Genomic DNA, 139,257 nt, shown 5'->3' on the forward strand with positions numbered 1-139,257 from the left:
TGGCAGACAGTAAATCAGCCCGAGCCCCTGCGAGAGCCCCAGAGACGAGCTGCACGTCACAGACGGCACTTTAAACCTTCCTGCAGGCTCCTGTCGGAGATGTGCTTGCCTTGTGAACACAAGTACGTGGATGAAGACTTGGGTGTATTCTCAAACACACAAATTTATTTTTTTTTCTTCCAAAACGTCATTTTGATCATTCATGATGCAGGAGCAGATAACAAGCACACCTTCCATCCAGAGGGAACGCTTTTGAAAAGGCTGCGTGATTACTTTGAATGCCGCTGCTCTGGTAGTCTTTTGTCAGAGCATCAGGGAGAAACTGACATACATTCCATGTGTTTCTGCTAGTGCTGGATTCTGATGCGTGTTTCTTATCAGCGTGCGCCAATGCTTATGTGTGTGTGTGTGTGTGTGTGTGTGTTGAGTGCTTTCTGAGCCGGATGCAGGGGCCTGGTATGACAAAAGCTTACAGCTTCAGACAGACAGATGTTCCTCTTCAGATATTGATCTCAGCATAGAACACGGCTGTGAGAACAAAGCCGTCTCCTGTGATTATGCTCACTTTACAGCCCGAACCTGGGGAATACGTTGTGCAGCGTACAGTTGGGACCCAGCTGATTGGAGTCACACAGAGATAAATGATTAATGCATTTATGACAATTTCTATTTTTATATCTACCACAGTGGCTGTTTGAAGTTGGTGAGAAAGAAAAAGAACTCCGAGCCGCCTAACCTAACTTATATGCCTTGTTTTTACTGTGACTTTCAAAGCCCACTGAGATAAGACAGTGGGGGATATGGCAGCTGGCAGAGTAAAGGCTGTTTTTGAAAAGCAGAAACTTCAGAGCCACCTTCTCACCGAAAATCATCCCCAGCAGCTGGGAGAGGAGGACCTGAGCAGGTGATTACCAAAGGCAAGGGCAAGGATGTGACTACATCCCACAAAAGAGACAACGCCCAGTTGTCCTAAAATCTAACTGAAGTGACACTATTTTTCAAAAGAGTCGACACATGCTCACACACACAATGTTCATTGACTGACAGCTTCAAGGCTTCTGCGAGTGAGAGCTCCTTTTCTGATAACGTGAGGGGGAAAAGGTGAGGGCTTCAACATGTGTGCAGGCTCCGGCCGGCGAGTCGGCTGCCATGCACACGGTGATGGATGGAGGCGGTGGTCTTAATGTGACTAAAGGCCCAAGGATTTGGCGAAACTGTGATGGAGATGCAGTGAGAAAATAAAACCTCATTGTGGGGAGAAAACCTCACTAATGCTGGTCAAGATTTTTAAAAGTGCCACCGGCTCTGCAGTCCAGCATGTTGTCCACACTTTTCTATGACCACATATGACTACACATTATTTGTTGTATTAAGTCACGTTTATAATTCTGTTGTGTATGTTTCACAGTAGCATATCCAGACATACACTTGCAGTATGTACTACGACACTGTACTTCCCCAAAAAAGCGACCCCATTAGTCATTTGTACAAGCAGCTTTTAGCGACCCACATTAAGGTTTATTGTGAGGCAACCTCTGGTGGCAATAGTAATTATGAAGGGAGCAAAGGTGGAAGTCAGGTGACGTAGTAATAAAGAGCGGCAAAGTCTGTATAGGGAGGACTTCGGAGTGGATGGATGGGTCAAACAAACAGGACTCATTGGTACATATGTACTAATACCTCACATGTGATGATGTGATATCACATAATTATCTTCCCCATACATGAATGAAATGTACTGCAGGAGATTCCATGGTGTCTATATTTTAGCCAGCGGTCCCATATAACATCAGGAAGTCACACAGCATTGACAGCCAGAGATTTGCAGTCCCGACTGTACAGAGGAAAAGGGCAACTTAGACGTATTGATGCAGAGCAGGGGCCTGACCTGCTCGGCTGTCACTAATCAATGTTCACCTCAACCTTCAACATATTCTGCAGAGAGGAATCCCTTGTGTGCCGATGCAATTTGACTGTTTTTCCACTCATGCTGTGTATGTCAAGATTTAAAATTTCTGACGGTACTCTGTTCTGTTCAAATGAGAGGTGAGCTTTAGTGGTCCAATGCAGGGGCTCTTTAACGATCTTGGTTTTATGGTGCTACTTAAAGCATGACGTTAGCAATGCGTGACAAGAATGCTGAGGAGAAAAAAGGATATTGTGCACAGTCACCTCCTCCCCTAGCCACAACCCTCATGAGCTCCTCCAAGCTCCTCACTGGAAATTGATGGTTTCTGCTGAATGCAGGCTGCGCTGTTTTGCATATTACCCATCAACCCCCGGGGACAGCACTATCGAACATAAATTTGTTCAATGGTTTGTAACTGGATGAACTATACAGGTAAAAACAAGAGAGAAGAAGAGAAGATAGGCTTTTTATCCGGAAACTACAATAGAGAAGGGTACATGGATTTAGAATTTAAATGTCACATATTATTACGGATTACATTTTGGGTTCTTTATTACAAAACCTAAGCTAAATATACTTCTGTCCATGTTGTGACACCTGGTGCTTTACAGTACGAATATTAAATCCAGCTTTCCAACTTGATTTCCAACACATTCTTACCCCAACTCGTCAAATACTGACGCTCGGTCAGTGACCCAAAGCTTCAAACTATGATGCCCAAGGTACATCTCTAGAGTTAGTTGTGGGCATGGCAGGGACAGCATGTCAATATAAACTTGTTACATGCATAGTGTCTTTTCAAAATAAACCTCCGTCTTCACAGGAATTAAGGTTCAGGCAAAAAGAAACACTTAGTTAGGATTATGAAAAGAGCTTGGTTGACGTTAACTTGACTGAATTACGACTCACGTGCCTAAAATCCCACGTGCCAAAATGTCAACATTGACATTTAGTTTCACTCGGGACACAATCAGTTGTCTCTGTTAAGTGCTGTTTGTTTGACTAATCCACCACCTCTGCCACCGATACCCTACGTAACCTATCTCTTATGCTACGTCAGTTGCTAAGCGTGTAATAATGACATGGGTGGGTTTACATTGGACTTAGTTAAAAGCAAGGTGCGTTGCATACAGACACTAATGGGTGCGCCATTAAACACAAACGGACAGAGCTAATCTTCATATTAAACCACTGTTACATTGCCTGACTCTAACCTACGCCACCGCTGCAGACAAAGACAGCGACAGCAAAGCGAGGATTAAAGATCATCCTGTAGCTTTAGCAACGTGACTCTTCCTTTACTTACACTAATAGTTATAGGCTCTCTCAGTACAAAACATCGGATTGAGAGCAGCACTCTTTGAGTCATTTAGTCCTCTTAGTGCGTCAGCGCATGAAGATCTCTTCAGAGTTATCAGTGAGAATACATCATCTCATTGCACTGAGAACAATTTCCTGAAATGGAAAGCGAAGGCCTCTCATTCTCATTACAGTGTTGTGACGGTCCTCGTTTCATACCTCATTTACATAACTCTCTCTCTGCATCTATTTTCTGCACTTTTTTTTTATTTTATTTGCCTCAAAATAAAGTTAACCAGGGATTTGTCAATGTTCTAGAGCAGGGGTCACCAACCTTTTTGAAACAGAGAGCTACTTCAAGGGTACCGAGTAGTACGAAGGGCTACTTGTTTGATACAAACTTCCTGAATAACAAAGTTGCACAGATCACCTTTTAATAACAATAATAATATGTGTGAAGACACTGTCTGATCACATGTCAATGTTAATTATTCCTCACAATAATTATTAACGATGATTTCCACAACATGATGGTAGGAAACAGATATATTTAAACATTTATTTCTGTTATTCTGTTTCAACATTTGAAAGTCAGAGGTGTCACATCTCTGATATTTTAGTAAATATCTTTCTTGACAGTTTTGTATGAATAAGCACATTTGTAGCATTTGGTTCAAAATCACACCTGTTATATTTTTGTAAAAATGATCCTTCTTTTTATGAAATCATTAACTGTCTTATCTTCAAATCATGTCTCGTTGGTACTAACCACCACTTTTGTAACATTTTTGAACAAATCATGATCAACAAATCAACTCTGTCCCATGTTTATACAAATCATCAGTTATGACTATCCTGTGTTGTTTGGCTTTGGAGCGGATGCCATTTATGATCTTCACGACAGGAGTCATCACATGATCAAAGCCGGTTACTTTTGCACATAGCGCCTGCTGGTGAATGATGCAGTGGCAATGTAGACATTTTGGGAAGTCTGGGTCACCTTTACATTGCGCAATGAAGCCTGCATGCCGGCCCGTCATGGCGGGAGCCCCGTTTGTTGTCACCGACACCATTTCTAATGGTACCCTTTTTCTCCACGAAGAAACTAGTAAACAGTCTCGTCTATAGCCGAGGGGGGGATCCAACCCTCCGAGGCACGCGAATATCTTCGGGCGCCCGCGTTCAAACCTCTAGTCTGGGCCTTTTCAGTCGGATTGCGTTGCCTCGCCTCTACCTCTGCCACCCCTGAGTTGTTTCCCCCGCGGCCTGTTCCGAGGACTGACGGACCTGACGACGGGGTGCGCTCGCAGCGCGCGTCCGGCGCCAACAGAAGCGCCCGCCATTCGGAACCTGAAAACCTAGTGCGGTACGGCAGCCTCTTCCTGGCTGTCCGCCGTGCGCCTCTGGGTACCCAACTCTCTTACGACAAATATTGTCATTTTAAAATCTACAATAATGCAAGCATTTTTGATCAAAAATTAACAGCAACTAAAATTTTTAGACGGAGCTCCATGGTGACTAGTGCTATTTTTAGAATTTTTTTTACTGACTCATTGGCTTATTAAAACTTGATTCTGTTATGTGACATATCTGCATTAGGAAAGAAGAATATGTAAGCAAAACTGTCTTTATTATCAGCAGATTTAGGCTACCTTGAAGCGGTCATTGTTGATGACTAAATATATTGTGTGATTAGTTTTGATTGAAAAGTAAACAAAAGAAGAAGAAAAAACAAGTTTGGCTGACTCTAGGGAAATTAACGACTGTACCAAAGGTATTAGTGTTACGAGCCTGGCTGCAGTTCATATTTCCTATGTCCAGAGCATATGGCAAAGCACAACTTTATGACTCACTGTAAAAAATAAAGCCATTAAAGCCAACACAACAATTAATCTCTTTGGTGAGGAAAAAAATAATAGACACCGCCTGCTAACCTCCATTTAGCGCAAAGATAATATACAAATACTTCCCAGTTGTATCACCCTCCTCTCCCCCCAAAATCATCCCTTATGGCAATGAATGAGACAATCTTACACAGTGCCTCAGTAAACCCCGTTAGACAAGCCTATGTTTGTGCAGAGATTTAGTTTTGCTGCATGAGCACTTGTTGAACTTAAAGATGTAGATTGATCCCCTGTAAACACTACAGGACCACACATAGTGTTTGAGCTTTCAATAGGCTCAATAATAATGACACCCTTTTCTTGCAAATTCAGAACTGGTTGCAGTGCAGGACCTGCTTCTTGATTTATAAACTCTATTCTACCAGAATTCCTTTCTTTCTGTAGATTTTCAGTGCGCTCAACATTTAAATAGGTCATCAGACTGTGTTCCTGTGACCCTCTCTGTGTAATGCCTTTCTCTGGATGACTAGTAGGCTAGATGGCCTCAAGCTCTTCAGTGGGCCAAACCTGTTATGATGCAATGCTTTTACCACTTTCCCTTGAGATTTGACTTTTAGAGAGTTCACGACGGTGCCCTTTGAAGTATAAAGTATCCATTTCTAGTTCACGTTACAGAACATCTCAGGTTTACACTGTAGTGTCGTACAGTATGTCAGTGGACTCGTGTTCCCAGTGTGCTGAGGGCCACCTTAAGGTTTCTAGATTCCAAATACATAATTCATAAATACATGGGAGTGTATTCAGTTACAGTAGATGGATGGACATCAAAGGAGGGTTCAGAAGGACAATGAACAGGCTCTAGCTGATTCGTGACAGAGAGGAATAAATGCATAAAATAAGACAGACTACAGGGTATATAAGCTCTCGCTCTAGTTTTTATGTTGCTGGCCTGTTGCTATGTAGTTTCTGGCACCCCTGTGGCATCAGGACATCAAATCTTTGGCATACTTACTTGTATATTTGTGGGCGAAAAGTGAACCAAAATAATGACGAGCTCTTGCTTATTCAGCCAACCTGTTATGGATGACTCATCATGTTTCCACTATGTTTTACATGTATTAAATGTTGTACTGCAGAGACATTATTTCAAGGGCTGCTGGATTATTTACAAGAAAATATTTATCTTTTCCTGAAATGTACTTATGAGGTAAATTTAATAAGGAAAAGACATTATAAAACATAAAACATAACTCTTGTTAAATCTATTTACCGGTAAGAGAGGAGGACATGACGATAAAGAGGAGCAGAAGAATTACTAAGGATGTTTTTGTTTCGTATGATAACTGATGTGTGTAAAATAGTCTGCAGCTCAAAATCAGTCTAAACTAAACTTTACTGTTGTCAACACTTAATGTCAGCAAATGAGTGAGTACCTCTTTTTTTGAAAAGCAGGCAAAGGTTAAGCCGATTATTTGTAATCACAAGAGTTTTTTGATGGCTCCAAATTATAATTGCAAATCACCAGCAGCCGGATGTTGCCGTCTTCTATACTGCGGTGCTTTGCTGTAAGCCAAAGCAAAGTACAGCATGAATAATAGTCATTTTCTCAACACAGAGTATCTCTGTGTTGGTGGTGCGGGGGTGTGTTTTGGGCACTGTTTGACATTATAAGAGAAAAAGGGGAGAGTGCAGTGAAAGACATGATTAGTCACAGGTGTTCTGGCTGCTGACGTAAACTCCTTCTGCTGGTCACATGTAATAAAGGACAGATTCCAGAGCTGAGATGAGTGGGCTGTAAAAGATATACTGTCTATGATGTATGCACTCACATTACCAGTTATGTTTCAATTGAGTATTTCATAGAAAGTGTTCATAAACATGCAGAATGACATTGTCCCTCCTTTTTACCATTGAAGCGTGTCTTCCGTATAATACATTGTTACAGATTAATGTAACAGAACTCTGCCAGCTGGACAAAAATACTTTTAAGACCAAAGCAAAGCCAGAGTCTCCTGCTTCTAAAAATCAATAAAAGCAATACCCTTACAATTGTTTTTATTGCACCATGATTGATATTGCACTACTCTAAAAATAAACCCGTTTGATAACGATGGCTTTCCTAAGTGCACTGAACAATAAGCTAACATTCTCTCACTGTGAAGAAGTAATGAGAAACACTACAGCACGCAGTGTGTGTTAATGCTATTTAAGCTATAATGTTTTAGAAAGATTCATTGGTTCACAGTTGTTTTTGGGGGGAGTGGAGCATTGTAGTGGTTTAATTATGTGTCTAGTTTGTTGGATCATCTTGTAAAATGGCAATATCCTGTTAGATGTGCAATCTTACTGTATTTTACGCCGTTATGAGCTTTGAGGTTCCCATTTTAGCAAGCATTTTCCCTGATGAAGGTTAAAGGACCAAACGCTTGGCTTTCTCATTAAATAAATGCATGGACCTCAGTGTGTCTATCTCTCTCAAGATGTAAAGGGGTAGTCAAGCATTTTGGTTTATCACTTCAAAAAAGTTGAATGACACTCAAGAGACATATTTTAAAAAAATGGTCAAAATCGAAAAGGCTGACAAATCCTGACTTTTAGTGCCTAGTATTGGTCAAGCTCCAAATACACTGGATCCCACAATTCCCAAAACAAGAGTGTCTTTCATTAGACCCTGCCTGCCCGTTAAATACCCACTTCTTTAAAACCCCATCCCTCCAGTTTGTAACTCAGGCTTTCAGTTAAAAATCTGAAGTCCCAAGCCCGAGCTGAGACAACCATAAAGAAATCGCCAGGCTTGTTTTCCTCCAGAGCCACAAAAGGCATTACACAACTACAGACTGAGTAGTACTCCTCATGATGCATAAACTGAACAAAGTAAAAACAGTGCCTCTGTAATGTGCTGGCCTTCTTACACCTTCCCATTGGGTCATGAGTGTGATCAGGCTTTCGATGAGATGTGTGCAATGATGATGATGATGATGAGGATGATACAATGGTGATGGAAATACTTTGTGATCGTTTACGGTGGTGGAAATAAATTATTTGCGTTTCTTATATTAAAAATAAAGTCATTACATGGCACAAAATGGTAAAACATACATACGGTATGAATGGTTAACCATTTATTCATAATGGATTGTGTGCCTGTGTACTGTATGCAGTGGTGGAGGAAGTATTCAGATACTTTACTTAAGTAACTGTTACACAACTACATATGTCAGTGGATTGTTATTACTGATGCATCCGCGTGTAAGCCGCATTTAACTATTATCTACAACAATGTACCTTATAAAGTAAAGTACCAAGTAACTGTAGCTGTCAAATCAATGGAAATAGTCAAAGTACTGCAGTATAAAATGTGTACTTAAGTACAGTACTTGAGTAAATGTACTTAAGTAATTAACTGTAATGTTTGTTCCTTGGATCAAAAGTTATTTGAAGCAGAGTTACAAAGTGTCATCCCAGAAATGTTTTGAATTTAAATGCAAGGAGGTTAATGGATGAAGACGGCAGTCTCACAAGATTGTTTTGATTAAAATTTGAACTATCTCTCTGGATACTTAAAGATGTGGGATCTGATATGTTCTTCCTGATCTACAATGTGAATAGCCAGAGCTCAAACATTGAGCTTTTTTTTGCTGTGTTGTGTTATGTTGTGAAGATACAAACAAGCCCCAGACAAGTTCTAAATCCGAAAGCCTGCTGGGGGAATCGCCAAATAAATTATTAATTCATCCTCGCCTCCTGACTCAAGCCTTACTTGTATTCCTTAAAATCAAATAAACAAGCTGCTGTTGGCTGGTCGATTTTATGTGGAGAGAGAACAACCTGCTGATTAGCCAGTAGAGCAACAAGCAGATTTATAACGTGGCTGTTGCCGGTGTAAAATGATTTATTTGGATCCACTCTCTTCATAATGTTATTACTGCTCAGCCCGAGCTAAAGTCATCTAAGTAATTTGGATGATTCCAAAGACAGGCAAATATCAGGTGTCCCAAGACTGCAGCCAATTTTACCTTATCTCTGAGGTGTGCAAGGAATTAGAAATTGAAAATCATCCAAAAAACCCCACCAGCACCACCACAGACTCTCTGACACACACAAGACTGGATCCTTATTCTGAGAAAAGACTACATTAATTAGTTGCCCACCTTCCTACTCATTGTTCTCCTTTAGGCGCTCTCTCCCCTTTGTATTCATTAGGAAATCATGTATGATGGGCCTGAGGAGTAAACATCAAGCTGCAAAGTAAATCATCATAATGAGCCTAGTAAGTCTGTGCAACAACTGGCCCTCAGGGGAAAATAATCAGCAAAGCTTCTGTAGGTTACCGATGAGCATTTTTAAAAGTTAATCCTAAGTACAAGGTATTTAAAAGACTAATGGAGCGCATGGTATGAGGAGATAAAAGTTGTTGTCAGCGTATTATATATAAGAGGCTGCTGTGAGAATCTTCTCATTCGTGCTGGTGGAGGAAAAAAAAGAGAAAAACGTATAGAAACTACTGTCATACCAACTTTGGCTGCTGAGGGGATTTTTAGACGTTTCCGTATCAACAATAAATGTGATTTACATACAGAGAAGGTGGGTGTCACTAAAACAATTTTTGACATTGTGAGGCTTGTGTAGAGCACTGGTGGTCCCCAAGGAATAACATAAGCACCACATGGAGGGAGGAAACAGCAAGGACATCATGTTTTCGACCTTATCTTGGTCGTCTGTTAGTTTGAATATCTAAATCTACTTTACCAGAGTTTAATGATGGAACAGGTGGATAAGCATAGCAAAGGCGCCATCATTTGTCCATTTATATACTTCTTTATTTTTTGGCTCATAACTCCTAACTTTGAGGAATATTTGATTCCTTGCTTTAAGACAAACCTCTCAATATTTCCGAAGATACTAATATATATTTTTTTGTGCAGTTTTATGGCCACTCTTCCTATAACTGCCATGAACACTTGGGTCATGACTCTTGTTAAGTCTCAGTTATACTTTCCGCAAGGACGGTCGCACTGACATGAGCTGTGGAATTGTAACGAGGAAACGTTTGGATCTTTTAACATTCTCAAAGCTCCTCAAAGTTTTCTATATTTTCTCAGTCAATCCACGTAGTTAGAAAATGTTGGATATGCACGGACAGGCAACAACCTGCCATTTGCGACCGTCGCAGATGTGGCAAGCATTAATTCTGCTTTAAAGCAGCATCATTTTTATTTGTTGTTCTTTTGCCACATGGGGGCTGTAAACACAAAATTGAATTATCACCTCATAATGTTGATGTTGCGATTGTTAGCAAACATTTGCTTGCACATTCATCAGATACAGAGCAACATTAATTTGTAGTCAGTCAGAGCTCCATTGTTTTCATCAGCTCGTCTGTGACTTTGCGGTAGTGTAGAGAGTGGGCTAAGAGATGCTAATATGCTCTGTAAAACTGAGAGGGATTGCAGAGTTGCGTAATAATTATCTCTGTGTTCATCACTGTGAACACCTTTCACACTACACATAATCATTTTACCTATTGCTAATATAAAAATATTGGTTAAGTGCAGCAGTTTTACATACGATTTGTAAATACATATACTTTGATATTCTTACAAAACCCATGCCCAACATTTGCCAATCAACATATTTGTCTATCACAGTGCCTAATATGATGAAAATCTGAATCAAGATGCAGATTAAACCTTTCAAAATAGTATGTATTCTTAAAATAACAAATGTAGAGGGTTGTAGGATATAAATATGCACTCCTGGAATGATTTCTAATTTGTTTGTAATTTGTTTTTTATGCATGACAATGTATTTGTTAAAATGTGCTTGATGATAATTAGCAAATGTAATCTGCATTGCATGTCACTGATATAAAGATGAAAAAAAATATATATACATGTGAAACAAGGATCTACAAATATGTTTCATGCATTGCAGTTAAAATCAGAATGACATGTTTAGGAAATTGTGACTCTGATGATGGAGTGCTGTATTTTGTCAGGAGCAGTTACTAAACTGTCACGTTCAAATAAGAAAACATTCCAGCGTTATGTTCACCTCATGACTCCTCCATTATTTTACAGCAGTATAGTTTCCACTGGCTCCTCCGAGGGCTCTTCTTCTGCATGCATATTCACAGAACAAGTCCACTCTCTCTCTCATCCTTCAATTTCCATAGACACTTGTAGTGCCTGCAGAGCTGTCAACCTCTCATTCCAATAGTGAGCAGAAACTGGCTGCAGAGAACAACCCCTGCGGACTCACTATCTTAATTAGCAGGTATTCCTTTTTCCAAAGTGAAGCATGTGGGCACAGTGAGAAAAGGCCAACCCGCAGCTTTCCATTAAAAAGCTTTAGGAGGCGAGGAGCTAGCAAGCACATCTAACAGCAGGGTGATCAAAGACACAACACACAAATCAATGTGTACCGTACATGTATGAGCACACACATACTGTACAAATGTGTGTGCGCACAGTAAAAACTCACAGGCTTGTATTAAATTGAAATCATTTACGCTTGAAAAACAGCTGGACCACTGAGATATCACTGTGTCTGCACACTTCAGCAGGTTTATTATGGATATCCAAATTCAAATAGCTTTCATGATTTTTACACTCACAAGCATCCAACAGTTCCATCGGCCAGAGCCATGTGTTATCTAAGTAAAAAGCAAAAGCACCTGCACGTATAACCAGAGAGCCTTTGAAAGCATTAGGATGCATATTGACAGTACAGGACCCTGGGCAATTACAGGCCTTATCTTTCTGCCTGACAAACAGTCTGCTTCATTATGAGCTTTTAGCAGACACCTTACCTTAGCCTTCGCCATTGAATCAGCACTGCTAATGTAGAAAATGAAATGGCTAAGAGGTTTGTTAAATATATCTGAATTGTTTAACCGTAATTTTCCTCCTTGATAGTCCTTTTAGAGCTTCCATTAGTGAGTAGATGTAGTGAATGACAATTGAAGAAAGGACACTGGGCGATGCAGAGGAGGAGGAATATGTAATGCACTAACTTCTGGAGGAAAGCAGGGAGGATGGTGGTATGAAATTGTTTCAAGTGTATGACAATTACTAGAAATAAAGTGGATTCTCTTTCCAGTCTGACTGTGTGAAAATATATCACTAATAAAGATTATAGTTTTGGTTATTCATTGATTGATTTATCCCTTTGTGTCAGGAAAAAAATCCAGAGACACTAGTTTTGGCAGGATATACTGGTTGCCAACTAATGCTAGTTAGCTCTTGATCAAATTAATACTTAAATGGTGAATCTCAATTTAAGCTATGAATATTTAGGTTTATTGGGGAAAATCTTTTAAATAAGGATGCTGAAATATCTCTACCAGACAGTTTGCTGTCCGTGGTGCTGAAACATCTCTATTAGATGGTTTGCTGTCCGTGGTGCTGAAACATCTCTATTAGATGGTTTGCTGTCCATGGTGCTGAAACATCTACACCAGGCAGTTTGCTGTCCATGGTGCTGAAACATCTCTGCCAGACAGTTTGCTGTCCATGGTGCTGAAACATCTACACCAGGCAGTTTGCTGTCCGTGGTGCTGAAACATCTCTATTAGACAGTTTGCTGTCCATGGTGCTGAAACATCTCAACCAGACGGGTAGCTGTCCATGGTGCTGAAACATCTCTACCAGACAGTTTGCTGTCCGTGGTGCTGAAACATCTCTATTAGACAGTTTGCTGTCCATGGTGCTGAAACATCTCAACCAGACGGGTAGCTGTCCATGGTGCTGAAACATCTCTACCAGACAGTTTGCTGTCCGTGGTGCTGAAACATCTCTATTAGACAGCTTGCTGTCCATGGTGCTGAATCATCTCCACCAGACAGTTTACTGTCTGCGGATCCAAGGATCCAACATGCTGAAATTACAAACTAGGGACTGCAGACTGCAATGTCCAGCTTCTCACTGCCTTTGTTGCGGACGTGACCTCTGACAGTGACGTGTTGGGTTTTGTTTTACATGTGCCTCTGTTTTGTCCACTTTGTTTGTCTAATGACATCCCATCACTAAACATTCTGGTCTGGTCCTAACAATCCATCTTAGCACTCATTCATCAGAATGATTATTTATTTTCCTCTTTTTGAGAAAAATTGAATTTCAGGCCCATGAGCTAATGAGCTCTAATTACTGATGATGGTTAACTCTGCCATGAGACAACTCATTATGTTGGCATAGTAACAGAGCGGGTGCCAGCCTTGTGGGTGTAGTGTTGATATATGGATGTTGTATACAATATGCTACCAATTAATTAAATATGACAAATCTGCAAAGGTTCAAAGATAACAGTATAGTAGTATGGCTAGGGGCTTTTCCATTTTCCCAAACCCTAGTTGACCTTGTTTGGGTGTAAAGGTAGGCAGCAGAGTATTTTTATGTATACATTGAGCACCAGGTGTGTATGATATGATCAGACTTCTAAGAGAGCACAGAGTCCAGGCTGCAATTGTCCTGGCCACATAAATAATCTCAGTGGAGAGGTGGGAAGGAGAAGAAGGCAGAGAAAAGAAACCGCCGACAGACATTGTTTGCACCGGACAAATAAGAAATGTTACAGTGTGTGTCCAGGGAGGAGGGGTGCTGAAACGGTAAAGAATGCAGAGAGAGGTCTGCCAGTGAATAGTCTGGATGAACCGGACAAAGGATCAGGCTCTGTTTAGAAGATACAAGTCAGATGATGGATGGATAGCAGAAGAAGATGAGGTTTAAAGCAAGCGGAGGTGAGTGAGTTGAGAAAAGGAGGCAAATAAGCATAATTTACTTGAGTGAACAAAATTGGGGTGATAGATAGATGAGATGCAGTGACAGAAAGGTGAGGAACCTCCTAAACATTAGGATATTGATTAATTAATGGAAGCAGGTAGTGAAAGGGTCTGACTATCTGACACTTCCAGAATTCAACAGAGAATAGCACCAGCTAACCTGGCAAAGCATCCAACGCTCAGATGGGTGAACCTGAAACCAACAGACTAAAGCAAATGCCCTCGCAGAGAAAGACCTCACACCAACAAATAGATCTCTCAGGGCCACTGAAGTAAAGGACTAAACAATGAGGTTAAAACATCTGTGGCTTTGGAGATTGTGTGGAGTATTCAGACATGTTAATAATAGCATCACTGGTGTTGTCTAGAAAAGTGTATAAAATTGTATTTGCCAGAGGTTATACATACAAAACATGTTCATTATTGAAGAAACGGCAACCATTTCATCGCTCAAGGATACATATAATGACTTTTATTGACAAGTAATTACTAAAATTATTTTATATTTAATTAATTTGATTAATACTGAAACCCAAAATATGTCCCTATTTCCATATGATGCAATCCAGCTTCATACATTCCAGCTTAGAGTTGCAGCTTTGAAAGTTATACTTCAGTAATAACAAGTGTTCTGTGTATCACAATTTTAGACCTTTTTAACAAATGGTGCCCCTCCCCCCAATGTGTACAGCATTTCCACATATTATTTCCACTCTTTTGTCTAGCTCTGTGTTGTGTAAGTGCTCTTTTGACACTTGCAACTAAATATAAAAACCTCAGCGTCTCTGGACAAACAGATCCGCTTTGTTGTCCGTAGCGGTTACAGAATCTAATTTAGTACTATGAAAGGAGACGCTGTCCGTGCTACGTGCAAGCTAATGAAATACTTACCCACACCATTACAGGAAGCACCACTGGGCCTTGTTGGTGCTAATTAATATCCTCTTACTTTTATGTCAGATCGGATAATTATCTTGGATTCTACATTCAACGTGTAAAGAAATCCTCCTGGGTCAGTTGTAAGTAGCAGTGGGAGACTGTTATGTGGGAGTTCTCCAGGTTCCAGCGAGTCTCGATCTCGTTCTGCCTCCTGCGATCAAAGCTGCTGGCAGTCTCTCTTTGAAACGTACCATTTGTGCAATTATAAAATGAATGTGAATGTGTTCGGGCCTATTAAAACTGGAACACTGTGCTCGACACTGTCTAATCACTGTCAATCCGGGCATGTTTCAGTGATTAGAGTGTCATTACTTAGCTCAATATCTTATTTTGAGACCTACAATTTATATCAGTTCATATTGAGTTTACTTGTATGCCCAGAACAAGAAAAGTGTATAAGATAATTAAAGGCATCATAGAGAGGGATTCCTGCAAGAGGATCTGGACAGATATGTATCAGTCTCATGTTCATCATTACTGTCATAGCAGGAATTATGGACACCAGCTATCACCTCGGGCATAAAGAAACAACAAGTTTCAACCTCAAAGGACAATGTTGCTGCCAAGCTGCAGCACCTCAAACGAGGTAGGAAGAAGACCCACACAGCGCAGACTAACTTATTAGCTAACTCCTACTCACACCAACAGACATGAATGAGCAAGGTCACACAGACCAAGGAAACAGGATAACAAAACTAAAATTGCATTGGCAAGAACCTGAACCTGTAAATTATGATAACACAGGAGTTAAACATTACTATATGAAGAGAATGAGTCACTTTCAGTACCTGAGCAAAGTTTAAAAGAAGGCTAAGTTGCACTGTGTCCTATAGCGTTTTTGCTACCTTTCACAGCACATTCCACCACCCATTGTTGATGTGCTTTACTTATATGTGGAAACGTGTGCACAACAACACCAGGACAATAAAATAATCAAGTGTTATTGCAACAAATGTGTGCAATAACACACATTGAGGGAATGAATGCACAAAGTTTGACAGCAGGTGCAGAAGCAGGTGTCGAGTTGGTCCAGTGGTGGCTTTTAATAGGCGGCCTTGTGTAGTTATTGAGGTTGTTAATTCAGTTGACTGTTGAGTCACAGTCATCTGTGCTACAGGGAAAATATAATATTAAATATATAAAAAATGAAATAAAGGTGGTATGCTTAGGTAGAAGAGGTTAATGAATGTTGTTTGTGTTGCATTAAAAATGATCGTAGGCAGAGACAACAAATGCAAAATCAATAATGCTATGTATTGATGTCTTGACATCAATCTGTGCCTGGAGTGTAAAAAAATCTTTGTGAACATTTAAGGGGTCAAGCACGATGGTTCTGTTTTTTTACGTCCTGTAATAACATAAAAGAGTGTTTGAAAAAATTACTTTGAACTCATTTTTAATTAGGGCAATCTTGTATGTTAAAAAGCATCAGGTCATTAGCAGAGAGGGTAGGGCCATCACTACAGCAGACTACAGCACCAAATAGAAACTTCAGCAGTAAGACTCTTGAAATCTGCAGATTTGACTGCTCATAATATAAAACTTCATGTCTGGTCATTTACTGTCTAGTTTTAATAAACTATAAACTACAGCACTGGCTGTTATTAGCAATAAAGTTAAAAGAAGCTGAAACAAGGTGCTTTTTAAATGCTGATATAGTATATAGAACAGAAGCAGCACAAACGGCTGGCTTATGTAGATGTGAGCTTAAGATTGTTAGTATTAGAGATTTCCGTTCCACATCTGTAAGCTATAGATAACACCTGCTACTTTCCCTCACCCACACACAATTCTATTCTTTATTGCATTTAAATGTCTTATGGTATTACTCAAGGCACATTCTATTATACATATATAATATTATAATTTACCATCACACAGAGCTATGGCGTGAACCAGCACTGAGGCTGAGCATCAGTAGGTTATTCAGCATCTTCACTGTGACAAGCATTCAAGTCTTTTGTGCTTTTGTGTCTCTCAACAGGGACACACATCACCGACCAGACGCTTGTGTGTGTTAGTGAGTGTTTGTGGGAGACCACTGCTTTACAAAAAAAGAACCTCCTGTCCACCAGTCAGCATTCAGAGATCGTAAGTACACATTTAACTTTCCGTTTTCTCAAGAGGTTTTTATGGGCTAAAGCTGTCCCCTCTTTAAAATGATCATTTTAGATGGAGAAAGATTTCTGTTGGATCTAACAAAAGGATATAAAACCTAATCCTACAAGGATTATATGCTAAATCCTTTATCAATGTGAGCCATGGGCAAAAACTATAGAGTTAAATTGTGCTTCAACGCACAACCTCTTTTCTTTCTCGCTGGCTGATCATTTTACTTTAATAGACCATTTAAAATAAGCCATGCTTAATTATTCCCCGTAACCTTCTGGGTCTCTCTGTCATTCTCAAGAAACATAACTTATATCCTGTTTGAGGTTATGAACTCTGTCGTGGTAAGAAGCCTGTGTTGTTATGATATTGCAGTGAAGGTGTGATCATACCACACAGCAGCGGTTTGTGTGTGTGTGTGTGTGTGTGTGTGTTTGTGTATGTCCTCTGCAGATTTTGCTCACATCTGCAATTCTGCATTGATTCTATGCCAGTGAGCAGAAGCTGATGCAGAGTGGTGGGTTCTCTGTTATAGCCAGGTACATCAGCCAATGGCTATTGCCATTACAGGATGTGTGTGAGGGAGTTTAATGCAGCAGAGTAAATGACTGCAGTCAATTCAGTCATCAAATTTGCTGCAGTAGGCAATTCTGTGAAAATGTAATGTGTATGCAATTAATATGCTGTTAGAATTATTACAGGTTCTTCACTTTTAGAAATAGATATTTCTAAGCATTGTTTCTTCTTTTTAATGCATCACAGTGTACTAAACACTGTATTTTGCGGAAAAAAAAAGATACTCCTCAACAATTGGAAGCTTTCGTTCATTTGCATATGAAAGACAATGTTCACAAACATCAAACACATGTTGTCTGTCACCGCAGAGCTTCAGGATTATAATCAACTCACAGGCACACGTATTGTCTCAAAGAAGAAGCAACTTGTGCTTGTTAGGACCCCATCAATGCTGAATCACTGTCCTGTATTTCATCACCTTGCTTTTCAACTAATTAATATGGGTCAGCATCAGAGAAAACATAAATGAAAAACCCTGCTGTGCGTCTTCCATTTCAGCTGAGAGCGGGTGGCATGCTGAGCTACGACACTTTTTGGAGATGTTAAGATTGTAAACCCACCGTCAGGATCTGTCAAAAGAAATAACATTGACACTCCCAGTGTAACACGGCTGGATACATGTTTAAAAATGTCATTTTGTCTGTACGTCACACATAGACTGTAATTATCAAGCAGGCTCAATATATCATGTGAAGTTAGCCAAGCGAGATAACGTTTGCAATTATCTCACAACAGGACTAAGTGGTGCACAACGCTGCGTAACTGTCATTGGTAGTTTCAGACCGACGCAGTAGTCCTTTCCACGCTCAGTGCCGGGCTGCAAGCCTTTATAAGTAATGCAGCGACAGATAATAAACTGAGTGTCCTTCTAATCAGTAAACGGCATATGAGATTCATCAATATAAGACAATATGGCTGTACCGAATTGTTGGAAATTTCCTTCATAACGTCAACATTACAATTCTAAATCAACATGTAGATGCTGTGGAGCTATATATTCTGTTCAAACCCTTTCTTTCTGCACAGTTGCAGCGAAAGATTAGGATACACAAATATTATTAGTAATATTTGCATTGTGGAATTATATTCCAGTGTTGACTGCGAATGATTGTTCGTGACTCCTGTGATCCAAACATTGCCAATAACTCCAGAGCATTGTAAAGTGCAAAATTATTATTATTATTCTAATAATTATTGAAAATAAAGATGGATGTTATCATTTCCAAAATTATCTACATGTTATTTTTCTACTAAAATGTTCTGCTTTGATTCATATTTGTTGGCGTTAAGCCTTTCAAACCAGAAAACAGCAAAACTTTCACTCCAATTCGCCAAATCCACAGCAAGGCCCCAGATGTAGGGGACAGAATATACCAGAAGGTTTGATGTTTACCATGTTCATCATCTAAGTTTAATTTGTGAATTAGCACAAAACATAAAGTACAGCTGAGGCTGATGGGAATTAGTTTTTAGTTTTTGATCATAAACCAAACTATTGGATCCATCCAACTGTTGTTGAGACATTTCAGTCTGGACCAAATTTGTGGACTGACAGACTGAGCAACTGACCCTGCAGCTAATACAGTTAAATTTAAATGAGAATCAAATACAATATACTTGTTTCCCCTCTAGTTTCACAGATATTGTTGCATCCCACAAAGACAGTGCCACTCCTAAATATCTCAGGGGTAGCGCTCTTCAACTGTGCTGAGTGGAGGAGGCCACAGAGGACCTGGTGTGCCGGGGATATAGACAACATACATGCAGCAAAACAAATAAGATAAGCCTCTGGTCTGCCAGGGGGACTATAAACAGCTACTCAAGCGTATGGAAGATGTTGCTCTCTCAGGCAGGGAGCGCAGTGGAGTTTGTTTTTCACCTGCTGCTTTATGTGTGCGGTATGCATATGATGCTTTTGCTGAAAAATTCCTAATGTGATCTGTTGCGTTGGCCTTTAATGATCTCTGAATGTATGTGAACACATGTTGGTGAAAACAAACGAATGTCTTACATGCTTTTCTGTCCAGCACTTAGTATTTATCCTCTGGTGGTGTGTGCTTTTGTGAATACTTTTCTATTAATGTGGGATTTACCTGCAAAAAAGACTGAGCAACAGGAGCAGCTAAAAGACACGAACCAGGACCCCATTGAACCATTTGCACCACCCAGAGGCAGGTTCGAGACCTGTTAAGATGCTGTACATTTCCCAAAGGTTTTCATCAAAGATAGATGTGACACTTTAACATTGAATCACCATCTAAAATCAGCAATCCCTTCTGGCTAAAAGGTTTCATTCCCACGTTTGCTCCGGTACTGATATGGGAACTGACCCGATTCAATGGTTGTATTGATCAAATTGATTATAACAGTCTGCCGTTCGACTTTATACTGTGTTTGGTATACTGTGTCTGTCTATTCGACGATCTGAGCTCTGCTTCAGGACCATGATGCATTTCCAAGTTGCACCGACTACAGACACCCTGTTCAAAGCCATCAGTCAGGCAAACCCATCAAAGGCCAGGCTGGATATTTTAGTGGGGGAAAATGTGCAGAGTGATCCTCAACCCCTGGTAGATTCCTCTCATCTAGACACTGTGACCCTTGTCTCCCTTCATCCCTGACCTCTCGACATTTACTCACGCCTTCTTCAACTACCCCACCTCTACTTCTCCCTCCCTCAAACAACTTGTTTTCTTTCTCTTGCTTCTTGGAGTTAAATGTTCTGTGATGGTGAGCTTACAGCAGCCATCAAACACGGCGGATTTTCTTATCTCTTGGCCCCTTGAGCCGAGAGGCTCTGAGGTCTTTCTTCGCCTGTTCTGATCGAGAGATGCCAGCTTCTTTGGGGGAGCTAACACCGCTGAGCTAGTGCCAACATGTTGATATCCATAACTGTGGTAAATATTGAGGCAGAGATTGCTGTTGCTAATCACCGCTGGCAAAACTGTACTATTGCAATCAGTCAGTCACAGGTAGATTGTACCTTCTTTGAAAAGCTGACTGAATTTAGAGCAGGTCTAATTCTGAAATCCTTCTCTCGATCACAGTGGGCTCTCATGCTTGGTGATGCTGCTTACTAATGTGTGTGTGTGTGTGTGTGTGTGTGTGTGTGTGTGTCTTACAAGTGTACATCAGCGCGTGTGATCATCTCCAGACTCATCAACATGGTGCTCGTCTCCTGTCACAACACTGTCTGGCAATGCTGTGTCACACTGGGTGACACAGCACTCCAATTAATCATAGAGAAGGACCACTAATGAAGTCATTATGTATTCTGAGAGTTGCATTTTGACAACCACTTTTCCCACTAAAGCAATGGCTGATACAGAAATACATTCAAAAGGCTTAAAGGCATAGCGGTAATGGATTAGCAAAAATGGAGTTTGACAAGTGAAATGTAGCTCTGAACAAAGTAATGCTCCAGTACTGCAAGTGTTTAATTTTACTCTTTTTGCTAATAGTGTTGTTCACTTTGGTCTCACTCATAACATATCAATTGAGATTGTCTTGCCTTGTATTATAATGGGTCCAAGAACAAAGTCCTGGAGTTGAGAAAACTATGTCACAGTCAGAGTTGTATCTAACTTTTTTCTTTCTTTGCTCCTCAGACTGCTGATGCAAGATCCACATCAGATAGTTAGCTTCAACTAGTCTGCTCACATGAAGTTCTACAGTCAGATAATAATGTTGAATTAAGTTTAAATGTTTTAGAATAGTTTGCAGTAGAACAGAAAAAGTCTTCTAACTCCTAAACGGTCATCTCCACTTAACACTGATTTAATTAGAGATTGGACAGGACTTTACTGAGCCCTAAAGGAGGGATTACATATCATTTGATGATATATTATATTAGAAACTGAATACATTTCATACAGTAGTACTGAAATTAAGACGCTGAACTTCAGAAACATCTGTATAAACAAAATATACTGTATTCCCAACTGAACACCAGTATATACAAATGACCTCTATGGTGCGCTAATAGTCAGAGATTTTATGTTTGTTTGTTTATTTTCCATATGGTGTTTCTGTCCTAAAGAAAAACACACCGTATTACCAATGCAGGCACTTCTTAAAATGCTCCAATAGAATAATGAACAGCAGATGCTCTGCTGCAGAGTGCATGAACACTATAGACTGAAATGCAGTCCTGTTTTTACAAACTTCTCTAAGACTCTTGATCCAATAATCTCTTCATTTGGCACGCAGCCTATTTGGAAACTCAAGACTTAAAGTTATTGTAAGATTGTTGGCACTTCCAATCGTTTAGCTGCAAAACAAAATGAGCCTGAACTTAACAAAGTTCAATCTTCAAAAAACTTGACGCGACTCGGGCAACATTTTGTAATCCTCCAATACCAAATTTACAGAATTTTTAAATGTAAATGCCACTTTGCTAATCAAAAACGCATTGCTCTGTAATACTTTTCTTAATTCAATATCTTGTGCAGTTTTGTCGAATCAAAATGCAACAACTCTCAGCCGATATAAAACACTACAGTGCTGAGTTTATCCACAGTTCCCACGACGCTCGGAGCGGCCAAATGCTATTTGTGGCTACATTTTATTGAGCTCTTCTCAAATCAGCCGCTTGACAGCTGGCAGGGACGTCCACACAAACATAAACACATTCATATGCATACGTGCACATTTACACCAAGACGGCAAGGGAGAGAGAGAGAACGAGAGAACGAGAGAACGAGAGAAAGAGAGGTGGAGAAACAAACACAGAATTAATCCCAGACAGACCATTTGTCAAATACAAAGATAAAAACAGGGGTAGAGATCAGAAGGGATGCCAAACCGTCTGAGACACAAACATATATTGATACCTCCTTTCTTCTAAATCAATCAGATTATTGATGATAAATCAAGTAGAGCAGTAACAGCCTTACAAACGCTATCTGCATCGTGCCATATTTATATCACTATTCATACATGTGCACATCAGTAATTTCGTATACTTGTGCTGACTGAGAACAGCTGAATAAATAAACCAAACTTTAGATCCTAAATCATTACAATAAATGGCATTAGCATGTCTTTGTTGAACAATGAATTCAATGGCATACCTTAAACTAACGGATGTACGCCTTCAGGTGTGTGCCGTTAGAGTGACATATCTTGATACTGTTAATTTTTGGAAAAAGATATAAAAGAGGTGAGAGAGAGACAGAGAGAGACAGAGAGAGACAGAGAGACAAAGAGAGACAGAGAGAGACAGAGAGAGACAGAGAGGCAGATTGTTAAAGACCAGCAAGAGTAAACGGATGCTGTTGGTGTGTAGAGCTCCATGTAGATGTAATCTCGGGGGTTTGTAAAGTGTATCGTCTTACTCATAACCTCTCTTCATTCCTCAGCCCTTAGGCTTACAGCTGCTCCATCGCAGAGATGCTATCTTGCTCCTTGCTCCATGTTGCTATGGTGATCACTGACCTGAGGAATATGTAAATCATGACTTACTGAGCCGACAGGTGTTTTACTACGTTTCGTAAAATAATGACGGATTGCAACAGATAAACTACCCGGTAGTCTTGAGAGTGTAACCACTGTGTCTCTGGTAGCTTGTGCCGTTTCTTTACATCGTTGGTACAGTTTAAAGGTTTAGCTAATTAATTGATAACAGGAACTATATTGGCAACGATTTTGATGAGTGATTGTCGTTTTGTAAAGCAAAAAAAAAACAAAGCAAATGTGAACATGTGCTATTTGTATAGTGATTTATGATAGTAATCTGTGATGGATTGGATTGTTGGTTGGATAAAACACGCAATTTTTCAACAGTTTAGAAAACAATCCAATAAATAAATTAAATTACCTGCAGATGTATTGATAAAGAAAATAATCTTTGATTGCTCGTGTGCTACAGAAATATTAAGACATATAAAGGCTGCTTTAGAATTACGTCCCAAATCACACATGTGTGTGTGAGTGTGTGTGGGTGTGTATGTCTACAAGAACAATAACTAATCTTGAGCATGTCCAATAACATAATATCTGCACACGTACAGAAACACATTTTGTGCTTCCATACAGCTACATACATAAAGACTTTCCACCCGGGATTCGTTGTTATGTTTGACTGTGTGCTTCTCACACACAGACACACACTCATGCTTGTGCACGTGTGTGATGTAAAGGCTTTCTGGAGCATGAAATAAGCTTTCCAAGAGAACAGTGAAGACGACAGGGGCTGCTGTCCCTCGCTATTTCTTAATTAAGTACACGCAACCCTCATCGTAAAATCGTAAATGTCACCTCAGAGCTTCTGGCTACCGTTCCAGCTCTTCCTCTTGGTTCTGGCTCTTAAGTAAAATGCTGACGCAGTTCGAGTAATGCAGCACTTGGCCATAATCTTCATAAGATACTCTGGCTGAAGGGCTCTGTAGCTACAGCGGGTCGGTCATTATTTTGTAATCCCAAAGATAAACTCAAGAATGCAACTTTGTTTATGATGTGTGAACGGAAATAAAAGCTCATGCTGTGTATCTGTAAAAACGCAGAACATTTTCTCAAGAGTTTCTTTTCCAAACAGGTAAATAGCTTCTCTTTTCTCTCCCCCTCCCTCTACTCCTTCTGCCTCTATATCACATCCAAGGACGGATGATCATGTTAAAAGTGACGTGTGTGTGTGTGTGTTTGTGTATATGTGTGTCTGGACTGTGATGAGCCGAGAGGAGGCAGCTCCACGATAAGAAACATATCGGTGTTCAGCACCTGCCTTCCTGCCTTCCTGCCTCTTGACTGACTGACTTCACAAGCAGGTTGCGTGTGGAGCCTCCTATCATAGTCACAGCAAAAATCCCCAAAATATAGACAAAATAAAATGTAGTGTGCAGACTTAAGGCTTGGTTTTGCCAATTGATGCATTTTCTCCCTGCCTGCCGTGAAAATTAACCACATCAAATAAGTTTTAGTTGAAATCCAATTTGTTGTTCTGACTTCGACATGCATCGATCCTGAGGAATGATGAGAGTGAAGTTGTGGCTTTGAAGATGAAGCAGCCCCGAGCCTAAAAAACAAACAATTTTGTCTGCACTCTACAAGCCTCAGCACATTTGTCAGTGTGTAACAAAAAGCAACAATTATTTAGCTGACAGGTTAGCTTCTGTGAGTACATTTAGAGGCCCTTCAGCTTGTTTTACCTGTGCTGTAATGGCATGTGTTCCCAGTACATGTAGCTCCTTTTATTGGGCCAGAAAATATCTTGTGTCTTTTCTGTGGCACCTGTCCTATCATCTTGAAGGGTTCTATAGCACATAATCTGTCTTTCTAGCCACTGTTTGTATTCCGTTTGTTTTGTATCAGTGGAGGAGCAGTGACACGGCTATAAATGTCATTTCACACACTGTATTATCATGTTGATAAACTTAATGCAATCAGACATTTGTTTGTCCTTGGTTCAGAGTAAAAGGCCTGAGCATACGCTTGCATGCCTGCCCACATCTCTGGCTCCACACAATGCTACCACTAATGGTGTGTTCACACCAAACACGAAGCAAACATTTCACGAGGCACAAATCCACACAAAGTAATTATAAAAAGACGTGAATTTGCACCGGGCAATGCAAATAATGTGAATGACTCAACGCGAATACGCAGAATTCGCCATTCCTTATTCTCGCAAGTTAAAATTTTAGGACTCAAGTGAGAAATTAGTTTGATGCTGTGTTGCAAAAGCCTATCAGCTTTGAGATTCTCCTCCTGTTTTCCTCCTGACATGTTGGATCAGAAGTGGAGGAAAGAGATAGTTTAGCCGTCTTTGGGCACCCAGAGCTCTACAGTAGTACCTAATATTTGTATAAAGACTGGACGAAACTCTATGTGTATAAATGTATGTGTATAAACCATAGATTGTCTATGGTATAACCAACAACGCCGCTGCCATATTTATGCCTAAAACACTTTATTTTGAGCGTTGACGCTGGGACTTCCACAAGATGTACAAAGCAGCTATAGTGTTTTTTTGGGCCATGGTTGAGGAACCGTTGTCTGTATCTACATTTAGGTAAGTCGCCCTCCTCTCCGGCACATCTAGCACGAGTGACGTGAATAAACAGAAATGCTCCCGCAGTCAATATTGCGCGAGTAACGCAAGGCGAACATTTTCTTGACGTTTGGTGTGAACATAGCTTAACACCAAACACGGTATCTAATTTTATCAATTTCAAACTGTATTCCATGCATAACTTCCTATGTTTCCCTCAGGCAGACCATGTATTATAAAAGGTCATCTCATTTTCCAGCCCAATCCACGACTTCCCTGTCGCTCCTTCCTTCCTTTTCCCCCCACATGCAAACACATGATGCTGTATAACCTCTCAGTGCCCCTGTCAGGACTCTACCACTTCGCAATCAACATTTTACTTTCTGAAACTGCACACACATGGCTGAGCACACACTATCACAAACAGTGCATAGGAGGGTAGGAGACGAGCTGTGACAGGGCCAAGGCCTCAAGGAGAGAGGGAAGGAGCAGCCAAAAAAAAACTCTAAGCCACTCAGCACCTTATTGACATTCATAAGTCCACTGTAGGTCCTTCACCGTGGCAAAGATGTGGAATTTAACATCAAATATTAGATGAGTCATTTGCGACATCTTCCATTATTTGATGACAGCCTTTGCACCTAATTATGAAAAGATGGATACATTTTAGCGTGTCAGAGAAGTAGAAAAGGTAAAATAATATTCCTGAGTAAAAGAACAGAACTGAAAGTATCAAGCTAACACAAAAGAGACCTATGAGTATTATCTGTGACTCAATAGAGTCAAAATATCAGATTCTCGCCTTCATCATCATGAATAAATGTTCCAGTGCACCACTTTTTATACAGAACATTTTCCTCATTGAACCCTTCGAAGGGTCCTGCAAAAGGTTCGATATGACAGACCACCGAGAGCGTTGCCTGCAATCTTGCTGATTATCTCCACATTCACATCGATTATCATGTGGTTCCCTACCCCTTACTCAGTTATCACTCTGTGGTTGCTGATGTGGAGCTGCGTTATTGATCGCAGCCCATTAACAGTGATAAGAGTGCAGAGTTTGCAGCTTGATTTATCACAACTCATGGCGGAGCCATCACTCAGTGGGCGACGTTCAACTGGAATAAAAATCCATCCACAGGTAGAATTTACTCACGTTGCCTTAAACAGAGCTGAAGTATGAGGGCATACTTTTTTTTTGTCGGAAACAAAACAAAAAAGTAAATGAGGAAAATATATGAGATGCTATCTTGTAAACAATATTTACACTCTCTCCATTGATTGTGATGGTTGGACGCCTATAGAAAACAAAGGTGTAAAACTCACTGGATTCGGTACTGTGCCATGTTGAATCGCCAACAACAAACAAACATTTGGTGGTGAAATGGTCAGTTTATCATGGCTCAAAGGGACAGAGTCATTGATTGACAGCAGTGGCTTAGTGCAAAGAGAAGTTAATTGAGCACACTTATTTACTCTTTGTAAGATATCAAGTAACCGTGTCTTTCAAATATTGAACAGTCTGACTAATGCTGGAAAGTGAAATATAAATGACAATGACAGCCGGTACACGAATTGTATGCAGTCAGCGGTTCTGCTTCTATGCAGTAGTCAAGCTCTTTTGGATATGTGCACCACAGCAGGCTACATATTCCTCTCTCCTCTCCTTCGCCCAGGGTGCATTAAATGGATTAAAGCACTAAGAGCAGCCAAGCATATGTTCATTTCCTCCACACAGAGTGAGAGCAGCAGACAGCATATTATGGAGTGTCACAAAGTCCCTCGACCATCTCGCCGGATCAAAGATGGAAGATTAAAATCTTTCGAGTAGATACAATCTTCTTCATTAAGCAGCTTTTATGCAGCACTGTGTGTTTGCTTTTTGCCCAACATAAGCATGAGTTACCACACTACTATGTGAGAAAAGATATGAGTAACAATGTATTCCAATATAGTGGCCAATAAATTGTGTTAAAAACAAAAAGATTATGTTTCTCTGGTCAGCTTTTGGTTTCATGGCATGATTTAAAGTTGAGCATAAGTTAGAAACAAAGAGTAGGCTTAAATTGTGTATGTCAAATGAGTAATTCTGCGCAGTGAATCACATATAGTATGCAAAACTGAGAATCTGTAATGACAATACAGGTCTCTATGGGTAATACTCTCCTACAATCATTAGCACGCTTTCGCCCACTGGAAGTTTGCATAAGCGTACCTGGCCAATCAGGACTATCAAATACATTAGGACCCAGAATATATAAAGCAGCTCACACCGCTGTCTGCTCTCCTACACCCTCTTCAGCGAGTGGCATAGGAGCGAAGGGCCCCCCTTGGTAGGGGGCTCCGCCTGTTCTTATAGAACTACGGTATAACTACACCGTAACCTTCGTTGTAACTCACACAGGCTGTGCCCTCTACTGGATTCTATGGGTCCAGTTGGAGGAGCCCGATGGATGCACGCCCTGCCGTGATATAACATCGACCCAACAACACTGATCCTGACTGACTAGAGGTCAGGGATGGGGGGGTTGATACACAGCTGTAGTGGTCATAACTCGCAGGTGAACTGAAATATGACATTTGAATTTATGACTTTGTTTAAGAAAGATGTGGTTTTGGACAGACTGTAGCAATACATTAGAAAACCTCAAACAGAACACATGCTACACAATTGCTGCACAGTGGTGGACTTTGGTCCAAGCTGAGGCATGGGAAGAGTGTGGCCTGGCTGAACCCAAGCAGGCAGGCAGCAGGGGCATGGCCGCCCAGCAGGCCAGATAATTACACACCCTGATGAAACTGCCACTTGGTATTCTCTGCACACCCACTAAAACATAGCAGCACTGGACAATACAGCGGTATGGGAGAGAGACGGAGAAAAAGAATGGGAGGGAGAGCTGCTACAGAAGCTCCCAGACCAGCCTGAACCAGACAGCAGGGAGGCTGGGTTACAAAATCAACCGGTCGCCTTGGTCTGAACCTGAGCCGCTCTGACAAACAAAACCAACCTGCTATGCTGAAGGACCAAATATTACAGTTTACTTTGATGTATGATCTTCACAATGAGAGGAAACACCTCGTCATGTCAATAAACACAAGCACTCTCCTCGCCGAAAGCTGAAGGGGAAAAGCAGTTTTGACAAAGAGAGAAGACGCACCTCGGTGAGTAATGTGATAGTGGGGCAGAGCAGAGAGGTCGGGGTGGACATTATGGTTGATGAAGTGTTTGAACACCTTCTGTCCTTCATTATTACATGTGAACAAGAGATATGGGCAGAGCTGTGGTACTAACTGTTATTACAGAGAAGCTTATTAATATTCCCTCTTCAGCTCCTTATGTTGCTGTTAAATACACTAAGGAGGAACATTGACATGGGAACATCATTTTCTGTGCGGTTCAGCACAATGCATGAATTAATATTACAGACAGAGAGTTTGTGGAAATGTGTCCCGAATCAGAATATTTGTTTACAATGTGTGAAATGCAGAGCTGAATGTTAGCCAGAAGCACAAATATAGAAAGTGGGGAGGGCGGTTTGTTGGTAGTCACACAAGGGTGGAGGGGCGTTGGGAGGGGCGTGAGGGTGATATCTCATCGGTGGCAGCAATAGGAGGAGGAAGGGGGAGGCAGCCATGCTGTATTTCGAAGAGAATGAGAGTCACTCTATGTCGTTCCGCTGTCGGGCGAGCTGCTGAGAGCTGTGTGCTTCACTGAAGGGTGACAGCAGAGAGACAGAGCCGCACTGCTGCATGTCACAGACACTCTGCCTCTCAGTTTTCAGCTGTGGGCAGCTGGCTGGTGTAACCGGCTGCTTGACCTGAGTGGCTAATCATGTCATTTTCACTATGTAAGTGAAAGCTATAGCCAACTGTTAGCTAATGGTCTCATTTATAAAAACCCTTTGCACAAAAAATATGGAGCGGGCTGGAATTAATTTAGTAAAGGTCAGTTGTATTAGCTTTTGGTGGTAGCTCGGCCACACTGCCAACACTTAAAACATCTGTTTTATTTACAGTATCTATACTAATTGAAAGGTTAGGTCAGGTAAATAGAAAGAAATAGATCAGGAATGAAAGTTGAATATAGGCACACAATCTGAACAGTGCCGAATCCCATCAGAGCACAGGCTGGTTGGTAGACTTTGGGGAGAGAATATTGCTACGCAGTCCTGACTTTCTCCTTTCAGCTCCTGACTGATGAATCAAATGTAGTCAAGTGGAACCCCCCCCAGCCTGAACATAGATTCAAAATAACCAGCCAGGGAAACTGCGTCTCCTTGCTATCTAAGGAGGATTATTCAACTATGACGGCTGATTTTTTTTTTCCTGTTCTGCCATTTCACTTGTGAAATATTCCTCATTGCTTATTCCTCCTCTCCATATTTCATTTTACATATTTCTGTTTTACTGCCCTGTGGCTTAACCCTTAAGAAACCACAGAGACACAGTTGTCACTTTCAGAAATGTGTTCCATGTGGCCCATTTAGATTGTTTTATATCCCCTATAATGTTCCTTTAAGGAAAAATGGGTTTGGGTTGTTATGGGTTTTAAACTACTTCTCTATTGCTGCTCTATTTTTCACCTCCACCGCACTCTATTTCAAAAGTAAGCAAACACATTCAAGTATACGCACACACACACACACACACACACACACACACACACACACACACACACACACACACACAAAGAGAAGTGTTGATGTTAAGATCTATAACATAAAGGGTTAATAATATATACATACTCCTTTTTATTTCAGTTTAATCCATAATCATTGGGCAAAGCAGTAAACATCTGACTCAGCATATCCCACAGGGTGACTGGAAAATGGTTCTCGATGTCTGCCTCTCATTTATACTGAATGTATAATTTACCTTCAGCAGACCAACGGGCGTGCTGTTTCATGGATGGGTAAAGTGGACCCAAATGGACAGTTAAGAAGATTGCCTCTGTGGCATTCGCCCAACCCCAATGCTATGGAGATGTATAGCTCTGCAATTGGCTTGCTTCCCTCTCCCTCAGTTTAAAATCCTATTCTCCCTGCTGGAATTTAGATGCAGCTCATAGTGGACAGCGATTACGGCATTATGCAACGTTTCAAAGAAATGTCAAATAGTGAAAAACTTGCAAAAGTAAATGGCGTATTCTGGAGCAGTGCAGGGGACTGACTATTCTGTAGTTATGAAGGCAATGCAGAGGAATAATAACAAGACACCGTTTTGGCTTTCATCAGACAGCACCGTCATGTTGGCCTTAATATTCATTTTCTCTACAGGGGTGCCGCCGTCTCTGGACAGCATTAAAGTCTGCCCGTTGATCTCTATAAATATTTTCTTTATGGCCTAGGGGAAGTGAGGGAAAGTGGTAACAAGCTATTACATGGATGAGCTGCATTACTTAACCTCATCCGCCTTTTATCAACGAAGAGTCTGCTCAGTGACCTGCGTTGACCGTCAGAGCCGAACATCTGTTTGGCTAACCTCCTTCACCCATCGTTCCTCAGTGTCAACATGCTGATCTATCACAGCTCGCTGTCCCTTCTCTCCATATCTGTCTGTCTGTTCGTCTGTATGCCAGAGAGAAAGCCGGGCTATTGAACTCAACCCAATGAAACAGGCTCAAGGTCTTTACAGCAAGGCTGTGCTTTAACTGACTATGGCTGAAGGAGAAACCCGCTGTCAGAAAAAGTTTCGTCACAATGCGACAAGGTCTGTGCTGAATTTTGAGGCCCCACTGTCGAAGTTAATGGCACAGCTTGGTCGAATTGAATTAGGTTCTGAATGTAAAGCATATCACTTGAGGCAGGACTCAACACTCCCAATAAGCTCAGGGGCTGTGCCTAAGATCAACAACAGCTGGTTTACTGGCATTGTCTATCTATAGGGACTAGTACTGTGGGAGTTTGCAATTATTTGATTATTATTAATCTGTCAATTAGTTTCTTAAATAACATTAATCATTTGGTCGTGAATATAGTGAAAATTGCTCATCACAATTTCCCAGTGCTCTAAGAGACCTATTATTAACCCGCCAACAGTCCAGAAACCGAACGATTTTCAGTTTATAATAATATAAAACAGAATTTATCTGCAAATATGTTGTTGGACACGGTGTTTACAAAATGGCAAACCATGAATGGAGTATCAAAGAGCTCAGGTGACACTTCTTATTACTTGTTTTAGCCAAATATCGGTCTAGAAAGCAAAAATATATTCACTTTACCATCATACAAGAAAAGCATCAAAACCTCATGTTGAATAAGCTGGTCTAGTTGTTTTAGCCCTACAGGAACCACAACAAAACAAAGTATGCCATTTCAAAATCACATGACAATTATTTTAAAACAAGAGTACACAGCAGGTAAAAGGTAATATAAGAGACTCAGACAGCAGACTGACAAACAGAGCAGGGTGGTGGTGCTGTCACCTTTGGTTCCTTCAGAGCACCTGGCACCAGCATATGGCTACACTTTAGCAGAGGGGTTGTGGGGTTAAGTTGGTCTGAAGACCTATTCATTTCCATGTTGTGGTGAAGGACATGTGGTGCGATGATCACATAAATAATGTAGAAGTGAGTCAGAGGAGCAGCTAAGCTCAAGACCAACAGGTCAGCCAAGTTTGGTCAAGTGGAACCAAGGAAGATTTCAAACATGTGGCCAAGCAGATGTTGCAATTTTCAACATATTTTTATATCAGGATGTGCCTGTTGGAGACTTTTTTTCCCCTCAGTGAGAATAACACGGTACAAACTTGTGAGCTCAAGAGTTGGTCCGACAACGTTTTTGGGTTCATTCAGTGCTTGTAGATCTAGGTGAAGCTGAAATCATGCAGATATGTACCCCTTTAAATAAAACATGTCGAAATAAAGACAAAAAGGAAAGATCTCTGGCATTCGTCACAATAAAGGACTAGAGAGATGTAAGCACTCTCTATTGGTACATGTGAATAAATCACTGATGTGGAACATTCGTAGATACACTGTTTATACTGTTCAGATAACGCTGTAGGACATAGCATGATAAAGCCTGTCCGCCATCATTCATCTTCATTTGTCTTGGTCGAGAGAGAGAGAGAGAGAGAGAGAGAGAGAGAGAGAGAGAGAGAGAGAGAGATGTGAAGGGAGTTCAGTTCAGCTGAACAAAGCTTCCACTGAGGGTTTGTTTTCCATGTTTGCATTCGTTGCTTAATGGAATTTGCAGAGGAAAGTGAAATTATGGGCTGTATCCTCCTCAAGGTTGTGAACTCCATTGTGAAGAATACACATCGACTTCAAATTGTATCCACTTTCTCAGATCCTTCTTAACCTTTCCCCATCTCCAAGACAATAACACCTTGTAGAGACACACAATAAACAAAACACATGGGGGGGAAAGCCCATGTAACACTTGTGTGATTGCATTCTCTTTAGTTAAATTTGCTAGTATATAAACCTTTCACAAGATGTTCATCGTCCTTTGATTGCTTTCTTTCAGTGACTCACAGTCTTGACTGGGGTTTCAGCCCAGATGGGTATTATAGTCCGCTTTGGTCATTTGAACAATCAATGGTTGAGTGGGAGTTCTGAAGAACCCAACCAAGAAAATGGTGCTAGTGAAGCAGTGTCTTGTTGCCAGTTTATATAATCAAACCTATTTTTTCAGATCCTATAGAACAGTGGCTCCCAAACCTTTTTGTCTAATGTACATTCACTGCCCTGTCAGATGAGCTCAGATACACCTTTACCAGCATAACCTGGCATGTTCAAATATGTTGATTTAAAAATGTTGACTATAAATGAAAACTATTCATGCATCACAGCAAATATTGTAGACATTTTTCAGATATTCACAATTGCGCAACTACACAGCACATACTGTAAGAAGGCATGGCCTATGATTCTGTAAACACCTATTTTTCTGAGACATAAAGCATAAAGCACACATCTGACAGAACAACCTTTCTCCATGAATTCATAACCTAATTATTAACTTTTACAAATCTTCAGGCTTGCTGGCCCAGCATTGGACATTGCAAATAAAGAAAGGGGCTAATTGTTTGACAAGACAAGACATGTAAAGAGCTCAACAACTCAGTCAATTGGAAAAATTCAGTGGACATTTTCCACATAAATTACACCCTGAAGAGCTGATGCTCTCCCTCTCTTTGCTGTATCAATCGCCGCTCAAGCTGTTGCTTTTACCCACAGCCACAATCCATTTTCAAATAGGCAGTCAGCTTTGGCTGTTAGAGGAGAGAGACCAGGCGGTGACAGACGGATAGGCAGACAGTGACAATGGGGAACAGGGAGATTAACAGAGAGAAAAAAGCAAAACAGTATAGGTGGGCAACAAAGCTCAGAAAGTTAAAGTGAGGAACAAGTCAGAAGCGTTGGCTAAATGGATGCCATCTGGCTCTAGCAGGGAAGTCAATTGTGTAAAGAGAGGAAAAGATGCAGCCACGCTGGCAGGCAGGCCAGCAGCTGAACACAGCCAGAGACAGACAGAGGAATGGGTCCTGCAGCAACACAAATCTTTTTGTCTGGATCTGTATTTCATACGACAGAAATGACAATTGTGTGGAGCAAGCAGGCAGCCAGCATGTCAATTGAGGCTTACGGAGGTGAGAGAGAGTTTTTATTGTTTACCTGGTAGTAGGGATAAGAGGGGTTGGCTGGAGAAGTCTACCTGGAAGAGAGAAAAAAAAGATTGGGGAAAGAAGATTAGATGTGAGATGCATTGAGGAAAGAGTGACTGTCAATGTGAATTACAAAACGTGTCTGTGTGTATGCATGAGTGTGACAGGGTATATGATTGAGAGACTTAATAAAACTGCATAATGGTGAACTACAGAAGAGGAGGGATTTGCAAAAAAGACGGTAATGTGAAATGCTTCCAATTTTAGGACTAAAGGCCTACATTGATTGATCCAATTCTGTAGATTCTGTAAAATACACAATGAGACGTTTATCGGCAAGGAAGTTCAGGACTGCCCTTCATGTATCAGCCTTCACTTCCCCTCCGAGTGAGTTGGTTGTGTTGTCCTGCCTGATTTCTGTGGGATTGGCCGGGACCGCCTGCAGTGACAGAAAGGATTGGGCTCATTGCCGATGGCTTCGTTTGATTGGCTCTCTCGGTGCAAAGGCCTGTCTGTCACCGCAAGTCACAAATCCCTTCAAACAACAGCACAGATATTTAGGTTTCATCACAGCAATTGTAAACAGATTGGAGACAGTAGTGACCATGTTGCCAGAATGACTTTAATGTTTCCAGCTTCCTAGAGCCCAGACATGTGACGGGCAGAGTATCTTAGTCCAGGAAGGCTCATTTCACAGTACACTGGGGAGATGATTGTGTCGCCTCTTTCATAATCCTAAAAGGATTTCTGCAGATTCAAGGATTTGCTACATTTGATATGAAATGGTGGCAGCCTGTGCTCTAGGATGACAGAGGATTTCTCAGTGATTGAATGGGAAGTATAAGTGTGCATTGTGAAACCTTACTTCCTATACATATGTATGTAAAATTAGATATAGCAGTAATTGAAACTGAAAGATCTACCATCTTTATGCTGCATTATCTTTTCTCCTGTTTGTGGTCCAAAATATCTTCAGCTATGGTTAAGATGTGTATTGTCACGGAGATTAAGGCTTTAAAAAGTTGCTTGTATTGCAGTTTTCTCTCATCCTCCTCTGCAAGAAAGTACATTTGTCACTGACTGACACACATCAGCTATTCAACACTGCTATTAGCGTGATCGACTTCTTATGTGTATTTGATTGAATCGTCTGAATCAGGAGCTAAATACATACAGTACATATGTAGCTTGAACATTGGGGAAAATATTGATTGATTTGGACAATTCTGGTGTCAGTGCATTGTGATACTGAGAATTGTAAATGTACTGATATACGTATATATATATACAGAATGCCTAATGTTCTCTTTTACTGTCTGGCTATACTCCAGCCCGGGTAATTCATCACTAACCCCTTGACCCTGCTCAAGCACCAGAGAAAATAGAATTCCTCTCATTGATTGCAGTCCCTAATCACATAGATATCCTTAGACAAGTCAAAGAGTCTACAGCTATGCTAGCAGCTCTGTGAGGCTGAACTAGGGCTCAGCAGTGATTTTAACTCAATGCTATCATTAGCATGCTAACACGCTGATGCTTTGCAAGTATGTTATCATTGTTGAGTGTGTTGCTTCTTTGCAGTACACATGTAGCTGAGGCTGATGGGAACACCATTAGTTTTGCAGATATTTGGTCATAAATCAAAGTATTGGAAAATGGTTGAACAGCTGATGGTACTAGAGGTAAAGTCAGGGGATCACCAACATTATTAGGAGTCATTGTCTGGGGACCATGAATGTCAAACGTTCATCCAATAGCTAACTAGAGATTTCTGCGGTGTAGTGACCGACATAATTACATTGCCATCGATAGAGCCACATGTCTATACAACTTTGTAAGCTATCTGAGTACCGTTGACCATAACCAGCCTATAAAGATTACTGACATTACTGCTGCCATTAATAGCTTCATGATCAAAAGTATTATAAGTCCACTCAGAGCAGTTTGTAATACGGTAACACCACCAGAACTGACCAACAGAGCAGTAAACAACTATGGTAGCACACAATCCTCATAAGGAAAAAACAATATTAGATTGAATTGACAAAATGCCAGCGCTGTTGGTAATGCATTCTTATGTTCATGAATTATTTAGTCAGCTAGAGGACATAAGCTCAGCCTGTTCATCTGTCTGTCCATCATAAATAATCACTGAGATAGCGCTCACCTATTGTCTGGCTTCTCAAGGCAATGATCCAATAATATGTCTCTTCAATTTCCAATTAGTGCTGCACAACTCCCAAGTTTCTGCAGTTGATTCCATCTCTGATTCAAATTACAATTTATAATTCAGTCATTTAACAGATGCAGTTAATCAGAGAGCTTTACAATTAGTGCAACAGTAAAATAAGTGAAAATTCCTCAAGCATCAACAGGGTAAGTAGCCAGATAATTCATGTGGAAGTGCTATGCTAATTGCCACTGGAATGGACTCTTTAATTCCTATTAAACGATAATTAAGAATCTAGATTCGAGACGCAGAATCCAAAAGGCTAAGCCACAACCCTTGCGATTGGGAATATGCTAAAATAATTAAGTCTGAATAATGTTGCACGAACAGAAATAATGTTACATTATTTTATCTTAAATGCATAAATCAATGTTGTTAAATCAAAGCTCAAGGTCCTCCATGAGTATGCCTGTTGACAGGTTCATTAAATAGGCTATATATACACTATTCCTAATATTTTCACGCAATATTCCTAATTATTGCATTTAATCAAATATATTTTTAAAAAGAATACCGTGTATTTATTGAATTGTGACCTCTTACAGTAGTTCCAAGAAAAGAAGGGGGAAAAGTATCAAAACAACTTAATATCTCATCACAATTCTCCCTGTTACTGTTAATAGGATCAATATCCATTTAAAAAAAATCTGTCACCCCTAAATATTTCAGTTTATTTTGGACCCATTTTAAGTTCCTTTTAGATTTTTTTAATACGTGATATTGGCGGCCCAACTACCATTGCTTCTGGTTTACCCATATTGAGTTTGTAGTCAGACACTGAGCTATCTTGTTTTAGCTCATCCATGACTACCTCCAGCAATTGTGATATATTAGCTAGGTAAAGGATCAGGTCATCCACATACACTGCTTAATTGTGCTCTTCTTGTCCCACTACAAATCCCTGTACTTTAGAGCTGTGTCTTATTTTCTCTACAAATGTTTCTATTGCCAAAATAAAAATTGGAAACCAAATTATCATTGAAATTTAATATTTGGCACACCTCAAATAAGACCAGTAGACCCTATCAAATGCCTTTTCTGGATCCAATATAAGAATAAGCATTTGTTATTTAGTCCTTAAAGAGTTTTCTATTATACTCGAGGTTCTTCTGACATTATCCCGCAGAGTTCTATAAGAAACAAAACCTGACTTGGATCCAGAAAAGGCATTTGATAGGGTCTCTGAGTGTTTTTAATATTAGGAATAATGTTTTTAGTCTATTTGAGAGAATTGAAGCAAGTAATTTAGGGACTACATTTATTAAACATATTGGGCAATATTAAGCACAATCTCTTAATACGTTACCTTCTTTATGAATTAATGTGATATTTGCAGAATCCTATGTATCTGCATATTTTGTATTCTCCAGAGCCCAATTAAAAGTGTTGCATAGCAGAGATGTTAGTAAAAGTAAACTAGTTGTATATCTTGTCTTCGCAAATTTCAGGTATTTGTTTGTCTGATCCCTTTTTATGTTTATCTTGAAGTCTTATCAGTTTACTTTCCAAGTTATTTCTTTCATTTTCTCTTTGCTTTGTCTTAAATGAAGATAAAGCTATTATCTGCCCTCTAATGACTGCTTTAACTCCCTAGCAAACCATCAAAGGGGAGACTTCTACATTATTAATCTCAATATATTGTTTTATTATTTTTGCTATTTTCTTTGTTAAAAAGAGGGTTGTTTGGTTTTCAGATTGATTTACATTTTTCAATTGCCAATTTTAGCTCCATAGATATTATGGCATGCTCTGCTATCTATTGCCAATAGCGCATTGTTTTACTTTTCTAACTCTGCAGAGCCCATCCAGTTTACGCTCTTCACAAAAATACAACTCAATCCCACAGAAACATTTAAAATATTTTTGAATGGGCTTAACTTGTGTAATTACTTGTAATAAAGAACATCGGGCCATTGGTTATTCTTTCTTTTGCAGCCTGCCTATTCTGGAAGATATTTTTCTATTGTTTCTGATCCCAAGTACATGTGTCATATGCACCAGGTCATCTGGGAGCTGTTTCCTGCCTGTAGCACAGCCACTTCAGCCACTATGGACAAAGCCTTAGGAAAAGTAATAATGAATGTTAAGTTGAGAGAAATAAAGAGACAGAAAGAGTAATAAGAAAAAGGGGAAGGAAGAAAAGAGAGAAGAACGGGGCAGTTAAGTTTGGTATTTGTATAGCTGGTGTTTTCTAATTATTAACTATTGCATAAATTAAAAAAGCAACAACTTGCTTTATACTGCTTTTTTCAAGTTATATACGGGTAACCATTTTAGCTACATTCAGTGAAAACCAATAAATAAAAAGTATTTATAAAGCTTATCATAGTTATCTCTCTGTGTTTCTTAAATATTAGCAATTCTGTATAAACACAAATCAAAGCCTCCAGCATGACCTAAGAGTTGCATCAACATCTCTCTGAGTACATGATAAACCTTATATTTTCAAACATTTTTATTGGATTGTATGCAGTGCAGATGTACCCAATAAACTGGAAGCTGGTTATATAAGTGTATAAAGACTGACTAAGTGGTTGGTTAATTGAACGAATTTAACGCTGGATCAACCTACGTCTCTTATTTCTGAACACCCGATCACACTGGAACTGAAAATATTCAGCAATGCTGCTGAATGAAATGCAGCGTCCCTACAAGCTCATGATAACCCTGTTAGAATGCAGGCCTGGGAGGATAACAAGTAAAAGGTTATTCTTCCCAGATCCCGAGGCCCTGTGAGCTGCTGCTGCAGCCTGGGACACTGGAGCAGAGCATGGTGTGTGATGCCCTGACCTCTGGTGCCCGAGGAAATGTTGGCATCTGGCCACAGTGGCTGCAGGGTGATCGAACAGCGTCTGGCTAGTCCCCTCTCTCTCCCTAGTAGCGGCCACATCACTATTCTCATCCACCCACCATCCCTCCGTCCAACCGAGCTTCAACAAGCTACCGAGAGGCGTAGCTATAGCAACGGGCAGGCCTTCGGGGATCATTTCTTGACAGAATTCCTCGGTGTCCTCTCTCAGTAAAAGGTCTGTCCCTCTGCTGAATGGCTGTTTATCTTTGCAGACATGTAAGCTCAGTGTCCCCCGCCGGCTGCCTTCGTCGCCCTCCCTTCTGTTCGGCTCTTCCTCACCACTTATTTTGAATGCCAAAACTCGTCTCTAAATTAAGTGAAGAAAAGCTGTAAATTCTGTGCGTCCTCCACAAAGCCACAGGAGAAAAACACACAGAGGACATATTCCTCTGTTACTGATTCAATAACAGTTTTGTATGCTTGTGTAACGATCATGATGGTGGTACTTCATCATTTCCAGCTGTATGCCAGTGTCCCTATTTGAGCTTGATATGTACAAAAATATCCAATGACTTTCAGAATACAACAACGGCTCTATGAATAACCGACACAGTATTAGTGCAGGCTATTCACAACAAGGATATTTATAAAGTCTCCTTGAGGAGGTCAAATCTTGGCGACTCTGCACATGAGAAGAGATGCTGAGGAGTTACTGACATTCATAATTACACACACCTGATGAACAGCTAGTCACTGGCCCCTCCTTGAAGATCCAACAGAATGGGTGTCCTTCCAGTAACAGGAGAGGGAGACAGATGGTGGAAAGACAAAGACATTAGCAGGACAGAAAAAAGGAGAACAAATGGGGAGGGGTGTGCACTGCCAGAACCATTGGGAGAATTTAAGGTGAAAATAATCATTCTCAATCAAAAACATCTAAACCTTTTTAGAGGCAAAACCAGCTGGCGATGCGTCGTTTGTCACCGCTGTGCACCTTCGATACAGACAGATGATCTTTTGTAAGTCAGCTGAAAATTAATACAGAATTTCGTATTCTAATTGAGTCTTTTTGAGTGATTAGCATAATTGAAATTCAAAGCAAACATAATGTAATAGATTTTTTTTGTCAAGGACTGAGCTCAATATGAAGCCTATCTGCGATGCGTCAACCCTCATCTGATACCATGATACAAGGTAGAGATCAGTAATGCATCGCTGGAATTGTAAATGAGCTCCCCCATAAGCCACTGTTATCAGAAACAGCAAGTGACAAGAATATGAATCTGAACTATTGACTAATGTGACTCAGCCTCCTGTTACTGGCAGTTTGTTCTCTGCCTGTGGCACTCAGAAAGATATTTGCTCTCCACAGTGTATCCCTGCATAATAATCAACACTACTGCCGTGGCTTTATCCGTGTCTCTGTTGTAGCTCATCTGCACCATTAACATCACAATCGGCGGCTCATCTTTTGTCAGCGATGGTCAGAGTCCTAGATCACAGATATGAGCACAACTATCTGGCTCTCTTTCCATCACACAATCATTTCCATCCATTTTTCTGCAACAAACAGAAACCCACGTGTCACACACACACTAACACACAGCCTTTTAGTAATCTTGCTCTCACTACCTCCCACACAGGCATCTGTAAAAGAGCATGTGTGGTTCACAGAAGCAGCGTTGTCCACAATGGGAGAGGTTGGCAGTTTCAGAGACTTCAATGTCTTAAATACTCTATGTCTGAATGTTATAGGTCCTTGATAATTGGTTTCTCAGAAAGGCAGTCCTCAAATGTCAGATGCTTTTAGCAACACAATTACCTACATTTTTACTTCCATCTTGTGCATTTTCACTGCAACGCAGAACTTTACGAGGAGCCTAATGCATCTTGTTGACATTTGACAACGTCAAAGATTGTAATCTTTAATGTTACACTTTTTCACCTTCACATCTATCATTTTATTTTTCTGTGCAGCCAAGATGTGGTCAGGAAAACTGTGGTGACAACACAGAAAATGCTTCAAAAGAGTAACATACTGTGGAGAAAGCAGGGTATGTTATTCCTGAGATTGTCTCCTCCTGTCTGTTGTGCAGGTGAATGATTGCGAAAGAGATAGCGGCCTTTGCAGTGCGACCCTGTCCCATGCTGCTCCCTCCTCTCAGGGGATGGCAAAGGTCCAGGATGGACACACGAACGCATGTGACAGGTACGCTGTGCTACACATGACCTTGACACTTTTTCTCTGAACAAAGACAATATTCACAGAACTTTTCACATAAAGTTTTATCTTGTGTTATTCCTCATATTAAAAAAGCATGTCCACATTCATTTCTCTTTATGTATGAATGCGCGTGTGTACTCTGCAGCTTTGCAATGTTAGAGGAGAGCCAAGATGGTATGGACAGTGGTACCCTAAGTGCTGCCTCAGCTCGACAGGTCACCATCCAGCGCCACCCGACTCAAGGCTTCGGCTTCGTTGCAGGCAGCCAGAGGCCTGTCATTGTACGCTCCGTCTCTGCTGGTTAGTGTGTGTGCGTGTGTGTGTGTGTGTGTGTGTGTGTGTGTGTGTGTGTGTGTGTGTGTGTGTGTGTGTGTGTGTGTGTGTTTGTGTGAGAAAAAGATCCTATGACGACTCAAATTAAAACTTTCCTTTTTACTGTATGTTTATGACTTTGTATGAGTTGTGCCCAATCTCATCTGCAGACGGCCCCTCCTTTGGCAAGCTTCTTCCTGGAGACCAGATCTTGGCCATTAACGAGGAGACGGTGAGCGACGCGCCCCGAGAGAGAGTCATAGACCTTGTAAGGTAACATCCTTTACTGTCCCGGGAGGGAGGGAGGGAGGGCGAGGAGGAGGGTACGGGCCAGGGGACCAGCAACACGGGCAAGTTGAAGTAAAGTGCACATGAGTGAAGATGGTGGATCAAAAGGAGCAAACTGTTTCTTATTGCTGGTGATGCGTTACATCAACACAAACCTGTGGATGAGACAGTCCTTTTGCAGCTGAAGAACAGCGAGGATATGGCAGATATAAACCGGAATACCATTCTGTCTGTGACGTTATCTTATCCCACTCCACTCTCTTTTGTCTTTCCATAGACGCTGCAAAGACACTATAGTTCTCACTGTGCTGCAGCCCCATCAGGTAGTATGATGGGAAACTCACTCTCTTTCATGTTCCTCTCACTTCAGATTTCTCTTCCTCTTCATCAGTCATTTCCTGTCTCTCTGAATCATAAAGAAACACTGTACTGTATTCTGTTCCAACAGTGCACACTAATGCAGTGCACACATACATTAGTCTTCAAGGCCATGCCTTCAACTAGAGTACCGTCTTTTTCTGGTAATCCCTTTAAAAACAGCTTCATGCAGGCACATACACAACACCTTATTAAATAAAATATCTGTGTGCATCCATCCATATTGAAGAAATAGAAATATAGCACTTATTTGGCCTACTAACTGAATTGGAACTGAATTTTTATTTAATTATTTGGAACCTAGAGTATCAGTTCATAGCAGTTCCGCAAGATTTTGCATATGTGTTGGCTCTAACATCTTTAATGTGCTAAGCACAACAATTAAAAAAATATTAAAACTTTTAGCAGGTGAGTTTTGTGTTGAAAGCAGGTTTGCAGTTGTCGCATTGCAGCAGCATTAGCCAGCTCTCAACACACATCTCTTCAGCACTGGCAGTCACAGGGTCTCTTTCATTTGCATCTCTTCATTCAAGCTGATTCAAGAGTTTCTCTCTCTCTTCTTCTCCTCAGTCACCTAAGTCTGCCTTCATAAGTGCAGCCAAAAAGGCCCGCCTGCGAACCAACCCGCCTAAAGTGCGCTTTTCAGAGCAAGTGTCCATCAGCGACCCAGACCCAGTAAGTTCAACAAGTCGTGTCTCTCTGTGACATGTGCATGCAAACACATGCTGTTACCCTGTCCCTTTCTCTCCGGCTGTGCATTTAGTTGTTTGATTAGCAATCGCAAAGGCCTCAAGTATTCTCTCTCCGTCCTAATGTCAGACTGAGCTATTCTACTGTGTGTGTGAGCCCTTGGTCCAGCAGTTTGGCCTTGAATAAATTGCTTTCCTGACTGATTTGAATTGTCACAGGTGCAACCTGAACCTCTTTTCAAAGGCAATCCTAAATTTTGAAAACAGCTATAACGTCTCCTAGAAATGTTTGTGGTTGTTTGACTTTAATTGTCCATATGGCAGGGCTTATAATGTTTCAATTTTCTTACCCGACTAATTCAAATCTACAAGCAACAGATATATTTTATGTGGCTGGGGTTACACTATTTCATATTGTTCAATTAAGACCTGCTTTGTGGCATATGTATGAGATAAGAGACGGTACACAAATCAATTACTAGGTAGCTATTGTAATTTGTACTTTTGCCAAAGGGATGCTCTTGTCTTTTTTTACCCCATTTGTTTTATTTCATAATTTTTATGAATTCTATTAGAAAGAGATAAAATAGTTACCTCAAAGTTTTCAAACATCTATGGGGGGAGAGTAGGTTACACTGTAAATAAAGTGGGAGCATGAAGATGACAAGAAATGGACAATCAATAAAGAATCAGAAGTTGGAGGGTAGCGTATTCCATCAGTCCATTTTCTATTTACCTGAACTAAATGGAGGAGATAGAGAACAGGATTGCTCATCACATGGACCACATGGTCTCTGATAACCTTTGGGTAAAGTTTAAGAAAACACAGGGCACTGTTGATGTAGAGATAGGAGGTAACTGTTATGACTGGCAAAGATCAGCCACCCCCCTCCCCCAATGCATGGCAAGACATATCTAATCAGGAGCCACAGGTTACTATTGATCACCTGAAGACCTGGTCAGTGTTGGCCGCCTGCTGTTTGTTGAGAAAAAGAAAGGGGAAAGAGATGAAGAAATAATTTCCTACATGTGACAAACGGCTAAAGCTCCCCGTCACCAACAACAACAACGGTAGTGGCTTGTAATGGGAAGTGATAGACCTTTTGTGGGAAGTGATAAGACTTTCACTGGTTCACCGCTGCTTTAATGCTGCAGTGTGGAGAAAGAGCTGTTCACTCATAACTCAGGCTTTAGTCGCTTCCAACGTGCACAGCTTGTTGAGCCTTCTGAGTATTTAAGTTCTCCAAAAACAGACTGCAGGGCATCTGTTGTGGACACAGCTCTCCATTTCAACTAAATGCTGAGATATATTGTTGCTGTAAATCCAAATCTCTTTAGTGTCATGTGTAATGTCTGCCTACTGTTCTTACAGTACAAATCCCACCATCAGATGAACAAGCGTAACTTCACATTGGCTGCATCCACGTACTCACATGCATCAACGCGCTGATGCATTATCTCACACACACAACCTCACAATCGCTTGACCTCCATGGCTAAATGAAAAAGGAACTCTCTACTGAAACCATTGATGCTTCCCAGAAGAGTCTACAACAAACGGTTCTTGTGTTTGGCCATGGTACATGAATCAGTTTAGAAGTTATGCACCTTTTTTGTCAACTGGCATAAATAGAAAGACACACCTTCACACACTTGACCTCCATGAAAGATGGTTTGATTTATTTCTGGTCCAGAAATTACCCTTCCCTAAGCCCCTCCCCCTGCTGCTGCTTTGTCAAGCTGTCAGAGCTACCTTGGAGCCCACACTATCACTAACTGCACTCCCTGAATGGATATTATCTAGTTTTTAGAAAAATAAAAAAGGGATTTCAGAGAGAAGCAAACAGAAGGATTTTCATTATGCGTTTGAAGGATATATCCAGGATGTTAAACTGATTCAGCAGTGAAAGCAGGTTGAAAAGATAAAGATAGAGACTAAAGCCTACAGATCACAGTGTAAAAGGGAACCACCACATCACCTGGAGATTGAGACCGAGAAAGAATAAATAGAGGAACAACACTGTTGCTGTAAAGCCGGGTAGGTCTTTATTCACTGACATCAAAAAGGAAAGGCAGCATGTGTATACATTAAGTATACCTTTCAATAGCTTGCGTAGCATGTAAGTGCTAACAAATATTAGCTTTAGTTTTTTTTACAAACCTAAAACGTAACATTTCAGAAACATATATCTCCTTCCAACCTCTCAATGTAATGAGTATCACTATTACACAACATTTAACCATAGCTCCAAATCCACAAAGCCAGCCTGAGAATGAAGAAAATCTGAGACAATTGCATGCGAGTCTATGGAGCAGAGACTGATAGTCGCCCCAATCGGAGCTGGACAATGCTATGCTACGATAGGCCGGTCTGTGTTTCGAGGGTACTTAACAAAGGGTCAATTGGGGGGATTTCATCTGGGCTGCATCATTGCTATGCATCCTTAAAGTCACATTAAAACCCTTTGGTTTATCTTACCTCGCTTAGATACATCCCTTCCCTCTGATCACAACTCTGGTTCTTTGAAACTACACAATGAGAACCGAGTCATTTTCTTAAAAGGCCCTCAGCAAGATAAAAAAAAAGGGAGAGAATGCCTGTCACATCTCACCCTAGCAATAATGAACTGAACTGCATATCATAACTTTTCTTCCAACGAATACTTTGAGTAACCTTGAATCGGGCCGCTCCTCTTATGCCTCCCGTCACGAAACTCTGTCATGAAGGGTTTCAATCCCACCATCCAATTTACTTTGCATGGCATACATATTGAATGGGTAGACTGGAGAAACTTAATAAGCCCTTCTTTGATCCTGATGCAAGGTGGGCATCCTAAGGCAGAGTTTTGCACCTTCAAGTATCTCTCCATTGTTCCCATAAGGCATATTTGTTTCTTAACACTCCTCCTTTTTCACTACTTGTTTTGCAAAGCGGGGATACAATTACAGCAGATTGTGTTTGTATTGTACAATTAATTCCTTGTTTTTTTACTAACCCAAAGGTGTATTCTCCCTCAATCTCTTTCAGACAATGCTCAAGGACGACTCCTTGCTGCTCATACCAAATGTGTTGAAGGTGTTCCTGGAGAATGGACAGATTAAGTCCTTTACATTTGATAGCCGTACCACTGTTAGGGTATGTATTCAATAAAGCTGTGCACATGGGAAAGGTAACTGAATTTCAACATTGTGATTTTTACATAAAGCAGCTATAATCCACTTTCATATTAACAATGGCCTAAATAACGTTTAATGTGTAATGGACGCCCACAAACCCACAGGCAATTATCAGACAACTCTGCAGTTCCTGTCAGTTCTTTAGAGGATTTTAGTTCCAAATTTCCTGTTTTTGTTCGCTCTACCTGCATTTTTTCCAAAATAAAAAAAGATTTGGTGCTGGGCAGGTACTGTAGTTAGACAGACAGCGATAGCAACTAGCTGGTCAACATAGCGGGACATTTAGCAGCTAAAGAGCAAAAATTCTCAGACGCTGGTAAAGACTAAAACAGAGCTAAACGGAGAGTGACTCCAAATGAATGATAGTGTCATTAAGATATGTTACAGCTTAATGAGGCGATAATATGTCGTGGTTATATTTACAGCTTGATGGGCTGCCCCAAGTTGGCAAAGAAAAATCAGTTAGGCCTACTGTAGGTTTAACATGTGGCCTTTTATAAATGCACCCAACATGAGCATACCATAGGTTCATCGTTGACGGCTTTTCCATCATAAAAATGTAAACTTTCAATGAATTTTTAAGAAAGTCAATTATTATGATTGTGTTCGAGCTTCATGTGGATTGATTATCAATACAACTCAGGCACATAGTCTGTTACGCTAAATTAACACGAACCATAAATCAAGTCAAGTGTACTCATTTTCAAGTTTATATCTAATAAGTAATTGTTTTCAAAAAAGTAAACAGAAAAATCTGTTTAATTTTGTGAAACTTCACCATAGCAGTTTTGGGAAATTTATAATCTCAGTGATGTGATTAGAGCCATGAATCAACAAATAAATCCAATCAGACAGATGTCATTTATCCTCTAAGATGAGTCTGACATCTCTGAGCAGACTCATTAAACAGACTATTCGATTTCACAAATCTCTCCTCTGCTCATGAAGGGAAACCGAGGGAGAAAAGGAGAAACACTGCAGCACTTGAAAGGGGAGCTGGAGGAAGCTACTCATGTCAGCCTAATTAAATGGAATTTCAGCATAATAAGAAGACCCAGATCAATAAAACAATGCCACAGATTAAATGGCACAATAGGATGCACAGTTGTATGCCCATTAGACTGTCTGTCAACTAAAGAGGCTTTCCTAAAGAGGCTTTCCTGCAATGTTTTAGGCTACAATCCATAGCATTCTGTGACCTACCCAGGCCTCATTGCCTCAATGCAAACTGCATAGGTCAATACTGTTAAAACTGATTATTCCTGTTTTTCAGACAGTTGTTGCTTATATTTTACAGCTCTTAATGAGCCTCCACACTGAGACTTACAAACTACAGCAACATATTACTACAATAGATTACCTTTTAATGTCCATGCCTCTAATATATTAAGAGGGCAAAAATTAATGAAACCTTATCCTCAGGCATAGCCTAGGGTAAGCTGTGATAAACCGGCAATTTCCCCTCAGAAAGATTTCTCTATATATTTTGAAAAGAGATGAGAAAAGCTTGACATCATTCACAGATACTGATCTGCAAAGGAGCAGACATTTGCCCTGTACACCCACAAGGATGTCAATTTGACAAACTATCCTATACAAAGATGGAGTTAATTCAGGGTGAAAATAGGCTTCAAACATAAAATATATATTTTTTTGCAATGGAATGTATTCTTACTTCAATCAGTTTCCATGTCTCTTCTTCCAGGATGTGATCTCCTCCCTTCAGGACCGCCTCTCACTGCGCTACATTGAGCACTTTGCCTTGGTGTTGGAGGCAGGTGGTCTGGATCAGAACCAGACGTTGCATCTGCTGCAGGAGAACCAGCCTCTGACACATGTAAGAAACCCAAAACAGGAAAATGTGTGTAAGATTGTGAGTAAAAAAGCAATTAAGAGAGATTAACAGTATGCTTAACAGTATGAAAGCATTAACAGCAACCCCAAGCTGTTATGAAATGTTCATGGGACAGGGATTTTCCATGGTGTGGCACTACTGCTCTTCTGTTGGTCAGCACATACATCAGAAGTGGTGAAAAATTTGATATTGTATGGGTCTCGCACATGGGTGTGGTTGATAGCGCCCCTTACAATATTTTAACCAAGCAGCCCCTGAATTAAGTTTCACCTAGATGTACGAATTTTATTTAATGTGTTGGGACATACAGAAAAGCCTCTGGGAGGTGTAAACTGTAAACCCAACAGGCAGCCATTTTGAGATCAATGTGATATTTATGGCATTTTTTGCCATTTTTAGGCACTGTAATTTAACAAACTCCTCCTACAGATTTCACCAGATCAACTTTAAATTTGGTCAGTACAATCTCAGTTTTCATGGAACTATGTAACCATTTGTTTGCAAGTCTTTTATTAACTTTTGGGCGATCACAATTATGTTTGCGTTGATCCGCTTACCTCCTACATGATATATCGTCGATGTAGGTTGTACGAATGAATAGATGTTATGAATAATATGTGAGTGTGACAAAACACATCAAAGTAAGCATTTGACTATAAAGTGCAGTTGAAAGTGCAGTTGAACAAAATATAACTTCAAAACACACTTAACACTCTGATAACACAATGGCATTGTGTCAGGATAGAATAATGTGATATTAAAATAGGCTATCAGATATTGGCATTGTCAAAAGATATGTAATGTAAGCTGCGCAGAATACTTCAGAAGTAGCAATTTCTACAGGATATTCTCTCCTTTGATATACTTTGATGTAGCAGCTCAAATGTGGTCAAAAAGCCTTAAGATCTGGATGATGCTTTATAGTAAAGATTGTCAGTTTTCATTGAATGGCGTTGCCTTGGCATGGCTGCCATTTTGCACAATTCACCAAGAAGCAGGAAGTTGTTGTAAATTGAAGGTACATTGTCCAATCCGCCCCACGTTTCTTAGGCATGATAAGGCTTCAGCAAATTTACATGCCAATATAGGCTCAGTCATAGCGCCACCTACTGGGAACAGGAAGTTGCTGCAAATTGACCGTACATTGTCTAATCTGCCCCAAAATTATCATCTTCATAACAGTCCAGGCCAGAAGACATCTGCATGCCAATATTGACTCATGGTCAAAACGCCACCTATTGGCAAAAGGAAGTCAGTCTCATGTGACAATTTAATTTACATGAATTTTGTATGTGGTCTACACTTCATATAGAGCAACATTATGCATGTACTCTATCTCTGCATTGTGGACACAACATTTGCAATACATTGTGCAGTGTCTGGCGGTCGCAGAAATGCATGACGGGCGTCCCGCCAGTACTAGCGATGTGCCCTGTTCGCCAACCAAACATTCTACTTTATTATGTATGACTAAGGCCAAATATGTACTTGGTTATTTAGCTGATATTGTTGTATTCCCTTAGGTGGTGCATAGAACCTATTTCCAAGGGATGAAGTGTCTGTTCCGCATCTGCTTCTTCCCCAAGGACCCTGCAGACCTGCTGAGAAGGGACCCCACTGCTTTTGAGTACCTCTATATACAGGTAAAGCACTGGATTAAAGGGGGATTTACAAGGATGTCATTCAATCATATGACATTGTTGGAGAGCAGTCTCCTCGAAGAGCAAGGGCTTTGACTGATTTTACAGTTAGAAAGGTTGCATATGCCAGAGTTAGGCGGGCAGAATGGGCCTGTTGCAGGCTATCCAAAACCGCCTTCAGGTTAACTTTAGATATCCAACAAGTCTTGTGAACTTGGAGGCTGTCCCTGGCAATTAAACTAATGCTAAGACTTACAGAATTATTCCAGTTAACATTGTTATTTGCAGTGATCTTTGTACAAAACAACATGTTAACATGTCCTAACAGAGTCGCAATGACGTCATCAAAGAACGCTTTGGCATGGACTGGAAATCTGACATCACGTTACGATTGGCCGCCCTCCATATCTACATCACTGTGTCCTCCGCGCGGCCTAATCAGAAGATCTCTCTCAAGCATGTTGAGTAAGTTCACAAACTAAATTAGCCTTCAAATGAGAAATTACAGACTAACAGTGATGTATTGCATTTTACATCATTAATAATTCTGTGTACCATATCAGTGAGTCCCACAGTGAAGTTTGTTCATTCAATAGTGTCTAAATGATTAATAATTAATCCCAATAGTATCAAAAACTCAAATTACTCAAGGATCATTTTCCCTAGGTCATTATGAGACAAAGAAATCCATTGCTTTGTGAAATTACATCTCTCCCTCAATTTGCTCATTTATTCTCCAAAACCTCAACATAGCAAGTAATTAGCTTTTGCCATCACAACCACAGAAGCAGAACAGATCCACAGTAATAGACTTAGGGTGGCCATGTTAAGCTAGTAGTCAAAGACGATGTATTTGTGGCTCACTGTGTCTTCCCGTGGGACGAAAAACCTTTGTATTCTCAGCGGGGACATCTTTCCCGGACTCTGATTAACCACTCCACTGTTGTTTTTCTCTTGTGTGTGTATACTCTTCCATCTTTCTCTTTGCTCTTGATCACAGAAAAGAGTGGGGACTGGAGCCCTTTCTTCCCCTCACTTTGCTTCCAACAGTCAAGGAGAAGAATGTGTGCAAGAGCCTGTCTCAGTTGCTGAAGACCTATCAGCATCCACCACCGTCGGGCAACAAGGTTCATCCATCTAAAACATATCTAGGCAATTCTTTGTGCAGAATTTTACTTACTTTGGGTATACTGGAATTATACCACATTTATAAGCATTGCAAATACAGACCTCTCGCCCATATTGCCATACTCTTGATTACTATTAACATTTAAATCTCAACATTTTAGTGCTTCTTTAGGGGAGATTTGAATTAATTGTATTATATGGCTATGTTTGCTCCATAACTAGTCCTTTTTATTAAGAAGTCCTTCTTCTCTATATACGTAACTGTTGCATAAGACTTTATGATCCACATCTGTGGCTCAACAGTGCCCCCAGGAGGACGTGGGATGTGCTGGAGGAGGCTTCCTCTCTTAAAGATGAGCGTTTCTTGTTTATCATTCTGTTGACAGGTCCCTCCTCTCCAAGGAAAGCTGCAGTATATGCGTGTACTCAACGACCTCCCGCCTTTTGGTGGTATACTGTTTCACACTGTTGGACCGGTAATACATGTTTGAATCTTTGTCTACAGAAATACAAATGCACCTCTTTTGCTTAATTCTTTGCTCCATTAAATTTCCTTGTGTGTATTTGAAGCTGTGCATGTTGTCGCACAGGGAGCATACTTCTTAAATAAACCTGTTCAACATCTGAAGGAATTGTCTAAAAAGCAGATTTTTAAAAGGTATTATGTGATGTTCCAATATACTGTATTAAATAAAGACAAATAATTGTAATCCTCTTGTGTTCTTCAACAGGATGAGAAACAATCAGCCACAACACTACTTGTGGGTCCTCGACATGGTATAAGTCATGTTATTGACCTGAAAAACAACCTCACAACAGTTCTGGCTGAGTTCAGTAGGGTTGTCAAGATCCAGCTCTACCGAGAAAACCAGGGAGTGGCTCGTGTGGAGGTGACAATCCATGAGGCCAAGGTATTACAGCCCTAGAGATGCACACTATAAGTACATATGATAATGACAAGACACCATTTTTCAGAAGGGAAAGTATGTATTTTGCATGCCATCTCTTTTGTGGTTCAAAATTGTTCAACAGTTTTATCAATTTTATTTCATCAGGTCAATACAAAATGAGCAGGCAATGCTCATTGCCTGTCCCCTAAATAGTCTCCTAATTCCCCTCCCTCCCACCCCTTGCAGCCCCTTGTCCTACTCATGGAATGGCCTGATGCCAGTAACTTTGCATGCCTCATCTCTGGCTACTACAAGCTGTTTGTAGACTCTAAACGGACCATCTACTTCCGGACCCCTGGTCAGTCTCAGCTGACCAAGGCAGGTATGTTAGAAGACTTTTTGACTTGTAGTGACTTTGAACACTGAATAAGCGATATATATATCAAGAAATTACAGAAAACATTATTGTTTACTTAAAAGCTTATGATGAAACATTCATGTCACCCCATTTAGAGTTGTATACTTGTCTTTCTTTCAGCATCATATTAGAAAACTGCATGTCTGGCAATATTTGGTAATCTTCATTTTATGTTCAGTCTACATGGACATTGATCTGCTTCTTCATTGGCTGAAATCATTACCTGCAGTAACCAGGTTATCCTGGAACTACCATCCCATGGCGCCCTCTGCTGTCTCTCCTCTCATCTCAACCTTGACTCATTGGAATTGGATTCTCCATATTTTTTTTTCCCCAAGAAAGATTAACATTATGGAATTTTACAAGTTATTAGTTTCATATACATATATGTATATAATATATACTCATCAGACATGAGCAGATCTTCTGCCATCTGCTGTAGTCCACATAAAAGAAGGATCATCATACCATCACATTCCACCAGAATTTAACCCTCCAACCTCAAACAAACTTCAACTATCAACATCCATCTCTGAAATAACAAACAAACCCCATGTGACCACCAGCTGTCACCTCTGCTTTCCCATCTGGATCTTCTCTATACCCCTAGTTTTTACCACCTCAAACTTTCCACTGCTCTGACAATTCTATCCTCAGATTACAGAAGCTCCCACCATGCTCACCCACGTTCTGGGGCAACCAGCTTGCCAAGTGGAGGGCGGCGAGGGGACGAGAGGGAAAGCTCACACAGGGAGTCAGGGTCTTCAAGGGCCCTAGTTCCGGCAGAGCCTCAGCATCTGGGCCTGTGTCATGTCCACCTTCGAGAACAACAACAATTTCAAGAGCTCCAAACACACGCTGAAGCTGAACTCGACATCAATGAAAACTTTATTTCACATGAGCCCCCTGGGCGGCCCCGCACTAAGTCAGACCCGACCCAGCAGAGTACAGAGGAAATAGCAGGGGTTTTAGAGAGCCCAGCAGTGGAGAATGCAGGATTCAGAATCCGAGCCCAAACGCTGTGTCAATCCCAGAAAACCTCACGATACTTTTGTGACTCCTGCAAAGCCAGGCATAAGGCAGAGGGTCTGACAACAGCAGTGAACAGTAGTGGGAGCTCTGGGAAACACTGCTCCAGTGCTTGTGCCTCCCGACATGGAGGCGCTGTTGACCTCATGGCCCTACCGCCCCTAGGGAATGAAGAGGAGGATGAGGCAGATGGCGGTGGAGAGAAACTGCAACCACCAGCACCTGCTATTGCTGCCCCACCACCTGGCTTCAGGGACAACAGTTCAGATGAGGATGACCAAAAGAGACTGAGGAAGGCTCGAGCCAGTGCCAGCCCAGGGGTCGCCTCTGGGAAGCTGGCCCAAGCCAAGGAAGATGTGCCTGTGACCCTAATTGATAATGTGGCCACGAGAACAGTCCGAGATCATGCCCAGGAGCTTGATGACGCTCTGGTGTCCACCTTACAGGCACTAGAGGCTTTGGCAGCCTCTGAGGACTACCCCCATCACCCTCAACAGCCAACACAGACTGCAGGTCAAAAGCCTCAGTTATGCCACGGCCAACATCTCACACACAGTATTAAGAGTAGTACTGATCTAATAGTGTTCCAAAGTGTTACTTGTTTATCAATCAATACTACACAGTACCTTTGCAGTACTCCATCTTTTCATTATCTTGTGAAATGGCAAGACAATCCTGTAATCTCTTAATTTTGTGGTAGCAAAGCATGTACAATAACTGGAAAAAACATAAATTAAGGTAGAAGGTTCAAGACAACTTGAGGTTGCTGAACAAATTCACCAATATCCCGAACTAGAATTATATATTACAGTCAAGCTGAAAATACAATGGAAGCAACAACAACAATAGCTGATAATCACATAATGTGTGTCTCAAAAACATGTTAAAAAACAAGCCCCCATTATCAAAAATAAACCTTTTTATAAATTAAAAATTGCTGATAAATTTCATATCAATATAGAGTAAGAACATTTGCTAGTCTTGGCATATTTATCATGTGCATCTGCATGAAAAAGCAGATGTTCTTTCAGGTGGGGTGAGGTAAGCCCAGTGGTGCATAGATCTGTCTGGAAGGGGGTTATATATCTGATCCCCAAAGCACTGATTTTGGGAACAAATCCAAACTTTTCCAAAACTACTTTTGCTGTCTTGTAATCAAGATGAATCCACTGAACTGAAATGGTTTGATACTTGACAGACTAGAGTAAATACAAATATAAACTTCCAATATTTTTGCTTTATTAATATTTATTGTGTCTTGATTATCCTAACGGTGTGCTGTTTGCTTTCATCCTCAGGGCTGATTGTCTTAGCTGCCATTACACCCGAGTCATCATTGGACTCAGGCCATGAGACCAACTCTTCTGAATTGACTGATGTTTCGGAGATGGTGTCGGCTATGAAGCAGAACCAGAACCAGGCCTACCTGCTGGCTCATCATATCAACAAAGAACGGATACTCTGCCGCCGTGACTTTCCCCTGGCTATCCCTGGCTGCACTGCAAAGACCATAGGGACTGGGGCCTTCTCTGTGGGTCAGATTCGTGCTGGCTGTCCAACCAAGCAAGTAATTCTCAGCAAGACGGTACCCTTTAAAGTCAGTCCCAGTCAAGACTCTGCAGTACTCAGTGTTGTGACAGAGCCGGGGGGCAAGCAAGAGACTCAGACAAAACAGAAAGCAGAGATGAAAGCAAACCCAGAGTCCACCAAAGCAAACACCCCTGATCGCCCTTCTAAGTCGCCTGATAAATTTAAAGTGTCTGGTTCTTCACTGACAGCTCAAGTCAGTAAAGATCAGAAGTTATCAAATTCTTCTGGGGAGACCCTGAGCCAAAATCTTTCGGAGGCTATAAAGGTGAAGGCAACAGCACCTCTTAATACAGACCCAAGCAACACAGCCTTACCTATCCTCCTAACTGTTGACAGAATTGCTTCTGCCAAGATTTCTCCCACTAATATGTGCCAAGATGCCAAGACTGCCTCTAGTGAGACCATGAAGCCTTCACGCTCTACAGAACTTTTGCCAGTTGACGACCTTTTCTGCACATGCCCAATGCAACAGGAGCCTGGGCCTCAACTAAGACTAAAAGACCCACAGGTTCAGAAGATAGTGGCGTTTCAATCCTCCTCCCCCACAGATGACGAGCGTCTTCGGGCCAAAGGCCTTCAGCTTGCTAACAGCAAAGAAAATGCAGTGAGAGTAGGAGCAGATCCTAGTTTGGCAAAACCCAGCCCTCAAATACAAACTAAGTACTCCCCTCGTTTACCTGTAAAAGCAGAGAGAAAAGAGGCAGCTGAAAACAAGATTGAGAGTGCCCCGGGTAAATCCTACCCTGAGTCACAGAAATGCCCCATAAAATCATTACCTATTTTAGATGATCTGACAACACCTAGCCCCTCTGTAGATAAGGTATCCACTCTCCCTGCCAGAGACTCAAAGATGCAATGCAGTGGTAAGGGGAAGTCCCAGCGCAGTGCTCCTTTCTTGAGCTTTAAAAACCTTCTTTCAGCTACGTTCCCGGCACGAATGCGACGAGAAACAGATGAGCGAAGGGCTCAGTTGCAGAAAGTCCGCCAGTATGAACTAGAGTTCTTAGAGGAGCTGCTGAAACCCAAGTCATCCCAGGGAGAATTTTTGCCCCAGGGATCCTCACCTGTGCCCTCAGGCACTCCTTGTGCCTGCCAGCTCCGCACCAGCCCTGTCCTAAAAGCTCCAGGTATATCCAGGGAGCAGCGACGCAGCTGTGACTGTAAGCGAATGTGTAGGGGCATGCGACTACCTGACACACCGGTTGGATCCACAACAGAGATACACAGAGGCAGAGAGAGACCCATCTCTAAAACCCCTCCAGCAGTCTCCAAAGCACCTCACATCCAAGGTGCTTCAAGGAGACCTCAGACCTTGGAGATCAAGACCACACGAATACGCTCTACCAGTCTTGAGTCAAGAGAGCCTAGGGGAGAGCAGGGTTCCTGCTTGCCCACCTGTACTTCTCAAACCGATTGCATGGGAGGTCCACAATATAAGAAGCTCCAGAGGCGATACAGCATTGGAGAGCTGGATAACAGCACTAGCACACCTGTGTATGCTGAGGTGAGGCCCAAAGCCAAGAGTCTAGAGAAGGAGATGGAGAGAGTGAGGGCCACAGGGCTGAGGCTCCCCACCCCAGTAGAGCCGGTCCACACTCAGTCTCACCAAGCAGAGGGGAAGGGTAAAATGGGTGTGTTTTTCATTCAGGGAGAAGAGCTATTGCGTGAAAGTAAAGAAGGAACTAGCGAAGTGCTGCTGACCATGCCCAGTGAAGACAGTGATGACAAGGATAAATGCTGCTCATTCTGTTTCTGCTACAGGAAGTGTGAGGCGGCAGATGAAAGCAGTGAAAAGGATGAGCTCTCATACTCCATACCCCTTCAGGTCCTTCCAGGCATGGAGCTGGACTCGCACACCTTTCCTGTAGTGAGCAAAACGATCCAGGTTCTTGATGCAGAGGATTGCAGTGGGGAGGAAGAGGAGGAGGAAGAGGAGGAGCCACAGACACAGGAGATCGACCTGAGAGCCTGTGGTACAATGGAGGGGAGCCTTGCACGGGTACAGGCTCTACAGGGTAAAAGTTTCAGCTTGCCTGATGGTTTCCTAAATGCCCAGTTGGATGCTAATGAGTTGCTAGCTATTCTGCGTCAGTGTGCTAACTGCCCACAAGCTGAGGGCGAGGCTCGCCTTCAGCCCTCACAGATTGCAGAGTACAAACAGGAGCTGGCGGTGCGCTTCAAAGAATTCAGAGCATCTTGTCGACGAGTGGCAAGTGTTGAAAAAAGCCCAACACGTATGCTTGCTGTTGTCACAACCAGCTTTCAAGTGTTGTGTGAACTAACTCAGACCTTCATCAAATTGGTCAGGGGGGTTCGTACAGAAACCCAAAGGCTGCAGCTGTTGAGAAAAGTTGAGGAAGTAGCTATCAACTACACGTTGCTTCTGCGTGCAGCAGAAGAATCAATGGGGCACTCAAGCAGCTTGCCGACAAAATCCGTGAGCCCTCAAGTTTCCTCCAACACCAATAACATGAGCTCACTCACTCGACCCATCAAAACTCTGCCTGCCCAGTAAGAATACATCTGGCAGGGATGTAATCAAAATCGTCCAGACTGTGGGTGGCTCCTCGACCCAAATTCATTATTTGTTTATTGTTTACAATTTTTACAAGACATGCAATCAGTAAAAATTGCAATGCAGCTGTTCCATCTCATGTTTACAGGCCCTGAGGTAGCCTCGTGGATCTTGTTTTGAAATATAAAGATACACCAAACTAATGCACAATGGAATAAGAACCCTATAACAGACTGGGTGATACAGGGCTAATCACCTTATATCAATATTCACAATATACATAAGTCATTGAAGTATAATATTTTATATGTGATGTATATTTGGGTTGTGTCTACTTAGCAAATAATATAAAGTTTTGTGAAGAAAAAAAGTTAAGAATATATTTGAAATGTATTGAGTTAAGAGAACTATAAAGATTATAATAAATCATCAAATAAATGTATGCTCTGGACAAAAATACTTCAGAGATCTCGTCAAGTAGCGGCATCTGTAAATTGCGTAGTCCAAAGCGTTGGCTGGTTAGATGGTGATGTGTTTGTTTTTTGAAAATATTAACTGTTGTAATGCAAAATGGAGATCTCTGTTGGCTATGGTGACAATGTCTGGCGTAGTAATACATGAGTCAAAATGTAAGTGACAGTGTTGGAAATTGAAAACCGCTGAAAGACGACAATGACATTTTAAACTATATTGACTGACAGAGGCCCATTCTCTCACTATAACAGTGCAGGTATGAAACACACCCGCTCTGGGCAGACAATGTAGCAGAGACCCAAGTCACAGTCTTATCCACTGCACAGTAATGAGTGTCATTACCTCACTCAGCTGTAGAGAAGGGATACCCACACTGTACTAAATAACGCACGGTGTCTTTTACACCATCACTGATCCATGGCTCACTTGCAACTCACTTGTCCTGAATTATAGTTTTAAATATAGCCATCCACTTGCAAGTGGGTAAACGTATCACTAGAATTTTGCACAACCTCTGAAATTAGCTCTGAAGTTGAAATGTATCTTTTAATGTTTGATTAAGTGTTTTTTATTCCCACTGCTGCTGAAAACCTCACTTGAGTCCACATTACCAGTTTTACATAATGCATCACCTCAAAGCTACAGCTTACCCATTTTCAAGGATCCTTTGTTTTTAATTCAGGTTTTCAGATAGAGTATAGAGTATAAACTAATTTGCTTTCTATGTGCTGTTATACATTGTGCAATCTAGCAAACATATAAGAAACACACAAAGTAGTTTTCTATGTATTTTAATAAAACTAACACATCTGTTTCCTGTCTGAAATCTTCTTTGTGTCTCATCCTCTTGTTATTCCTTGATTAGTCAGAGAGACTTTATATGTACTGGTCTACCATGTATACTGGACATACTGTTAAAAGAGAGCACTGTGAAACCAAATCAATCGTGACAACTGGCCTGTCACAATACTAAAGATAAGAAACACAATATTGGTGTTTCTTGCACACAATGTATTTATGATGTTAATATCCAGCCTGGGTAAAGGTACTTAACTGTTTGGTGGCAAGAAACTAATTTAGGATGCTAAGTAGCACACTGTGCAAACTTGCAAATGTCCAATATTTAACAAAAACTATAAATCAAGGGGGGGGGGGGGGGAGGGGGTGTCATTTAAATGCAACAAATATTTTATAGCCAAATTATGTTTTTTTTTTTTACTGCTGTAAATCTGAGCCACTTACAACTTTTTTGTTTTCAGCTTTGATGATTGTTTTTAAATGTGACTGTGACTGTGATTATTCATCAATTTAGCAAAATACAGTAGCTCCCCATACTGTAACACTTTTCATTTTACACCGAGAGTTTGACCTCCAATGTATGACAGAAATCAGGATATCAGCTTTGTTGTACTTTTTTCTTGGTTTCAGAACCCATTGGTATTGTTTACAAGCACTCTCTTTTAACGGTTGGTCCTTTTTCTGTTGATGTGGCATTTTCCATAGGCATATGCAGTGTTTTCTCTTTTCACAGTACTGCATGTTTTCCTTTACGTATTAGACTTTCAGGGGCAAATACTTTGACCATTGAAGGTGATGATACTGTTTGTATAGATCATTTTCCATTTCTAAAGTGGAAAAAGCGGGCAAAAAATAAATATGTTAATGTTTTGCAAATGATATTCAGTATGGAAATGTATTATTCTACACAAATGTAAATAGTAAGATAACATATTTGAGAGAATAAGACACTTTTAAAACATTACCTGTAACATTAAGATTTATCCCAACTATTCACTCTTTTGTAAAAAGGAAAAGATAAAACATGTCTGTAAGGTAATTATTTATAGTAGTAATGTAACATAGAGACTAATAGCATATATTTTAATGAGTATATATCGAGTATAAAGCATGGGACATGTTTATTTTTATAAACAAAAATATCAGACAATGTTCTCTCATCAGCTCTTGAACATTTTCACATTCTGATAAACATTTTCTGTGGTTGTCATTGTTCAGTTGCTTTGTTAAACTATGTGGATTTGTCTATGTTTTATTCACACAATGAGCCTGCCATGGCTTAATCCATTGTTTCTTTATGTGCACCTATTCATTCCTGTCTTTATTTACTGTCAATGATCTTGTCGTCACTGTGGTCTTCTGTCTGTGTACAAAGTTAACTCATGTTTTACGAGCAATAAAGTATATAATATAAACTCTTTCAGAGAATTTGGAAATGGCATTGCATGGAGTAAACTTTCAGTTGTGAAAAGGTGTCCATTAGAATGACTTCGAGCAAATGACGTCCAGTGAAAGATAAATAGAGCGAAAACGTCTCTATTGCTGCTGCCAGCAGGTTCTTGCTGCTTTGGCTGTATCATTTATTTGCCTCTGGCAAAAACTGATGTTGACTGAACAGTGCAAACCTTGACACAACACCAACCATTGACAGTAAAATGGTTTTGTGTCGTTGACATTTTAGATATTATTCATGTTATTCCTAAGCATTTGAAAAGCAGATTGAGGCTGAGCCAACCACCAGACTCTCTTGCGCTTCTTTGCCATAAAATTGCAATAAAATGTTTTATTACTTAGTAAACTGGAAACAAGAAAGATAATCCACTAAATATACAGCTGTCTGCGGATGTTAGAGATCTCACACTTTACACACCAGTCAAAACTAAACACGGTAATATGCCACTGCTAATAATAATAGGCTTTATTAAATGTAGTCAGTGTGAAATGTCACAGTAGGAGGTCTTGGTGTCTTGGCTGGCTCACTGTCACACTTCCTTGGCTTATTAGGCCGACTGGGACATTTGAATTGATCACAGCCATTGATGTTATTAGTACCGCCTGTGATTTTCCCACTTTGAAAGGTCAAAATGCTGTGAAAATGCGTGCAGGCCTACTTACCACTTCTGCATTTTGGTGAAGCACTTTTGTTGAAGTCCCAAAGTTCGCCATGTTGTCGCTGAGGTCCTGAAGGGAGTGCCAGAGATCACTGCCAAAATGACAGTTAGATTTAGCTTTAATGACAACACAACCTACGCTACCTCTGAATCTAGACAGGTTAAATAGAACTATATCCAACACATGTGCTTTGGCCTACATAGTCACTGCAGTGCCCTGCACGTATCAGTAAAGGGGGTGAATATAGAAGTCCATATTTCCAACAGATTCACAATCTATAGACATTTTTCACCGTTTGGAGGAAAATGCACAGGTGAAGCTGATAACACTGTTGAATACACTTATTGTAAGTCGCTTTGGATAAAAGCGTCTGCTAAATGACTGTAATGTAATGTAATAACATTAACTATAGCTCAGTTCCATTAAGTTTCATAGGAAGCATTTCCAGTAAGCCAACATGCATGATACCAGGACCTAAGTGGGATGCTGCCATAGTTAATGCGATTAAATATAAACATGTCAAAATGTCTGCTGTGAGAAAGGTTTATTGAGATTTAGACACAGGTTTACAAACACTCACGTTAACTGAACGCCAATATCCGTGATTGTTATGTCACAATTTTGAAAATATACTACTAATTTGTGGCAATAACAAGTAGAACTCCAGGACAAGGGGCCGTTACAACTCGGTTTATCTGCACAACAGTGTATTGGCGTTAACTCACTTTGCGCGAATAAATTAGCACGTTTAGGTAAGCTTACAAAGGTGAAGACTGATGAACCGCGCTCGCACGGTCACGTGGCCCTGTTCTTGGCTCCCTCTGCCCGGAATGACGTCATCGCGGCAGAACGTAAAACGAAAGCGTGCGCGCCCCTCCGCGAGGAAGAGCCACACGCGTGATGTGTGGGACATAATGGTGGATAGGTAGGGTACAGTCTATCGCTCGAGAAGAGTTCCTCATTCACTGTTTACCAATTCCCGCTTGTTTGTCTTGGACCCTCTGACTCGACAGCTGCCCGCTCGGACTGAACGACGCAACAAAATGCCGAATATCAAAATATTCAGCGGTAGCTCACATCCGGACCTGTCTCAGAAAATCGCAGACCGCCTGGGTCTCGAGCTAGGGAAGGTCGTTACGAAGAAATTTAGCAACCAAGAAACATGGTGAGTTATATGCAGTTGTTGCTACTGTTATAGACGCTTGTATTTCGAGGTAACGCGTACCTGCTACGCAGATGCTGTAGCCTAGCCATATGTAGCGTGATTTAATTAGAAACGTGGTGTCATGGTGAAATTGCCGCGCAGTGTTGTTAGGAACTTGTAGTCCACGCATGGCCACTGAGGTTGGCTTTGTTGCTCGGAATGCTAACAAAGCCTCAGTCGCTTTTTAGGAAACTGCAATTATAATGCCATATCATATTGAGGCTCGGCATGATGCTCTTCTCCCCCAACGTACCCCATGTTTCAGATCACACGCCATTGTTTGCTCTGCCTCATCATTTCCTGCCACGGTGTGGTCACTCCGTGGCTCTAAGTGCTGTTTGTCTTGTCGCCTCTCTCCTGTGGCAGCGTGGAGATAGGGGAGAGCGTTCGTGGGGAGGACGTCTACATCGTGCAGAGTGGCTGCGGGGAGATCAATGACAATTTGATGGAGCTGCTGATCATGATCAACGCCTGCAAGATTGCCTCTGCCTCCAGGGTCTCGGCTGTCATCCCCTGCTTTCCGTATGCCCGGCAAGACAAGAAGGACAAGGTGGGGGTGAGGGATATCTGTATAATTACTTCTGTCATGCCATTTGCCATCCAGCATCGTGACAAGAAAGAAGCCTGCAGCCTTGCCCATCAGTAACCACTTGACATGGCATATTTGATTTGATTTTTCCCTTGTTCTTGTTCTTTGTGCTTTGCTGAATCGACTGCACTTCCCATTTCTTTTGATCTTGGCTTGTTGCCGTTTGCCTGTTTGCCTACTCTCATTCCAACATTTTAATGACATTGCGTGAATGGAATGTTTATTTAACTACCAAATCACAATGTTTATTAATTGTCATGCAAGACTAAAAATCATCCAGGATTTTCACTATTGCAGTGTTTTTTCCCATATTAAAAGCCATAATGCAGTTGGGCCAAACATTTATTTTTAACTTATTTGACTGAACAGACTGCCTCTGTGTTTAGCTTTGCGGTCTAGCGTCTATAAAAGATTGTAATGTTTAACGGGCATCGTTTTACTGAATGGCTAAACTCTCAGTTGAGTGTTATTTTTAGAAACGGCCGATGCCTGCCCGTTCACGTATGCCATGTGACTGAAGAGATCTATTTTTATTGCAGAGCCGTGCTCCTATCTCTGCCAAGTTGGTGGCCAACATGCTGTCGGTATCAGGCGCCGACCATATTATTACCATGGACTTGCACGCCTCACAGATACAGGTGAGTAGCACAAAAGCAGACCTAAACAGAAGTGCACCCTATTCGGTATCCTGCCATTAATCTGTCCTTTGGGTGATCTGTGTACCTACGTTAGAAACTTGACTTCAGTAGCCTGGTTTATATTGATGTCACCAGAGGATAATGGGAGAGATGAGCCTTGTGTTGGTCCTTCCAGCAGGTTGCACATGTTCAGCTCCTGTAACCTCGGTCCATATATCTCTTTCCAGGGGTTCTTTGATATCCCGGTGGATAACTTGTATGCAGAGCCAGCTGTGCTGAAATGGATCAAAGAGAACATCCCTGAATGGAAAAACTGTACCATTGTTTCGCCAGATGCAGGAGGAGCCAAGAGGTATGCCAGTAACACTTGCCACACTGTAGGTGTTCTACCCTTGAGCATCTCCTCTGGAGTTTACTTTAGATTAAACTTTTGTTGGCTCTACTTATCTCTGACACGGTTCTAATTTGACGCGTGTGTGTTTACATACACTTTGGCGTGCACACTAGCTCTAACTCGTGGATGTTATTCTCTGCTTCTGCAGGGTCACCTCCATAGCAGACAGGTTGAATGTGGACTTTGCCCTCATTCACAAGGAGAGGAAAAAGGCCAACGAGGTGGACCGCATGGTTCTCGTTGGTGACGTGACCGATCGGGTCGCTATTCTGGTGGATGACATGGCTGACACGTGTGGCACAGTCTGTCATGCTGCTGACAAGTAAGCCCTTTTATTTACCTCCTGTGGTAAATGCATTTAGAACTTTACAGCATTAACAAGCCCCGGACAAGAGGGCTACTGTGGCTTCCATGGTCCTGATGTCAAGCAAACATTACTGAATTCAATTAAGAGACCTCTGTTCAGGACATAATGTGGAGCGTTGTACTGTTTCTCTCTCTATAGACTCATCTCTGCTGGTGCCACCAAGGTGTATGCCATCCTGACCCATGGCATCTTCTCTGGCCCGGCTATCTCACGCATCAACAATGCCTGCTTTGAAGCTGTGGTGGTCACCAATACGATCCCTCAGGAGGAGAAGATGAAGCATTGTCCCAAAATACAGGTCGGGTTATAGCATTTATCATTTTAACTATTTCTCTTTCACAGCCCAAAGTGAGTAGTGAAATGCATGATTACCTGACAAGTAGCTCTATTTAAAGTTTTATAAAACACAAGTCCTCAATTTGAGAAGCTAGAATTGTTGTATGTTGGTGTTTCTATTTGACAAGTTACTTAAGTCATTCATTGTCTTATGTTCACAACAAGCCATCCTCTCTCTCTCCCTCCAGGTTATTGACATCTCCATGATCCTTGCAGAGGCCATCCGTAGAACTCACAACGGCGAGTCTGTGTCGTACCTCTTCAGCCACGTCCCCTTGTAACGAATGACGTCCTCCCATCTACTGTGCGCTGTTACACCAAATAAGAGGAGAGGGAATCCTCCGACCCCAAACTCAACCATTCGCAAAGATGTTCTGCTAACTAACTGTGAAGAAGAAGAAGAAAAACTGTCATGTCTGTTAGTACTAACGCTGACCCCCCCTCACTTAAGTCCCTTTCCCCCTTGAGCAGTGTCCCTTAGTGTCTGGGCACCAAAGCAATCGCAACCTACCAATTTAGGCCAGCATATTTATTGTACTTGGATAAATAGGTGTTTATCCACTGTGAACTTTGTGAACCCCCTTTCATAACCTTTAGGTCCAGAGTGTCTCCTGACCATCTCACCTCTCCAGAGGGCTGTACTACGAGGAGCCAGGGCTCTTTGCCTTAGCTGGCTCTCCGAAAACCCTGATCCGAGATAACGGGAAAGGAGTCATCGGCTTGCTTTGTTGACCCAGGCTGTCTTCCTGACACTCCTGTGTGCGTTCCCATGAAAGCAATTTTATGACTTTACTGCACAAAATGGACCCATCGCATACTTCCGTCTATAAATATGAAAAGAGATTACAGCAAAAAGCAACACTGTTTCTCCAAATACGGCAAGAGAGGAATGCTGTCAGATTATTACAAACTGTAAATTCATGAGTTCATATATTTATTTTCTCTCTCCGTGCCTACTTTTTTATTTTTAACGAGAGCTGCGTATTCTAGAGTTCTTCAACTTTAATCTTGATGCAGCAGATTTAAACATTTATTCTCAAGTGTTGCATTTAGGCCCAACACCATAATGAAGGATAGGTGGAAATCACTTTAGGTTTTGGCCAAATTTAAATTAATAATATAGTGAACTGCTATGGATGCTACCTTGTGTTTTTTATTTTTTTTTATTATTATTGAAGGCTTTTCTTCAGGCCAATTTGTGCAAATGGCCAGAAAACACTACAAAGACATCAGTAGTCCAGTGAGAGCAGCAACGACCTTGTGCCTACAACAAAACGTCTCATCAATAACGTAACGTTATGGCTCAATAAGTTTCCATATATAAGGTGTTCCCCCGGGTGATGATCTGTTTCTCGTAGAGTGACTTGTCACGACAATGTTGCTATTCCTTAAAGCAAATTTCAAGCTGAACCTGGTCCGGACCAGGTTAGGTCTGCAACATAACTTCCCATGGCGCTCTCGCCGGCTTAAAAGAGAGCCGCCTTCGTAACACGGAAATGTCTGGCTTTAGGCTCAACATACCTTGCTAACTCACTAATCTCGTTCTGTAGTACAGCCCTCGGGTTTCATTTCGATATATGGTGGAGGAGCTTACATAAACATCCCCGGCAGGTTCCTGTGGTCAGGAGACGCATCTGCCATTTAAAGCTGTTACATCACTTTTTGTTACAATGAACGGGTAGTTTTTCATGTTGCTCCTGTGTTCTCTGTTTAAAAGAATATAATTGATGACGTGAATGTGTATTGAACTAGTTTACAGTGCCACTGAAGCTCCACTCAACCCAAGAGTGCCTCAGCAGTCTGAAATGGAAGGATCCCCCCCCCCCCCCCTTTATCTAGCTGTGTTTTATTTTGTCACTGGATGAAGAACTTTCTTGTTTCTATCAGGAAGTAAAATATATTCTGGGATGTTTCTTTCAGCTCTTGAGGTGCCCTCCATTGAGTGGAGTTTGCCCAGTGGCCAGAATTTACCCTTGGAGGTTCTCTGTTGATGGGCTTTCTATCGAGAAGCTGTCAGGTTTTTAGTTTTGGGGTCTCTGCAGGCTGGAGCTTCCTTAAGAAATTCACCTGCTATTTCATTTTTATTTTTATTATTTTGCTTTTTGGTCTTTTTGTATGTCTAGAGGAAGGATTTGTCATTAATGTGCATTTCCAAACCTTTGTGTTTGCCTTTTTCAGTAGGGTGGATGCACCGGTTATCTGGGGATGCGTTCTTAATAAAAGGAAATATGCCTAAAATCTTAAACCTGGCTCTTGTTTCGTTTCTTGATTTAGTGCATCTTACATGTAGGCATATAACAATTATGCATTTAAGCTCTATGAGAAAGTTGAATACAAGCAGGATCATGGGTAGCTGTTTTGTTTCGTTTATTCCAAACAGTGCACAATACATTTTTGTAGCGACTAGAAAGTAGTTTCCATCTGCAGTCCCTGTGTGAATGCAATCTCGGATTTTTGTTCCCGAGATTGTTTAAATTCTTCGATCAAAGCCCTTGGTCTTTGTTATATGCATTTTCCACATTCGGTGTTTGTCAAGAATGCTTTGAAACCGAATTAAGACATTTATCATTGAACGGTTAAAATCCAAATGTGTTTATTAGACCCTTGACGTCTGTGTTTGTCAAAGGGTTAAGTAAAAATAAATAATTCCCGTAGTAAGCCTGTTGCTTTGATTTTTCACTTGTGACGCACCCTTGTTCCGAAGAAAGAAAACACCTTGATTGATGTGCAAAATAACCAATCGTCAACCACGTGACGTAGATCGTCTTGACCAATAGTTATTCTAGAAGAGGCGGGCCAATCACCGGCAGCTTGATGCTCAGTGCACCCTGTCATTTTAATACTGAAACCGTTACACGTTTTTGGATGTGGTCTGATAGTTTGTGTCCTTATTCGGGTAAAAAGCGTGTTGCCGTGTTAACGAGGCAAATTACCCGGAATGAGCTCTCTCTCGTGCAGTGTAGGAAGTAGACGCATGTGCTGCCTTCAGCTTCCAGCAGCAGACGGAGGACATTTAAGTAGATAGGCTTTATATATTTACTGTTTTTAATGTCTACTGATAGCTGACTGGGTAAGTAAATGCATCTCAGATTTTTCTTCAATTATTCTGATCCCAAAATTACCATGAACATTCATATGTTAAACATATATTAATATATTATTTAAGTGGCATTTCTTTGGCTGTGTTTTTTTACCCTTAAGTTTCAGTTTTAGTTCTTTTTTTGCCTGTAGGCATTCTCAGTCTCAGTCTGTCCTTTTGTTAGGGCGACACTGAAATGATTTGTGATTCAATTTTTACTCCGCTCAAGGATGGCAGGAAGCCCTGACAACAAAGATGAAGGGGGCCTCAGGGATCCAATGGTTCGTTTCCCCAGCTACTTGCACGGAGGGACCTCCAGCCTGCTATCCACCCTCCCCACCCTCATTGTCTTCCCTGTCTACAAAGCTGTTTTCCGTCAACAAACCCACAACACCTCGGTTCAGCAGGCCGTGGGGCAGCTCCTCAAAGAGGGACCTGTGAAGCTCTACAGGGGCGTGGCCCCACCATTGCTGATGAGGACCCTGAATGGCACGCTGCTCTTTGGCCTCCAGGACACCCTCCTCCGCCAGCTCTCCCTATCATCCCAAAATGTCCTTTTCACCCCTGCCCTGCCTGCTCTGGCTGGGTTTGGAGCAGGTATGGTAGAAGCTGTGGTTTTTACCCCCTTTGAGCGCGTCCAGAATGTGTTGCAAAACAGCCAAAACGACCGCCATCTACCCACCCTGAAGAGTGTTCTTGTCCGGCTGAAGGCACAGAGGCTGGCCTCAGGGTTCTACAGAGCCTTGCTGCCCATCACAGCCCGCAACACTCTCGGCAGCTCCCTGTACTTTGGCCTGAAGGGGCCGGTGTGTGCTGTCGTGGAGGCACAGGGGCTTTCTCCAGTGGTTTCCTCCTTCATCTCGGGGACGCTGACCTCCATGGCCATCAGCTTGACTCTTTACCCACTGTCGGTGCTAGTGGCAAACATGCAGGCACAGGTGGGAGGAGAGGTGAAAGGGGTGATGGCTTGTTGGAGGATTCTGTGGGAATCCCGGCAGCGGAGTGTTGCTCTGCTGTACAGAGGAGGTTCACTGGTTATTCCCCATGTAATATTCTGGTTATTACATGGGGAATCACCACTACTATCTACGACTGGCAGCAGAAACGTTCAGGTTAAAGAACTAAATTAAACAATATTTGTAACTGTTTGTATTGATTTTAATCCAGAAAAAAACGTTTTCATTCTGAAGCCACGACCAATGTATCAGAAGGCACAAGCAAGGTCAAGTCACTACTGCCAGGACTTGAACTGCGGTTTCTAAAGGGTGGTGGCCAATTTTTTATCAAGAACCAAAGTTAAATATATTGATAATATAAATGTGATGCTGGTGAATCAGGTGCCTTGTATTTATACTTTCTTAATGGGGGATTCTACTCATCAAAGTCAGTTTACTCATCATACTCAGGTTATCAACATCCAATAAAGTTCACCAGCCAGTTCAACAGGATGCCCAACGAGTTCTATAGCCCGATGATCTGATTTGGAGACTACAATTTATAGCAGAAACCCTGCATTACAAATTGGGTGGTGGATTTAGATAAAGACGGTTATTTACCAGCTAGGCAACAATGTTGTTTTCAATATGGAATAAAAGTAGGATCCATACATGTTTCGGGCTGGATAAGGCACTAAAGGTCAGGATATCTTGACCACCTGTCTCTGTTGAAGTGCAATGCCAAATCACTGTAGTTTATCTGCATAAAGGGAGATGGATGCATGTTTATGGTGTATTGTCAATACATTATTGAATATTTTGTAGGAAATAAATATTGCATCTGAATTAAAGGACTTGCAAAAAAACAAGATAGGCACTCCCTGTGTGGAGTTAGTATGTTCTCCCCGTGTCTGCATGGGGGTCCATAGACATTCAGGTTACGTTAGTTGGAAACTAAGTTGGTATGGAGCACTTTAATACACTGCCATCTCATCCAGGGTGTACCCTGCCTCTCACCTTGTATGTGGGCCAGCTCCAGCGCCCTGCCATGAGCCAATGGATGTAATAAACAAGTGTTTTTACAATGTAGCCGATTTTTAAAAAAAAAAACTGTTTTACTGTGAAATAAAAACGTCTGTAATCGCCGAGTATTCCTGTGAAATACAGATGTTTTTTCCCCCCTCAAACTGCATTCATAAATAAATGTTATCCATCATGCATTTAAAAAGTTTCTGTGATCTGTGATTTTTGTCAAACCATGTCATGTCACAACTCGTCCATTAGATGGTGCGCGTGTGTGTGTGTGTGTAAAATAAAAAATCAGCCAGATCCCTTATAATGGAAGCTCAGTAGTGCTTTACTTTACGCAGGTGAGGGGAGGAACAACTGATCCAAATGATTGCGACATTCCTGCGCAAGAACGAACAGCGATCGGTTCTGCCCAGACATCAAGATTGACCAATCAAAATTCTTCCACCGAGCTTTGGGAGCCAATAGGAGCTGGAGCGTTCGTGTCCATTTTGGCGTGCAGAAGGGCGTGTTGTCTCTACTTAAAGCGTTGGCTCTGGACACATCACACAGACGCATTTTTACCTGCTAAGGACGCTGCGCACTTCTGCACCAGGTAAAGTTATTCGGAATTGTCTCCGTTTAGCAGCTCGCACACTCAAAACAGACGCCTAGACGTTGTAATGTAATGCAAACGTTGTTAATGTTAAGAGATATTTTTGTTTCGTTCTAAAAAGTTAGTGGTGGGTGTTCAACATTTCTGCTACAGGCCGAAGACTTTCCTCAACAGTTACTTTACTGTCCTGTGGATTACTCCGCGTTACTGTGGGGTGTGGTCCGATAGCTTTCCTGGACGCCACATTCTCCTGCTCGCGTGCTGTTTCGTTGTATGCGTTTGTTAATGGCGAGCGGGGGGGGTAAACTAGCTTTTCTGGTTAATGGTGAATTCCAGGGTTCAGCAGAGTAGCTACTCTTTCTGTTGTTTTAAGAGAGGTGGGGCTTAATGTGCATACCTGTGTGGGATTGTACACTACTGCTGTCTTCAGTGATAATGAGCTCATCTTTTCCTTCTCTCTCTCTCTCTCTCTCTCTCTCTCTCTCTCTCTCTCTCTCTCTCACAAACTTTTCTCCAGTAGAACTCTTCCAAAATGAGCAGCAAATGTCCAGTCACTGGGGAGGTGAAGGCGTTTAAGAGAGGTAGTCTCAAGAAGACCGAAACGCAAGAAAAGAACCATCTTCCAACGGTTCAGGGTATGTGTCAAAGAGAAACCGCCCTTGTGCCAGGTTCCACCTTTTTCCTCAGCTCCTTGTTGGTCACAGTCCAACTTCTCCCTGCCTATCATTATGAATGTCAAGCGCAAACATTGTCCTACTGATTAACTGCAGGTACACGCCCAGCTACGTGAGAGCTCGTCCTTGTTCTGCTCCATGCCCACCTGTTCAAAGGAAAATGTATCAAAAGATCTCTGTCTTTATTAAGAGGCCGCAGAGCAAATGGAGCTTCATACGCTCCCAACTATGGGGTGAAAAAAAAAAACTCTTTATGAGAGCAATGAGTCCGTGGCCCAGACAATTTACTGCACACTAAAAAGGCCTCGCCTTAGATCTGGTAGCGGGAAGAGGAGAGTTTAAAGTGTGGGTGTGTTGTACTCTTGTTGTGGAGACATAAATCTGTCCCCAATAATGTAAATCACTTTTTACGGTAAGGACTTGGTATAAGGTTAAGATTATGTAAGTAGGGTGTGTGTGTGTGTGTGGCCTCTGATTAGTGGGTGTTATCATTCTATTTCTTATAAATAAATTCTTTGAGTCCCAACAGGTCGGCTGTATAGCTATTGGCTTATTTTTTATTAAGAAATGTCAGTATTGATGCGTCTAATCACAGTACAGTCATATAATGTAGTTTACAGCTCAAAAACTCATAAAAATCAGTTGCACCAGTTGCTGCATACATTTACACACCATCAAGATTATTTGCTTTAGATCATTGTGGTCCGGTCTTGTGTAAATCAGAGTTTTTAATTGATTAACACAGGACGATGATGTTTCAACACAGTGCTACATCAATTTGATTTGATCCTGACAACAAATTAGGACTGATGTATGTTGTTAAATCGACGGCTCAGTTATAGATTGGTCCCCTCATCCCTGTCTGTCTCTCTTGTGATCACACAGTGATTGATGATGAGAAGACGGCCATCAAAGAGGTAAGTACCTGCCATTATTCCTCTGCTTCAGTCCTGCTCTGTTACCTGCTCTTCCTCCAATTAGGAATCTTGTCCGTCATCTCCGCTTCCTTCTTGGTTTCTGTGAATTTCTCAACTCTGTAGTTTTACAAGCAGGATCTGAGCATAAATCATGATCATCTTGCTTTAGTCTTGTATGTTCTGGAATTTTTTTTTTTTTTTCATGCACGCTCACTTTCATCGCTAAACTAAAGCAGATCATTTTCCAACTATACTTTTGCTTCATAAAGTATGTGTTTCCTGTGTCTGGCTTACATAACTCCAGAGTTCAGCCCAGTACTGTCTTTTTTTTTTTTTTTATTTTTTTTTTTTTAACTGAGGTGGAGCTTGATTTCATACTGCACTGAGTGATGAAATGATGGGATTGCGTGTTTATTCTTTCTCGTACATTCTCTTTTCATCATGCCATGTTGGGTGTTTTTTTTTTTTTTTTGCTTTCAATCATTTTGTTGATCTCTCCGTCTCCCACTTTTCCCATTAGAAATGCATGAAAGATACACTCAATTCGGAGTTGGACGAGTTCAAGGCGTGCACGCTCAAGAAGGCTGAAACACAAGAGAAGAACCCTCTTCCAACTCCAGAAGGTAGGTGTTTAAAATCTATCTGCTCCGCCCTTGATCCAGGTTCCTTCAGCTCCTTGTTCAGATACACGACCAACTTCCTGGGAGCTTGTTCTTGTTCTGCTTAATGCTGACCTGACATGAAGCAGCAGGAAGAGTTTAAGTTAAAGTGAGGCAAACGGCCCTCACCGTTATGTCAGTGGGGAGGCACTGAATCACGTGGAACTGCTGGTGCATGTCAGCTTTTTCTGAGCCTTAAACTGTATTTTATTTTTTCCTCAGGAGAGCTATGTTTTAGTGGAAGGAGGAACCTGCTTTGTTTTAAATGTTTCTTATGAAATTGTAATTATTTTACTGAAATCTTTGATTTTTACTCCAGGGCCACACCTTGACACAGTCTACATTTAATTACATGGTCTCGTGTTGTACATTGCTGCTGAAGTAATATTCAGACATTACATTAAAGGGGCACTTGATAGATTTTACACAAAGATAAGTTGTCATGAAGATTACTATACAACCTGTGAACACTATTTATATACTGTGGGTTCCCAATACCCATACTATTTAGTCTGTCACATGCAGGATCCCAAAAATACCAGGATGTCCTAATTCATCCGGGTGCATTTTTCAGTATGCAAGTCAGCATACTTTTCTGGCTATTCTGAGCCACAATCCTCTGCACTGCGGATGTATGACAGTGTCAAAGCTTAAGATATAATTCTATGACAAAGTAGTCCCAATCAAATGCATACTGTATTCAACAGTACATACTTTGTAAGGGAAGCTGCCGTATGTACGTACATAAAAGTGTGCCATCTGGAACGCAGTGATAATATCGTCTTTGGAGCTGTCTAAATCCGATGTCATCAGGAAAAACATGTTAGACTTGAAGACTACAAAAGAATCACGGAAAGCCGTAGTGCAGTATCTCTCTAACTATTTGCACTGCGGTCGGTACACACCAGCTAGAATATTTGACAGACGCTTTAGATCATGGTTGTGTACTTCAGAGTTGGGGTATTACATTTATTACTACAGGATGATCATGTTGATACAGAGTACTATATCAATTTGTTTTCTTGTCCTGACAAACAAATCAGGACTGATCTTTGATTAAAGTTGATGAACCTACGGCTGTTATTGATTGGTCACCTCACCTTTGTCTCTCTTGTGATCACACAGTAATCAAGCAAGAGAAGATAGCCATCGAAGAGGTTAGTACCTGCCATTATTCCTCTGCTTCAGTCCTGCTCTGTTACCTGCTCTTCCTCCAATTAGGAATCTTGTCCATCATCTCCGCTTCCTTCTTGGTGTCTGTGAATTTCTCAACTCTGTAGTTTTACAAGCAGGATCTGAGCATAAATCATGATCATCTTGCTTTAGACTTATATGTTCTGGAAGTTTCTTTCCCCATGCATGCTCACTTTCATCGCAAAACTAAAGCAGATCATTTTCCAGATGTACTTTTGGTTGCCTGCGGTTTGCTTCATAAAGTAGGTTTGTGTATATTCAGCCCAGTACTCTCTTTTTAAACGGAGGTGGAGCTTGATTTCATACTGCATCTGGAGTGACGAGATGATGGGATTGTGTTTAATCTTTCTCCAACATTCTCTTAACATTTTATCATGCCATGTTAGGTTTTTTTATTTTTATTTTATTTTTATTTTTTATTTTTTTTGAATCATTTTGTTGATCTCTCCGTCTCCCACATTTCCCATTAGAAATGCATGAAAGATACACTCAATTCGGAGTTGGATGAGTTCAAGGCGTGCACACTCAAGAAGGCTGAAACACAAGAGAAGAACCCTCTTCCAACTCCAGAAGGTAGGTGTTTAAAATCTATCTGCTCCGCCCTTGATCCAGGTTCCTTCAGCACCTTGTTCGGATACACGACCAACTTCCTGGGAGCTTGTCCTTGTTCTGCTTAATGCTGACATGATAATATCGTTGGCTCTGAAGCGAGCTGTCTAAATCTGATGTCATCAGGAAAAACGGGTTAGACTTGAGGACTACAAAAGAATCACGGAAAGCCGTAGTGCAGTCTAACTCTAACTATTTGCCCTGCGGTCTTTACACACCAGCTAGAATATTAGACACGGACGATTTAGATCATGGTTCTGTGTTGTGTACTTCAGAGTTGGGGTATTATATTTATTACTACAGGATGATCATGTTGATGCAGAGTACTATATCAATTTGTTTTCTTGTCCTGACAAACAAATCAGGACTGATCTTTGATTAAAGTTGATGAACCTACGGCTCCGTTATAGATTGGTCACCTCACCTTTGTCTCTCTTGTGATCACACAGTAATTGCGCAAGAGAAGATAGCCATCGAAGAGGTAAGTACTTACTCAACTTTCTCAACGGTGTTACAAGCAAAAACGCGGTGTCTGTCTTTTCTCTTACATCTTCTAGAAACGGGTTATGTTCTCATGAAACTCTTTGCCCCATGCTGACTAATTTCTCCGTAAAACTGGAGCATATCTTTTCCAACTATGCTCTTACTTCCTTGTGGTTTGCTTCTTTGGCCCCGGTGTGCATTTAATATTTTCCTAATCTCTTTTGCTCCTGCTTGGTATTATCGCAAAAACGCAATATATCGTCCACTTCATATGCTGATAACACACCGTTGTAGATATCCCTGTCCTCCGATGATCTCAGGCCTGTTAACAAACGTGTTCACTTTCTTAATGATTCTGATTTCTGGATGTTCAGAAACGTTTTATACACAGCTGAGCAGACTAGACTGTTGTATTCGTAGTTGAACCTAAAAGTCAGACAGGAAATGTATTCGCACTTGGCATCACTGTCACTAAAATACAGTGTGCAAGCCCAGGTATTTTTGGATGCTGATGCTACTGTATCGCTCTGTTTACAGGATTATCCAAACAGTCAGTAGGACGGCTCCAGATTAGTCCTTACACATACTCTAAAATTTGAACAGATTACTCCTGTACTGAATAATAATGCATTTTATTGTTTTGTTTATAGTGCTTTTCAAAAAAACTCAGACACGTTACAAAGGGGATAAAATGGAGAGAAATATTCGAACACGTGCATCATAGAAATAGACGCTTCAATGAAATCACGTCATTGGCTCCGGGGACAATAATCACCTTCAAAATCCTGCTAATAGTCTACAAAGCACCTAAAGGTTTAAGTTTATATGAATAAAATTGGCATTTCCATTCAATGACCACACATAAATGCAGATCAATGTTCAATACGGCAGGTTTCCCTCTAATCCCCGTATGCATGTAACTGAATACCTGTAAATAACACTACAGTGTAACATGACGCCACATACGAGCTCTTTGTTCATTGTGAGCCAGTAGGTCATAGAGTAGGGACGTGTTGTTTCCTGTGACTGGCTTACAGCCAGAGTTCAGCCCAGTACTGTCTTTTTAAACTGAGGTGGAGCTTGATTTCATACTGCAGCTTAAGTGATGATGGGATTGTGTTATATCTTTCTCGTACATTCTCTTAACATTTGATCATGTTAATTTAAAAAATCTGTTTTGATTTCAATCTTTTTATTTTTTGTTTCTCTCTCCATCTCTCACTTTTTTACATTAGAAATGCATGAAAGAGCCACTCAATACGGAGTTGGAGGGGTTTAACGCGTGCAAGCTGAAGAAGGCTGAAACAAAAGAAAAGAACGCTCTTCCAACTAAAGAAGGTAGGTGTTTCAAATCTATCTGATCCGCCCTTGATCGGGTTCCTTCAGCTCCTTGTTCGGATACACGACCAACTTCCTGGGAGCTTGTCCTTGTGCTGCTTAATGCTGACCTGACATGAAGCAGCAGGAAGACTTAAAGTGAGGCAAACAGCCCTGACCGTTATGTCGGTGGGGAGGCACCAAAGCACTGAATCAGCTGGTGCATGTCAGCGTTTTCTGAGCCTTAAACTGATTTATTTCTTCTCCTATTTTACTGAAATCATGTCTTTGTTCATTTCAAATGTGATTTTCAATCCTGTGCCACACCTTGACGCATTCTGCATTTACTATACATTACTAGACCGCCTGTGAAAACAATGGTCTGCTGTCCTCTGTGGCTCCAAAGGGAGCTGTCTTAATCTGATGACACCATAGTCGTAAGATAAGATAATCGTTTATTAGTCCCGCAGTGGGGAAATTCACAGCAGCAAAGTGGACACTGCACACAAGATGCAGAGTAAAGAGTAATAAACAGTAAGAGTATCAACTAAGTAAAGAAGTACAACATCCACAGTAACTAAGTATAACTAAAGAATTTAAATATTATATATACAGGTATTTTTTGGTGTTGTGTGGTCTACTGGGAGCACACAACAGATGCCATCTGGAGTAGTGAGTTAGGCTTAATGACTACAAATTTATCACAAAGTTGGCATTTAGCTAATACAAGATGTTATTGAGTTGCATTATGGGAAATGGAGGATCCAGTGTTTCTGGAGCTTGCCCCGTGCTAGACACTAACGTGTATTGTATCTCAGCCTCTATGATTTAGAGATTCTGTTTCTCTTCCAAGGTTGCTAATGTTTAAACACAGTGCTATATTGATTAGTTTACTTGTCCTGCCAACAGTTGAGGACTAATCTTTGATGTCCAGACTCTGTTATCGGTTGATCACCTCATCTCTGTCTCTCTCTTGTGATCACACAGAAATTGAAGCGGAGAAGAAAGAGAAGAAAGGGAAGAAAGTGAGAAAGTAACAAACGCAACGGTCATGATTCAGCTCTCTCTGTCCTGCTCCTCTAAATCGTAATCTTGTTAATCATATCCGCCTTTGCCTGTTTTCTGTGCCGCCATGGTTTATTAGAAATGGTGTTTGGGCTGATGCTTTGGGGAAACATCTGTCTGTAATCTCATGTAGATGTTTGTTCTTTCCGTGCAGTTTAGAAAGAGCTGAGCTGAGCAATATTATTTTCTAAAATGAGGGAAATCATAAATGATTGTATTAATGGAAAGCCATGTATGATATTACATTGTTAACAATACCACAAGTCTGCTTGTAAATGTTAACATTCAGAAAATGTTCTGAGAGAGAACGCATAAGATGATTATTTTTTTTTCATAATAAAAATGGATGCATCAAATGTGAGTTGTATTTCAAACTGATTTTGAACTGATGTAAGTGCTGGACATTGTCTAAATAATTTTCAAATGAAAATATTAATATTTAAAGCTCTGGTATACTTTCAAGTATTTCACTGCTGAAAATATGGTACTTCCATAAAACTGTGCTGTCTATGCATTAGAGGACCACAGCTTGACTCTAGGCCTCTTCCACATGCTGTAATTTCTCTGCACTGTATTCTGGCTCATATTCTAAGTAGGCCAGGCCTGAATGTCCAATTCCAGCATTATGCTACACTGCCCCTCTCTCCATGCAGGCATACAAAAAAATGCGGAAGTACAGTCTGTAGTTTGAACAACCCGAAAGTCACGTTGACTGACGGGAGTACTGCTGGGTGTTCGTAACATGGAGGGAAGTTAAACATCGTTAATCTGTTAATACTACCCACATTGTAATTATACAAAGCTTGTTGAAAATCTGCAAATTTTCCCTCAAGTGGTCAGAAAGGAAAGTTGGGGCAGTTTGGGTGCACTGGTCCACATTTAAGCTGTACCTGTTCATATAGAGTACTCAGTGGAACAATATTGTGTTCACAATAGGGAACGATATAAACTAAATACAGTCCAATAGGTTTTAGAATACAATTTGTGAGTGTTTCACCATTATGAGCAAAAGTCAGTTTGTTGTCTTAACGGTAACAAAATTTATAGAAATTGACTCGCTCTCCTGTTACTTGACCATGTTTGGCTGAGTAGAAAAGGGTCGTCAATGAAAGTCTGTTGCGATGTCCAAGTTTTATTTTTGAATAATAAAACTGACTTGTTTGTGAGCATGCATAGTCAGTTTGCCTTGGCTGCACATGAGCAACATATATTTAAACTGAATTTTGAATGGTTAAGTCAACCGTTCTCACAGTCAAAACCTTTATCTGGAATTACAGGTCTAAGCCTGCAAGAAAAGGGAGTGGATCCGCTTCAGGTGCTACACATTCCACATTGCCATGAAATATTTATGTTGAAACGTTGAGTTTTAATAAGCAGGGGTGTCACATTTATACTTTTTTAAAAAGCATGTCATTGCAAAATGTTTACATGATTCTTGTATCTTTGCAGTATGAACTTGCTTTGGGGATGCATCACATTTTCATACTATGTGGATTGCTTAAGATGGTGCAGGCTGTGCTTTTCCACAACAAGCCTGTTGAAACATGCTCATACAACAGCATGCAGGTACTTGAGAGTGAAGACATACTTTATCCCTTCTAATTGTCTTTGGTTAGAATTACGTTACCAAAATTAGAGACTAATGCAGATTTACAATTTCCCTTCTGTTGAAAGGAAGCCTGTTAAGATCATGAAAAATAAATTATAGGAAATGATAGCTTTCACGAATGTGCAAAAACAGATCATCTGCATGTAGTTTTCTTTTCCCATGGTCTTTCAGGATCAGACATGTCTGTGCATTATGACAACAGACTAGACGTTGCAGCACCAGAGGAGAAAGATGAAATGATAGGAGGTAGACATAAACTTATCTTATTCAGCATCCTTAAAAGTCATTCTCGAGCCATATACTGAAAAACCCAAACTTTTATTTGTGATTTATGCTGTAGCATTGCATTCTCACAGGGTTACTGGTTGTTTACTGACCTGCATTTGTATTGCCTGCTGTTTTCAATTATCACATCAACAACTGCACATGATTATTGTCTCTTGCAAAACAAGTTTTACAGATACTTTTACTGGCATCACTACTTCCATAAAATACCCTTGTCCAACAAATAATCTTTTCATCATGAAGACATATTTGAGTAAACTACCATTGCAAAACAACAAGTCACACTTTTGCTGCATTCATACCACAACTTAGTAGTTTATTTTCTTTTGCAATTTCACAATCCTGCGTTTTTCTATGCACCGATGCAGTAAAGTGAAGACATTTTGTAAGTAAGTCTAGTAGGTCTTATCAAGCTATGAAATTATGAGGTGATCATCATCCTCAAATAGCTGAAAGAACATAGATGACCAGAAACAAGGTGAGAATTATCTGTTTTTTAATGTTATAAGACAGTCTTTTTGTTTGTGGAAACGGAAAAACATTTTCTCAGTTCACTCAAGTAGTATTTAGGATCTATTTTCAGTGTCTTGAGACACTTGCTATGTGTACTCTAGTATAATGGGGTGGATACAGTATTAATAGTTTGAAAAAACTCAACAGCAATGCCTTTTCCTAAGAAACAGTGTGCGGGCTATCATTCTTTCTCATTCTTCAGTGTCACTAATCACTGCAGATACAATTTTACTGATAGAATTATGTAAACAGCGACACCTACCGGCTACAGTATATATTACAACAAATTGCATTGCAGTACTACTTCTCTCACATAGGGGGCGCCAAATACCAGCTAAACTCCATAGGGGGAGGGGCGAGCGCTGCCGCTGCTGGTCGATTCATTGGGCTAACTAAAGTCCATCAACAAGCTAGTTAACGTTAGCTGTGAGCGATACGATGAACGCTATTAGTGATGCTCTGGCATCAAGAAAACATGGACTAGCTAACTGAGATGTATTCCGCTGTATTGACAATCATTGCCTAGGTGAGGACCATTTCAGGTGGTCGTAATTAGCTGCTTCATTCATGCGGTCGCTGGTGCACCGCGGAGTTTGAGCTCTGAGTGTCGGGCAAGCTCAGTCATCAAGCTCGCTGGGGACGACTGGAACAAGACGGCTCACTCACCGGTACGGTTGTTTTTGCTGTTAGCATGCTAGCCGAGCTAACATTAACCTGAGTGCTCAAATGTCTCGATATACTACGATATAGCTGCTGCAAGTTCACAGCTCGGGGTTAGATGTGGTGGTGTACACATCTTCCTCTTGTAGCTTAGCTTCTTGCAACGGTCATTGCAGTGGGAAACAAAAAAAGTGTTCGGCGTCATGTAAATACATGTAAAATGATTGTTGCCTGAAATCGACTCACGTTCGTTAATGTACTGTTCAAGTGGCGCATTGATACCAGAGCTAGTCCGTGTGACTTACGTCCAAAGCTCTGCATGTGAGTGAAGTAGCTAAAGAATATTTATTCATGTTACTTATATATTATATATTTGTAACTATGTGTTAAGTTGCTGTTGTGTTGCCCCGGTGATAGTGCCTATTCCCTAAAGGTGTAGTCAGCAACATAACGTGAGTTTTGCCCAAGCTTGGGCTAATGTGTTAATATGAAGACCTGTTGTGTGTTGTCATGATGTAAATTATAATCCTACTCTTCCTCCCAATAGAGAAGGAGCATGGTGGTCCCGGACAGTGCCAGCGTGGTCCCCCAGGCTGACAATGGCAGTCCCACTGGCCCCCTGGAGAGCTCCACGCCTGGGTGCGAGGAGGAAGAAGAGGGGGGTCCGGACCGGGCAGGGGGGGAGCTGGAGGAGGTACGAAAGCTGCAGGAGCTCGTTCGTAGGTTGGAGGTCCAGAACGAGACCCTGCGCAACAGGGGGAGCAAGACCATCGTCCACAGAGGAGCCGGCAGCAACCGCAACCTCACCGACGCTGTGTATATCAACGAGAGGCTGACTTGCGAGGAGGTGACCAACTCCCACCTCAGATTGGAGCACGGTGGCGAGCTGGGCACAACAGACTTTGAGCTGTCGCCCACTCAGGACAGCAGCAGCTTTGAAGACATGTCCCCTCTGCCCATGGCCAACAGGCTGGAGGAAGAGGAGGACCAGGGTCCGTGTGGGGGTTTTCTCACCTTGACCTGCAGCAACGGAGCCGCACAGTCCCTGCAGACCCCAGAGAGCCCCTCTCTGGAAAGTTATGAGTCGGAGACACTTGCGGAGAGCGACTCGGGGGCGGACCAAACTGCACTGGATGAAGTGGACGTCCTAGATCTGGAGGATGAGTGTGCAGACTTGGAGGACGAGGACAGTTGGTATGTTTTGATGTCTGAACTGCTTGTCTCTGGTCTCTTGTTATGTCTTCTCCCTCTAGACCACCTGTTTGGGTTATCCCAAGATATCGGTACTGGACTGATCGGTGTGCGGGATCTTAACATTTGCAGATGTGAGAGAGAGAGCGAGTCAAATCCATGATGTGTAGCAGAGCATAAGAGTTACCTTCAGGGGAAGTAGACTTCTGGCAGCACAGGCCACAGCGATGCCATATTTTAAGTGTGTATAGGTAGAAGAGCCACATGAGTCACTTGTGCTCTTTACTTTCGACCTTCTTTTCGACTCCCCCACAGGATGTGACTATGTTCCGTAGCAGCAGTAGGTTATTTGGATTTAAAATTAGAGTTAATTCGTGGCCGAGACAGAAACCACTTTTTTTTTTTCCTCCTTATCCACAGAATCTTTTCTTTTACTTTCAGAGCTTTGCTTAACTGTGGCAAACATTTTGAGCACTAGCTCTGAATATTAACTGTAATCAGGAGGAAATCGTGTCCGTGATGGAGAAAAGAGAGAGAAGAAAGACACCGGACCGACAAGGAGGCGGTAAAAGAAATGGGCAGCCCGCCGGAGGGAATCAGTTCAGATGCAGTTGACGTGCCTAACAAAGTGAGAGGCTGTTGGTCGTCCCTTAAAATTGACTCTGAGCTGTCTGACCGAGGTAAACAACAGGCGCGACCGATGTGCGACCTGTTTGGCAGGTAATGATGAACATGAAGGCGCTGGTATTGTTTTCACCCTGTGAGTCTCTGTGTGGGTGTGTCATCGTGGCAGGATGTGGTCCAGGAGACTCCCACTGAAGCAGAAGCACCACAGAAGAGTTTTCCAGTACTTTGCCAGGTGTTTCTATTTCTCTGGACAGATTTTGTCACCACATTAACGTCAAAACTGTGCAAATGCAGTCGTAAAACCGTACGGGTGTGTAGTTGAGCCGAGTTTGAAGATGGCCCGATTTTGTGTTGCAGCCGGATCGTCTCTGGTTTTGTTTGTGTCAGCATGAATTAACATCATTTAGGTACCAGAAGTGTTCTATCAAGCTGTTTCAAGGAGAAAAGCTATTTCAGAAATAATTGTAGTAATATGTGTTGTTATTGTTGGCCCGGCATAGATCTCCATTCACTAAGCCTTGTTACACAATGTACTAAAGATCAACTTCTGCATTAGTTCATTCCTGAATGCCGGTCAGGTTGAAGCTTATAAAATGTTTTTTTGTTTTTTTTAAAACAATATGGACTTTGTTCATTTCCTCCAGTTTTAATTGGCAGAATATTACCAAAATGACCAGTTATAGAGGGTTAATTGCTAATAATCCATGTTAACATCATGCCAGAGTTCAGTCTAGACATGTTCGTTTATGCTGTGCGTGTCCCATATTGTGTTCCTGATGGTTACTTTAGCAGCTTAACAGTGCACTTATTTTCAGTTTCACATCATTAGCCATACCGTGTGCTTTGGGAGGTTATCATGGCCAAAAAAATCCTGTAATCCTAACGGCGACATAATCTGATCTGCTCTGGGCTGGATGCTGCCGCATGGCTAAACTGCTTTGAGTGGGATTGCACAGCATGTGATCCGAGCCCCCCCCCCCCCCCCCCCCTCTCACCGGAGCTCAGAGCAACTGGTGGAGCTGCTGTTGTGGGAGTATCTGCGCCGTTAATTATAGTTCCAAGACTTGATTAGAGTCGGATGTTTTTTTTTATTACTTACGGAAAATGACCCTCTGTGATGCTGCACATCTGGTTGGACACAGATGGGACCTGGCTTGGTTTCATAATGAAAGCAAGAACACACGTTTTATGATGACTATACGATCACTACTATAGGGTTCGTTTGAAACTATTATGTAAAAGAACTGTGAAAGTATGGAACATACAGAAACGGATCCACCGATGCTGCTCTACTTATTTTTTTTATGTTATATTATAAAAGCAATTGTGGTTTGGTATATTTTTATAATTTTGATTTAGAAGAAATCAAACACACACACATAGAAACTGTTCTCTCTGGCAGGATGCGTGACCTAAATATTGCTCTCTGTTTTGTTGCTCATTCCAGTGGGAAATGGGTGCTTTTGTGTTTGCCCGACGGGAAGATGATCTGTAGTTGATTGTCAGTCCGGGCCTTTTGTGTGTCCAATTTAAAAGGGATCAGCCCGTGTGACTGCCACTTCAAAGCTTTGTGATGAACCTGATGTCTGTTTGCTCTCACTGGGGCAACGCCGCACACATCACAGTTCCACATTTCGACATTGTGTGTGGCTGCATGAAAACCGACCGTGGCTGGTCGTGCGTTGACGTGATTGTTTCTGGCTGCTATTTCCAAAAATAACTCTAGATTTGAAATTTCCACGTCTTTTCAGATTTGTCCACCCAACTGTGGCCCGTCATGACGGAGTGAAGCTCGAGATGTTCGGCGCATTTAAATGAGGCGAATGTGTGATTGTCATGTTTGAGAACCATGGCTGAGGCCGTGATAAGGATGTATTACATAAAGTGTTTGCTCGCTCCCTGTTTGATCTGATTGCATCATCACTTTAAACAAACCAGCCTGGTTGTTTGTTTGAAGTGAGATCTTTTATGTGCTGCTTCACAGTGTCTCACTCACGCCTATCCTATGTTGTGCATGGTGAAGAACATTCTTACCGTGTGCACGGCATGCTCAATGCTATTAAGTGCATACCTTATAGGCCAATAATTCACACTAATCTCCATCTTGACAAGCGTGTTTAATAAGAAGTAGATTAGGCTTACTGATCGGCCTTTTCCCAACCCTTTCCATCTCTGTATTCCTCTCCTGGTCCCCCTTTTGCTTCGCCTCATTGCTCCCATTTCCCTTGGTAATGGTTTGTTTTCTTCCTGTCTGCCTCTTCTCTACAGGTTGTATGTGTCTCCAAAAAAGCAAGTAGACGATCAAGGCCCAGAGTCTCCGTTGAAGTGGTGTCGGCAGGCTCTTGACCAACGCAGCCCCGAGACAGAGTTAGCTTGTCGGACCCTGATCAGCCGCTTGGACCAGAGTATGTAAACACAAACATGTTTGCATTGAACTCTTTGAAGTGTCCGAACCAAGTATTTATTATGCTGCTTTTTTTATGCATTAACAATCTGTCAGAGGTGGTTGGCCTAAATCAAGATTAAGACTCCTAACTCAGTGCAGGGTGAAGGTCTTACCTACCTCTGTGAAATGTCTGCTGTCTTATTTACTGCTCACCTCTACTGTGTGCACAGAGTGTTTGTTTTAGTTGCATGACAAAAGCCCGAGCGCTCGGTGAATGATTACATGGTGCGTACGTCTCCACGTGTGGACAGAAGTGTCTGATCCAACAGGCCCCATATATTATTTACCCGACTCGCAGCTCCGACTTCCTGCACACTGCAGAACCGGAACAACAGAGCTATTCACACCAGGGCTGACTGACTACATGAATCATGGGCTGGGTTGGATTACTCTTCCTCCCCCCCCCCCCCCCCCCCCTGGGTCAGCTCAGTCTGATTGATGCTATTACACACTGCCATGCTTTGTTTCTACTTAATTAGATCACATGCAAATGACACCAGGCTGCTAAAAAATAGCCACGCACCTCTCCGCAAATCAGACTGGTCGGTTATAACTCTGTCTTCTGTCTATTTATGTGGGAGACATCGGATAACTGGAGCGCTTTACCTTTTTTAAAGCTCATGTCTTATTTGATTTCCACATGAAATACAGTACAATTATGACTTGAAACAGTGTTGGATTGGTGAAATCATATAAATAGTTGTTTAGTGAAGGAATTTGATATATTTATTTCCTAATTAGCAGTTAAACGTACGACACAACATCTACCTCTGGCTGCAGTTATGAGGTGCCGTGTGTTCACAGCATCCAGACAACAACACGATTTCCCAGAGGTCCGACTCTTCCTGTTGTTGGCCTGTTGTTGTCATGTGTGGCTGTCGTCGGCTCAGCTGTTGTGACTCTTTTACGCTTCTGCACCTACAAGAACCAAAAGAGCAGATGCACACAGTTTGCGCGCCCAAGACCTACCGCTTTCCACTAAAAATGGGGCCCTTAATGTAATTTAATTACATTTTTCCAACCATACTTTTATCATGTATGATGTGCTTTGTATTTATTTATCTTCATATTGTCCTTTATTTAGCCAGGACGGTCCTATTGAGACACAAGATTTCTTCTTCTTCCAGGGAGTCTTGGTCGTGAACAGTTTCACGTAAAACAAAATTCCCCTTAGAACCCAAACAATACATTAAAGCACGTCCTCTCTCTCTCTCTCTCTTTTTAAGGTGTGTATGATCTTCTATCTAACCGCTCCTCTCCTGTTCCCTGCAGCGTCTCGATGGAGGAGCATGTACAGTAGCCCATCAGCAGAGGCAGGCTCGACCGGCTCAGGCCTGATCTCTCCTGGGTACCACAAATCAACTAACAAATCCCTACTAACCTGTGGCAGCTCAGGTATGGCATGACATTAACACACTGTGCTCCTCCTTTTCTGCTCAACACAACAGTGGGATTGACTGCAGTTACTGTGAGGATGTAGGTCACTTGATATGCGTGTGTGTGCACTAATGCATAACAATGTGTTCCCTCGGGATCTGAATGGTCATTTTTGGACTATTCTGGCCTTTTTGCATGTTTTACCCAGTTTACTGTGTGCCAAGTATACTGCACTGTTAAAAACAACAACTATAAGTTCGATTGATTTTCTACTTTTACCATGCAGACTTTAAGCATTCATTTTATTACTGGAGCCTTGTATCACAGACTCAGTTACGGTCCATTGAACAGCAGGGAAATTAGGAAAGAAATAAAAAAAATAAGTGAATACAGACGTCATGAAAAGGCAAATGTGCTTCCTGCATGACAAAGGTTGCTGATAGTATACACGTGAATGCACCACCAACAACACATCTGTATCACTGGTATACTTTGGCAATGCTGACCTGTGTGAAATGTGTTCTGCTGGTGATGTTGACTTTGTGGTGATTGTTAGTTACTTTGCACTTTTCGTCCTCACATTGCCTGCCACTTTGTGCAGAGACCAACAATGCTGATGTTGTTATGAATTCCCTGTAAATAACAAATCTTTGCATGAACTTGTAAATGCTTGGCTTGTGGGTGGTGACCCTATCTACTCCCAGACTTTTTACATAACCAAATGCCCCTGGATGGTGATGTCATTTCCCATTTGTGTGAGAGTTAGGCCTGCGTCAGACAGACACGCCCGGCAGGGGAACTTAGCATTTAGCGTTTCTGGGCATCGTCGGTATAGACGGTCCTTTCTAGACTAATGCTGCTTGAAGAGTAAAGTCCGGTGGAGAGACGTGTTCATTTAAACAAATGTGATTCGTCTATATTCATCAGAAAAATCTGAATCAGAAACTGTTTATTGTCAAGTACGTTACACACACAAGGGATTTGGCCTAACAGTAAAACACATAATTTAAAAATAGAAAATATGAACATTTACAATAAAATTTGGTAAACAAACAAATAAGAGTACGTTAAAACAAGCATATTATTAAAGTGTTATGTGTATGTCTTTATTTATATATAAACCTTACTTAGGCCTCGTATCAAATCTGTTGTTTTTTGGCGGCTGATGTTTTTTTTCCGTTCGGCAATCTTAGTTTGAAAGCTAGTTATTGTTCTTTGATTCAATCCCTTGGCTGTGCCGTGTTGTACAGGTTTTAACCTGGCGCCATTGTTATGCACAATGGAGGCAAAACATGCCAGGCTATATCCATGGTTTATTTGTTGTCTGGAGAGCCCTGCAGCCATTATAATACCGGTCTTGGTTAATGGTTGTTTTCCGCAGTTCGTTCCCCGGGCATTTATTTGTTCAAACAGACCACATGGCCATTATTTCAGTATCTGCTTTGATTAGTGAGATGAAGCTTGTTTAATACAGTGCGCCCATTGTGTTTTCACAGGTGTCCCTACCGTGCGCTCTGCCCTGAGCTCGCAGTCCTCCATAGACAGTGAGCTCAGCACATCCGATGACTCCATCTCTATGGGCTATAAGCTGCAGGATCTCACTGATGTCCAGATCATGGCTCGCCTGCAGGAGGAGAGTGAGTGGAAGGGTTGTGCACATGCTCATTGTGTTTCCCAAATCTAAATTCCACGGCTGCCCGTGCATATGTCGTTTTTTAACTTTATAATTCTGGTGTCAGGTCTGAGGCAGGATTTTGCCTCCTGCTCAGCATCCGCATCACGCCGCAGCTCCACGGCCTCGCTACAGTCCCTGCGCCGGGGCGGCACCTACAGCGATCAGGAGTTTGACAGTTACAGCCTGGAGGACGAAGAGGACGAGTTTTGCTCCATGCCCCAGCGACGACATCGCTTCACCCCTTCGCCGTTAGGCTCACCCCGGTGCTTGTCCCCCTCCACCTCCAATCACGGTCAGGAATACAGCAGCCGACTCGGGGCTCCACGCACAAGAGCACCCAGACGATCTCTCCAGGGCCCCAGTGCAGAGCTGATTCAATTTGCCAAGAGCGAGGGTAGGCTATAGCCAATAATTCAGCATGTATACCCTACGTCGAGAAGATCAGAGGGGACCATCACAGATTCTTGTTGGACCAAAGCTGTGATGACGCACATACTGTTGTTGCTAAATGTGTATTGTATGTGTGGTTCCAGAGGAGTTGAGGCACAGCATGCCTAATCTGGCCCCCCGCACCAGCCTACGCTCCCTGGAGGCAGTCAGAAACAGTCGCAGCATGGAGGCTAACCTCCAGAGCTCCGGCAACCGCATGTCCCACCTGACTCACTCCCCCTCCACAGGTAACCCTACCCTCTTCACCTGGTCCGCACCATTTCTCCAAAATAATGGCACCTTCCTTTGCCTTGCATATAGCCCTTTGTAGTGTCACTTCTATCCTACCACCTTACCTTCTCGAAGCTCTGCATGACCACAGTTTTGAACAGTAATCGTCTTAACGATACCCTGTGGAATATGTGACCACTACTAGACACTACGGAGCAGTTCTCTTTATGAGGAGGTCCCCAGTTTTCTTATATCTTGCACATGGGCAACACGATAAATATACTAGGCAATGGTTTCACATTATTCCACTAAACTAATGATGGTAGTAATGCGCCAAGAAATGTAGCAGTGCACCGACAAAGGCTGTTAAGGCTGCTAGCAAACAAACTTTTTGAGAACATTTTGAGAAAATTGGCTTTGCAAATGTTAGCGTTGAGATTTGGTGAGTAAACAGAAAATTAAAAAGAAAACTCAGTGATATAATAAATACAAATTAAAAGTTCGCTGAAGGCTATTGTCAACAAAAAATGTTTGATGTTTACCAACAGATGGCATGTGCTTACTACAAGTCTCATGCAATAAACAAGATGGCAACATTATTAAATACATACACAAACACAAAAAGTTGCTCTGCTCATGTTTTTCACATGTAAAAAAATTCCTAAACATAAATGTTGAACAAACTCATGACTATATTATCAGAAAAATCTATCGATCTGATACATCTAACCTTTACCATCTAACCCTAACAAGTCATGTCATCTATAACAAACTCGTACTATATATCGCTCACAAGTACCTCGGAGTTCCACAAACCATCCCATATTCTGCCCTCCTCCTTCCCTGACATACCCCAGGTAATTAACAGTTAACCGTCCGTTCACTCACCTGCTACATGATTGTTCCACGACTTTCCTCCCAATGTATCCTTGATGTTCCGGTGCTGCTCCTCCCAGGCTTACCTCCAACTCTTACATGCCACACACAGGGTTTGGATTTCAACTACAGCATATGTATCTTTTGTATATACTGTATCAACAACATGCATTTGATTTGTCTGAAAGAAATAGCTGGTTGAGATTCTGTTATACCACTGTGCCTTTCTTCCACTCAAGGTATGGCTTCTAGTCGACTGCGTGGCAGCGGCCAGTCACCTCTCTCCCTGCGGACTCCAGTTAAAGCTGTGACTCCTGTGGGCTCCATGGCAGCTGGTCGTCAGCCTTCCAGAGGTCTGCCTGTTGTCCAAGCGTCGTCGGCAGGCGGGGGCCGCAGGGTCCAGTCACCAGGCTCTGCCAATGGCGGAGCCTACATACCCGGGAGAGGCTCCACTGGGGCAGGGAGGGCTGCCGTGGGCCGAGGACAGGCGTCTACCAGGAGTAAACTCTCACAGCCCCCACGGAGGTGAGTGCTTAAATGAAAAACTACGAAGGAATGTTGAGAAATTGAGGAAAATGTCCATTCAATAATGGTACATTTGTTTCTATTCAGATCATCACAATCTGATACTTGGGCTCTTGAATGAAGACTAACTCTGTTTTATTGACAGGTCTTTGGGCATGACTAAAATGTCAGATGAATCCTGGAAAGATGGCTGTTACTGAGCCCGGCTGGTGATGAAGGATTGTCCACTGCTGCAACCCTCACCTGACCTCTTCCCTTTACCTCTCATAGTACCCTCGAGGAACACAGCCACTGTGTCCACACATGTGTCGTACAACCTTTCGGTCCCCATTTCAGACTGGAGCGCCAGGCTGCACTGGATTCGCAGCCGAGCCTCGTCTCTTTCCCTCGCATGAAACATTGTCAACCCACACAAAGAGGATGTGTAGGCAGACAGGAAGGCACACATGCACACTCCACTTGTGATATAGACCAACTCTGAGCTTCCAGAAGATTTGTCTGTGTCAATTTTACTTATTTTTCTATGGTAATTGTGAAGAAACTGCTGGAATATGGGTTGTATCACTGTTCTCTTGCTGTAATTGATATGAAGACAATTTAAATGAAGTTATAGGTGGTTTGTTCATTTTCTGTGCATTCCTACTAGATCAAGGTGCTGAATGTTGCATGCTTGGTTTTGTTGTTTTTGTATCCTGATCATCATGTAACTGCAATATGATCTGTGTGAAGTTATGAATGTTTGATTGGTTTATTGTGTAATTATCTTTAGATTTGTGTGTTTTGCTCTTTGCTGACACAGCAATGCAACTCCTGTAAATCACACTGCCCTTATAGATCATTTAAAAAAAAAAAATAGAAGGAAAATATGGTTTGTGCCAAGGCGCATTTCAGCTGCAAAACTCTTTCTAATACCAGACGAATCTTGAATCAATAAAGGTACTGTTATGGTACTGCATTTTTACTGCATATCAATATTTGGTTTTGAGTATGCTTTTGGATACCACTGTAATAAAGAACATGTTTATGCACTAAGGCCTTGTGCCTTAAGACAGCTATGCACCCTCATGCAGAGTGCTTCTGACAATTAGGAGCTGTAATGCAAATGAATAATAAAGTCTACCCTGAAACTATAATTGCACCATTTCTGGTTGTTCTTATTATCCATGCATGTTAAATCGAGGTCTGTTTAGTCACACTGCAATCCATCCGCGGCAGCAGTACCATCAGCATCTCCCGGATGTTTCCTGTGCACCACCAAACGCCTCACAAATGAGATCTCGACTACCCACCCCTTGTGACAAAATGGCCCACAGGCCTCAACCGTGCATACAAAGTCTGAGTGCAGTCTGCAACCACATTAAAAATATAGATATAATTCTTGATGTTATGTTTAAATCCCGTGCATCACAACCGGGCGTATATATGTTGCCATTATGAGAACGTATCTGTTAATGTAACTCTGCTCTTTTATGCATGACGCAAATAGTAAGGGATCAGCGGTAAACGAGGCCACGCATTGTCTGCCCCCCGCCCTCCCTCTGCTTGTCAGGAAGCAAGCTGATTGGCCGAGGCCTAGCAAAGGGTGCCCGGGGATCCTAAACTGCAGGCCGCACTTAGCTTACCGTCAAAAATAAACCAAAACAATAACAGACAAAACTGAGAAGGGGGAGAAACACCGATAGAGTCAGAAGACGACGCTATCAGGTAAAATTAATTTGAGTCGGTTAGAAAGGCATGTGGAATAAGACGCAAGGGCCCAGTCGGCCGTAGCGGGCCTCTTTCAGCCTTTTGGAAAAACAACATGGAAGATAATGCGGCACAAGCGGCTTCACCTAGCTTAGCAGGCTAGCTAGCCGATCGGACGGCCGTCGTCGCGCAGATCAGAGCGGCATGCAAAAACATGATCGCACAAGGCATATGTGGTTGTTGCTGGTGCTAATGCATTTATTGGTACGGTGACGTTGTGTGTAGTTGAGATTTCAACGGCTAAATAAGATCGGTTGTTGCATTCCTTGAATTAGCATGTATGCTAAAACAAAATGGCGCTCAGGGGAACAGCCCTAGCTTGCTTGCTAGTTAGCTCTGGTGGGTGGAGGGCGGTAGCCGCCTCAGTATGCATTGCATAACGTCTGCGGTACTTTCACTGGCGGCCATAAACTCCGAGCATGTGTAGTTTAATGCGGAGTCCAGAGTACGATACTGTTTTTAAACGACACAAGCGGCAGCACCGTATTAGTTTATATCCCAATATGATATATATCCGTGGAAGTCGGGGACCCACATCGTAACTGCAGGTCTTTGCAGGAACTAACGCTACATATATTTGGCTAATTTTGAGCAGTCATGTGACGACAATGCACTCCCTCTCGTGAAAGCAACCAGGACTCATCTTTTAGGAGCAATCAGAGCCGCTGCTCAGTGTTCCTTCTGCACACTGAGCAGGACAGCCCTTTGTCTCTGCTGGGTTGCAGCCATCAGGCTCAACCAGCTCCAGGTGTATGGGTGGCTATATGTCCTCGGGTTGAAGCCGCCTGTAGTACTCTTGATAAGCAATGGATGGAGCCAGTGGTCAACAATACAACTGCCCCCGTTCTCAGTTCTCCTTGTGTTTGAACGTTTCTCAACCAGAGGCCATTATTTGTAGTGGCACCAGTGTCCTTATTATAAACCTGAGCCCATGTGGAAATGTTGTGTGTTGTAATGTTTTTACGACACTTAAGCATCACTAACTAACTCATTACCTATTTTCTCTCTCTTCTAACAACACCAAAATGCACCAGAGTACTAATTGTTTGTTTGTTTTCTTTGTCAGAGGGATTGATTACGTCACCTTGATGGAAGGAAGCGCATCAAATATCCTATTGGTTGTATTCTAAGGGTTTTATCATCAAATGTGAAGGTATGTATTAACTTTGCCTTGTTAGATGGTGCTTTCACTTTCATTTTTAGTAATGCACATTACAAAGTCTGAGTGCAGTCTGCAGTCTGAGTGCAAAGTTCAAGAAAACAGTTAACTCAGTGTACACTGTAATTTTCAGTATTTTCCCAGATTAAAGACATGGATCAAGGAGGAGGGGTGTTGGAGCTGCACACTCAGGAGCTGAAGATGCCCCACGCTATGATCATGCAAGACTTTGGTAGGTGGTCAAATAGGACAAGGTGAACCAATAATCTCGGCATGCAAAATGTAATCCAAGATACCCCACAAGTAAAAGTACAAGCTAAAGCATTACAGGTTATAAATATAGAAACTGTAATTCCCTAAAAGCATGTAATTACTGTATACCATGATGAGAGACCATCTCCCTACACTTACTAGTCAGGTTGTTTGTGTCACAGCTGCCAAGTTGACAGTGTAAATGCCATTTAGCTTAATCTTCTACCAAAATAATAAAGACACAGTGACATAAAAAGGTCAGTGTGACATTTTCACAGCATACCAACAACAAGAAGGCGATACTCTGATATGTTCGCTGTACCTAGAATGTGCAAAAACAGTTTTTAGCTTTTCTTGTCACTTTGTTTTTTTTTTAACTCTTTGTCATGCACCTCTCTCTGTGTCTTGTGTTTACAGTTGCAGGAATGGGGGGTCTGGCTCACATCGATGGCGAGCACATTGTGGTGTCTGTGCCCGAGGGTATGCTTCTCTCCGATGTGATGACGGACGAGGGCATCCTCCTGGAGCACGAGCTCGAGGTGGAAGGCCTAGAGACTCATGTGGTTCAAGGCCTAGAGACAGAGGTGGTCGAGGAACTGGAGACCGAGGTGGTGGAGAGCTTACATTCAGATGTCGACTGCTTGGAGGCAGAAGTGGTGGACGGGCTACATACGCATGTGGTCGAGCTGGAGGCTCAGGTTGTCGAGGGCCTAGATGATGAGGTGGAAGTGGAGGGTCTGGAGGTGCATATGGTGGAGGGCCTGGAAACTGAGGTAGATGTTGAGGACATGGAAGCTCACGTTATCGAGGGCCTTGAGGAGGAGGTGGAAGTGGAGGGTTTGGAAGCTGAGGTTGTCGAAGGCCTGGAGGTAGACGTCGAAAGTCTGCAGTCTCAGGGGGTGGAAGCCCATGAAATTACCACTGAAGACATGGTGTCCTCGGAACACTGTGTGATCATGCCTGAGAACATCCTGGGCACAGAGGTCGCAATAGAGGAAGATCTGGACCACCATCACCACCATCGTCATCATCATCATCATCATGTCTTAACTTCAGACCTCATCCAGGGCTCGAACCACCACCACCACGACATGCCAGACCAGGTGTTTGTGGCGGAGCTACTGTCTGAGCACCAGGACAACACTCTGGACCACCAGCTTGTGTCCGAGGGCTTGATGGTGACGGAGGCCAACTCCGAGACCATAATCCACCAACAGCTGCCAGCCGAGGCTGTTAGCCTGCAGACAGACGAGGAGGATGATGCAAGAAGCAGCTCTGAGGATTACCTCATGATCTCCTGTAAGACAGCTCGCCATATGGGAACTTATATCAATAAACGTTCTTCTTATGCAATGCCATGTTTTGTTTGTTTTTTTGCTGATTTTTGATAACTATGGCTATTTGTGTTGCTTTAGTGGATGAGGTGGGAGAGAAGCTGGACATAGGAGACACTCCCCTGGAGATCAGCACTGAGGTGATGGAAGACAAGGAGTGTAAAGAGGAGGACGGCTCTGAGGTCATCAAAGTCTACATTTTCAAAGCTGAAGCGGACGACGATTTAGGCAAGTGGCTTTAAGTTTAATCAATTAAAATCAAGTAGATACCTCCCTGTTAACCCATTCAGACCGGAGGCAACTAATGCGTTAAACTGAATGCAGCTCGTGGCTTCGATTCAATTGTCTTTTTTTTCTCTCTCTTTCCAGGTGGAACAGAGGTAATAACGGAGGACGATTACCAGAATGGCCATCCTGACCTGGAAGCTGCATCGTCGGGCAGACTGGGTGTTGGCCGTGACAAGATGGTCTACATGGCAGTCAAGAACCATCCAAAAGAAGAAGAGGACGATGAGGACGACAGCGATGAGGATGACGATGATGAAATTAGTATGTTCACAGCTTTTAGTCCAGTTTGTCAGACGGGTTGTGTGGCTGTAATAAGTGGAAGGCATCAACCTTCAGTCTTTGACTGTTGAAAGGAGATCAGTAAGAGGAGGCTTACTCAGATGACTTACTCAACAACAGTGTTTTTGTCTATGTCTGGACAGTTAGTACAGTAAATGTCACAGCTTGTGATAATAAACATGTATGTAACATGGTAGTGGCATAAAGCCTATTTTTTAGCATGAGAAGAGTCTTTTATCCTGCCGATAACGAAATCTAAACTGTCTGTGCAGGTAATACCATTGATCGGGTGAGGAATGGAGCTGCTACGCCATTTCTTCAAATCCGAGAGGGGCTGGGTGCAAACCGTGTCCTCAAACCCAAACCTAAGAAAAAGAAGAAAGGAGAAATCCGACAGTCTCAGACTGGTATGAACAGCATACAATTCTTGGATGATAAAATCTGTATGATTTGATAATTTAAACAATTTTGAAAGGTTAACAGCATTTCCAACCATCTCTTCCAGCTGTTATAATTGGACCAGACGGTTTGCCTCTGACGGTCTACCCCTGCCACTTATGCGGAAAGAAGTTTCGCTCAAGAGGTTTCCTCAAATGCCACATGAAGAACCACCCGAACCACCTGCTTAAAAAGAAGTACCAGTGTACGGACTGCGACTTTACCACCAACAAGAAGGTCAGTTTCCATAACCACTTGGAGAGTCACAAGCTGCTGAATCACAACAATGAGCACTCTCCAGAATACAGCGAGTACGCGCGGCGCTACCACGAGTCCAGCCCCTTGGGCTCCGACAAGCTCATCGTCAAGGACCGGGAGCCCAAACTGCACCACTGCAAGTACTGCGATTATGAGACGGCGGAACAAGGCCTGCTCAACCGTCACCTGCTGGCCGTGCACAGCAAGAACTTTGCACACGTGTGCGTCGAGTGCGCCAAAGGCTTCCGCCACCCGTCGGAGCTGAAGAAGCACATGCGGACCCACACGGGAGAGAAGCCCTACCACTGCCCGCACTGCGAGTTCCGCTGTGCGGATCAGTCCAACCTTAAGACTCACATAAAGAGCAAGCACGGCGCGGATCTGCCTTTCAAGTGCAGTCACTGTCCGCAAGCCTACGCCGACGCACGGGAACTCCAGCGTCACATAGAGATGGTGCAAGGCCACAAGACCCACCAGTGTCCACACTGTGAGCACAAGAGCACCAACTCCAGTGACCTCAAGCGGCACATCATCTCCGTTCACACCAAGGACTTCCCCCACCAGTGCGACGTGTGTGAGAAAGGCTTTCACCGGCCTTCGGAGTTGAAGAAACACGCGGAGACACACAAGGGCAACAAGATTCACCAGTGCCGCCATTGTAACTTCAACGCTCCCGACACCTTCACTTTGAGTCGCCACATCCTGTCCTTGCATACGAAGGACCTCCCCTTCAAGTGCAAGCGCTGCCGGCGAGGCTTCCGGCAGCCCGCTGAGCTGAAGAAGCACATGAAGACGCACAGCGGTAGAAAGGTTTATCAGTGCCAGTATTGTGAGTATAACAGTACGGACGCTTCTGGCTTCAAACGCCACGTCATCTCCATTCACACGAAGGACTACCCCCACCGCTGCGACTACTGCACCAAGGGCTTTAGGAGGCCCTCGGAGAAGAGCCAGCACATAGCCAGGCATCACAAAGACATGCTGATGTAATGCCGCCGCGCACACAAACACACTCCTCTTTCCCGAGTACATCTGTGTCACACACCCAGAGGTCATTTTAGTGTATTAACAAAGAAGTGACGCTGTTAATGAAGACGGCAACATTATAATTGCCGTTGTGTGTTCTGTGTCGTCATGGGTGTAAACCTCCTCCCCCAGGGGTAATGCAAGAACACATTTTAGATGGGGGGCGAAGACTAAAAAGAAAAAAAAGGCAGTGTGTACACTGAGTGGGACAGCTGTAAATTGTGTTTTGTTTTTGTTGCAGAAAAATCACATATGAACATATATTCAGGGTCTCAAATGTCTATATTTTTATACCCACTCAGCTGAAATGCTGCAAGATGATGACTGTGTCCTGTAAAACAGAAAGTGGTGCTTTGTGAACGTCATGCCAGTTCTTCAGATGATGTGGAATGAGCACCGGAGAAGTTTACCTCCATAGTGCCGACTAGTATCTTTTTTTTTTTTCCCCTATTAACCAGCTTTTATCCCGACGTCTGTTTTCAGCGGCGTCTGGTCTTTAAGGGGCGGGGCCATTGAATCAGTTCAGAAATGGTTTTGAGTGATGTTGACGCATTACGCACCTTAAAAAGATGTTTCATTAAATCAAACTGCTTAACTTCCATCATTTTAAATTTCCCTGCCAAGGCTGAACACTTGGACTTCCATTAAATTAATCATGTATAATATAGACTGTGTTCTGTTAAATATGTCTTAAAAGTTAAATCAGAAGCTTTTTCTGGTCCGATCAGCAGTGTCTAATAATCAGTGTCTAACAAGGAGGAGAAATGGTAAACTAGTAGAATAAAACATCCCTTTAGTGTACACAACACATTTCTGACACAGATATCGACTATTATATCTGCTGTGAAGGTGCCGATGGCTCACGGGTGTGTTAGTATATGAACGTGACCGATGGCGGGCTTTGCGTTCGATAACCCCTGAACCGGTTACACCTGACTGCCACTGTAAGTATGCACGTATGTGTGATGTTTCCCATGACACAGGTGTGCTCTCTCAGTTAACCGTTTGATCGCAATCATGCCTTACATCTGTTGGTCTTTATCCCTCACGCACTGATGAACACAGCCAACCAGAAAATAAGTGATTTTTAACTCTCAAACAGGCTGTATCAATACCATTCTCTCAGAGATTGTGTGTTTGAGTCAGTAGAAAGCACTTTAATTATTATTTTTCGTATTTTAATTGTGTGTGTGTACATATATATAGATATATACATATATCTATATGTATATATCTATATATATATATACCCTAGATAATAAACAACTACAGAGCTTTGTGAGTTGGTAAAGGTGAAGATTGTTATCTCTAGTAAGTGGGCACGCTCCACTGCTGCATCAGAACTGAATTGTCATTGAAAGTGGTGGGTGAACCATTTATTGTTTTGTTCTATGGAAAAGTGATTTGGTTTTGTGTTTTGTTTGTGCTCACTAACAAGTTTCCCAGACCCTCGTCCTGCAGTCCTGAATAATCCAACCCCATCCCACGCATGGGATGATTCCCGTGAAGTCATTGGTCATCATATTGGCATTAGTCTTTAAAGTATGCACATATGCCGTCTCCATGAAATTCAATGTGGTATATATTAAAAATCCCACCCCCCCCCCCCCCCCTTGCGCATTTCGTGTACCTTAGTCTATATTTTCTTTCAGTCTGATTGTGGATAAACTACTGGTGGGGAAGAACCAAAATAAACAATTATCTTTTTACGCTTTTTGTCCATTCTGTCCTGCAAACAGGAATCATCTTTACCTGACATCGTAAAGACACAGTCAGCAGTTTTGTCTCCGTTTAACACGGGTATAATGCACACACGCAATTTATGGCGGTTGGTTATAGCGAATCTGTATTTGGTTGACGCGTCGTCGACCGTGGTTTCACATTTGTATCCCAGATTGTCTCTTAAATTCACCCGAGAGGAAGGGACGCAATCCATATTAGATTGTTCCAGACGTCCTTATTTCATTTAGTGGATTCATAGGCCGGATTCAAGGCGGACATCATGCAGGACTTTAGTTTTGACACATTTGAGTGACTTCCATGCTCCTTATACACCAGTGAAATTGTCCAGGCAGATGAAAATGAAGCACCCACCACTCTCTCTCATCCTGTTTGGGAACTCGAAACGTGCTTTATCCACAACCTGCTTCTGCAAGTCTTGTTTATTTTGTAAAAGCTCTAATGAGTATTTTAGTCGTAGCAGTCACGTCATCAGCTTTGAGCACAGCCCACACGTTTGTTGTGATTGTACAACTTTAGTCAACCATTGAGAAGTGATGAAATACGGCGGTAAGCCTCAGTAACTGCGGTTCCAGCGACCAACAAGCTGTTCGTTGGTTGGCAAACGGGAATTCAAAATGTCACTTTATCACCAGCTCCTCTTCCGATACATTTGTGCACAAATGTAGGATTTAGTGTGTGAGGAGGCTGAGCTGTACCGCTGAGTCTTCATACTATCCCAGTGGACAGTTTAGTCTTCCACTTCATTTTGCCAAAAACAGTGAGATTGATCCAAAAATCTTAAATGCTCCAGATTTGAAAAACTAAAGCCCCTTTACACTTTGATTTTAACTCAATTTTTCCAATTACAATGATGCAATCCCACAGCATTAAGAGCATCTCCAACCTAACAAGTAGATGCAACTCATACTGTACAAGCGGAGGTCTTTCAAGTGCCTCAAAGAGACTAGAGCCTCACTAGCTTTGCAAAAGCAACAGTCTGGGAGGAAAAACGTCCGTCATCTCCAAACAGACAGACAAACTGTCACAGTTGCATCGCTCTCAGGCCTGCTCTGGATCTTACAAGCACACGAGTGAGTTTCAGCCTATTTCAGAAAGTCACCATACTAGTTCTGTCATAGCTCTGCTTATCAGTCTGGTTGTTGATGTTTACATCGCGTGTGGGAAACAGACAAAAAACGTTTTTTGTCTATTTAATTAGAAAAATAATTGATAGAAAGGGAGTTTGAATCTGCAACCGACTGCTATCAAGTGTTCAGATGCAGGGCGATGGTAAGAACGGTTGTTCAGTGTCTTGACAGTGAGCCAGGCAAAACAATACCAAGACCCTCAAACTGAAGCAGTAATCATTAATTAATTATTATCATTTACACCTGTGCTTTTCCTAATGTGAAATGACAAAATGTCTTTAGTGGAAAAAAGCCTATTGTCAACACATCACATGTGGATGCAGAGGTATTTGGAAAACATCATTGATGAAAAAAGTAACACCTACAAAGCACACATTTGTTTGATTATTTATAATGTTGACCCCTGACGGCGATCTGATTGGATCCCAATGTTGTCCATTTAAACGAATGTGTAGTTTTGTGTTGTGATCAGGTTCAGTAATGTACTCACTTCAAATTCGGACAACTAACTCCAGAACTGGTAACCGCAAAGAAAAAGATCAGTTGAGAGAGATGGTGATGAACGTGGAGCCACATTTGTCAAAGTGGCCAACATGTTATGTTTTATAGGGAGGACATGATTGGTTTAGGAGTGTCCTTGGAGAAGAAGGAAACAAACTGATTGAATGGTTTGGGTGTAACCATAGAAAGAGAGAGCACTGGCTGAGTCAGGAAGAAGGTGGAGTGAAGGGATTTTATTCAAAAGTTTGCAGCAGTAATACGAGTGTGTGTGTGTGTGTGGGGGGGGGCCTTCCAGGTTGAATGTCCCCTTTAATTCCAGTTGTGTTGTTCATCTGTCAGAGTGACTGCTGTCGACTCTGACTCAGCCTCGTGATTAAATAAACAACTGCATCTTTTTCCTCTACGCTGAGACTCCACGGGGGATTTGACTCTTTTCAACACACTAACACCCGAGCTGAGATGTGTTGCAGTCGTGTCTCGTTTTCGCCTCCGTGTCCCCCGTCTCGAAAGATGTACGATGCCTCGCGCTGAGGGAAATGAGGCTGTGCAGATGGGTTCACACGGGCACTGCCAACACCCTGACAGATGCAACCGCCTGTTCATTTTTTTGTTTGTTGATCCCACAGAATGTCTCATAAATCACTAACTGGTGCAGCTGTCAGCAGGAACCACAGAGATCAATATGCAGACATACACATGAAAATCCTCCCCAAGTAGCTCTTCATTCGCACGGCACTTATCCAGGAATTCAGCGCGAGTGTGCCGGGTTTGTTTTTCTCTGAACACATGCGATTTAGCAACAGCAGTGGCAGGACTTCAGTACATTTTCCCATTTCCTGTCGGAGTATGCTGAACCACTATCTCTCTTCTCTGTCTATTCTGAATCAGTGGAGCATCAAAAACACACACACACACACACACACACACACGCACACACACACACAGCCTTTGAAGGCCATCACTGTGATGAAAATTGAAAAAACGTGCAACCATAATCCAGCCGCTGCAGAAGGTCAAACTAATTTATTTGATGTAGTCATTTTGTCCATTTTTCTGAGGATCAATGAGCTATTGTCTGGATGCGATTATGATGAAACTGACAGTAGAAATCCAGGGTCACATGCTGATGTGCAGGGATTTTAGAGTCAGCAAGCGAAAAGGTTGATAATTCCTACAACAATATTTAAGTAATTTAATCATTTTCAATCACTGGCTTGGGTTAATAGTTGACAACAATTGTTAGATACAGTTTTGCATCAGATCATATTTTTGGCTATTTTTGTTTTGCACCGTGCAGGATTCTGGCGTTACACAGCATATTTTTTCCTGCATATTCCAGTGAAGGGAACCGCAACTGGAGCTTGAGACTATGTGTCATTGACTCATCTCATTGGCAGACAACGCTGCCACATTACCTCCAGATCCTGCGGTGGCCCACGTAACCAGAGCGGTCTGAGCCAGATTGTTGACGACAAGGCTGTAAGTGCTGCAAGCCAGCTGGAGACTGCGAGGTCTTCAGGGAAATCAGTACCAGATCGCTTGGAGATGGGCAAAATTGGCCTATTAGTCAGAGAGAGGACTGTGTGGTGGACTACACATGACTGAAGAGAGAGACAAGGGGGAGGCATACTAGAGCATAAATGGGAAGCAGCCTGTTGCAGGTCTCTCTGACTCATCAATGCTCTTTATTGGTGTGTTTGCACGTTTGACGATAGGATGTGTCATCTGATGTACCTCAGTTTGACCGATGCACAGGTCAACTAAAAGTCATTTCGGTAAACTGATCACTTGTTGAAGATGTTCTCAGGGGTAGCCTATAGTAAAAAAGAAAAAAATATTAGAATTACCCTTCAGCTCAATTTTCCTCCTTGAAAAAGATATCTAAGAATCTGAACATGCAAATATTGTTTATTTCCAAACTAACAAAACTGCTGAACACAAGATATCCTCTACTTTGCTGAAGGTCCGCACGTCACACTTGAATAAGTTGAATCTAGGCCCTCTTCACAGCTGCCATTTTGACATGTCATTGCAGAGTCAACAGGTGTAATTGATCATATTAATTATGTCCCTGTTAGGACCTGGTATTGTGCATGCTGGCTCTCTGGAATGGGAGTGACAGACTACACAGAGTGGGACCATTAATTGTCACACCTGTGTTTGCCCTACTATGACATGTCATATGGCAGCTGTGAAAAGGGCCTATTGGACCACAATTGGCCTCCAAACCAGTTGTATTGACACAAATCATACATCCACGTGTTTAACTCAGAGTTAAAGGCGAGCACAGATAAACGTCTTCCCTTCAGCAGATGAGTGTGAAAACAGGCCTTTGGCATCAAACTCTGCACATGCATAATTCCGCACAGTAAAGGTCAAACATCCAAGTGAAGTAGCACATTTTGAGTGTAGGGGGGACTTTAACGAGAATAATAAGAATAAGTTTGATGTAGAATAACAACAAACTCGCTATATATCTGAGCAGAATCCATCGTTAATGTTCTGGAGGAGAAAAACAAACTCCACCTGAGCTTTCACTAGATGTCACTGTTATCCCATCCTTCGTTGAGACACAGACCACACTGATTTCTGAGTGTTGCCAAAAATAAATCCATCAAAATGAAATGCAAACCCATTTCTAAGTCAGCGGCTTGGTTTTAATGAGACTCACGCATAATAAGAATTGGGCAGTTTGATTATTTTGTTCTCAGTTCACTTGTTTATTCAGTCCAAGAAAAATATCTAAATGGATGTTGGCACCACAGGTTTGGTTGCTGTTATCGTCCCATGTGTGGTAGGCTTATTTTTAGAATGTATGAATAAATAAATTACAGGACAACCTCGAAAGTGAGACTCCCTTTTAAATGGATTCTATGGCCTCATGCATTCATTTAAGAGACCACTATTTCAATCAAGCTGTCGGGGAAATGGTCAGACTTCATTAGCCATGCACCCTTTACGCATATACAGTAAAGGACCTGGGCTGACCAATTTACACTGGTTTAGGAGCCCAGGATACTCTGACCTGGATCACAGCAGAGGGGCGTCACCGCACGTGGGCGTGGCTAACCGGAGCGAATAACGCTATGTCCTCCGTTACGTTGCAGCAGAGTTGCCGTCTGACACGAGAGAGGAGCGGAGGGACTGAACAGCTGACCACCTCGCGCAAATTGGGAACTGCAAGTGATGGAAATCTTGGAGGTCGTTTTATTCACCTACCTCTTCTCTCACTACTTCGGCACCATCCTCTTCATCTCGTGGCTTTACGTCAGCGGGACCCCCACTGACATCACCAACTATGGATTGCCTAATTGAAGTTGGGCCACCTGATCCTGTTTGCGCCAGGACAACCCAACGGAATTAGAGCAAGAGAGAAGTCGTTATGGTCAGTTGTGCAAATCGTTCATTTCCTGCTCAGAGAACTGGTGTCAAAAGCGGAATTTCAAAATCTCAGGAGATCCCATCTGTTTGCGCGTAAAGGACGTGGACATAACGGCTCCATTCAACGCTGCCCGAACTACTCTGCGCTATGTTTTAGTGATTATTGGAAAGAATCCGTAGTTTAGAATAGAGGGTGTTTTTGTGAGACGGTTTTGTTTCTGCCTGCTTTGAAGTGAGAGTGGCAGCCAGCTTTTATTGCGCGCATACCAATTGTGCGCTGCAGATTAGCCGCTCCGTTTCCACGGGCGACCCACCGCAGCAGGACCTAAAATCTTTGACAAGCAACAAGCCTCACCGAACCACTGTGAAAAGGTTCCACTGAAAATCCTATTTGAACCCCTGTCATTTGAACTTTCATTACAACCGAGAGAGTTTTTAAAGCTGCAGTCAAGTGCGCCCGTGAGGCAGGAGTAAACCATGGCTTTACCAGATAGTTGCATATCTGGGGAGGAGGTACCCTTCCCAGAGATTATTGAGCTCAATGTTGGTGGCCAGGTGTACATAACCCGCTTTTCTACCCTCACAAGTGTGCCAGACTCCCTGCTATGGGAGATGTTCAGTAGAAAGTCAGCCAAAGGACTGGCCAGGGACACCAAGGGTCGCTTCTTTGTGGACCGCGATGGTTTCCTGTTCCGTTACATCCTGGACTACATGCGGGACCAGCAGCTGGTTCTCCCAGACCACTTCCCTGAGCGCGGGCGACTGCAAAGGGAGGCTGAGTTCTTCAACCTGCCAGAGCTTGTCAAGCTACTGGTGCCCAAAATGAGCAAGCAGAACTCCCTCGGCGAGGAGGGATGTCAGAGCGACCCAGAGGACTCCTCACCGGGGATTGACACACCCCGTAACCTCGGCTCCCTGGGCGCTGCAGCCGCTGCCTGTGCCAGCCTGGTGCCCAGTGCCATGGACAGCAAGCGGTCCGGGTTCATCACCATTGGCTACCGAGGCTCATACACCCTGGGTCGTGACAGCCAAACCGATGCCAAATTCCGCCGTGTGGCACGGATCATGGTGTGTGGGAAGACCTCTCTGGCCAAAGAGGTGTTTGGGGAGACCCTGAACGAGAGCCGTGACCCAGACCGCCCCCCTGAGCGCTACACGTCCCGCTACTATCTCAAGTTCACCTTTCTGGAGCAGGCTTTTGACAAGCTGGCTGACACAGGCTTCCACATGGTGGCCTGTAATTCCACAGGGACCTGCGCCTTTGCCCATGAGCAGACGGACGACAAGATCTGGACCAGCTACACTGAATATGTGTTCTACCGTGAGTGAGACTATCGGCTTTGTTCCCCTGGTCCCCCACCCTGTCTCCAAGTGCCCCCCTCCCCTCCTCCTCCAGCCTCCAGCCATCCTGTCCTCTCTCTGATGGCTCCTGCACCAGTAGATGTACCGTAGATGTTGTGCCCCTCCATCTCTCTCTGCAGCCTCTCCAGCTTTTATCCAATGAACAGTACCCAGCAGCTCTGACTCTTCATACCTTCTCTGCAGGTTCGAATCTGCAGCCCCCGCCCCCTCTCGACTCCAGATCCTTTCCCCCCCCCTCATCCTCAGGTCCAGCTTTTGCCCTTGCTTAAACCGCCGCTCCATCTAGTTGTAGTTCCCGGTCCTCGACCGCAGCAACCCCACAGCCTTTCCTGCAGAGACTGATACCTTCTATGTACTATTCCCCTTTTGTACTCTATATATTGCATCTGCCTTGGTGAAGCACAATACTGTATCCAAGAGCTAATATTGTTAAATAAGCACCCCGGTGTGTCTACATGACTATTAAAGCAGTCATGAGGGCATAAGGTAAAGGGCTTTATAGAGTGGCCGTGATGTTCAGTGCTATACTTTGCCTGCTCACCGGAGCAGATCGGACTCTCTCTCTCCTGCTCCTCTGAACTAAATGATCAAATAATTGGACATCTTATCAGCCTTGAGGGACGCGAGCAGCCCAAGCACAAGAAAGAAGTGTAACACAAAAATCTAATTTCCCTCAGTTTTTATTAAATGTGTCCACTATCATGCGGTTGTGAACGTGTGCCATACAGTAGTTTCTACAGTACAGTAGTAATCTGTTCAGCTGTTGTTGTGAGTGAATGAGGTTTATGATAACAATTGCCACATGGACAGGGAGAGAAATGCATTGAGCTTTTTTTTGTTGAACGAGATAAGTAGATTGTAGGTGTGTGGAGTTTTCCTTTTCAAAAATACACTGATTGTGGGGCAGATGAACAAGCCGCAGGCTTTGATAAAACAACCATGGAATCTCAAATGTCAGATGTCGCGGATAGAAAGAAAGAAAAAAAGAGGTTGCCGGATGAGGTGTGTGTGTGTGTGTGTGTGTGTGTATTGATTGTGCACTAGCGCTTTCAGTATTTTAATAACTCTCGCTGGGAGGGCCGAGCAGATGTTGTTACATCACTCACAGCCCACTGCTCTATTTCTTTCGCTCATTGTGCTTCTTTGACATTTCTTTGCTCAATTAAATATTTCAGAGCATTTTCATAGCGAAGAGCTTCTCGAGACAGGCTTACACCATGACTACATGTTGTTTCCCCCTCGTCCGCCAAAAAAAAATGTGGTAGTCACCTTAGCGGATCACGTTTTGAGTGTTCTGTAAACAATAATGTTATTCTTAATACTCAGTTTGGTATTAGTTTAAGCTGTTGCATATTTGATGATAGTGAATACCCACAAGAAAGGGTAGGATTACGCTGTAGCCAGCCATGCCCAATGTTTCTTTACTACTGTAGCAAGGGCACTGTGAGGGCAGTTTATGGTAAGCAGGTATGACTTCAGTTTTAAAGGAGCGAGTTATGATAGACGGTCGTTTCCAGACACAGCCTCAGGACAGGCCTGCACATCATATAGCCTACCTCAGACTAAAATACAAACTGAAGGCACATAAGATCCAGCTGAGGACGTGAAATTGCAGACAGTCAGTGAAATATCCCAAACGTAGAATGCTGTAACAAGATTATGAAGAAGAGGTGGAATTAGAGAAAGAGCCGTCGAGGCAGCATCGTGCAGGGTTTCTCCTAAACTGTCAGGTTGTTGTCCTGGCAGGATGTCTGACAGTGACGATAAATGTATTCTAAAATGTCTTGAAACGGCAATGTTGTGTTTCAGTGTGATGAAGTGCTGTTGACATCTGAGTCAATATGTTAGACCTGCTGCAGTGTGTCGCTGCAGCCGTAGACCACTGAAATTAAAAGTGTTCAGCGAAAAAGCAAAATTGATTTGTCAAATAAAAGATGTTTTCTTTCTATTCGGGTTGTATTTTCCATCCATGACTAAATGTTTTCTCTCAGTATTGACTGACATTTAGTACAAACAAAGGAAGAAAGTGGCACATGTCTTCATCATGCTGCAGTTTACATTTTTAATCAGCAACAATACAACTCAATCACAAGTAAACCAATTTCAATTTAAATCTCACCATTCCCTATTCAAGGAAATGTCCTTGGACACAAACTCTGCTTATATTAAATGTTCAACACTCACCCTCAGGCACCATCTCTCTCTCTCTCTCCCTCTCCCTCCCATCTGCTTTCCCACTTCTACATTTTGTTCCTCTTTTTTCCCCCCTCAGCCTAGTCTGATATTTTTCCGGAAGTTGACCAGAAAGACAGAGCTAGAATAGAAATGAGGACATGCATATGATAGCAGCCTATTTTTAAAGCAGCTTACAAAACACTTATTGTGTTGCCAGTAATTGACCCAATTACTATATACAGGAAAAAAAATCTTGTGAAATACAGTAGTTGTCAAGGCTGCGTAAAATGTGCTTGGTTTATGTCTGTTGCCATTGAAAAAAACTACATTTTTATCGACAGACACAAAGGTGGGCGTCATTTTCACACAACAACCAGGGTTCTGTTTATGTAGGTGAGGCATTCTTATGAAAGTTTTCTACCAAGGGATTATCACATGCTAATTAGCTGAGTATGAGACCTCTAAACCTGATCTCAGTCTGCCCTAGATAAAAGCAGAGCAGATAAGCTTCACAAAACAGTTGAAAGATTTATGTGGCTTCCCTCCTGGAAAAACAGATGATTTTTTTTTTTTGTTGCGGTCTGGAATGCATGACGAATCCTCGGAGACAATCCCGCGGCTGCAGTGTCTCTTCAGTCCAAACAAACACGGTCACAGACAAAGTTCCTCAGTCACTGTCCTCCCAGCACACCGATGCAACTCGGGAGCACAAAGGTCAGTCATTAGCACGAGCACGGAGAGACACGCCTCATGTGTGAAATTTCAGCCATCGGTGTCCTAAACCGCTCTCACTCTTTACCTCCATGAGTCGCCGGAAGACTCGACATTCACAGTAGATGTGTGACAAACGGCAGCGAGCTCCACGGGCCTGTGATGAAATGCTGCTGCGGTTTTTTTCCTTTTTTTTTTTTCTCATTTTGTTTTATAGCTCTGTTGTGAAACTTGTGAAAAGTGTTCCCCGCTTCGTGTGCCAAACAAGAAGCAGGTTCTAGTTGTGTCACCAGTGGTGTCCCTGTTCCATCCAGAGTCTTACAATAAAGATATTTTACCATGACATTTTGCTCCTCTTATCTTTTGGAGAGAAAAAAATCCAAATAGCAGATTGCATTACTTGCTCACCGCACAGCACACAACCAACTTAATTGAATCCGTTCTTTCGTTTTATTTATACTTTTGTGTTCCTACCACAAGGTTTGAAGTTCATATTTCTCAGTGAGCTCGTGCAATACATTTTTAAACTCTTGCCATGAAAGTGCAAGGCAAAAAAAGAAATGCGCCCTGAGAGTACAAGGCTGTTCTCTCTACCTTGAGGCAGTGATTTGACCCATGTCGTGTTCCTGTGGTGCTATTGTCACTCTACACGGCACGCCTTGGCTCGGTCTGCTTTTCTTCTCTTGGAATGATCCTCTTGTCTCATAGCCAGCTGGGTCATCACTTCGCCTTCTTTGGAAAAAGAAAAGAGGGGAGCAGAGGAGAACGGATGTACGTCAAAGGAATAATGGGATCGGAAAAATGGGGCAAGGAAGCAGAGAGACAGTGAGACAGATAACCAGGTAGAAGTTAGATGAGAGTTGGGGAGTATTTAACCGGGAAGGATTTGGTGTTCCCACCTTATCTGTCTTCCTGAGCAGCATGACACATCCTGTTATTCAGAGAGGTACTGGACCATCCTGACAAACAAAGCCTTCACTGGGCCGTGCTGTAATGTGTTCCTCTGTGGCCGGTGTGCTCTGTCAACACTCACGGAGAGATTTAGTGAAACCAGACAGATACAGATCCATAGGATTACTCAGTGTGTTTGGGATTAATATTGAGTATGATTACATCAAAAGAAAAGTGGGGAAATTTATATTTTCCAACAGAAAAAAAAAAATGCATCCTCATATTATTTAGGTGAATCACGAGTTGTGCCTTTAAATTGACTAAAAACAGCCCAGGTTCCCGGACTGGATCCTCTTTTAAGAATAAATAGTATGAGTTAGAGTGACAGCACAGAGCGCCACAATGAGTCATTTTCTTAACATCTCAGACTGGGTGTACTATCAGATGCTGCTGTTTCTGTTCATTCAGCTGCAACCATCTGTGGCTCTGCGCTTGTCTGTGTCTTCTCTGGCCCGATTCCTTGTTGACTTTCGGATCCGTGAGTCAGTATATTTTGGCTCTGGCTTTTCTCTTTGTGCTGGTGTTTGTGCTTACGTGGATTTTTGGCTTGGGTGAGTGTTGTGAGCGTTGGGTTGATCAGAGTTTGGTTGGTATAGGGGGCGAGCGGGGGCAATGAACTAGGTGCACTCTCTGTCTCGCAAATATGCTGAGCAGGCAGTAGGCCTCTCTAAACACAGACATACACACGCACAGAGGGAGGGAAGTTGCTAGGAGATGTGCACCAGCCCTCCTGCGCGAGGCTAATGACTCGGAGCTGTGAGGTTTTAGATCTAATTGGCTGCCTTCTTTTCACTCTTCTTTGTGATCAGTTAAAAAGGCATTAGCAGGCAAACAAGTCTTTTGCATCCCTCACGCTCTCTCGACAGCAATAAACAGGAGAAGTCCACGCTTGTGTGGAAAAGCATCATTGCTGCTAATTACCTGGGAGTAGCATCGGCCAATAAGAGCATGTAATGGGTAACTGGAGAGAGCATGCCGCAGCCTCAGGGCCTCAGCTTTCTCCATCAGTATGTGACATAATGTGTGTGTGTGTGTGTGTGTGCATGTTATGTGCGAAAGTAAGCAGAGAGCTTTGCATGCTTTTTGTTCATTTACATGTACACAAATGGGCGCTCGAGCACTACTGTGTTTGTATTTGTCCTTGACGACAACACGGTTCGCCCACGATGCCATGTAAGCCCACATGCACAGAGTACAGTAGAGCTGGCTCAGGGCATCTTTATCTCATTGTGTGTTGGGTTATTTATAGTGAGCCAGCCATGGAGTCAGATGTGTACCGTCACTGCACCGCTCCATCCTCCAGCACGGGCACACATGCTGCGCCGCCCCTCCTCCTCCACCTCTTCACACGTCTCCTGCGAAGAGAAGCTATCACTAAACATATTGGCCCACGAACTCCATCATGCAAGGTCAGGGGGTGGCCATACCCAAGGGGGGAGACGGAGCTGCGAGCTTACAAGGGACACGACCTAGCAGCAGAAAAGGAGCAGATCAGGTTACTTGTAATTTACAGTACTGTGTCTCTGCATCTGTAACTCTGTCTGTCTCTCTCCATGTAGCCTCTTTATTATTCTCTTTGACCTTACAATCTTTTCTTTTCTCTTTTAAGCTCCAAGACACAGAAAGAATAAGTGACAGAGGAAAGCATGAGGGATGTGTGGAAATACAAAGTAGCAGCAGGATGGGAATGAGAGAGCATGAAATTAGTTGAAGGGAGTGAGTCAGAGTTTCAGAAGCAAGTTGTAGGATTTAAAAGGGAAAGCAACTAAAGGAGGAGAACTCAAGTGGCAGAGTTCCTCAGACAGTACCATAGAGACCGTATATTTGGGAGGAAGAGCTAAAAGAGAGAGTCAGGAGCAGTTTAAAGGGAAAAGAGGGTAAGAGGAGAGAGAAAAAGAGAAATGCCAAATTGGGCAAAGTGAGGTGGAAGTTGTGGCAATAACTGACTTATAAAACAGACAGTTGAACTTCCTGAGCTAAACTCATAGAAATAAAAGTGCCAACTAGAACCATAAAGGGTTCTTCTGCTTGTCCCCAAATGAACCCTTTTTGGTTCCCAATAGAGCCCATTGTAAAGGTTCCGCAATCCTTCTAAGGTTCCACAACCTTTCCACCCTCTAAGGGTGCTGTCAAGAACCTACTGAAGGCGTTCTACAAAGAACCCTTTTATATTCCAAGGGTTTCATCTAAAATCCATCCACGGTGTTCTACCGAGAACCGCTTTATTCGCCAGGGGATTCATCTAGGTCGGGGTGCCCTAAAGCCACAGCCTCCATGTGAAGCGACCATAGACTGTATCTAATAATTTGGTGGGAAGGCTGAGGATAGAACCTCTAGAGTGGAACCATTAAACCTTAGAAGGATTGCGCAATCTTGTTTTTTTTGCAGAAGTGACACAAGAGGGTGAAGCTAAACACAGCCAAACGCCAACAAGACATTTTTAGGCAACTAAAATGTTACAATTAACTGAAAACACACTGTGAAAGGGTTAAAGTTGTAAGACGAAAACACGAAAACTACCACACCAGACAACCTCATGGTAGCGACCTGTCAATCACAAGGTAGCCACGCCCTAAAGCATAACCTGCTTTATCGTCTATTAGACTCTAAATGGCATATTTTACTAAATGAACATCATGCTGTGTTGAAGAAGACTTGAAACTAGAGATTGAAACCATAAACTTATGTTTACTGAGGTAATACATCACGTGAGAAGTAGAGTCATTTTCTCATAGACATCAATACAATCAGCCATCTTTTTTTTGCAACCAGAGGAGGCTATTAGAAATAAAACGAGGTTTAAGGCCCCTCGGCTTAACTTTGCAGGCCTGGAGGTTGCTGCCTGGAAGCGACACATCCGTAAAAGTCAAAAAGCTCAGTGTAAAGTAGAGATGCACTGATGAGGTCCTGCTAAAACAGATTGTGATGCAAATTATATATTGTAAGGGGAATGTAAATTATGAATTACTTGTTTTATGCTGTTGTTGAAGGGTCGCTATTTTACCCCCTCTAACAGTTTTTACTAATTTATTTTGATGTTGTTTTAATCTATTTAAACAGATCCTATGTTTTGGTAATAAGTGTTAGTTCACCAGGATTTGTGCCCTGTATGTTCATATGTATAAATATATTTAGCTTTAGATCTTGGCGCTTTTATGTATTTGTGCCCACGGCCTATTGTCTCATTATCCGTTTATAGCTTACGCTAACGTTTCTTTCTTTTGCAAATGAGACAAATTACTCCAATCTAATGAGTTTTAATTGCATGCCATCAGTCACTGACGGAGGGACGAAATATGCTGAAGCGATTTTAAATATAATTTTGGAATGGAAGGTTTGGCGTCTACTAGTTACAACAAATCAACAAAGCCTTCCACTTCATGTATTTAATGATAGAGTTGCTTATGACAGGTACATACATCAGTGTGATGAAAACAATGTGACAGAGCCGCGAGCAGTCGCTACGTCTCTGTTGATCGAATCTGTCTTGCTTTCATCAGTGAGTTGTCAATGTGTCTGTCAACTCTGTTTACAGGACAGCATTCACCTCGGCCATCTGGAGACTTGGGCTCTAATCTACCCCTCTAATTATCAGTAATCTGGACAGGCAGGTTTGTCCTTGGTGCTGCAGTCCTGAGCAGGGTTGGACTCATGGCTGAAACCCTGCAGGAGAGGAGAAGCAGGTGGCAGTGGGGGCTGCAGGCTCTGCAGGGGCTGAGGGGCGCCAGGATGGGCTTTAGGGTGCTTAGTGAGGCTGGTAATGTGCTGTGGTTGAAGCTCAGGGTGTTTAAAGCAGGGGAAGTGGAGCAGGCGAATCAGCAGGACAAGTAGATTGTAGATTTGTGCAAGTCTGCAAAAATAAAAATCATATAATGGAGTTTTCCACACCCAAAATAATTGAAAACCGTATTTGCTGATTAGTTATTGATGACTTGGTTTCTTCTTTCCTCTAACCTCTACTCCCTTTGTTGCTTGTCACACTGTGCAGCAGCTTCCCTCCGGTCTCCAGCTGTTTATGCCACACATTTCCTCTACATTATGTAGATTGACAGATATGTAATTGCTCAGAGACTTGTGTGCACGCTCCAGTGATTTTCACTGTGCTTCTGCTTTTAGTCAGAAGAATGTAGTGTTGTTCCCATGTCTGATTACAGCCCTGTTTGCTTTGATGGCAGAAGACAATGACTGAGAAGGCAGTAGGTGGTGAGGCCCACTCTGTCATTAGGCGCTGTTTCACAAAGCAGATGTTGGATATCTGAGCTGAATACTAGTTCATTAGATATACAACATGCAGTTATTGCTGAAACTATGTAGCGTGAGCTCCCTCTGGATCAGCAGGATAGAGCCATATGTACAAATGCACACTCGGGCTCTTCTCAGTCTGAGAGACATTACTAAGCATTCGTGCAGCTCTGGCTCCTGCACAACATTGTGGCGTTACCATGGAGATGATGCTGTCCTCTTGTTTGCCAGTTTCCCCATCCCTGGGTCACAACACCTGTCAGCGGCCGCAATGAATTTTTAAAATGTACCCTGCAGGCTGAATGACCTGGTCATACTCGAGGCAACACAGAAGCAGCTGATGTGCTTATTTTGATACAGCTTTAGCTTACAGTCTACTGAGATTACACTGTTTTCCTCACACTATTTGAGTAAGGAAATATAAACTACAACGATACTGCAACTATTTTTCAAAAGAGGATTAAACCGTCATATTTGTGTACGCCCACATAGCTATTACCTTCAGCGATTTATTAAGACATCTATCGCATCATGGACACATCATGCTGTAAAAGGAATACTTTAATATTTTGGGAAACACACATAACAACACCACCCTCACGTCTCCACACTGTAGAGCTGGAGCCAGCAGCCGACTAACTTAGATCAGCACGACTAAAAACAGGGGGATACGGCTAGCCTGGTCCCGGCCCTATGGAGGCAGTTTCCAGGAGACCAGCGAAGACTACAGGAAGTCATTGGTCTTGGACAATAAATTGTCCGGCACACCGCCTATCGAAGGTGGCCCAGAGTGCACACTGCAATTTAAGAAAACACATGCAAATAGACAAAACGTAAGCAAATTAAAAAAAACATCTTCACCAATTTGACAACACAAGTGCAGCACTTAGAAACACATGCAAATACAGAAAACACAACCAAATACAGACACCAGGGGAAACTAAAAAGTGATGCAAACGGATAGAATTCACTTGGCGCTACGCCATCCCACTCGATTAGAACCACGACGAAGAGTAATCAAGGTGGAGTCACAGAGCAACATCGGGAGTGCAGAAGCTAACAAAGTCTTTCAGTGACCATCCACACAGATGTTGCACCGATCAAAATACCAGTACCAACATTGTCCAAATTGTCTGGAACACAATAACGTTGGGGGCGCAATCACTGTACACATGTGAATAAAAGGTAAATTTCTTCTTTTTGGCAATAACAAGTTTCACCAAAAAGGTACACAAGCCAAAGAAAACACCAAGGAGAAGGTTAAGGTTAAAAACAACATTGCACACCCTGGAGGAGACATTTTGTGACGGAGAGGTGCTAAACCCTGGCAACAGTGACACAGTAGAGTGGCTAATAGCAGTAATGATGGCAACGGAGGGATGTGTCACACTGAACAGATGGGAGAGACCGAGGGAGAGAGCGAGAGAGGAGAGGATGTGTGAGAAAGTGCTTCGGCTTTTGCATATATCCCTTGAGAAGTGGCCCGGGGAAACGGGTTGAGTGCTCTCTTTCGCTGTTCTCCTCCACAAGGCTTAGTGGTGGAGGAAAGCAGGGAGCCCATCCCCCAGTGGATTATTCCTACGACACTGCTAAACCCCCGTACTCCCACGTCCAGGCGGCCCTTAAACACATTTATTCATTATGAGAGACATTGAATGCACGGAGGCGCACAAACACACACAGTGGCAAACATGTGTCTGCCAATCCCCCATCTCCTTTCTTTCTCAATGTCTTTATCTGCCCTTCTTTCAAATGCCAGTACATGCCCAGAATATAACGACACACACACACACACACACACACACACACACACATGCAAACACCCACACCTACACGTACAGTACGCACACACGTCCTTACGCATGCATGCACAAACACACAAGATTCACTTGCTCTCACACACAGGCTTGTGCCCTTTCTGTCACAAACACACACACACACACACACACACTCACACACACACACATACTTGTATTCAGGTATTCAAAGAGCCAAGGCAGTGGGAGAATATTCTATGCCGCCTCCGTTTGCCACAAGCAGCTTTTCCAGTTATATAAGAAGGTTTACCGTGACGATGAGGGAAAGAGCGCAGGGCCTTGTGCGTCTTCGTATGTCTGTACGCGTGTGTGTTTGGGTTGTGTGTGGCATATTGTGCCTGCATATCTCGGCATGTGTATTTCCATGGACTATAGCTGCATGTACTGCATGAGGCTGCTTCCCAGTGAGAGCGAGCATGTCTGACTGCTAGACGATGCCGTGCATGAGCAGTAGCTTGCACAAGGACTGCCATATAACTTGGTGGAAGACCACACTCATCTGGATACATTTTTAAATGTTTCTGTGTTGGAGTTTTTTGTGTCCACAGAGGTTTTTCTGATTGTTTTCTGAAAGTTCATCGCCCAGATTGAAATGCCACTTTTGCTCTTTTGTTCGGCGTTTGTAGCCGTAAAGCTTTGCACTGTTTCCACCAGAGGCTTTTCTGGAAATGCTGTTTATTGTTTACATAGCAGGCATGAAGACCAGAGGAAGTGAACATTTTCTTAAATGGATCGTATTTACAACACAAAAAGGGACAATTTCTAGTTTTGTTTTTTTCCCGTGATCAAAAACCCAGTATTACTGTGAGCTAGGAGGCCAAAAATATTCAAAAGAAGCCTTTTAAAAGTATCCAGTTAGTGTGGACATGAGTTATGCTTGTTGTGACTTGCTCAGCCAATCTGAGGCCGTGTACTATCACATAGACAGTGAAAATCAAAGGACAGAGAGAAGAGCTGTTTGTGAAGAGAGAGGGGCCAATTCAAAATGGTTGATGGGTTTTCAAATACCAAGAGGTGCAGAATGTGCATGTACCACTCCAACTATTCTAAGAAGTCGCACCACAGAATCCTGCTCTGTCCTCACACAGAGATGAGAGGAAAAATCAACATACCATGAAAAATGGCCTGTCAAGCTTCAGTCAGGAGGTTTCACACCATCCGCCCAGTCACAGTATTCCTTCTTGGATAATGTACATTCAAGGTAATTCGGAAATTAAATGAAACTGTCCTCTACTCTCTTTATCTCTCATTTCCTTTCCTCTCCTGCTGAGCTCCCTTTTCTATGCTAATTTATATTTCCGTGGAGCTCCTAGACGCTCTTTTGCCAGCTTGTGTTTACTTTTGTACTCTCGGAGACAAAAACTGTGGTGCTCAAAGCTGAGGTGCTTGTTTCTGTGCCAGCCACACACTACTGACACACTTTGATAAGGCAAACAAAAAAGAGAAATGTAATCAATTTCTGTGCCAAGCTCCACTGTTTTGTTAGGACCTCAATTCAAACAGGCCAGCCACCCGAGTTATCAATTTTTAACGGAATAATTTAACATTTTGGTGTTATGTTTGTTGACGATCATGCCGAAAGTTTAGATGAGAAGATTGATACAACTTTCAAATATTTGTATGGCGAATATAAAGCATAGCTGGTAGCCGGCTGGCTTAGCTTAGCACAAAGACTGGAAACAGAAGGAACACTGTTAGCCTGACTGAAGTTTAAAAAAAGTATTGCTACCAGCACATTAATTAACACATTATATCTTCATCTGTACACAATCAAACCCCCCAAAAATTGTGGTTTTAAAGGGAGTTATTTGGAACAGTTTAACACTACTGTGCCGTGATGACAGAACTGCAGGAAGTTACTGCGACAGGATGTTGTTGGGTAAAGAAATAGATCCACTGTGAACTTTGGACAGGCTTGTTGTTTACCCCTCCTACCAGCTAAGCTAAGCTAATCGATAGCTGCTTCATATTTGATGCCGCACATTTGAGTGGTGTTGCTCTTCCCCTTTCAATCTCATCAAGAAAATAATAAGCATATTCCCCCAAAATGACAAACTATTCCTTTAAGTAATTGTTACTCTGAATAAAATGCAAATTTTAAACACTTTAATCTGTAATTATTTTCTCCTGCTGCAGGTGGTTCATCAGTGGTTTCCAAGGCAACGACCTCTGACCCCCCTGCTCTCACTGAAGTGGTGACTTCTAAACCTGATGCTGCTCATACTGGATCCTCCACAGTGGAGCCCGACAGCACTGGCCGATCCCAAAGCCTTCCAAAAAGCAGCTGCATCACAACACTGGACATACGAACCCCTCTGCCTCTGGACTATCTTCCTCCTCCACCTCCTCCTGCTGCACACTGCCCCGACCTCCCACCTCTGCCACCTCTGTCACCTCCAGTCCTGCCTCCACGTCTACCGTCATCCAAACCTTTTTCTATCTCCAGTCCCTCAACACCGCCTCCTGCTGAGAGCCCCCAGCGTCCGACCACCCTCCACCTAAAGACGCTGCCGCGGCCAACCGTCAGGGAGAACGGTGGCCCCCCGCCGGGGTTGGATGAGGAGGAGGAGGAGGAGAAGAAGATGCTTGAGGAGGATCTGAAGAAATGCATTGAGGACTTCAAAAAGATCCGCATGCCCAGAGAGTTTCCAGATCGCAAGAGACACTGGCAAAATAACTTGCTCAAGAAGTACAATGCGTAGAGCGCTTCGCTGCAAGGATTTTATAACTATGTTGTGAGCAGTGGACTCCAGATTTATCTTCACGTTGCTCTGAGTCAGCAAGTTTACTTTAAGTTCTAATGTAGTAGCTTTTGCATGTCAACACTTCTAAAATATTTGATTAAGCGTAGTACTAAATTAGGCTGAGCTCGTCTAGCAACACATCTACGATAAAAACACTGAGACTTGTTTTTTCCCATCATAGATTGTTAGTCCACACTTCTATTTGGAGACATTAAAAACATATTTAAATCATTTTATTTTCACTCAGTCAAAGGATAATATATGTAGTGTCGTTAATTAGAGATTTCTGCCCTGCTCTCTGTACTGTATCCACTGATCAAGCTACTGGTAAATGTAAGCTAAGTGTGACGTTTTAGGCATTTGACCTTGCTGATGCAAAATAAAAGAAAGAAGTGAAATCTCTGTTGCTCATCATCTAAAATATCTCACCTCATCAATATTAACTGTAGGACTTCAACGCCTTTCTTCTCCTCTCTGCCTGTGATTCAAAAGCTCTGCAGTTTGGTTCATTTTGTGATTACATTATCTCCGAGCCAGCAATGGAAAGAATTCAGAGGGAGAATGCGTGTACCGAGAAGTGAAGCGTAATTACAGACGGTGAGCTTTGTGGAATAATAATGACGATAATGACTACATGAACCAGTGCACGATGCCATTTGTTCCTCTATCTGCTCTGCATAAACTGTTCATCCAGCTTCACTAATGAATTACCAGGTGTGTGTGTGTGTGTGTGTGTGTGTACCTGGTTCTAGTCCTCATTATTGGATACATGGGATTATCAGTCACCTTGTGAACTAATTATATAGTATTCACCCACTTAAAGCAATAGTTAGTTGGGAAATAGGCTTTACCTGCTCTTTTTCTTAGAAGCAAAGATCGCCATCGCACTCACGACTCACGACTCACGACTGTGCGTTAAGTACAAAGCTGGACCCAGGAGGAGGTTAGCTTAGCTTTAGCCGAGCATGAAAACTGGAAACCCGGTTTTAAAACATTCCGACAAGCACCTCTGAAGCTCTTTAGTAATGAAAGTTATATCTAATTTGTCCCCACAAAACCTTGTGTAGAAAGTGTAGAAACAACTATTCGTGGTGGGAGTTATGTTTTGTAAAAACGGCAGTGACATATACCCGAACACAGCTCTCTCAAAAACCACAAGTTATTGTTTCTACTTCTCTTTGTGCACAGAGTAATCATGATGGGAAGTGTTGGCAGCTGTATTTTTGCACTTTGGAGAGATGCTCGCTATTCCCCCTGCTTCCAGTCTTTATGCTAAACTAAGCTAATTGTCTCCTGGCTCTAGCATCATAGGCTACTAAATGGACATGATAGTTATATTCAATTAGTATGTTCAAAAGTTTCTTCCTGACTTCCCAGGTTTCCAGTAACAAATAACTGAATCCACCCTATCGTCAAAACATTTTTACCGCAGAGACTCTTTCCTAAGTACTTTTCTTCAATTTGAGTGTTAACAGTTAATGACAAATCAAGATGCAACCCAAAGTAGTTTGAACTTTTGAACCCTGTTGATCATTTTCCCCTTTGTGTTTCGACCAGCAGCCTCCTGTTTCCACTTGAAATAACAACTGAAGCAAGAGACCATCAAATTGATGTTTCACTCAGACTTACACAAACAGTCATGTGTCATTTTGGCTTCACATCAAGTTTCCAGAGAGCAACAAATATGACACAGACACTAGACCAAATTCCTAGATAAATAGAGTGCTGCCTTATTGAATGCAGTCTTGCTGTCTCATTTTGTCTGTTTTGGTCAGTTTATTTTCTCTACCTGTCTCATTTGAACTGAGCACAACCAAAGACCAACCTCCCGCTCCCCGGTGGTCGTCCTAGATGTCCTAATGATGTTGTCTTATCCCAGAGCTTTCTGTCAGCACCGTGCCTGCAGCCTGATGCAGTTCAGCTCAGTGTTGCCCCGAGTTAATATTGAGGTGAAGACATGAATCACCCAGTGTTGGCTGAGAGGGAAGTTTTATCTTGTTAAACATCAAATAAATACAACAGTTTCACCAGGCACACTGGTAACCGCTACAAAGCAATGGAGATATGGAGATATCCTCTTGCTCTGAGAAGAGGATTAACAACAGATTAGGGTTTGTCACAATCCTAAAGAGTCTCTAAACAGCAGGCTATTCCTCTCTCAAACTACACGATAGTGACAATTTATACCATCCAGACAGTCTTTGCTGAAACATTCCACAACGTCATCAACACTCAGGTCGTTTCCAACTGCCTGCTGATGGCTGAGAAATCCATCGAAAAGATTCTTCTTTGCAGCTCATTAGAGAGTATTGCCTCATCAGCTCCTTTTATCGTATTTCTCATCTCTCAGCATTGGCTTGGACGGCGACAGCGCGCTGGCTGGACTCCCGGGCACACAGGAGTGTCTTCAGAGCGCGTCTGAGTCAGGATGCATGCAGAGGATTGAAACAAGTCCTTCCCAACTTACAATTCTTGTTTACTGTGGCAGAAGCTGTGCAGTCTGCTGTGTTGGAGTCCTGTTAGACAAAACAAACATCCCTGTCCAAAGCCAGTGCTTGATTTGCATTTGTTGCCTCTCCGTATGATCCATTCACTTCTCAATGCTCTTTCACCCTTTGTCTTTTTCTTTTTTTCCCCCGGTATAATCCTCTGAAGCTGGCCTTTTCACTTATTATGGATGCACTATGAGGATTTGATATCAGAAGTCGATAGGATCAGCCATTCAATAAAGGGAATACGTATGCTTTGAAATAAAGAGGTAAGGCAGACTAGTGGGAACAGGGCTGATGTAAAACCTTCTTTGACAGAATATTTAAGCATGAGAGATCAAACCTACGAATTGTAGCTGTGATGATTATCACTGGACATAGGTGGAGCTAGCCATGGGGTCTGTCTTTAAAGTCACTTCCTAAAGTTTTCACTGGATTTGCACCCAGGGCACAGATGAGGAAATCTAAATCAAGCCCTTCCCCTACGAACTGCTGCATCCGAGGCCGGGTCTTTGACTAAGTTGTTTTCGGTGTCACTCGTTGAAATTAAATGCATAACTCTGAGGACTGACAGAGCAAGCCCTCCTTTGTTTCCAGGTAATGCCCTATTGACCACACTAGCCTTTAGAGAGAACGGGATGTCAAAGCAAACCTGCCAAAAGACATCCTGGGCACAGTCTCCTCGAATGAACTCCTTTTTTTGCCTTTTTGCTGACACACAGGGCGCCTTACATATGCATGAAAGAACACCTTGCAGATTTATTTCGAATGGCCAGTCATACATTAGCATCTCATTTCTTGGGGGCAGGAGTTATCTTCAGTACTGTCAGCCCTCCTGACAATTAAAGCTCAGCTGAAAGTGATCCTTGTGAAATACAGTGCTGCAGTTGGAGTCTTGGGATATTTTTGTATTTCAGCAGTCAGGAAGAGTTTCACAGTTAAAGATAAACTTTGTATGCAGGCAGTGCGTATGTGTTAATGGAACGTGGCTTTGGGAGAGATAAGAGAACTGAGGCCTAATTACTATGCCTGCAATGGGAGTGAAGAGCGGGCAGTCAAGCTGTCTAACACACTCACAGGTTCATATTGGTGTAAAAATTTAGCAGCCTGTAGTTTTCTCATCATAAACGGTTTGGTGTGACCAAATGCTTTGTTATAATGATTCTAAGTGGTGATTCACTGCTAAACTGTTATGCGTAGAACATATTGGAAGTAAAGATCACAAATGATAAAAAAAAAGTATATTTACATCCATTTGTCTTTTTTTTAATATTACAATTGATTAAATTCTTCAGTTACTGGAATATTATTAAAAGCTTAATTCAAGTTAAATCCAAGTAATAAAAGCGACACCGTGTGCACCGTCTACTTTGGTTTTGTGGATGCTGCTCAAAAGTAATGAATGCAATGATGCATGAGCTTCCTTTTTCATCTAAAAAAGGATTTATAAAAATAATTGTTGGGGAAATTGTTTTGCTGACAGAAAACTGCAGCTTTCACTTTACGGCTAGCAAGCCACATGAATAATTTGAAAGTGTTCATAATAAGATGTCTCCAGTAAGCGACCACACATCCTTCCAGACGTTAAACTGATTATGTAAACCCAGGTTATTGTGCACGTCTGATTACTGTAAATCATGTAAATGCTTTACTTTTACCTTAATCCTGTTATTTACAGTGTTTGAGTTATGCCTGTGAATGCAAACGTGAAATTTCCATGCATGTGTGTTTGTGTGCGCGTGCATGCAAAAGTGCACGGGCAAAAGCTGTGAACGTGCACATGCCAAACGTGCAATCCACAGAGCAGCTCGTTGCTTTTGGGATAACATGTGCTTGCACATAAATGTTCTTTAAACAATTGCATGCTATTTAATGGAGAGCAGTGCCGGCTCTTCCCGGAGGCCGTGCATGCAATCAGCAGGAGACACATGCTCTGGAGAGAGGCAGTGGGGAGGAGAGGAGGGCCAGAGAGAATGTGTCAGACTCCGTTTACAGCCTTTCCATTTCCATCATTAAAACCTGGGGCCTAATCCTGCAGCTACTTTAATCTCCTAATTCTGCACCCTTTTCTCTCTACATACTCTCCTATTACATTCTCTCTCTCTCTCTCTCTCTCTCTCTCTCTCTCTCTCTCTCTCTCTCTCCCTCACTGATTTAAAATCATGTGTTTCCATAGATTCAGAGTGAAAGCTTTCAGAGCCCCTCCACCACAGACACACACACACACACGCAGACACATTTCCAGTATTTCAGTTGGGTCACTTTACTTGCTTTTAAATCCTTTACATGCATTTTGCCTCAGTGTGATAACTGAGCACGGAGAGTTTTCATCTCTGCCGTTTCTGTGAACCCCTGATCGTGATTAATGGTTTGTAAGAGGATATACAGCAGCAACACGGGTAGTGCTCTATTATGGCGGGGAAGCAGGCATGTGGAGATGAGCAGTAGCATGAGGTAGATGGAAACATTAGATGACTTGATTACCAAGCGTCACACAAAGAGTGAATATGTGGGATGGCGCGGCAGATGGCCTGGCAGTCCGATCTGTGAGCCAAGTGCTTGGCCCGCTACTTTCCTCTGTGGAAAATATGACATGGCCTATCTGAATGCGAGGCACATTGCCTTGTTGCTGTTTTGCGTCACTGGAACAGCCTATCTTGCTCTACATGGGAATTATAACCAAATATAGAGACAAATATCAAACAGGCTAAGCCTCCTGCAGGAGAGTAGTATATTTATAAGTACTTGCGATAATGGTATAACCACACGGTCGAGATATGATGTTCCTCACAGCTTTGATTCAAATTCAGCCACGTCATTCGACCCAAGCTTTCTCGCTGCAAATCACTGCTCGCTGTTGCATATTATTCTCTTCCTTTTTGCAGGTAGTTTGCATTTTTATTCGTAGCAGTGGGTGCCCTGCTGACACGTTACCCTGCAGGCCATCTGCTGTCAGCGTGGAAAGGAGCGGGGCAGGGAACGCAGCTTGACGTGAGTTTAATCTACAGCATCAGAGCCGTCTGGCTTGGGCTGTCCTCTGACTGGTCCTGTCTCTCCGTGTTTAATGAACTACGGGATGGTTACTCAGTGGAGTCGTGGTGAGCTGTGGAGATATCACTGCGCTGTGTGCGCACAAATGAGGCGAGGCATCCAACCACTGGATTTTTTTTAGCTGAATTCAAAGCAGTATTAACAAAACACACAATATATCTGACTGTAGGAGACAGAAGCACGCCTCACTGATGATAATGATGTACATGATGTACAAAGGCATTTGTAGAAAATGTCTGTTAAAAACAAGATGCACTCTATTCCTGTACTGGTGCATTTTGTTACGAATAAAAATAATGGTGACGGTTAACATACTTGGGGTCAGATGTGAAGCTTGGGCTTGAAAACTTTTAAGTGCTTAATTGTGCTTAAAACACCTCTATAGCACAGAATACTAGCAGGGGGAAAGACTATTGACATCCAGAGAGAAAGCTGCCTTGTAAACACCAATTAGCCCTTAATCCTATTTGACACGGCTTCACCTTTAATAGCATTTTTAAGACCGTTAAACGTCACCTGCCGGTCCCTCGTTAGCTGCAGTCTTATCTGTCATTCAGCAACAACACAAACAATCCTGTTTTACGAGTGCATAGTGAGTAGATTCCCCTAATGCAGTTTCACTTGCCTTCAAGCATTAGGCCTACATAACAAAATGCGTAACACTAACATGAGGAAGACTTTGAAAAATAAATTTTAATGAGTTTGTTATAAAGTAAAATCTCATCATAAGTTTTCATTTGACTTCACGTGACAAGTTCTTCCTTCTGATCTTCTCCAACAAGTTCCCTCTTTAACAAACATGAAACACTGTGCTGTCACCTGTCACCTATGCTGTAGCATCCCACACAAATCCTTAATCGCACTTCATTAATTACTCATTCCTAAGCTATGAAACATTTTTCGATCATAAAAAATAGAAGAGTGAAGCATTAAAATATGGAAATACTTTACATGGCAATTGTTATTGTTGCAGTGAACATTAATTCTACCCAAAAAGCAGAATTCATGCATTCTTTATGTGGCGTTGGACAGCTCGGCCCAAATATTTGAGACAAACAACTGAAAAATTCGAGCGATAGAAAACATTGCCTATTGCTGCGGTATTCTCAGAGGATACTGACCTTATTGTCTGAAAATCCCCAGTGTGCAACACTGACATTATAAAAAAACTAAAGTAAAAGAATTCACAACGAAATGTCAGAGGCTTTGAAGCTCTGTGACTTGCACTACAGGTACTCATGTATCTGTCATTAGCTGATGTCTTTATTTTATTATTTTTGGTATTATTGTTTAGTGAACGTTATTTTACCAGGAAGTTCTGCAGGAACAAATGCGCTTTTTTAACTCATTCAGCACAAGCATGAAAAAATGAACGAGGAGGAAAAAAACTCAGAATTGCAAATGATCAACATTCAGGGACTCAGGCAGCAGACAGACAACATTAAACAACATTACCATTAACAATGAGGCCAGGGAGGCTTTGAATACTGGGCTCAAAAAAGCTGCAAAGCGGCACTGTTTTCTGGCTGAGGAGGAGTTGTGGTGCACTGGGAGTAGATAGAAGTTTCCTTGGCCCGACACTCCCGCTGCGTCAGCCTGAGTCACTGTGCTCTCCTGGCATTGTGTACTGCTGAGGAGGCTCCTCAACACACCGAGGCTGTACATCATCATCAGTCCTTACGTATACCGTGTGTGTGTGTGTGTGTGTGTCTTGTCTGCGAGTCTCTCTTGAGACTCCACATACTCCTGAGCAACAAACAAACAAACACGCTGCAGCAACAACAGAGTCTGCTCAAGTCCCCCCGCTGTTCCTGAATGAAGCAGGAACATCCTTGGCTTCCTTCCTCTTCGCATCCAAATGGGCCTCATGCATTAGGGATGCTGCTCCCTCTCTGGCAAACTGCCAGTCACACACTACACCACACCATAAGTTCACACCTCAAAACATGTCCTGGAAAAACTAAAACCACAGCTCACAAAATAGACTTTACTTAGTGCTTTGTTGAAATGTTAAAGGGGCTATGATTAATACATTCACACCAACAAAGGATCAAATTATTTCCACTGCATGGCCTGGCTCGACTAGCTTTTGGTGACAGGTACTTTTCTCTTTTTAATTTTCCACTGCAAATAGTAGTGAATCCAAATTGGTGGGGTTCTTAGCAGATGGTCAGAGCAACGCCACGTTAAACATCTTTAACGCGACACAAACACACAAGCACAGTTTGTTCTCTCGCCGGATCTTTTTAATCGGCAATCAAACAGAGTCTGTGCTTCGTCCAAAACATTGCGGTCGCTGTTGAAATCTTGGCTGTTTAAAAATGTCCCGTTTGTCCCGTGTCGCACAAGTGACAATTTTAGTGACAAGTCTCTCTGACCAATCTGGTTCTGCGGTGTTTTAACTCCACACTCGAGTACCGTCTCAGCTCGCTTTGGAACCTGTCCGAGGTGGTACCAGGTGCTATGCACAACTTTAGCCAATGGAAAGACAAAAAAAGAAAGGCTCAAAGCGAGGCCAGTTGAGTCCTGCCTTACCACACAATGAAAATGATCACCACACTGCAGCTCCCCTCAGGACACGGCTGTAAACAGACAACTGTTTGCTGATGTCATAGTGGTGTCACCAGGGTTATCTCGGATTAGGCTTAATACAGAAAGCCTGTGATAAGAACATGGGGCCCAAGACATTCGTTCATTCACCAAGCATGGGCGGTTGCAGTTTGGGAACTGTAGAATCCAGTGTTTGTGGAGCGTTAGTCATTTTAGTTTTTCCTCCGAATATTTATGTGCATGGTAACAGTGTCGGCAAAAAAAAGTAAGATTGACAGTGTTGCAGAGTAACACAGTGACTGGCATGTGATCCCAGTTTTGCTTGTGAATGTCTCTTCTAAATCTAGCAGTAGCAGCCGCCTCTCTAAGGGGGCCTCTCATCTTATTAAGGTGCCTAAGGAATAATTACCTCTAAATTAATTGGGAGGGAAGAACAACGCACTTCAGAGCGGACTGCTCTTGTGTCATCCATTATGTATAGGCCCTCCGACGGCTTTGAAGTGATCATCACACTGCTGTATTCTTCTCCCAGAGTTTTCTGAAGTCTCTATTGTGGCCTGTGGCTGTGTGTCTCTGTCTCCAACACATCAAGGTGAGCAGAGAGAGAGAGAGCTCTGCCCTGCAGCCACGGCTATTACAACGTACGGACGGAATTCAATTAAAAAACACCACTAACGGAAAATGTTGGAGTTATTGAGATTCAATCAGTCCGTTGCACTGAAACCCTCTTGCCGAATGCAACCAATTAATGGAGGGAAGAATGAATGGATTAATGGAGAGCTGAAAGAGCAAAATGCTAATTGATGCCTGTTACCCCCCACATATTCTCAGGACTGCATTTAGAGCTTTTGTATTGTTGTAAACCTCTAAATAGGAATGCATTTGAGATTTAGAGCTTTTCAGCTGCCGTCAGTCACACTTTAATACACAAATCCTGAGTTTACTCGAGATGATGAACACAAGAAAAATCCACATTTGAGGGCTCACACCACATAATGGTCAAACTAACAAACTACCTTTGGTTGTCGTTGTATAAAAACTGGATTTCAAGCGTTTTATGCATCTCTCCAGACTCAGGGGGCCCCAAAAACTCCAGGTTCATTTGTGCCATTTGTTTTTTTTTGGTTATTAACTTTTAGTTTTTAGGTCATCACAGGGACCATGGAGCTACCTAATCTGGCCATGATGGCAAGTCATGTCTGCTGTAAGTTGTTTCACACAGTCTGCAGCATGGCTGATGGAACCAGCATGAAACAAAGAGGCAAAGAGCAAAATATTGAAGAGGAATTTATTCATTTATTCATAAGTCCTTTGTCCCAGTTACATGCTATAATACAAAATGTATACTTGTTGTACTGCTGTTGACAGCTATGCCCCAATAGACATCAGTCAAACTGCGATGCTGGAACATTATAATTTCCAATTTAAAAAATTTCCAAGAAAAGATGTTTTTTTTTAAAAGACTTGATTCATTTGTTGCTGAGTAGGACAAATACTTGCACAGTCAGTATTTATTATGCAGATGCGCCAGAAACAAGATATTGATCTGTTGCCTGAGCCCTGTCATATTTAATTATCTTTCTAAAGTGTCTGTCTTTCATTGTATTGTAGGAAAATAGTGTCCAACAACGCTACACTCAAAAACAGAGCGATTTTATCATGCTTGCATTATTCATTGTTTTTCCTTTTGTCCTTCCAGTGTCAACATAGCTCAAAAAATGCTTAAAATTACATTCTGGTTCTGTACATGCAATGCTGCTGCAACACGTCTCTGCTCAGCGACCTGTGCAGTGAGTCACAGCGTGTTTCAGGCTTTTCACACCGCATTTTTCCGAGGACAAGGTCGTCTACAGAGGACACAAGTCTTCCTGAACCCGTTCATTATCTCAGTGAAGGAAACCTTGATCTGTTGATCCTTATCTCGAGTCACTCAAAATTTCAAAAGGCCCCATTGAATCATGTCAGTCATTTCAATATCATGGTTCTCCTGTGGTTTCAGTTGAGTTTTTGGGGCGAGCCCAGATAATTGGATTTTCTAACGTCAGCCTGTTGGCACTGCCGGAGATGTTTAGGGAAATTAAAATCTTCCCTGTGCAGTGAATCAATATAAAGACAATCCCCACTCACTCTTAAAATGTGCTAGACATGCACAGAAAAGCAATTAACCCACTGCAGGAATTGATTTGGTCCACTTCAGCTTATCTGTTTTGGCGTGGCCATGCTTTTACGTACCAGCTGGGAAGATCAAAAGTTGTTCTTGTTTTCGAAACCTGACAACATCCTAGGATTAGCACTGATTTATATCTTCGCCAAGCAATTACCTGCTATGGTAATCAATGCAGGGCTGCTGTCTTTAACAGTCTGTGGTATCGCCTCCTCTGCAGGCTGCGCAAATTGCAGTGATTCATCACCGCACTGCACTGCCAGCAATGCTGAATCTATACTGTATACACACACAGATACACACTGTCACGTTGCTGTTGCTACTACGTTAGCCGCTAACTAGCTCTCTGTATCCTGGTGGAGAGTTCACTGAGAGATAGTCTTTTAAAAGGAGATGTTTGACAAGGACTATATCAGCCAGGAATTAACACATAAGCAGCTTAAGTGGAGACATTCACAAGTTTTCTATCTCACAGCAGCAAATCCACAGACCCACAAACAGCTGACAACAGTAGTAAAGCATCACAGTGAAGCGGCTTTCCAAATTTCCAACAATAAAATGTACAATCCTAGAGTGTTAGCTAACATATTTTAGCACCCTATAGCCAGTGTCTTGCAAACAAACGTAATCTAAATCCCACTATAATCATTAAAGTGAATAGACGAGGAAACAATCTGAGAACACCATGGTTTTATTAGTGACTGCGTTTGGCCACTGCAGAGCACAATTGGTCTTAAATTCAAACAGCAACAGACGTCTTCATGAGATGGAGACAATTAAAGAGGGGGGCCTCTGGCTCGTTGGATGGGGTTGGAGGTTAGAGCAGCAGCCTCAGCGAAACCGATGAACTCCAGGACAAGAGCTTCAGCTCCAGTGAGGTGAAATGAACACATCTGGCCATTCTGCCGAATCGCTCTCTCCCTTAATCTTTTATGCACGTGCGCCAGCTCATGGAAAAAAATCAATGGCAATCCCACCTGTTTCTGTCTCCAGGCAACACTTGCCAACTCCTGCAAATGTAACATCTCACATTGAGAAATTTTAGACAAACACACAGCCGTTGAGCAGTGCTCAACAGGAAAGAGCAGAGACAGAATAGGTCCAAACAGGAAAAGATGTGCTGTGTGCTTCCACGTCTGACAGGCTGGATACGTGGGGAAAATAAGAGGGGGGTGCAGAGAGCAGTGCCGTATGCTTTGGGAACAGGATGGAAGGGTGGGAACGAGACACTTCCTCTTCTGGTGTCACAACATTATCTGCGTTATTCATGAACCAGTGATGGGGAAAAAAACAAAAAAATTTAAAAACATTATAAAGCTTTGACACTATATGGCACTGACTGTGTTTTCAGATCAGTGAAGAGTCTGCACTGCTCGGCAGCTCTGCAGACTGTGTATGGGATTAGATTTCCTCGCCAATGAGCCTCAGACTTGTATTATGTGATTATATGAAACATGTTTGATATTTCTATAGCTGGAAAAAAAACCATGATTATGGTCGTTACAACTCTGTTAGCAACAGAAATGTGAACGACATGTAATCTGTGAAAAACGCAGTCATATGTGTGATGCTGAGTCTTACATCCGACACTACAATATATACTATGTATTTACGGGTTATTATTATACACATACTGCATTTATCCTATGAGTATATTCCCCTAAGAATAAATATTACATTAATATTTAGAAGATATGCATTTATTTCTTCATATATGTCTATTATTCTTGTCCCACTTTTTCACACCACATTAGTTAAACTATAAGAAGTGCATCTCTCTTTTACCACTACATCGCAGAGATTGGTAAATATTCATTTTTAATTCATATTATAAAAACAAAATGGTGCAGATATCCCCCCGTGCCCCTTCTTACACATGTTTCTTTCCCATTTGATAACTTGCACGCCCTCAGACAGCAGTGACTCCATGATGAAACTGGCTCCTTGCTGCTTCCTGTATGGCTGGATTAGGCTACATCTGGATTCCTGTTCTCTGTGTGCTAACATGGGCTGAGCATGCAGACAGATGCATCTTATTCTGAGCTCTGTTGTACCCAACAGGGAACCGTATCTGAACAATATCCTCTGTGCTATTCGGTAATCCAAACAGATAAACACAACCCAGACTAAATCCGTAGCTCACGATTGCAACATCTTCTTTAGTTCAAGCCCCAAGGGCAAGGGATCAGATGTTCGTGCATCAGCAGCCCAATTTGTTTCTTTATGAGGCAGATGCTGCTGATAAGAGGCACTTAAGATGCCCACAGGATGTATGTCTCAGTATCACAGTCTCACAGTATCACATGTATGCAGGGAAAGTAATAGAAGAGATGGTTTGTTATAAACGAGGGACTTTTAGTGTCAAAACAGCTTTAACTCTTCTGTTTTGGACATAAAACGAGACTCTCGGCTGCCGTTAAATTGAAAAGGGGGTCGTTATGATTGAGTGCATCTCCATGAGCAGAATGTAACTTCAGTTCCTGGAAGAAAAAAAAGTTTTAAGATCAGAATAATCTGATTAATGGTGCAGCAACATCAAATCATGGATTCATTTAATGACAAAATAGGTACCTGTCGTGATTTGGGCGTTGATTTATTGTCTTGTCATTTGTTTATCCTTGTTGTTACTCAGCTGTCGTCTCACACCCAGCCACTCCCTCCAGCCAGTCTTCTGCCAATAAAATCACCTCACCTGATTTACCACACTCACCTGGTTCTCGTTCCCTCATTAGCTCCCTCGTGCATATATATCAGTTCACTTCTTTTGATCTCTGCCAGATTGTCTTAGATTCTTGAGTAACAGCTTTCTAGCATTCTGGGTTTCTTTTTTTTGATCCTGATCCTGATCCTGATCCTGTTTCTTGACCCAGCCTGTTTACTTTGGATTTAGCCTCTGTCCATTTATACATTTGTTACCTGCTAGGATTTTCAATCCTTGTAATTTTTCAATTAAGAGTCTTGCACTTACCTTTGCCCCTGAGTCATGCATTTGAGTTCTATTGTGATTTTTGTAAAAAAGTACCAGTACCAGTGATTAAACAAGCTTTCAGATATTTTACTTAAGTAAGAGTAGCAATATCACGATGTCCTGCTTTCAAAATTTACTGAAGAACCAGTACAGATTATCAGTTAAATGTTGCCCGGTTGATATGGATTGCAGATGTTTAAGCACTTTGAGGACTTCTCATTCATGTTGACATCTGCACAAATGAAGCTCTCGCGTAAGTTCAGTCAGGAAGACTATACTCTTGCATGCCTAAGCCCGTAGTTTATTTCTCATACATTTGCCATTCACTTCTCATGCATGCTTACTCATTATTTCATTGCTGTCATTGCTCGGGGCTGTCAATCATGATATCAGCTGTTTAGATCCCGTAGCACAACAAAACAATTACATCGTTAGCCTATCATCTTGCTGATGTCTCTTTTGAGTATGATTGCCTCTCTACCTTCAGTATGTTCGTGCTGCTGTTACGCGCCCCTCCACCTCCCCATCTCAGCCTAGTCTTCCCATCAGCTTCATCAACTCATCATCCTATGAGCCTCATCAGCCACCACCACCAGCAGTGTCTGGACTCCACGAGGGAGTATCATTACATACCATCCGTAAATAATAAACGATAACCTTTTCTTCATCTGACTTGTCTCTCCTGATTGAAATGTCATCTGCTGAGGAAGATCATGTGATAAGATCGAAAGCACCAGAACATAGATCAGCTATTTAATCAACGTTGAGTTGATCTGTTTTCTCAGCTGTTGTCCCCGAGGCTAATAATGAACTTTGAACCTTAATATACAGCATGTGTATTATGACATTCATATCATATTATTGGTTTTGTACACCTGATGCCGTAACATAAAATCAGTGATTTAGTTGCATCTGGTTGAGCTGACTATCCAATTACACCACATACTGTTGGGTTATTTGTATTGATCACTATAAGCGGATGAATATTATAACCCCCCAGAAAAACATTTTCCCTTGTTGCTCATGCAGATTACCATCTTAATGAAATTTGTATATTTAATACATAAATTATAAAGCAGTCAAACGGACAGCTTCACGGTTTACAGGATTTTATTGACTGTTTCAAAATACAGAACAGCTGTTTCAAGCTTCAAAAAGATTTGACAAGACCCCAAATGAATACTGTACTAAGTGGACTACTTGACTGCCATAATCGAAAATCTGCGGACCAGAGGACACTCACAGGAATGCTAATATATATGCATCGACATGCACATTATTATATGGGGATACAGCAGAGTGTCCAAGGGTAAATCCCTCAGAGCCCATGTTCAACCCTTCTTAACTCCATATCACAGCTTGTGGACGAGAGAGTCTGTCGTGAAGTCAGTGTGTCCCTTTATGGGCAGACCTCGTTGTAAAAGGGGAACTAATTCTTGTTTTACTAACAGAGTTTATCCTTCCTGTCAACCAGGAGACAAACAAGAGGTTTAAAGCAGCTCTTAAATCTAGCCACAGGCTGAAGCACCTCTCCACTGTTTACAGAGACTCAGAGGGCCTTTTCACTGTTTAACTGTGGATTTCCACTTGGGAGCGGCACATTTTCTACAATGATAACATTTACTTTGCTGCAGGTGGGGTGTTAGCGAAACACTGTGAACAACGCTGCACTAAAGAAAAACTCGGAAACTGAGGATGAGAGTTAATGGAACAATTTGTAATCACATCGCATCACATCCGTTCTATGACAGGTGGCTTTGTGGGACTTTGTTTGAAGAACTCTGCGGTTCCGTCTTTGCACACAAACACCAGCATGTTTCGAGGCTTTCGCATGCCAGCGGGGATGTGTTGAGTGCTCAGATAGGAGCTGAGAATATGTCAGATCCTGCGCTGGATCAAAGCAGCCATCACTCCCGCTCTGTCAGGGAAGACAAAATGCAGACTGTCACATCTGGCTCGCTGGCTGCTGCTGCTGTTGTAAAAGCTCAAACCCGCTCCGACATCTTTGTTATCTCACTCATCATATACATGATTTCCTTTATATGCTTCTCTGCTACGCTAGCGCCTCTATGTCTCTGTCTGTCTCTCTTTCACCACGAGCTGCAGGGTGAACCTTGAATAAGTTAACATTAGTGCTTGCAAGCCCCACAGGGAGGGAGAAGGTGTGTCGAAAACAGGATGTCGGTGCCTCGTGTGTGTGTGTTTACATATTCAGGGTTGTGAATTCATACTGAATAAGGCCAGAGGTTACCTGAGACAGAAAATAATTGCTTTGGACAGAGTAAAAGCTTCTATATGTAAACACAAGGGCTCTGTTTATTGAATTAAAAGAAAGACAGCGTCCTTCAGCACTGTGATGTTAGTGTGTGTGCAGGGAATGTGTTGCGTGTAATACTAATGATATTTGATTGCTCCTGATCTCACTGAGGTGGCAGAGTTTTTCCCTTCAAGCCAAGTTAATGTTTCTTTGTTCAGTAGATGTGCATGTGGATCAACAGCTGACAACTGTCCGTCCCTCTTTCTTTTCTGGGCCACGCTCGATGACTCCAAGGGAGCGTTTTTTTTTTTAGGGCTGTAGCAAAACATATAACAGCACTTTGGCAGCAACATGCATTCCTTCACTTTTCAGTTACTGCATAAAATGTTTATACAGACCACTGAAAAGCCGCAAAAAAAGTCAGCATGGCTTATTTCCTGGCTAAAACATGTCCAGAAATACTTTTAAAAAATGTTAGATAACAGAAAGGTGACACGAGGACTCACTGTACATGTCTCCTGTCTGGATCGGAGAATAAAAAGTGTACACAAGTGATTAAAAATACATTAGTGGGAGCAGTCGTCTCCTGACTTCATACTCTGCCAGTCTCAGAGTATGAACGCGACTGATGCGTGAAACAAGCTAGTATTTGTTTTTGTTCGATGCAGGTAGCCTCAGTTCCCACGGGAGGTTTGCCGTTAATGACTTCTCAGCTGAGAAAGAGCGTGGGTGTTGGGGTGGATTGGGATTAAAGGAGAATGGAATAAAAGCACGAGCAGAAGCTAATCACCAAAGGCTAATTAGTCTTTACATTTATGCAAAAGTGTTCAGGTTTGTTGTCTGGAGAGATTTTATGCAATCTGTTGGATTTCAAGGTAACTCAGGAAATGACAGTTTGGTTTAATACTGTCAAATTATTGTTGCATCTGATTCCTCAAGACCATTTTAATTTAATGTGTGAAATGGTGCCTGAGGCTTTGGTTGAATTATTTCAAGGAATTTTGGGAAATAAACTGATTTGCTTTCTTCTCGAGAGTCCGATAGATGGATACCACTCCCATATCTTATTGTGAAATACTGTATGAAGCTGGAGGCCAGCGGTCTGTTAGCTTAGCTGGGCATGAAAACAGGAGGAAACAGCTTTTCCTAAACGCAGCAAAATATGCCTACATGTTAATTTGTTTAATATAAAGACTGAATGTAAAAACGAGACTTCACCGTTTTACGGGTTATGTGTCAGACTGTTTCTTGACTGGAACAAGTAACTTCCTTAGGAAGACTAAAATAGTCTTTCAATCTTACCCTCGACAAGAAAGCCAATAAGGTTATTTCCCATAATATCAAATGCATTCTATAACCATTCTTCATGTACTGTGTATTGATTTATCAATATGTTTGTAACTTAAAACCGGCTCTGCGCCACATTTCCAGCCTGTGTTGTCTGTGACTTCATAGCTGATATTTAAGACCCAGGCCTTGTATTGCTTCTGGAGTCCATTCGTGAATCATTCTCAAAGCATAAGCTTTAAACACGGCTTGTTTCCCCCAGATTGAATCCCTGCCCCGCTGGTCACCTTGCCCGCCAGCCATTCGGGCCCTACTCAATCCTCAGCAGCTTTATGTGTGTCAAGGCTGGGATGAAGTGTGCCTGCTCGCAGACAGACAGCCCAGTGGGAAAGCAGCGTCCACCCAGCTCCGGGCTTTATTACCTCCATCTGTTTCCTGTGAGCGAACTCCAGCTGTGACAAAATAACAGCAGTGCATTTGGGAAAAGCCGCAGCCTGATTCAGTAGTCGCAGCACTCCCTCCGCCGTCGTCCCCCTTTCCACTCTCCGTCATACTGATGCTCCCTTTGCTGCATTTCACGTAGGCACAGTCCTACATTATTGGACAAATTACATCTCTCTTTCATTCTTTGTCTCGGTTTTCCTCTCTGCTTGTGTCTTCCTTTCATTTCCTGCTTCCATCATGCATCCTCTGACCTCACTCATCATGCTCCTGTTGCTCTCCTCCACCGCCACCCTCTTCTCTCCCATCACCTTTAACCCTCTCTCAAGAATGCATGCTATTTAGGATGTTGCTCTATAGGCCCGAGAGACGCCCGCCCTTGGGCTTCGTCTCCTCTAACCAGCCCTTTATAGATTGGTAAAGTTCCTGTGAGCTCATTTGCTTGCACACATGCAATAGAGAACTCATGATCTGCCCCCCAGTTTTTCCTACTTCTCCTCTCAGTCTTATCAATAATTCAAGCCTCACTCATGGCGGCCCAGGCAGGGTGAGGCGGTGGAGGCAGCTCGGGGCTTTGAACAGAAGGTCAGACCTCACCAGGGCCTCTGAGATGGCATTAATTAGATACTTCCTGGTGCCCCCTAAACAAACATCTCCGCACAACTGTTCTCATTACCCTTCTCCTCGCAGCAGGTCCTGAAGAGTTTGACATATCCACACAATAACACCAAACGCTTTCGCCCTTAACTGCTCTCCTTGTATTAAACACACACAGATGCACACTCACACTATCCGTCCTCGATCTGTTACCAAGCCCCCTGTAGCAGCTATTTCTGTCTCTCACTAATACCACAGTGTTTATGCTCTTCCTCGTCTCGTCATACCTCTCCGTTCTGACCTCCAGGCTGACCTCTGATGGGTTGATCCCTCCCTCCCCTCCTCCCCTCCTCCACCCCGCCACTACCCACTCACCCTAGTTTGTGTCCCAACAACTCATTACAAGAGTTATGGCTCACTCACGCTCCCCATCAGGCTGCCCGAGGTTGCCGCCTCCATCCTGATCTGTGGCCATCCATCTCTCTGGCAAAAGGGAGAGGAAGGAGGAGGACTATAAAGTAACAAGAGGGTGTTGAGGCAGACAGATATATTGAAGGAGAGCTAAAGCGTCGGCCTTAAAGCTAGACAAAGTCTTGTTAAGTCAGTCTTGTTAAATGGATGGTGGAATAGAGTATCTTTGCCTTTTTCTGTGACAGACTATTTCTGCGTTTCCTACAATATTTCCCTTTGGAGTACTGAAACACCAACAATTCCACTGAAAATGTAATGCCTGTAAGCTGCAAGAGTAAAAGTCTGTGTTGCAACATTTCTGTTCTGCCTACATTAGGTCTTTGCTTTTAGAATATGCATCATTAAAATATCTGCATCATGCTGGTTGAACAAGATGAATAGTCTCCAGCCATCACAGTGGCTGTGTGAGGTTGTATTTAAAGATAGAGCTGGTAACTTAAATAAAAATAATATTATAATAGTTTTATCATATTTGCTCAAACTCTCACCTTTTATTGCATTTGCAAGAGTCCACCGTGGCTGAAGAATAACGACCAATCAGAGCTGAGGAGCTGCTAACGCTGCTGTCAATCACTGCTCATAAAGGTGATCAAATGAGATTCAAAATTCTCCCAAAAGTTTAGAAACATATTTAAGTGTTTAGCTGTAAATTAAGAACGGTTTCTCTGGGGCTTGTTTTTTGGCTCTACTGTCATTTTAGCAGTTAGCATGCAAACATGTGCTACCCGGCTCATAGCTAAACATGAATGAGTATAAAAATACACATTTTGTACACATTCTTTCTTCCTTTTCTTCCAGAAGCATGACAGGGCTCAGGGCCGAGTTTGACACTCGAGGTCAAACCACCTGGTTTATTGACAAGACAACAACAGTCTATCTAGACGTCTGACCAAAATACTGTCACACCCGTAACTCCACCACAGGGTACGCACACAGTTCATCACTGAGGCAGCCAGGTAGGAGAGTGCAGAGCACACGGTTTGCTTTGAGGCATTCCTTGGTCTTGTCTTTCCAGCAAGATAAAGGATGAAGGGGTTGTCGTCCTTCCCTGCATAGTAAGTTTGATTTAAAGGGGAAACGGAGAGAAGCCAAGATACCTCTCCCTCCCCCCTGCTGCTTCTGATATTGATTGAAGACTAGCGGGGGAATCAGTCGGCTGGCTATCCATTGGTGTGTCATCAAGAGCCAGACGGGAAGCTTAAGATTGGAATCGTCTGGTTGTCCAAACACCTGAGGCCTCCGGCATACTAAAGACCTCTCACATCTTAATAAAAAACCACCGAGGGTATTTTGGGCTCGTTTTCTTACACTCATTTTACTCACAAAGGCAATTTAGACCTGAGCTCTCTAGTCATTTATCCCTGACCTCAAACAGACAATGTCACAACACTAAATATTGGTTTTCATGATTCAATTCCCCCCGGAGCTCCTCATTTCTTTTTAAATCCACTGCGGAAAACAAAGGCTGGTGGAATTGGATATTAATTGCGTTCCATCAGAGTTGATTACTGTGGAGGTGTGCGCTTGTTTGTTTGTTAAGTGTGTGTGTGTGTGTGTGTGTGTGTGTGTGTGTGTGTGTGTGTGTGTGTGTGTGTGTGTGTGTGTGTGTGTGGACACTGCGTGGGCTGGTGGATCATAAATCTATTTTGGTATCGGAGAGAAGAAACGCTGAGCATATAATTACAGTCATCTCTGTCAGTGACGGCAAGTCTGATGGAGACCAGGACACGATGGGCCCGGCAGGTTGATTGAAACACACTCACGGAAAAAAACAACAATGAGCAATTACTTACATCTGAACTTTAACACAGGCCCATGAGTGTTCAATCATATAGAGAGTAAGACTCTGGCAGAGCAAACTAATTTCAAGATTCTGTTACCAGGGAATCCAGTGGGATACATGAGGTGGAAATTAAACAAGATCCTGGCTTCTCCTTCAAGGTTTGCCCTCCAGGGAACTGCATCTCGCCCTCATCACACCAGAGGCTTCGTGATGAATTCCCCCTCATTTTTCGAAGTGCATTTTACACAATAGGTCCAAAGATGCCTTGCCCGTTATTAATCTTTGGTGACGAGAGACTGTGAGAATACAGGCCATTTCACATGGGAAGGAAGGTTGTTTTTGAAAAGTGTGGTCGCTTTCTTATTCACCTTGAAAACCTTGCTTTTAAGTGTCAGAGCTTCTTCGCAGGGATAACCCAGCACCAGGCACTACATGATACATAATGTAGGACAGGACTTATAGGGGAGAGGAGACTTTTTTTCTTTAGCCATGCAAGCAGCTTGGTTCTAGGGATGGTATTGTCTGTCAGTCTCCATTGTTTTCTGGTGCCAGCACCTGCATCTGAAAGTATGCATTCGTTTATGGTGACTTTGCACGCATCCTGGTTATGTTATACAATATAACAGCATTTTTCAATACTCATGGGTCACCAAGTCAAGTCTCCTCCGTGTTTTGCCATCAAGTCTCAAGTCAGCTGAGTGTCAAACAGGTCAAGTCTCATAGCACTCAAGTCCAAGTTGAGTTGCAAGTCCTCATTTTCACAACTCCAGTCCGACTCAAGTCCAAGTCTCTCTGTGGTCCACAGCTCTGGTCCAGACTGTAATATCTCTTTGTGTTCCTAGTTGGTAAATGTTAGCATTCTAACACATAACTTGTATGTTGAAGGTAAACATTATACCTGCTAAACATCGCTGCATTGACGCGGTCATTTTGAGCATGTTAGTACTCTGACTTTAGCTAAAATTAGAAAGTCACCGCTTTTCTTAAGTGCAGCCTCACAGAGCCTCTAGCATGCGCACTGACTATTAGGGTGGGGGAGTTGTCGCTATATTTTGATTTCTAATGTGTTGTTATTGGTAGTGTTCTATTATCATTATGATGTGTTATATATGTTTAATAATATGTAATGTCAATAAAACCACTGTGTCCTTGTGGTCTTGGGGTTTTAAAGGCCGTCAATGCCATGCAAACAGCCCTGTTACGATATCCCTTCTCTGTCTCTCCTCATTTCCTGTCACAAAACTGCCAGATAATACAATAAAATCAATAGTATATCTATGAAATATTATTTAAAAATTAAAAAAAAAATCTGCTCTTATAAACACATCGATAATACTTTTCAAACACATGGGAGCAGAGGGCACAGTGCCAGTGTCTTAAAGCGTATGAAACCGACTTAAAGAGTCCTAATAGATTCCTTTCTTGATCCTCTTTTTACTTCTAAAGCTCAGCACTGTGGGCATTAGGGATTCTCACTAGATGTTTTATTCAGTAAAAATCTTGTTCATTTACCAACGTGCTTTGTGCCAAGTAGACAGTGTTGTCTCCTCTCTTTCAGCTGTGAAATTAAAACTGTGGAGGGGGTCACAGAAACGCTTTGTGGGGGAAATGTGCCGCTGACCTTATAAGTCCAAGCACATCCGTGTGCAGTGATGCATGCAAAAACAGCACGTCTGTGTCTGAGCAAATGTTTAATGCATGATGATTCTATACAATGTAAATACAGTGCACAGTATGTACTCTGGCGCGGTGTATTTGCATTTGTTTTAGTGAGGCCTCTTGTTGTCTGAGTGAACGCTGTGTGTGTGATTCCGTGTATGTAGTCATCCTGACCTTCATTATGGGAACAAACTGAGAAGGCAGGCAGGGGTCACACACAACTGTGTCGGGTGGTGGTGGCAGTGGTGGGGAGGAGGTAGACTTTATTAGCGATTAGTGCAGAGACCCAGGGGGAGCCAGCTTCAATTACTGCACACAGCTTGCTTCCCAAGCCATCGAGGGAGCCTAACTGCACACTGCTAATCTGCAGATATCACATCTGGAGGAGACATCTCTCTCGTCGAGCCAACCGGACCTCTGGTAGACTTCAGCAGAGAGGAGGAAGAGCTCGATCAGGAATTTAGCTGTGATTTGAAGCAAGGGTTGCATTGTGGGTTAAGCTCAAAACATGTTTCTGAGGGAAACGCAGATAGAAATGTCAACATGTGAAGCGTTATCTCTCATTTTAGAGTTTTTTCTCCATCTCTCCTCTCCTCCCCTCTCCTCTCCTCCATTACGCTCTTTAGGAAGCGAGTGTCTAAGTGTCAGCCTGCAGATTACCGTAGCCTGTGAACGCGCTAATTTCCCGTTTCCATGGTCACAGAAAGAGCTGTCAGTCTCAGTATGTCAGATGTTATGAAAGCAAACCATCTATTAGAGCACTCAAACATGCACTGTCTACACACGGCTTCTCGGGCAAACATCAACACAGAAAAAACACACGTCGAGCGCATCTCAGACAATCTTTTGCAAAGATTGTGACGCTGGAAAAGTTGGGCCCGATGA

General features: G+C 42.4%; 8 protein-coding genes and 1 long non-coding RNA gene across 16 annotated transcripts; 8 read left to right on the top strand and 1 right to left on the bottom strand.

The window, feature by feature from the left end:
• The first annotated feature begins 41,244 nt into the window (after nt 1–41,244).
• frmpd3 (FERM and PDZ domain containing 3) lies at nt 41,245–57,209 on the top strand. Its single transcript, XM_076103180.1, has 15 exons — nt 41,245–41,285; nt 41,446–41,600; nt 41,783–41,885; nt 42,178–42,223; nt 42,849–42,953; nt 45,996–46,103; nt 47,850–47,981; nt 49,523–49,642; nt 49,968–50,104; nt 50,640–50,766; nt 51,154–51,243; nt 51,499–51,678; nt 51,904–52,039; nt 52,733–53,617; nt 54,403–57,209. The coding sequence occupies exons 1-15, from the start codon at nt 41,245–41,247 to the stop codon at nt 57,207–57,209; spliced, it is 5,172 nt and encodes a 1,723-aa protein (XP_075959295.1).
• Nucleotides 57,210–61,456: 4,247 nt separating this feature from the next.
• On the top strand, nt 61,457–66,366 carry prps1b (phosphoribosyl pyrophosphate synthetase 1B). 2 transcript variants are annotated; one of them, XM_076103186.1, is made up of 7 exons: nt 61,457–61,758; nt 62,164–62,353; nt 62,926–63,024; nt 63,252–63,376; nt 63,567–63,740; nt 63,924–64,083; nt 64,310–66,366. In XM_076103186.1, exons 1-7 carry the CDS (start codon nt 61,637–61,639, stop codon nt 64,400–64,402), a joined length of 963 nt encoding a protein of 320 aa, XP_075959301.1. In that variant the 5' UTR covers nt 61,457–61,636; the 3' UTR covers nt 64,403–66,366. The 2 variants fall into 2 exon arrangements, with proteins under 2 accessions (XP_075959301.1, XP_075959302.1); XM_076103187.1 differs by having other exon boundaries at nt 62,164–62,347.
• An 81-nt stretch (nt 66,367–66,447) lies between these two features.
• LOC142962608 (uncharacterized) lies at nt 66,448–91,668 on the bottom strand. 3 transcript variants are annotated; one of them, XR_012957337.1, is made up of 5 exons: nt 88,812–91,668; nt 88,609–88,690; nt 86,892–87,009; nt 84,777–84,926; nt 66,448–68,213 (listed from the first exon to the last, which is right to left on the bottom strand). It is a non-coding gene; the product is annotated as an uncharacterized LOC142962608 (long non-coding RNA). The 3 variants fall into 3 exon arrangements; XR_012957336.1 differs by lacking the exon at nt 66,448–68,213 and adding an exon at nt 78,586–81,053 and having other exon boundaries at nt 88,812–91,667; XR_012957335.1 differs by lacking the exon at nt 66,448–68,213 and adding an exon at nt 78,586–81,750 and having other exon boundaries at nt 88,812–91,666.
• LOC142962605 (solute carrier family 25 member 53-like) lies at nt 67,046–69,363 on the top strand. Its single transcript, XM_076103188.1, is given in 3 exon segments — nt 67,046–67,191; nt 67,430–68,238; nt 68,241–69,363. Coding segments are annotated over 2 exon segments (885 nt in total). The 5' UTR covers nt 67,046–67,191; nt 67,430; the 3' UTR covers nt 68,318–69,363.
• On the top strand, nt 69,605–77,033 carry tmsb1 (thymosin beta 1). Of its 2 annotated transcripts, none has more exons than XM_076103190.1 (9): nt 69,605–69,759; nt 70,280–70,394; nt 71,319–71,350; nt 71,871–71,973; nt 73,135–73,166; nt 73,674–73,776; nt 74,262–74,293; nt 75,531–75,633; nt 76,600–77,033. In XM_076103190.1, exons 2-9 carry the CDS (start codon nt 70,292–70,294, stop codon nt 76,647–76,649), a joined length of 558 nt encoding a protein of 185 aa, XP_075959305.1. In that variant the 5' UTR covers nt 69,605–69,759; nt 70,280–70,291; the 3' UTR covers nt 76,650–77,033. The 2 variants fall into 2 exon arrangements, with proteins under 2 accessions (XP_075959305.1, XP_075959306.1); XM_076103191.1 differs by having other exon boundaries at nt 69,738–69,759; nt 70,277–70,394.
• LOC142962602 (SLAIN motif-containing protein-like) lies at nt 79,461–90,254 on the top strand. 3 transcript variants are annotated; one of them, XM_076103183.1, is made up of 9 exons: nt 79,463–79,752; nt 80,292–80,938; nt 83,831–83,967; nt 85,281–85,403; nt 86,882–87,022; nt 87,125–87,454; nt 87,594–87,737; nt 88,836–89,121; nt 89,267–90,254. In XM_076103183.1, exons 2-9 carry the CDS (start codon nt 80,301–80,303, stop codon nt 89,319–89,321), a joined length of 1,854 nt encoding a protein of 617 aa, XP_075959298.1. In that variant the 5' UTR covers nt 79,463–79,752; nt 80,292–80,300; the 3' UTR covers nt 89,322–90,254. The 3 variants fall into 3 exon arrangements, with proteins under 3 accessions (XP_075959300.1, XP_075959298.1, XP_075959299.1); XM_076103185.1 differs by lacking the exon at nt 89,267–90,254 and having other exon boundaries at nt 79,461–79,752; nt 88,578–88,974; XM_076103184.1 differs by lacking the exon at nt 85,281–85,403.
• znf711 (zinc finger protein 711) lies at nt 90,668–97,610 on the top strand. Of its 2 annotated transcripts, none has more exons than XM_076103181.1 (8): nt 90,668–90,825; nt 91,934–92,020; nt 92,160–92,258; nt 92,696–93,577; nt 93,694–93,840; nt 93,982–94,161; nt 94,452–94,586; nt 94,685–97,610. In XM_076103181.1, exons 3-8 carry the CDS (start codon nt 92,180–92,182, stop codon nt 95,863–95,865), a joined length of 2,604 nt encoding a protein of 867 aa, XP_075959296.1. In that variant the 5' UTR covers nt 90,668–90,825; nt 91,934–92,020; nt 92,160–92,179; the 3' UTR covers nt 95,866–97,610. The 2 variants fall into 2 exon arrangements, with proteins under 2 accessions (XP_075959296.1, XP_075959297.1); XM_076103182.1 differs by having other exon boundaries at nt 92,171–92,258.
• Nucleotides 97,611–97,743: 133 nt separating this feature from the next.
• Nucleotides 97,744–105,963, top strand: kctd12b (potassium channel tetramerisation domain containing 12b). Its single transcript, XM_076103189.1, has one exon. It carries the CDS (start codon nt 103,131–103,133, stop codon nt 103,980–103,982), a length of 852 nt encoding a protein of 283 aa, XP_075959304.1. The 5' UTR covers nt 97,744–103,130; the 3' UTR covers nt 103,983–105,963.
• A 5,540-nt stretch (nt 105,964–111,503) lies between these two features.
• On the top strand, nt 111,504–117,028 carry LOC142963084 (uncharacterized). Its single transcript, XM_076103790.1, has 2 exons — nt 111,504–111,609; nt 116,048–117,028. Exons 1-2 carry the CDS (start codon nt 111,504–111,506, stop codon nt 116,611–116,613), a joined length of 672 nt encoding a protein of 223 aa, XP_075959905.1. The 3' UTR covers nt 116,614–117,028.
• Nucleotides 117,029–139,257: the final 22,229 nt, after the last annotated feature.

Source organism: Anarhichas minor, unplaced genomic scaffold (assembly GCF_050575085.1).
Source record: "Anarhichas minor isolate MPS153535 unplaced genomic scaffold, ASM5057508v1 ptg000028l, whole genome shotgun sequence".
NCBI classification, from domain to species: domain Eukaryota; kingdom Metazoa; phylum Chordata; class Actinopteri; order Perciformes; family Anarhichadidae; genus Anarhichas; species Anarhichas minor.

Bases quoted from the DNA above. Each gene is read 5' to 3' on its own strand.
- frmpd3 (XM_076103180.1), top strand. From the start codon at position 41,245: ATGGCAAAGGTCCAGGATGGACACACGAACGCATGTGACAG. The intron at 42,224-42,848 runs GTAGTATGATGG...TCTTCTCCTCAG, and splicing joins CTGTGCTGCAGCCCCATCAG to TCACCTAAGTCTGCCTTCAT. The intron at 42,954-45,995 runs GTAAGTTCAACA...AATCTCTTTCAG, and splicing joins CCATCAGCGACCCAGACCCA to ACAATGCTCAAGGACGACTC.
- prps1b (XM_076103186.1), top strand. From the start codon at position 61,637: ATGCCGAATATCAAAATATTCAGCGGTAGCTCACATCCGGACCTGTCT. The intron at 62,354-62,925 runs GTGAGGGATATC...TTTTTATTGCAG, and splicing joins ACAAGAAGGACAAGGTGGGG to AGCCGTGCTCCTATCTCTGC. The intron at 63,377-63,566 runs GTATGCCAGTAA...CTGCTTCTGCAG, and splicing joins GATGCAGGAGGAGCCAAGAG to GGTCACCTCCATAGCAGACA.
- LOC142962602 (XM_076103183.1), top strand. From the start codon at position 80,301: ATGGTGGTCCCGGACAGTGCCAGCGTGGTCCCCCAGGCTGACAATGGC. The intron at 87,023-87,124 runs GTGAGTGGAAGG...TTCTGGTGTCAG, and splicing joins GGCTCGCCTGCAGGAGGAGA to GTCTGAGGCAGGATTTTGCC. The intron at 87,455-87,593 runs GTAGGCTATAGC...GTGTGGTTCCAG, and splicing joins TCAATTTGCCAAGAGCGAGG to AGGAGTTGAGGCACAGCATG.
- tmsb1 (XM_076103190.1), top strand. From the start codon at position 70,292: ATGAGCAGCAAATGTCCAGTCACTGGGGAGGTGAAGGCGTTTAAGAGA. The intron at 71,351-71,870 runs GTAAGTACCTGC...TTTTCCCATTAG, and splicing joins AGAAGACGGCCATCAAAGAG to AAATGCATGAAAGATACACT. The intron at 71,974-73,134 runs GTAGGTGTTTAA...GTGATCACACAG, and splicing joins CCCTCTTCCAACTCCAGAAG to TAATCAAGCAAGAGAAGATA.
- LOC142963084 (XM_076103790.1), top strand. From the start codon at position 111,504: ATGGCTGAAACCCTGCAGGAGAGGAGAAGCAGGTGGCAGTGGGGGCTG. The intron at 111,610-116,047 runs GTAATGTGCTGT...CTCCTGCTGCAG, and splicing joins TAGGGTGCTTAGTGAGGCTG to GTGGTTCATCAGTGGTTTCC.
- znf711 (XM_076103181.1), top strand. From the start codon at position 92,180: ATGGATCAAGGAGGAGGGGTGTTGGAGCTGCACACTCAGGAGCTGAAG. The intron at 92,259-92,695 runs GTAGGTGGTCAA...TTGTGTTTACAG, and splicing joins TATGATCATGCAAGACTTTG to TTGCAGGAATGGGGGGTCTG. The intron at 94,162-94,451 runs GTATGTTCACAG...CTGTCTGTGCAG, and splicing joins GGATGACGATGATGAAATTA to GTAATACCATTGATCGGGTG.
- kctd12b (XM_076103189.1), top strand. From the start codon at position 103,131: ATGGCTTTACCAGATAGTTGCATATCTGGGGAGGAGGTACCCTTCCCA.